At 35.8% G+C, this 142,873-nt stretch overlaps 12 protein-coding genes across 13 annotated transcripts in view; 6 read left to right on the forward strand and 6 right to left on the reverse strand.

The window, feature by feature from the left end:
• Window positions 1-6,175: 6,175 nt before the first annotated feature.
• LOC146145301 (uncharacterized) lies at window positions 6,176-42,187 on the forward strand. Its single transcript, XM_083389646.1, has 29 exons — window positions 6,176-6,314; window positions 6,802-6,905; window positions 7,160-7,239; window positions 9,443-9,508; window positions 9,983-10,063; window positions 11,647-11,749; window positions 12,497-12,647; window positions 13,498-13,664; window positions 14,334-14,449; window positions 18,854-19,045; window positions 20,612-20,768; window positions 21,392-21,435; window positions 21,721-21,785; window positions 23,109-23,209; window positions 24,525-24,625; window positions 24,896-24,993; window positions 25,350-25,409; window positions 31,660-31,752; window positions 32,250-32,392; window positions 33,022-33,204; window positions 33,858-33,941; window positions 34,628-34,784; window positions 35,523-35,649; window positions 36,907-37,005; window positions 37,844-37,937; window positions 38,410-38,504; window positions 39,140-39,236; window positions 39,861-39,955; window positions 40,240-42,187. Exons 2-29 carry the CDS (start codon window positions 6,830-6,832, stop codon window positions 40,315-40,317), a joined length of 3,003 nt encoding a protein of 1,000 aa, XP_083245772.1. The 5' UTR covers window positions 6,176-6,314; window positions 6,802-6,829; the 3' UTR covers window positions 40,318-42,187.
• A 678-nt stretch (window positions 42,188-42,865) lies between these two features.
• LOC146145302 (poly(rC)-binding protein 3-like) lies at window positions 42,866-53,025 on the reverse strand. The gene is made up of 9 exons (XM_083389452.1): window positions 52,865-53,025; window positions 52,114-52,266; window positions 51,560-51,688; window positions 50,564-50,692; window positions 49,965-50,084; window positions 49,100-49,309; window positions 47,276-47,499; window positions 45,258-45,494; window positions 42,866-44,508 (listed from the first exon to the last, which is right to left on the reverse strand). The coding sequence occupies exons 1-9, from the start codon at window positions 52,940-52,942 to the stop codon at window positions 44,310-44,312; spliced, it is 1,479 nt and encodes a 492-aa protein (XP_083245578.1). The 5' UTR covers window positions 52,943-53,025; the 3' UTR covers window positions 42,866-44,309.
• A 46-nt stretch (window positions 53,026-53,071) lies between these two features.
• On the reverse strand, window positions 53,072-54,704 carry LOC146145303 (deoxyhypusine hydroxylase-like). Its single transcript, XM_083389453.1, has one exon. It carries the CDS (start codon window positions 54,660-54,662, stop codon window positions 53,757-53,759), a length of 906 nt encoding a protein of 301 aa, XP_083245579.1. The 5' UTR covers window positions 54,663-54,704; the 3' UTR covers window positions 53,072-53,756.
• A 2,270-nt stretch (window positions 54,705-56,974) lies between these two features.
• Window positions 56,975-59,093, forward strand: LOC146145304 (F-box only protein 30-like). The gene has a single exon (XM_083389973.1). It carries the CDS (start codon window positions 57,024-57,026, stop codon window positions 58,542-58,544), a length of 1,521 nt encoding a protein of 506 aa, XP_083246099.1. The 5' UTR covers window positions 56,975-57,023; the 3' UTR covers window positions 58,545-59,093.
• A 79-nt stretch (window positions 59,094-59,172) lies between these two features.
• On the forward strand, window positions 59,173-62,897 carry LOC146145305 (sideroflexin-2-like). The gene is made up of 9 exons (XM_083390420.1): window positions 59,173-59,381; window positions 59,699-59,869; window positions 60,034-60,176; window positions 60,506-60,623; window positions 61,012-61,072; window positions 61,278-61,344; window positions 61,920-62,019; window positions 62,088-62,135; window positions 62,340-62,897. Exons 1-9 carry the CDS (start codon window positions 59,185-59,187, stop codon window positions 62,437-62,439), a joined length of 1,005 nt encoding a protein of 334 aa, XP_083246546.1. The 5' UTR covers window positions 59,173-59,184; the 3' UTR covers window positions 62,440-62,897.
• Window positions 62,898-63,046: 149 nt separating this feature from the next.
• Window positions 63,047-67,408, forward strand: LOC146145306 (sideroflexin-1-like). The gene is made up of 9 exons (XM_083390419.1): window positions 63,047-63,604; window positions 63,893-64,063; window positions 64,268-64,410; window positions 64,624-64,741; window positions 64,871-64,931; window positions 64,991-65,057; window positions 65,641-65,740; window positions 65,827-65,874; window positions 66,681-67,408. The coding sequence occupies exons 1-9, from the start codon at window positions 63,378-63,380 to the stop codon at window positions 66,778-66,780; spliced, it is 1,035 nt and encodes a 344-aa protein (XP_083246545.1). The 5' UTR covers window positions 63,047-63,377; the 3' UTR covers window positions 66,781-67,408.
• Window positions 67,409-67,772: 364 nt separating this feature from the next.
• Window positions 67,773-75,089, reverse strand: LOC146145307 (BCL2/adenovirus E1B 19 kDa protein-interacting protein 3-like). 2 transcript variants are annotated; one of them, XR_014498699.1, is made up of 7 exons: window positions 74,947-75,089; window positions 74,381-74,546; window positions 73,284-73,374; window positions 69,689-69,780; window positions 69,051-69,200; window positions 68,756-68,922; window positions 67,773-68,714 (listed from the first exon to the last, which is right to left on the reverse strand). XR_014498699.1 is itself a non-coding variant. In XM_083389806.1 (6 exons), the coding sequence occupies exons 1-6, from the start codon at window positions 75,005-75,007 to the stop codon at window positions 68,874-68,876; spliced, it is 609 nt and encodes a 202-aa protein (XP_083245932.1). In that variant the 5' UTR covers window positions 75,008-75,089; the 3' UTR covers window positions 67,773-68,873. The 2 variants fall into 2 exon arrangements, 1 of the variants encoding a protein (XP_083245932.1); XM_083389806.1 differs by having other exon boundaries at window positions 67,773-68,922.
• A 4,748-nt stretch (window positions 75,090-79,837) lies between these two features.
• On the forward strand, window positions 79,838-87,756 carry LOC146145308 (uncharacterized). The gene is made up of 9 exons (XM_083390528.1): window positions 79,838-79,847; window positions 83,073-83,179; window positions 83,399-83,504; window positions 83,834-83,953; window positions 85,843-86,030; window positions 86,475-86,634; window positions 86,719-86,825; window positions 86,933-87,005; window positions 87,682-87,756. Exons 2-8 carry the CDS (start codon window positions 83,090-83,092, stop codon window positions 87,002-87,004), a joined length of 843 nt encoding a protein of 280 aa, XP_083246654.1. The 5' UTR covers window positions 79,838-79,847; window positions 83,073-83,089; the 3' UTR covers window position 87,005; window positions 87,682-87,756.
• A 3,568-nt stretch (window positions 87,757-91,324) lies between these two features.
• Window positions 91,325-96,817, reverse strand: LOC146145309 (uncharacterized). The gene is made up of 4 exons (XM_083390074.1): window positions 96,397-96,817; window positions 96,157-96,301; window positions 95,304-95,452; window positions 91,325-92,151 (listed from the first exon to the last, which is right to left on the reverse strand). The coding sequence occupies exons 1-4, from the start codon at window positions 96,651-96,653 to the stop codon at window positions 91,920-91,922; spliced, it is 783 nt and encodes a 260-aa protein (XP_083246200.1). The 5' UTR covers window positions 96,654-96,817; the 3' UTR covers window positions 91,325-91,919.
• Window positions 96,818-97,353: 536 nt separating this feature from the next.
• LOC146145310 (proteasome subunit beta type-2-like) lies at window positions 97,354-99,993 on the forward strand. The gene is made up of 4 exons (XM_083389859.1): window positions 97,354-97,505; window positions 98,345-98,538; window positions 99,125-99,334; window positions 99,647-99,993. Exons 1-4 carry the CDS (start codon window positions 97,415-97,417, stop codon window positions 99,752-99,754), a joined length of 603 nt encoding a protein of 200 aa, XP_083245985.1. The 5' UTR covers window positions 97,354-97,414; the 3' UTR covers window positions 99,755-99,993.
• Window positions 99,994-100,500: 507 nt separating this feature from the next.
• On the reverse strand, window positions 100,501-118,352 carry LOC146145311 (uncharacterized). The gene is made up of 12 exons (XM_083389738.1): window positions 118,042-118,352; window positions 113,667-113,793; window positions 112,562-112,725; window positions 111,675-111,812; window positions 110,755-111,106; window positions 109,669-109,806; window positions 106,880-107,109; window positions 105,908-106,046; window positions 105,109-105,207; window positions 104,250-104,403; window positions 102,880-103,076; window positions 100,501-102,197 (listed from the first exon to the last, which is right to left on the reverse strand). The coding sequence occupies exons 1-12, from the start codon at window positions 118,056-118,058 to the stop codon at window positions 102,066-102,068; spliced, it is 1,887 nt and encodes a 628-aa protein (XP_083245864.1). The 5' UTR covers window positions 118,059-118,352; the 3' UTR covers window positions 100,501-102,065.
• A 2,060-nt stretch (window positions 118,353-120,412) lies between these two features.
• LOC146145312 (osmotic avoidance abnormal protein 3-like) overlaps window positions 120,413-142,873 on the reverse strand; it is a 26,585-nt gene continuing 4,124 nt past the window's right edge. The window contains exons 6-20 of the mRNA XM_083390787.1: window positions 141,385-141,525; window positions 140,446-140,614; window positions 139,609-139,751; window positions 139,293-139,331; window positions 136,169-136,278; window positions 135,262-135,385; window positions 134,458-134,504; window positions 131,620-131,703; window positions 130,657-130,802; window positions 129,425-129,644; window positions 128,236-128,346; window positions 126,947-127,097; window positions 125,115-125,212; window positions 123,051-123,183; window positions 120,413-122,194 (exon numbers count right to left, since the gene is read on the reverse strand). Of these exons, the coding sequence (XP_083246913.1) occupies window positions 121,926-122,194; window positions 123,051-123,183; window positions 125,115-125,212; window positions 126,947-127,097; window positions 128,236-128,346; window positions 129,425-129,644; window positions 130,657-130,802; window positions 131,620-131,703; window positions 134,458-134,504; window positions 135,262-135,385; window positions 136,169-136,278; window positions 139,293-139,331; window positions 139,609-139,751; window positions 140,446-140,614; window positions 141,385-141,525 (1,985 nt within the window). The 3' untranslated portion in view covers window positions 120,413-121,925. The remainder of the gene's footprint in view (window positions 122,195-123,050; window positions 123,184-125,114; window positions 125,213-126,946; window positions 127,098-128,235; window positions 128,347-129,424; window positions 129,645-130,656; window positions 130,803-131,619; window positions 131,704-134,457; window positions 134,505-135,261; window positions 135,386-136,168; window positions 136,279-139,292; window positions 139,332-139,608; window positions 139,752-140,445; window positions 140,615-141,384; window positions 141,526-142,873) is intronic.

The following is a 142,873-nucleotide window of genomic DNA, read 5'->3' on the forward strand; positions in this document are numbered from 1 at the left end:
AATTGTAAAATACACACTTGCTAATCAGTCAACCTAAACAAATAACGAAAGAGAAAAACTTCCAGCGTTTACGGTCGGCCAAACAAAAGACGAAAAACGGCGTTTTGCACTCGATTTTGGTTTCGCATTAGATTAGGACGCGTGACCCAATTACTTTAAAAGCACGCCGCTTCAAACAGTTTGTTAAACCATGACAAAAACGAACAAAAAACGATAATATCACTTACAAAAAGAGGGTAAGAACTCACGCCCACTGGATACGCCACTGGGGGCAATGGATAATGTATAATATTTTTAACCTTAATATACATATTACACCTAAATATAATACTAATAATCGCATTTTGAAATTCCAGGGGGGGCAAGTGCCCCCCCCCCCCCGTGCGGGCGCCCATGCATCTAGTTATAGGTGGGCAAAAAATAGAAAGGGTGGTTTTATTTTGTTCTCATTTAAAGGGCAGAGCATGCTATTCACCAAAAATGAATTGGCTAAGTTTGCACACCTTTGATTATTAAAGGAATAGGGCCTTTTGGATATTAAGAGATTCCTGCATACGGAATAATAGTCTCAAAAAACAATTAGGATTCGCGCCGAAAATTTGCTATTATATGTAATAAACGGGGAAATATAAAGTTGGAAAGCAAGCCATGGTCACGCGCAGTTTTATTTGTGATCAGGCTGGGAAATAGCTTAGATTTTTCTGCAAGCAAATTAAATTCTTTCATCAAAAGAGCCATTCGGCGCAACACAAAAAGAGCCATATATGGCTCGCGAGCCATAGTTTCCCGACCCGTGAGTTATACCATGACACACCTGTCAATTTCTCGCGGAACTCATGACACTAGTGCACCGCAGGATGCCAGTTATGGAGCACTGATCTGCAGCGACACCGCGTGTATAATTTATTTTTGAACAACATTTTTTTCCAGTAAAGTGAAAGTCTAAAAATTCCGGTTTCCGGTCGAACGCGTTTGCAAATGGGCAACTGATATTTGTTCTAAATATATTCACGGAGGTGGCGACAAAGCGCAAAATATTACGTTCATTTGTTTTACAATTAACGAAGTAAAATATTTACAAAACGTTTAATTTAAAATGAGACGTGACACATTTATCGGCCACTAGACGAAATACCCGGCGTTGCCCAGGTTAAACAGAATATTTACCTTTATTCTAACTAGTTAAAAATTAATTACACCTACAATACTCACTATAATGTACCTGAATTTTGTCTGGTTAAACAAAATGAAACAATCCATTATATACTGTGGCTCTTTATCACTATTGCACATTACGTTGTTATATGTTGTTGTTAGCCTCTTGTTATACCTCATGATTATGGAAGAAAAATGTGGTAATCAGCATATAGCCAAAAAGTAATGTTACGGATAGCGTAAGATCTTCGTAAGTAGGTATGCCTAAACCTATGCATTGCGTGTCACTAAATAGAAATTTGAAATCATGTGATGTGTTTTAAATCATGTCATATCGTGTGTTTAAAATCGGTTAACCTTATGCTTCCCCACTATTAGAGTAACACCCCACAGCCTGTGTGAAATCGGCATCAATGTGAAAGCGGAATGGCGTGTATTATGTGACTTATCTACGTGGTTCTAAAGATCTAATTCTTTGTCTCCGTGAATTCCCAGTAATTTTTTCATTTGATCAAAACATTGTAAAGATGAAAAATTAACGTATAACCTAAAAAGCAGTTTTGAGTCTGAAATAGGTCACTAACGTGAACGCGCTTTGACCATTTAATCATTAATTCACGTATGTCCAGCAGAATAAAAAAATGTTAAATATGTGTAATATATTTAAATACGTTTTCCGTTTGTCCACGACGCGCTTGGCAGCCTTACAGGGCTCAAGGGTAAAGAACCGCTGATCCAGTTCAAAGACATTATCAAAACGTAAACAAACCGGTAGAAAGATAATACCGGTACTAAGGTAAAATAGTCAAAAAGTATTTGAAATGGACTCCTGTCTCGTTGTCAAAGGGGCAGCGGGCCGAATGCGGCCCGTGGGCCGTAGGTTGGCGACCCCTGCTTTGAATATACAAACAATTTGCCGAATATAAAACAGCGAAACGCAACAGCAACCAACAACACGTAACAATTCAGCGCCCCCCAAATGAGAAAAAGACAAAAACGCCCCCTTCTAACTCGCAAACACCCACAAGGGGGCGGTACCGCCCACGTTGGGGACCGCTGATCTAAGGCATGTTTAACTGGTTCAAGGACATTTTTAATTTCTACGTCCGTAATGGTGATAGAAGTTCCAATCTCAACAAGAGCCATTCTGATACATTTTTCTGCTCTTACAAATGTTTTAATCATCTCTAAAAGACTGTTCCATCTGGTCTTGGAAATCTTTTGAATCCTTAACTTCAGCTCTGTATTCAATTGTGCTTGGATATGCTTTTGCAGAATTTTGTTCTTAAGAGGACTTTTGCGAAACATCTTCACCACTGTTCTTACCTTCCTTATCCCTTCCCCAACAAACCGTTGAAGTTCTACACCGGTTGTTTCAGTCTCTACAAGATCTACAGCAGCTTCATCAGCTTCTTCCATCTCCTCTTCTGAAGAAAATTCTGAATCCGATCCAGTATTACTATTTTCCCTTTCATTCTCTAATCCTTCAAAGAGATTTTGCCTTGTATTGTATGTAAGAAGTCAGTTACTGCTAAATAATAACCATGCGCAAAACAGAGCTGGTGGACACAACAAATCATCCTTTCAAAACTCTTCATCACACTAGCTTCATCAGCTTGAGGCCAAACTCCTGTTTTTTTTTTTATTTCAATCATTTCCTTTGATCGCTTTTCAGTGTTTGGAAAAATGTCATGATAAAACTTCTGACATTTTGCACCGTTTGTGGTAGGTTGTATCATCTTGCTAAAAATGCTCAGTCTAAGTTGCTTACTAGTAGCTATGGTGTTGAAAGAAATTCTGTCCACAGCTGCTAGCTCTGCAACAAACCTCTCCAGCGACTCTTTGGTTTGGTTAAAATAGTTTTCAATGGTGCTAGTACCTGTGGAACATTTTCCAAAGAAACTTGCTGTTTTACTTTATTTGTGTCAAGAACAATCTTATGTTTTAAACCAAGGTGGTTTCTCATTGCTCCTGTAGACCCACCTTTACAAGAAATCGTTTTTTCACAGGTTTCACATTTTGCCCTCTCACCATTTCTTGATCGTAGAAAGTAGCCCCAGACTGGATTATCACTTTTGAAACGTTTAAATTCCATCTCTTAAATTTAGTCACTTCAAACTAGGTTGTAGTCAAAGCTTTTCAACTGACACTTCACAGACTTTACCTTGCCATGAGAATGCAGTCTTCTATTAAAAGAATAATTCATTATGCTTTCTTTGTGACGTGATAGTAAATTTCACTCGTGCATTTTAGGAGTACCGTAGTTGAAAGTATAAGACAATAGAAGTGTGAACAAAGGTTTAATTGCCCTCAGCGGGAGTCAGCCTCTACGTCACAAAGAATGTTCAAACTTACTAAAAAGTGTAAAACGCATTAGCAACGATAGTCTTTAAGCCGGTTAACCGGCAGAATTATATCCGGATATCAGATAGAAAAAAAAACTGCGGTTAACCGGTTAACCGTTATCCGGATAATCCAACCCTAGTTAACACCAGACCAAATTGCAATATCGTGTGTTTTTTTTAAATGGAGCTACTAAACACGTCTCCCATATTTTACGTAACGAAAACCCGTGACATCTATCGATCGAAAATAACTAACAAACGTAACGTCGTGGCAGCAATAGTTCAAATTGCGCGAAATCCAAGCAAATACGTAATGCCGGTAGGTACCATACTGCATCCAACGAAAGAAAATCCCGTTTAAAAAGTAAATTTTCTTAGTGTTTAAACCGCCGCAATATTCGCGATATTTTGCTAACTCAGTCCAAATGTTGCGTACAGTTTATACTCGGTTAGTGTTGCCTTACGTTGTCTGTGCAAGTGTCTTAATGCCTCATGAAAGAATGTTAAGAAAAACACTGCAATAAACACAATATTTTACGTACTTAGACTATCGTTTGCCTGGTTAAACAAACTGCAAAAAGCTTTTAAACATAAAAGTATAAACTTTGCCACATGAAATTTTACTTTTACCAAGACACTTTTAACCCTTTTCGTCAAGTGGTTTTGCAAGAAGTCGCACGCGCGCCCCTTGGATTTAACATGCAAAGTGCAATGCTGTTTGATGTTTTTTAAATAATATGACTAAATAATCGACAATAGCACACAACACTTGGCAAAGCATGTCATACATCTTTCAAGTAACGAAACCCGTGACATTGGCCAATTGAGAATAACTTTCAAACGTAAAACTTCAGGTTGTAGCAGCAATTGTTTAGACTTGCTTGAGCGATTAGGCTTTGGCCTCAATCACTGTCGCAATATTGCTGGGAAGGCAGGTTTCTAATGTTTAATCAAAGTATGTTTAGTATACGACCCGTGTGGTAGTAGTATTTGTTCGACGTACTACGAAAGAAAACCTCGTTTGAAAAGTAAATTCGCTTAGTGTTCAAACTGCAACAACAAACGCGAAATTTTTTGAACTTTGCCTAAATTTTGCGTGGTTAAACATACTGCTAGAAGTTTTAAACTTAAGCCTTTACTTGGAACGTTGCACACGTTCGGTTACATTAAATTTCACAATATGTTATGTTTTTTGGCCTTTACGTGTAGCCTATTGTAGAACCGCAAACCGCTGGTCATACCTTGACTTATAAGGATTGAAATTAAATTACTCTTTTCACACGTTTTTTTATAAACTGCAACAAAATATATAGCGACATTTATCGATCCAGAATTGCTAACAAACGCCTTAAAAATAAAAATTGCCAACCCGTGACCGGTTTGCAACGGCGCTCGCTTGAAATGCACGACTTCCTCTTATAGAAAGAAACAAGTTTTTTCTGTTTGGGAGCACATGAGTTTCTTTCTATTTTACCCACTCGCCCGGTGACGCTTAAAAGGGGGCAATATGAGCGACGTTGCTCTGTTTGTCTCCCTAAAACGCGAACGTGTTGACGACGGCCGGCCGACAAATTTTCAATTTAAAAATCGATTGACCCCGCATAGTTATACACAAAAATATCCAGTGCATTTAGCTTGCTAATCATCAAGTTGAGGTGGTTTCAAGTACGATACTATGGTGACATTGCTAATATAGATTTCCGCAAAATAGCGAAAAAATTTCTTAGTCTAAATTAACTTGAAAGTCGCCCTATAATCACACAGAAAAAATGCAACAAAACAACTTTTTTGCCAGCGCGTCAAATTTGATTGTTTTCTAGTTTGACCAAATAACTGTATTTTAAATAGAGCTGTTGTCCTCCGCTTGTTGGTGTTTTATAAAAAGTAATAAAAAGCTGCGCGAAAATAAAGTTTTTAAAGCGCGAGTCCACGATACGAGTTAAAACGCAATACAATGCCTTAAAAATTCGCGCAAAGCAAAACAAAATCCACCTTTCACTGTAAAGACTGGCATTATTTGAGTTTTGTTCAGGGTTGTATGAGTTTGGAAAACGCATAACCATGAAAGTGTACAATAGTTTAGTGGGATTTCAAAGAGCGAAAAGAATGTCGTAATGTCGGATCCTTGTCAGACAAGAATGTAACTAACTTGTTACCGTACTAACGTATTATGTCGAATTAAGAAAGCACGTCTACCAACACGGAACAACGTGGTATTTCGAATATTTCGACTGAACTCTTTAGGAAGGACGAAAACTCCAGAACTTTACTTTTTTGAATTTTATTTTGCTAGTGAAAGCGGCTACGAAGTTATCTGCAACACCAAGTAATAAAACAACTTAATTTACGTTTATATTATATAATACCGTTTTTTAATCTTAACCATTTTTAACGATAAGCAAATCTCCCAAAAATCAAATAGGTATCACTTAGACGAGGAGTAGTGACGGAGTAAACCATCACTTGAACTTCACTGCACAAACTATTTGTTACCGTTTGCAGTCTTTGCAGCGTTTTTGGGAGATGTTTTGCTGCGGTTGCGATTATTGGAGTGCAACTGTTTCGCAGTGCGCCGCCCAAGTCTGGTTTTATGTGGCGATAGAGTACTATAAAAAGAAAAAGGGCACGTTTTGACTCCCGAAATTGGAGGAACGGCGCCAGTCCGAACACGCCACGCTTGATTCCGCCAAGGAGTAAGAAATTCGCTATAAAATGGCCACAGTCGACGAAAGGCAGGCTTAACTGTATCATTGAGCGCTCTTCCAGTACTGCACACGAAGGCTCAGAGAATTTTTGATTCAGTGACTTTCAAAGGTATGGTGTCCCACGCTTGTTTCTATATATACTTTCGGGTGATATATTATAAAAGATAAAAACGTAATTATTTTAATTGGCATATAGGCTTATTTAAGAGTTTTCTTCAGCTGTCAATCTCGCGCCAAAGGTCCTGCTTGTTTCTTGACTTCGCGCAAACAACCAAAAAATGACAAAAGTTGTTTAAATATGTCGTACACAATTAAAATTCTGACATTTGACCAAAACAGGCGCTGTAGTACAAGCTGTTTCTATAAAAAAGCCGTTTGCTCTACTCATATTAGAATGAATTTGTTTTTTAGATTGTATAGGAAAGAAAGATGGACTTCAAGTAATCATTTCTGCTTGACTCTGTCTGAAAATATAATTACCGAGATCAGTCAATCAAAATACACTTGCAATGTATCAACAGCTAACCGAAAAACAGTAAAATAATAGTTTTGAGACTTTAATTACTTTAAACGCTTGTTTAAATGATCATTTTTAGAAAAACTACCTTCAAGCGAACCTAAAACATGGTGAAGCTTCTAAATTTACAGAAATTTCTTTGGATTATCTGGTTTGAGGCTATTTCTTCCTTGACAGATCAAGGTAAGTATAAAATACACTACATATTCACAAAATCTTCACATTTTTTCGAAAAGCTTTATGTTAAACACAATAAACACATGGTTAATTTCAGGAAATATGAATTTTCATAGTTATATATACACAACCGTTTTTTTTTATAAGGTTTTGAATGAATAATCAACTCCAGGTTGTTAACACACCAATGATTTATAGGGTTGGCGCTATCGTATTAACCCTACTCATGTTCCTTACTCTGTATTTCGCTTTGTCTTAAGGAGGCCATATGAAGAAGATGGACATTTTGGTAAGGCCAAATCAGCCTTTCACCTTAACATGCGCGAACAGCAGCAAAGAGGTGACTTTTGGGTTTTGGTCGTTTGGTCAGTAGTGTGTTAAAGTAAGCAAGGTCATAATTTAAACAAAATTGGCTTCCATGTGTTTTCACTTTAACAGTATCGAAATTTATAAAATTATGGTAGTTTTATTCTTGAAAAAAACATAAAAATTTTACGATTTTCTACTGTTGTTTTGTATGCAACATTCAACAATAATGGCATTTGGCGTAAAGTTATTTACCATGATTGCAAGTACGAAAACAGCGTATGTTTATACCGGTGGATAACGTCTGTTTGGATCTTGATATAGGCCTATATTTTCAAGGCATACCTAAAGATGCGAAAGCGTTTATTTTCCAGGGGATGTCGTGCAGTTATAATTGTTCACCTGGGTTGATTGAACATTATTGTATACACATTGTTTTTGGTTTGTTAAATAATGTGACCCTCTTCGTATTTATTAAAGTCAAATGAGTTCATGTTTTATGTTGAAAACCAAACAGAGTTGTTTTTCTAATTTATAAGTTCAAATCTGGATTTTAAACTTATATTTCATGTTTTTCCTATCAAAAATCTCAGGCTTTTTTCATTTTAATTTAGGTTGGAGGTAGAATATTGGTATTACATAACGCTCGTTGTTTTACCCATTATCCGTTTTGTATAACTTTATCCCCTCAAGCAGCGTTTCCCAACTGGTGCGCCGCGGCGAACTGGTGCGCCATGGAAGGCTGCTAGGTGCGCCGCGAGCAAAAGGAAAAACCATGTCCCATGTCGACATGGCGCCATGGAAGGCTGCTAGGTGCGCCGCGAGCAAAAGGAAAAACCATGTCCCATGTCGACATGGCGCACCGGTTGAGAAACTCTGCAGTAGATGCATCCCGTTCGAGTTTAACTGCATAAACGCCCGTTTACACTACAGCTGCACTGAGCTGAGCAAAGGTTTATTTGAATTTAAGTGCAGCAGCTGCAGCTAGCTTAAAGTTACGCTTTGCTAAACTCAAGCCCAATGCAGCTGAAAAAAATACGCTTTGGAGCGATTTTCACGCTTTAAAGTGCAGCTATAGAAACTCGTTACGTTTTAGGGCGATTTTTACGCCCAACGCAGCCTCACTGCAGCTGCAGTGAAAACAATTTCACGCCCATTGCAGCTCAGCTCCGCTCAGTGCAGCTGTCGTGTAAGCGGGCCTTTAGTGTAGCGGTGTAGCCTATGGGTTACGTCGCACTTCAAACAGGAAACTGATAGAGCAAAAGTCCCAAATTGTGCACACTCATATCCTTATTTAGGGGAAAAAAACTGGGAAAAGGTGAAGGCCGCACAAAAAATGGAAAAGGGCCGCATGCGACCCGCGGGCCGCACGGTGCCCACCCCTGGTTTAAATCGTAATAAGTCCTAAATCTGTCGGAATAAGACCTAAAAGGTCAGAATCAGGCCTAAAGAACACTTTAACTAACCCCAAACCCCTACCCTAAGTATATCACTAACTCCCCTAATAATTTCAACACTAACCCATTTTTCAACCCCCCAATAATAGTCCGGTGTCAAAACACGACATTCCGATTCATTTAGAACTTATTCCGTTGAATTTAGGCATTATATCGATGAACTTACTTAAGATTTTCCGAATTTTTGATTTCATTTAGGACTTATTTCGATGCTTTTGGTATGGTTGCTTTTTAGGTCTTATTGTGTGTTCCCGTAAAAATATATTCTAAAACCGTAAAATGTATTTATTAATTGCTCGTATAACACCAAGCTTCGTAGTAAGATAATAGGCGCTTGAGAGCTAACCTGTGGTGAAATTCGAACTGACGACCTCGCCCATTCTGACTGTCTCTTACAAACGGAAAACAAATAATATTTGACAAACATCGAGAGCTTTTTTATAAGGGATTGGGGTAATACACTCAACACAGCCATTGCACCATAGTCCACGTAATCATAAACACACGTCACATCAAGTGGAACAGACCGCTTCTTACTTTTTTATGTGATCAACATACGTGCCGTAAATATATGAAAATTTGATAAACGGTAGACGTGTCAGGCAAAGGATGCGAAGATATTTTTCGAGACTTTAATTCAACATATTTACAAATAAATTGTAGTCCCTTGTCGCTTTGTGTTAAATACACTTTATGACGTAAAATGCAATACGAAAAAAGAATTTAAACTAATAATTACAAGAAAGGCAAAATATATAACTTCATTCTTCGCTTTTGCAGTCTGTGAATTGGTCGTTGGAGGGCATTCAAAGAATAACCACGCAGAGCAAAGGCAGTCAACACTCGGTAAGTAATTATAGCCAATATTGCGGTATGACTTACAAACAGCATGAAAACCAGAAGCACTGATGTGTTTTTTTTAATTCCTAGGATAAGTAAAGGATCGGTAAAGGGTTTGCGTTCGATGACATATTTTGATATCGATAACGAATCTATATCAAATCCATTAAAGTGTAAAAATGCTTCGCAAATCAAAAAAGAACTTTATAGTTTAAAATTTTTTTTAAAAACCACCCATAAACGACATATCTTGCGTTAGACCACACATGGATTGCGAAGCAGTTAAATGTCAGACGGTGCGGTGTAACGCATCGTTTGCCTAATTTAAAAAAAAACAAACTCGCAGCCTAGTGCCGGCATATAAACGTGATGTGGCCGCTAGCATTACTTAACTGTGCTAAATGGTTCATAGCAGCGTAAGCTTACGTCTCGACAGGTAATGCTGGTTAGCGTAATACCTGTATTGCTGTATGTATTTAGATTACATGCTACTTCACCATCTCCGGACATCGGCTGGATACTCTCGTTTGCAAGAACCTGACAGATGGAAGCTGGCAGCAGGTAACGAAGCAAAAAATTAACGTTTGCAAATATTTGTTGGCAGAAGATCAGGTTACGTTTTAGCTCCTTACCTGAGGGTCACCTAACGGCTTGGGTTTAAATACGTGTTTCTGGGTAGAAGTTCAATTGCCAATATAGTGCGTGAACGGATAGATTACCAGCGTTACGGTTTGGTAACCTGCAGGCTGAAATTTGCATTTAACTTTACCCATGCAAGCCTTTAAAGTTTAGTATGTACTGGAATTAATTTGAACAATTAAATAAGGCCTCACGATTAGCTAACATATTTTCTATATAAGCTGACTTCAATATTTACTATCATAATTTAGGACGTAAAGCGTGAATAATACTCCTGTCGCGCATTTGTGTTGAGGGCTAGTGGCAAAAATGTATTGCCAATCTGGTCACTTAAAACATTTCGGAAAGATGTACCATTTTTCTTGTTGTATCCAAAACAAGGCAAAAAGACAATCAAGTCGTTTTGCAGTGAACTTGCAACATAAATGTGTTTTTTTCTGTCTTCTTGGTTAGAGCATATACGAACATACAAATAGCATTTTTACTTTGACGTGATGAAGCACGATTGTGCGAAAGTTTGTCGAGAATTCAATACAATTTGTCTTTATATAGTTTCATCTGATTACCCTATTCAGAATTAGACGACACGGCCATTCACAAAGATTGGTACAATTATCAAGAAATCGTACAAAAATATTTGAGTTGTATTGTTGCAACTACGCAATTTCTCAGTTATATGTAAAAGGGTTACCTTTGCGTTATGTTACATGGATGTTGAGGTAAACAAGTAACCTATTGTACAGTAGCACAGGCACTAGGCAGTTATGACTATGACTTTTCTTGGGCCCGCCAAAATTGCTAAGAATGAAAGGTTAATTGGGAAGGCATTTCCCTCCGAAAGGACTGTAGTTTTTAAATCTCTCCTTTGACTGTTACTTAAGCCCAAACTAGGAGTGGGTTTCATTTGGTAATTACCTGGAAACGTTTTGTACAAATTACTTAAGTATTTTTTTCCATCAAGAATAACATTTTGCTACAGACGCGAACATTGCTTGCATGTTAAGAGCGTGCCAAATGTTATTAACTTAACCAACGTATATGCAATAAATGGCAGTCCAACCGCTATCATGTAATAACCAATTTGTTTGTTATTCCTCACTGACGCACCATTAATCTGAAATACTTTAGCAAATTACACATAAATAACACAAAAATTAGAATGGAATTCATTGCCCTTATGTAGTGGCTTTCTTGCATAAAGCAGCAAATGATATAGGGGGCCTCAGATGTGATACTCATGGGTCGCTCATGGTTAAAACTTAACTCCGTTTTGACTTTGCTCGTTAGGTTCAACTGTAGTTTTAAATGTAGTGTATTTAGCAAAGGTTATAATAGTAATCTTATTGTGTATTGCAATGCTGGCCAAAAGTTAGGCCAGATAACGTCACTGGCGACAGTCGAGATGTGAATACACGATTACACGATTATACATAAAGTTGTAAGGCTTGTTCATGGACACAAAAGGTCAATATTAACTATTTCAACGAAATTGTCGTTGTTTCTAGAAATTGGACCTTATCAATAAATACGTTGTTCCTAAGAAGGAGATATTTATGTCGGACTGTTGCCATTCACAGACGCCATGTACATCAGCAATAACCGTGGCATGTAAGTTTGCACGATAAGTACGATAAATTTATTTTGCAACAGTGGATATCAATAAACTCAATCCAATAAATTCGTATCGAAACCACACGATTAAACTAATTGTAAAATAAAGCGTAACATATTTTTAACGTAGAAATTAAATATTATGGAATGACTTTTTTGTTTCTATAGTTCATTACTTTTTAAGCATATATTTTACGGAATTATATTAAACAAAAAAAAAATTATTTATACTTTATTGAAACAACTGTTTGACCTGAGTTTTCATAAAATATATCAGTTACTTCCCGCAATGTTATCGTATTTGCGCTGATTTTGACTTTAATCTAATAGAAGAGGTTGTACTATGACAACCACTGGTATAAATCATTTTACATTGTTAATGATATAGTAGTGGATCATTTTTTTTGTAAATATGTCTTTATTGTATTACTTGTCATTTTGGAAGATTGCAAACCTACATAAGCCCTTAAAAAAGAGTTTTTGATGAATGCGAAGACATTTTACAGTCACCAAAACTTTTGAACGGCAACATTTTAAACAAGAATCAAAGTATAAAACCGCCGTCAAGAATTATAGTGTCATAAATATTTATTTTCGCAAAAAAAAACTAGTCTGCCGTAAAAAAAAACATTTTACAGTTTTTTCGATTTATTTTTGACAAATCTGGAAAAATGTTCATTTAAAGTCCACCCTCGAACTCAACACGTATTCTATATAGCCACAACCTCATTTCTTATGTCGCAGTGCCACCACAAAAGCCGACAAATCTGTCCTGTCTGTTTCAAGAGCAAACTTTGTTGCACTGTAGATGGGACGTGGACCCGTTCGAAAAGCGCCACGTTGCAAACTGGACGTTCGCCGCGAAATACAACGTTTCGTATTGGGTGCCACGAATGTTAGTACTTGACTGTGTATTTTCTTCACTTTTCTTTCATCCTTTATTGTAGGTTTCATCCTTTATTGTTTTGTTTAACCCTTAATTATTTATTTCAGTCAAGCGGATGGTAGTAATTGGTATAATTGCGATTCTGCTATTGGCTCGGTCAAGTTGTTTAACATTTTCATTTTTTGAAAAGGAGAAAACACAAAATTAGAGTTTTTTATATTCGTACGGCAACCTATTTAATTTATCAGTAAAAGTTTATTTTATATTGGTCTTGGCAAAAAATTAATTTGTTTAACGCTTTCGTCTATTAGAAAATTTCCAAAAAGTGTTTACCAGAAAGGCTTTAATAATATAGTTTCAAAATAGGTGTGTCCTTGTTTGATCTTTATGTGCTTTTTTTGTTTGTGGTTTGTTGTGTAATTGCGCGTTCTATTCTTCTTTTTGTAAAATTCGTTCTCCTGAGGACTTGTATTTTACGTTTTCCATTGTTCTAAAACAGGGGTTCTTAAACCGGGGCCCATGGATTCCTCGGGGGTACGTGAACTAGTTTCAGGGGGTTCATCATAGTCTGATTAAAGTATTTCTGTACATTTTAATAATAAAAATTTTTTGCAAGAAAACAATTTAATTGAAAAGTAAAAATTCTTGCACTGAAGGTATATTTGAGCTTGCTTTTAAATTTTTGGACCGGAAATAGCAGATTTATAAAGTCTAGTTGTATTGTGACGTTAAATTATGACGTCGTCTTTAAAACTCCTTGCCTACCTTGGTCCACGCGTAGTAACAACAAACTTTAGGGAGCGGCAGTAAAAAAAGTTTAAGAACCCCTGTTATAAAAGGAGCGCGTCGTTCTTTGCAGACAGGAATTTGATGATTCGAAATGTCGCGCCCTGAACTGGACCCAACCTTGGTGCGACTTCGACATCTACACTTCGTTTGGATACCACGACTCGCACATTAACGTTACTGTCACGGCGTGGAACGTCATGGGAAAGGTCACAACGTCGATCTACGAAACTTTTAGGCGTGAGTGTGACTTTTATGTTAACGTACACACGAAATTGCTCAACAAAGCTTACAACTATAGTATTTGTTACTTGATTGCTTTAGTTTTCAAGAGGATGTGGTATTGTCGCTTAATAAAAATTAAGGATTTCCGATATTATCGGATCAGAGACTATACCTGATGCCAAGTGATAAAGTAGTATCGGTACTCGTCCGATAATACTGCCCTAGGTGCCAATCCAATACCAAATTAATTTGGGAATTTCAGTCACGATTTTTGCAGTTCTTGATAGGAATCTATTTTATCTATTTTACTCGTTTCAGCATAGTTATGACGTAATTTGATATGGTCGGATCGAGATATTTTTGACCAAAATATCGGGTATCGGTATCGGAATAAATAGTCGGGCATATCGGTTTTGGAATAAAAGTATCGGATATATGGACGTAAAGAAAAGCACGACGATTGGCATTTTGTCTAAAATCGAGTTTACTATAGTTAGGACAGTTAGGTGGTCGTTAGTGCGCCTATATTTTTTAACATAGGCCATACACCGTATAAGTTGCTATAAACAAAATATGTCAAGAACTAATAATCTAACTATTGTATACAACTGTACAACGCCATTAGGTTGTTAACGTGAACGTCACCGAAGCATCAGGAATACTGAAGTTAGCTCTTCGTTTTAGATGTTACCAGTGCCCCGGAATTTCGTTTGGAGAGCATAACGAGAGATAAAGAATCCTCGTTGATACTGGTTGACGTTGCGTTACCTGAACATCTGATTTATGACGTGACATTTGAGGTACACGTAGCGCTTTAGTTCGTGTGTTTCGCAACTAACTGCCGCATCGCACAAGGAACTATTAAACCTCTATTAAATAATGAACTGGAATTTCTGATTTAGAATTTGACGGCAGTGCGTCGTTTTTCGATCTTGCAATTCTCAACTTTTCCTCTGCAGTTTTCTACTCAAAAATATTATTTTTGCAAAAAAAAATAACTTAGCACTGGTTTAGAATCCTACCACTATTTTTTTTATATATATATATAAAATCATATAAAACCCCGGACAAAAATGTGGTAGCATTCTAGACCATGCGCCAACAACTTTTATAAGCCTTTAGTTTCTGTGCAGAATTGCCTGTAAACAATTCACTAACATTATTTTCTTTTAGACAACTTTTACTTCATAAATGTAAAAAATAATCATTACTAACATTTTACATGCTTCTAAATTGAACTACAATAATGGATAACTTTTACGTATTTTTTTTAACTATTTTATGTAGGCATAGCTAAGGCCGTCGTGACTGGAGTTTCCTGAAAAAATAAAGTTCTGCCTGCTTTTTTTCGGGTTTCGTGCTAACCTATATTGTATTTGCAATGTGGCTATTGTACGGTAAGTTACATGGTCTTTTGTTTTTGAACTAAAGCAAAATAACTGCACTGTATGTTTCTTTACGTTTCGCACGAAACTTTGACAAATGACGTGACTGGAATGACCTGTTTACAACACTGGTAACTATATGCAGCCATACATGTGTGGTGTCGTCAGCCCTTTGATTTTAGTTGGCCACTTTGTCTTCAGGTATACTACTAACTTTTGTCATGTTTCTTTACGTTTTTTCTTTACGTTTCGCACGAAACTTTGACAAATGACGTGACTGGAATGACCTGTTTACAACACTGGTAACTATATGCAGCCATACATGTGTGGTGTCGTCAGCCCTTTGATTTTAGTTGGCCACTTTGTCTTCAGGTATACTACTAACTTTTGTCATGATATTACGTCATAGGCCTAGGCTAGAAAAACATAGATGCGACCTTGCCTAGGAAAGCATGTTTTTCATGTAATGGTTAGATATTAAGGCGAAAAGAACAAACTCACAAAAACACTTTCCAAAAACATAACTTGTATATCCAAAGTTATCGACAACCCTTCATATGTAAAACGCTTGACAAAATGAATTGAACTAAAAAGCCAGCAAGCTTTAAATAATTAGACAAAGCCGTTTTTTGTGAACTATCGTGTTATCGTGCATGTATTACTTAACTTAAGTGTCAAAAAATAATATTATTTGATCATTTATTAATAAAGTTAGAAGTTTGTTGATCGGAATAAATGGTCTTGCACAGGAGCGTGACGTATACATAAAATTGTAATAATCCTTATTGACAGTTAAGCTTATTAGTAAGGCGATTATTTTTTGCCTTGTCTTGTCAAAATATCTTGTTGAAATTTTGTCAAAATTTACCCGCTAGGTCAAGTCCAAATCGTTTACAAAAGGCACAAACATTTACAAAATTAACAAAACTGTAGTGAGCTATTTGAAATTGATGCCAGTTTACTATTTTATCAAGTTTAATTTTCAATCTAACAACATTTTAAGTGCCTTATGTGTTCATTCAAGGAATATACGGTATACGTGAGTCGACAGAATTAACCACGCAGCAGGCCTGGTTTATCACATTAGGTTCGGCTCGATCATTGTTTTTGCTTTTTTACTGAGTCTTTTTTCTGTAATAATTTGCAATTATTATTTTCTATTCCTATAAATATGATATACTTTTAGTTTTTTGCAATCGTTTTTAACCTTGTATTTCTAACAAACTGTTTGCTCAACAATTTTCTAAAATACCCATCGTCTTGTTTTTCTTGGGGGGTTCAATAGTTGTTAGTATTTTAATGTGCCAAAAATATTAACTAAGCATTTTCAAGAGTTTTGCATATTCTCGAGAAAATAAATAATTTGTGCTCGACCGGTCGTCAGTAAAATTATCAAAAACAATTGCCCGCAACCCAAAGCACCAACGCAGTACTTTATACATTTGATTTAAGTACCGTAATGGTATACATTGATTTAAGTACGATACTAAATTAATGTCTTGGCTTGGTTAACTACTATAGGTTTTGATGTTTTTACGGTCGACTGATCGAACACAAATCAGTAATTTTTTCGACTTTATGCAAACTCTTTGAAAAGCTTAGTTGATATTTTTGTCATACTAAAACGACAAACAACAAATAGAAAAATGCCAAAGAAAAACCAACCCAGACGCCTAAATGATTAATTCTGCCATAGGGGCCTAATACCAGTGTTGTAAACTAGTCATTTTGAAATGAATTAAATCCCAGTCAAGTCATTCGTAAAACAACTGAAGTAAAAGTTAAGTCTTTTTGAATAAATAACAAGTCAAGTCCCAATCTAAGTAATCGATTGTCCCAAACTCCTCCGATTATGGCAATAACTTAAGTAAAAAATAATAAACGCAACATACAGCAATATGGTGGACCATGACTGCCATCCTGTTTTTTTAATTTTAAAAAATTTTTTTTTTTCAATTTAACAAATAAAAAAAAAAAAAAAAAGTAATTAAAAAATTTTATATATATATATATATAAACACAAAAAATTTTTAAAAAATATTAAAAAAAAAATATTACATAAAAAAAATTATAAAAAAATCTTGCTTTGAAAGTTAAACAGAACACAATAGAATATTGCATATCCGTATGTTGAAGTTTTTTTGTTTTTTTTTAATTAATTTTTATTTTTGTAATATTTTTTTTTAATTTTTTTTTTTTTTTATTATTTTTTTTTTTTATATAATATAAATTTTTTAATTATTTTTGTTTTGTTATTTTTATTTATTTGTTAATTTGTTTTAAAAAACATGGCCACTAGACCTATACATAAGTTGACTATACTCTTCCTTTTCAGAAACGTTGAAAAAATAACTCAACGAATAACTTAGCATTATTTCACTGATTTTTAATCGATTTTCGCAAATTTTGACCTAAAGTCGAGGTTCTGATCAAAATTAAGCAGTATGATTGTCACATCATAATCAACTGGCACAGCTTTGTAGTAAAAAATTTAGTCGTAATTTCATTTTCGACTGTACATCTAGGGAACGAATATTATGGACTGTGTCGACCTATACAAAACTACACGTTGTTTTCGAAAGCTTTGGTATCGCGTTACAAACCAATGCCTTTTCAGGATTTTTTTTTGGGAAGTTAATCGGGTCATCTCAGACGTTAAGAAACAAAGAACAAAAAAAAAACTTTGCGATTTGTTGAAAAGTTTACAACTCTGTTGTCGTAAACTCTGTTTGTCGTGAGTACTGTTTTTGCCAGAGTCAGTGTAATTTAAGTGGTTACAGTTAACTCCCATATGACACCAGGGCCCTCGAATAGGCACGTCCTCTTTTTGGAGTGTGCCCTTTTACCTACAGTAGCAGTGCCAAGGGGTGATTTAAATGTTTTTTAGGTGCACTTGGGATTTTCCGTGCACTTGGGATATAGAGTTACATACCAAGTACGAGCAAAGAGGAAGCCCTGCGCCCTGTGTTCCAACCAAAACGTAACACCACGCATCGCTAAGTTCTAAAGTTGATGTTATTTATTGTAAAAACTTGCAAGCCACCGAACCGCATAACCTGACGAAGCATAAGTCGTGCATGACACTGGGAAAAATAATTACTCCTCAGACCTTTCAGGTTTATCTACAAACCGCACAAACCAAGGAGCAAATAAAGAAACTAAATGCCTAAATGCCCGAATGCCTGCTGCATTTTGCATGTTGCATCCACGCAAGTTTGACCACTGCTGGACGCCTGTATACAGGTTTTTGGTTCGAAATTTCCGTCAATTTTAAAACCTTTGATTAAGGGAAGGTGGAGCATTTTTTTGTAAATGTAAGCTTTTCTGCTGTACATTCTATTTCAGGGGTGAAAGAAAAAAAATTTTCCTACCGGCACGATGAAAAAATATCTCACCGTAACGCATGAATGTTTTTTTGAAAGATGACGTCACAAAGTTGCGTTGCAACGGGACGTTTAAAACAAGTAATCTCAGGAAACTAAAGTTTTTGTTGTTGTGCACAAAGATGTTTAAATACATTTAAAAAAATAAAAAATAAACATTTTGTTTACCGGTGCGGCTTACCTACAATTTGTTTTTCACGGAACGCCGTTCCTGAGCGTTCCGGCTTACTTTCAACACTGCTTTATTTGCACTGAGAAGTCTTGGAGTTATAGTAAAAACAAAAATCTTAATGGCTTAAAAATGTTATTCTTACGACAAATAGATAATTATTTCCGTTTAAGCTGATATACTCAGTTTACCAAAATTTTACAAACTTGTTTTACCGTACACCACTCAGTTAACAAAAAAATTACAAATCTATTTTATATTACCCAGGTCGAGAGCAAATACGCAGAATTGAGGCTGCCCAGCTCAGCAACCGAACCCCAGCTCTCTTTTTGGGACCAGTGGAAGGAAAACGGCGAAGACGATCTATATCTTTCTGGTTCGAATCAAGGAAACGATTTCTGGGCAAATGCAACCCGCGAGCGATTTCGTCTTACGCACACATCGCTTCCGACTGTCCAGGTTGGTACCGTTTATGTCAGTGATCGGCAAACTTTTTTGGCCGCGGCCTAAAGTTATCGTTTCAGGGCTATTGAAGGGCCACTGCCACTACGTAAAACTACTACGAAAATAGGGGCGGATTCAGGATATTTGTTTCAAGGCATTAGAATGACTTCACAAAGCTACGTTAGTGTTGTTTCAGTAGAAGGTTTATTGCTCATAGACGTAGAAGTAAAGTAGAATGAAAAGAACGAATAACACGCACTGGTATATAGGTATATAGGGCGCAGAATGCAATCACCATTCCAACGTAAACTAATAATTACTGTGCCTTAGGAACGCTAGCGTAATAGCAACAAGAGAAACGCGTGTACAAGGCGTGCACAAGCCGTGCATGCTACATGGTGTAGACTCTGTGACAGTTATAAAACGATTGTTCTTAAAATAAGAAAAAAAAACTTGTTCTCGAACGAACTCGTGCGTAAATATAGGACGCTAAAATCCAGTTGGGTTTATTGGTTTAAAATTGACGAAACTTCAATTAAAAGGATACGTGGCGCATATGGCAAATAAAATGATTCGAATATTGCTAAAAAATAACGGCATTTGTGGTATAATTTAACAGAAATAATTGCGCCTTGATGCCGGAATTTTCGTTTACATATAGTTAAAGTTGGCAAAAAATTCAGTTTGACATGCACTCTCAGGGTCACATCTACATGATAACACTAAGCTATTTAAAAGTAACTCGAGGCTCATCAAACATGCCTCTGTGGCCCAAATTTTGGCCGCGGCCCACAGTTTGCTGACTACTGGTTTATGTGAACGTTTGTAGGTTGGTTATTTAAAAAAAGACTAATTATTGCCAAAAAAACGAATTTGACAACTTGTCGGCTTGCGGTAATCGATGGGTTAAGTGGCCAGTTGAAATTGATTTTATATAGCCCACAGATACTATTTTCATGGGTTGATTTGGTGCGTTTAAAGTTACCAAAGAAAATCGCACTTATCTTTACAAAAAAATGTGTAAACTATTTCAATAAAAGTAAACCACCATATTGCAGGATAGCTTAAAACTTGCAAATTATTTACTTGTGTTGGTACAAATCTTGGTGGGCCAAATCTTTAACGTATAATAATTTTAAAACCTATTTCACCGCTATATAAATCACATGTATGTTATATCTTTATAATTTCGGGAATTTGATGCCTAATTTGGCCTAGAAAACACAGGTGGGCACCTAGGCCAATAGATAAGTTGGCTATACTTTTCTTTTTGCAAAACGATAAAAAAATAACTTCACAAAATAACCTGGCACCTATCATTAATGAAAGACACCTTGATTTCTGAATAAAGTTCAACTTATTTGCATTAGCTTCATGATTGTTATAGAACGGCGATATCGAATCCCCGTTTAATAACGATGTCATGTGCACACACGTTGTAATCAATAAACAGGGAGAAATAGGTACTAACTAAGCAGATGGCCCATTGCATTTTTTACGTTCTGCGTTTTGCACTTCTATGCGAATTTGCGATCCTTCAATTTTACTACAAAATATATACATAGCAATCTTCGTCTACAGCACGCTTACTCAGCTCAACCCAACTCCACAGTTTGGGTCAGGGTGCGAGGCCGCCACGGCATTTTCCTGTGGAGTCCTTACAAAAAGGCAAGGTCAATAAGAACTGCGGCGGTTGTACCGAACGCGCCCAACGTCCAAGTTCTTTGGTTTCGCCCAGGTAAATACAACGCGCAAAAACACGTGATAGTAAGCCACAACAACGGTGGTTTTCGAAAAAGAATAGCCACAATTGGAATTACGAAAGCGTCAAAAATTTAAAATAGCGGAAACGACCATTTTTGTAAAAATCGTCAATATTTATAACTATAAGTTTGGTTCCGGTAAATATTTATTTTAATAACCTGTGTATCGATTTTACTGCATTTAAGTTAATTTGAGAAGTTCGAAGCTTTCTAAAAATAGCTTTTTAGGCAGTCCGAAACTCACGTTTATAGATTAAACGTTAGTTTATGACGTCATTCCTTAAAATTTCGATGCCGACCCTGGTCTACTCGAACCAAAATTTGATTGCGTGTCCGCATTTAAATAAGTTGAAGAACCCCGGCTTAGATGTTGTTAAATGGGGATTGGTCACAAAGCAATCAAATTACCACAGACTTGTAGCAAAGCAGAATGCTGGTAGTTTATAAAAGCTACTGTTTCCATTTCTAGAGTATATTTTAACCCTACTAACACGAAATTTGGCGCTAGCTCAGTGCACATATTCTTTTTTTTTTTTTTTGACAATCAAAAACTGAAAAAACAAATAAATTCAGTAACATATATGTGTTTCATTAACAGAAGACAAACAGCGATTCCAAGGGGGCATTGTACTGTGGAAACAGGTAATTTGTTTTATTGAAAGGCTGTGCAAATGATGGTCTTAAACAAAACTTGTGCCGCGAGAATTTATTTTATTTAAGACGCTGCTTCTAACATTCAAGTCGGACACCATTTTAGTTTTTAACAAAAATTGACATATTGTAATTTAAGGCAAATATTGCTGCTAACCGACAATTTTAAGACAATTATAAAAGACGTTAAAAGGATAACCAATTATTGCTATCTGAACATACTTTTTTAAAAAAAAAGTTCCCGGCAAGTTATATCGAAAGGTTTTATTTAAATAGGCGAGACACGGCGATAAGAAGAACATCGCCACAAGGTCGTTTACGCTCCAATCGTCATGTCCAAGGTTAGTGGAAACACTATAGTTATTATAAATATATTAATATACCTTGCTGAAAATTTTTTTGTTAATTTGACACTTTTTGTTATTTTTAACATAGTTGTATTACAAATACGTATATAAGTGAGCGTACGAGACTTACAAGCATATAGTGTCCGATGGAAAACTGTTAATATTAAGCCATGGATTGCCACGTCATGCATAAAAGGGTCATGGTTCCCTTATAAAATCGTTGTTTAGGTGTGTTGTAATATAAACAGTTGGAAAACCAGTGGCTTAGAAACACAATGACAGTTGAAAGCGCATATAGTCGTAATCATAAAGAAAACGTTGGTTTTGTGTTTAGTTATATTCACTTAACATTTCATATATAAGTAAACAAAGCAAAAGACAAACAACATGAATAAACTATAATTTAATTGTGGTTGACAGCAAAGTCACAACTAACGGAACTCGTACACCTTACGGATCTTATTATAACAACTGGAACGACTGTTAATCAGGGATAAAACTAGAGTACTTTGCAATTGAAAATGAATAGAATATTTTTTTTAATGAGTTAAAAAAACGTACTTTTATCAATGGTCTTACACAGCCTTTAGTTGTCATTTACTAAAACTGTTATCCAAGCAAAGTAATGCGGGCGCAGATCAACTTATTTTGGGCAGGTTAATTTATGTAATCGCCTATCGCCTAAATTATGTTTGCTTTCTCTTTCTTTTTTCGCACATCTTACTTTTGTGGGGTTAGTTAATTCAGTCTATTCTTATCAAATCTAGTTTCGGTATCGATTTAATTAGACGTATTCTTAACCAGCAATTGTCCGCAAATAACTGCAATGCCAGATATTCCTAAACGAAAGGGTTTCGTCCCTATAATGGGGCAAGAAAAGCACTGTACAAATCATGATATTATCAGTATAATAATCGATTGTGAAGTTGTAAGGTCTTGCATTTTTGCTTACATAATATTTTAATAGGAATGCAGTATAGTACATTTTCAAGAATTACAACATTTGAGGCCCACTTGAGATTATCTCGAGGCAGTCTGGTGTGCGCTACACACAGTTTAAGAATCACTTGTTTTTACTCTTACCGGTATCTCCTTGAATGTATTTTGACTAATTTTCGGTTGTATATTACTCATTGAATTAACCAAGAGCAAAATGATTTCAAGGTTACTTAAACCAATACTTTAATTACAAACATTGCTGAGCTATATAAAAAAAGTTTTTGTTTGTGGTTTATCAATTTCTGGTTCATTAAGTTTTGGTCATATCAAATCTTTTGTTGAATGTTGGTCATATCAAATCCTTTTTTTTTACAACAGAAAAGAAGGTAAAACCAGCAAAGACGGGTCGAATTGCAACGTAGAAGTTTCGGCAACGAACGAAATTGGAACGTCGCAACATAACGAACGTATTACATTAGGTAATAGATGTTAGTACATCACAGTTTTGTCCAAATCGAGGGTCTGAACAAATGACAAGTCAAGACCAAGTCCAATTCAGTAAATTATTGGCTTAATGATTTAACAAGTATTTTAATTGTCAAGTAACGAAAACTAAACATGGAGCCAATCGGACACATTAATTCATAAGAATTACCTTTCAACCATAAAACCCAAATAACACTAAAATATTTTTTATTTAGAATACCGAAATTTGTCTTCAAATTATGCCATGCATTTTAGACCCAAGATTGTTACACGCTGTACCTTATAATTCTCTTAAAAACTAAGTGAAAACTTTTCACTGAAGAAATAAACAAATGGTGTAAAATGTCTGAAATTGGTAGTAGACGACTATATATGACCAGTGCTCCGCAACCGGTGTGCCGCGAGACCATGCCAGGTGCCGCGAGACCATGCCAGGCCGCGACGTTCACATAAGTGTGTTACTTGCGCTTTAAGTGTACTTTTTATTAATCAGTCGAATTAACGCAAAAATGTCAATCTTATCAAGACAGGTATTTTGACCTTGGAATTATCCAGGTGCAATTTTTATGAACTTTCCATGATATTTAAAACGTTTTTAAAACCCATGTTACCTTGTTTTGTCGGTAATCAAATATCATAATAGTTTTTTTAACTAACTCAACTACCGGGAACTACCAGAAGTATAAACACACTACAATGTTTTTCAAACTTTTTAGCAAAGTGGAAAGGGGGACTATCCATATGCTCGAAACCCATAAAATTTCATTGTAAATTGGCAATTTGTGATTGTATAATGAGTCTTGGCAGCTGTTTCGAAATATAAATTAAACAAAAAGTACAAAATGCCAATGTCAGGTATGATTTTTCGAATGCTATTAAAGCCCTTTGTTCTCTAATCAGCTATTGTAATGGTGTACAATTTTTAGAACTTTGACAGGCTTAAGGAATTTTAGGATTGCAAAACCGCAAAGAAAATTCGTCTGCAAAACAGCAAAATCAGTATACAAAGGAATGCAAATCGTAAAACATTCGGCGCCTTCGGCGCGTTTCATCAGATATCGCCTCTTTTTCGCTTGGCTGCCTCGGATTTTTGCTGATACTGTCTCTTGTCGATCAAGAAACATTTCGAAGGTGTGCCGCCGAAATGTTTTAAATAGCTCTGTTGGTGTGCCGCAAGTGAAAAAGGTTGCAAAGCACTGATATAAACTATAGGATAATACTTTGCTAAATCTCTCTAGTTTTGTCTTCCTGTCTTTAAAACTTAATAGCGATTCAATCATTATTTGATTTTCGTTGCAAATTAATTAGGCAACCTGGAACTCCAGAACGCTACGCTGGTGGTAAGGAACGCCACAACCGCAACGCTCGACTTTGACTGCGTTCAATGCCTGGATAAAGATTTACCGAAGGTGAGTTCATGATGACAAGGTTGTTTTTTTATGTTTACATCCGTCATCCAAAAAGTAACCACACGATGATTAATATATTTTTTTATTTATTACAATAATGGAAACTGATAGATAAAATGCACTTCTGGTAAATTGCTAAAAAAAAGTTGCAGTTGCGATTACAACGTACTAATACAAAACAAAATTTCGAAAATGGTATTTTAAACATCAATTTTGCGTAAAAAAAACCTTAGTACCCATGTTTAATAGTATTTTTACATTCGATTGCAGCGCAATCTGACGGCGACAGTGTTTTTCTGGCCGGTGCAATCGTCTTGGTACAACGCCGATGATTTGAAACGGCATCTCGCAGCCAACGCTTACAAAAAGTGAGACGCTGTAAAATGAACCAATTTTCTCCAGACTTCAGCTTTGTTGAAATTTTACCGTTTTCGAAACCAAGAAATCGTTACGCACAAAATCGGCGTTTCTATACGCTGCACGCTGGAGGCGTTTGCCGCATGTGTTTGCTAAAAAATCTGTGCACGTTTATCTTAACGACTACATGGGCGTTAGCACGGATGGGGTTGTCGGATTTACATATTCTAAACTAAGTCAAAATCCTATTAGATTGTTAAAAGTTGAGATCATATCATTTTTGCTACTATTTCAAAAAAGCAGCCTTTACGGAGACTTTTGAACTGTGAACTGCGCAAACGCAACGATTTCATGTGTTGTTTTACAGGGGAGAATCACACATCAGGGAAACCAGCAACAGCATTTATCTTCCATCATTTAACAACAGGTATCACTTATTAAAAAAGTTAAAAAAAAAAGAAATATATTCATTTCAAAAAAACTTGCCAAACGATGAGTCTTTTTACCAAACCCCCAAAACCCCAGGCTTCATAGGCTTGGGCCAATCGAAAGGCACGTGGCCTTAAAAAATGATCAAAATTTGCACAAACTTATATTTTATAAAATATAAATTTTTAAATCGAATTTTTTTGTCTCAAAAATTGTAACTAACAAAGACTACACAATATTAGCACTTTTCCTCGCCTGTGTGGCGAAAACAAAGGTTTGTCGAAATAGCATTTTTGGTAAACCAATAGAATAGTACTAAAATTAAGACAAACAACCTACAGAGAGGATTATAATAGCACTTTATCGTTTAAATTCTTAGAGTTACACACGTATATTCATCTTAAATTGTTCAAGTTCAGTATGCACGCCTACCGGCATATTTTATTACCAACTTGACGAACATTGGTCGGCTTTATCTTTATAGCCTAAATGCAAGATGCCCTGAAATTCTGCAAAACTAATCATTATTAATGAAAAAGTAACTGAAGGTGTGACATTTCGAAAACCTATATATATTTTTAACACGTAAAAAAATTTTGAAAATGGGGGAATATCACGAGCTGTATAGTTCCGAGTGCTATTTTATTCAGCAAACTCACTTTTAGCCCCGCGTGACACATTATAGCCAGTCAAGCATCTGGTTTAAACTCACACGCCTTACTGTGGTTTCTGTGCCATTCCGTGGTATGGGAGAGCTTGTAACACCTTGAACCGTGCATTAATTTCCGAAAACTGCGCTCGGAATGATTTGATTTATGCTTTGGGTTGGTTGTCGTATGACGAAGGCTGTTCAGTTTCGCACGAATTCACTGCAAAACCCACATTGTTAAAACGCCTTTTCCAATACCTTTGTTGCGGGAATACACTAAAAACGAACGGAAAACATGCATAAAATGGACGACATTTATAGTATACCATATTTTTTGTCATGTAAGCCTAATCAAACAGCATTGCTGTATTTTTCAACTTAAAGTTCGGATAACATTGTTTTTCTTTTTACCTTGAGTTGGACATCATGGCCGTACCTTGGGGTAAAATATGTCGATGAACATTTTTTTTAAATAGCGACCTGTTTTGTTTGCTCGTTACGCCTAGCGGCCAAAAGGAGTGTTGCTTCGCTCTAGGTAAAAGGTTCCTCAGCGAATACAATTCATCCAGAACGTTCAGAAAAACAAGTTGTAATGGACTATTTTTGCCATTTTAGAATAAACAGGTACAGGTTGCCGACAGTAACAGCGCCATGGGCGGGCCATTGTCGTTGTTAGGAGTTCGTTGTGTGAAGGTCTTTCACATGGCAACAGAGTTAAACGCCCAACACACCCTTCTTAAAATACGTAATATGTTTTTTTGATTTTAAGAAAGATTACTTCACCTCCATTATCCCGAAAAAAACATGGCCTAAATTTAAGTTGTTTAAAGACAAAACATGAGTGAATTTTTTGTCCATTTTTTAACTCGTAAAATAGTGGTTTAGCGTACCAGTTTTGGAAAGTATTGTTTCACATTTAAGTTCATGAATTTAGTAAATTATTATTATAAATATATTCAAACTAACTCTGGCTGATGCTTTGTGTGAGTAATTTAGAATAAGTCATTTAAAACGAAGGAATTTTCTATAGCATTCGTATTCAGTGAAAAAATTTTTTTTCTATTTCTGGAAGTGTGGTGTTTTTTGCGGTTTATTAGAGCGCAATAAATTTCGCCTTTTCCAATAAATGTTTTTAGATATGCCTATTTCAATAAGATACAGTAAGTGGACCATGACGGTCTATTATTAAGTGGATTACAATTTTTAATAGAAGCACTGAAACAATAGTGGCGCATATTGGTAAATATTTGAGCGTTTTTTGCATTTTTTGTAAACAGTGAGATACGAAGTTAACATCCAATGGTTTATATATTATTCTAATATTGATGATGCGATGCCAAACGACTGATGCGATACCAAATGACGTCATTACAATGGTAAAACTAATAAAACTAAAACGTTCAAAGAAAATTCATTTTAGCTTATTTAGCAAACATTTATTTCAGTGTTCGAAAAATTTTGGACAAAATAAAAAAAAATTTGGGCGAAATAAAAAAAATTTTGGGCAAAATTTTCAGCTCGCGAGCCGCATTCCAAGTTTAGTGAGTTAGTTAACGTGTTTGAAATGTTCGTGCAACCACGCCTGAGTACGAGGGAGAAGACTTGCGAGGTCTCTAATACACTTGGTGTTTTTGGATAACATAGTTAAAAATGCTCGGTTTTATTAAGTTTTAACAAACGTTGGTCTTTATAAACCATTGGGCCAGCATTGTCTGGTTTGGTTGGGTTAAGCGGCCACACTGCAATTTTACTTCACAGTGAGAAAATCAGCTTAATACGTGGCTATAAAATCACCACCAGTTTTTTGGATCGGTATAATCTATCTAAAAATTTTCTTGAGCTAAGTGAGAAAAAAAAACTTATAGGAGAGACGCAGTTTGCCTACCCTTGGATTATTATAGTTCTTTGTTTGGGAATTTGGGAATTTATCTTTGCCTCACAAGGTTAAAAACGCTACTCTGATACCAAACCGCTGTTTGAGTCTCTTATCGAATCGGAAACAATGTGAATATTAATATAACCAACTCCGAGGATATAGCCTAAGCCCACGCTCCCGACAAAATGAGTGTACAAATACTGAGGTTACATTGAAAACAAAAACGTTTTAAAGGTTGTTGGTTTTCGCTTGCCTTTAAAATCAGTTTGCCTTACCGCCTTTGGCCAAATCGCAACCCACTGGAAACGAAAATCCTCCGGGTCCCGCTAAACTCTAAGAAACAGTGGACTTGCTCGGAGAAAACTCAAACGCCAGCTGTTGTTTTGAAAAGTTAAAAAAACAAAAGCACAAATAAACGTGCATATAGCACCAGCGGTGTGCGAGCTGGGTGCCCTAACTGCAAGTGGAAGGTAGGAAAAAGAGAAAAAAAGAAAGAGGAAGAAAGGCCAATAACTAACGCGAAGCCAGCTAGTACAGTGCTCTTCAACCTTTTTTGGTTTGGTGAACCCTTAAAGTTGTTGTGACGAACTCATGCACCCTAATTACTTGAAAGGTAAACTGAGGTAAACGATATAAAAAATCAATTAGTTTTTTTACACAATGTCGGTGATGGTTCGAGTATGCTTCCGAGTACTATTGCATGTCATAAAACAGCATTCAAACAACCTTGAGAAATCAAATGTTTATGGTTCATTAAACATTTGTGATGCACCCTTGAATAACTTAACGTATTGGTGCACCCTGTGCATATTTTGGTGCACTCTAGGGTGAACCGTGCACACCGATTGAAGAGAACTTAGCTAGTATACGGCGCAATACTCGCGGTAGTGAGCGAGTGGCGCCTTTCCGGGAAAAGGAACGTGAGAAAACGAGGCCGTCTGGCGCGGCACCGCCGAAACGCTCAAGTTCACTCCCGACACTCGGTCTCCCGGCTGTGCGATTTCTGCTATCTGAACCGCGAGAAGGGTCAAGTGCAACGTGGCGAGTTCAGGGTTGGCGGGTGGCAAATGGAAAGTCGCTCTGCGTCAGCGTTGTTTTTGTATGGCGCACGGAAACGAGTAACCTGATCGGAATGCGATTTTTCTTGAACCCAGCGGAGGTCGCTGGGTGCAGAGGGTGTGTACGATTCGAGGGGATGTATTTTGGACATTTCAGGATTCCGACTTATGTTTTGTTATAGCCGCCTAAGAATTCCATCTCGTAAGCCAGTGCTTCCCAACCTCTTTCAGTTCGCGACCCACTTTTAATGCATGTTTTATTGTGCGACCCACAAGAGATATGACCAAACGAATAAAGTTACATAAAACCTGCATCTTTACTACTGGCGTACCGTACGCACTAAACTAGTTAATTGCGACAAAACACATCTAATTGTGACGTATTTATGACATTGTTGTATAAATGTTATGTAATGATAATGCAATAATTTCCCAACCAATGGAAACTATAACGTTTAAAACTGCTTCGCGACCCATCAATGGGTCGCGACCCACTGGTTGAGAAGCCCTGTCGTAAGCTATGTTCTCCCGCATTAAAGTAATTTCACGAATAAGATTGGGCAATGAGCAAGGTCATCTTTTAAACTGAACGAAGTTCGCTGATTTGCAGCTTATTGTGCGCAACTATAGCTTGCATACAGAATATTCAAAATGCGATGTGTTAGCCAAACAAAATTCGCGAGGCCAATTTGTGCCACAGAAATTAACACACAAAACTAAAAGGGTATAATATGAATTAGGGAAGGTGTTTGTTGCGTTTGGACAACTTACTCCCAGCAATCACACAACATGGTCGAAGTCACCAAGAGGGGGGAAATCTAGCAAAGCACATAAACCTTATGTCAGGGATGGCGAACCTTTTCATTGGGAGGGTCACAAACACGATCTTAATCCCTACAAAATGCACAAGTGGGTCTTATATTTAATTGTATGCTAATTTTATGCCAAACTTTGCTGCTGCGTCGTTTCAAGTGCTGTTTTGTCTGGGTTGATAATTAAATTCAAGGTTTTTGGATGGTTTACAAATTTGGATTCCCGCGAATATTAACAATCTGAATAGTTAGCAAATGACTTAGCATTTTTATGGGATTACAGGAGTTCAGCAGAAAGCTTTTCAGGTTTGCCCGGGTTTTCTGAATTTTTAGTCTGCAAGCTCTTAATTTCCCTTAATAGATCGCCGCCCTTAACGTTTTCCAGCGATAAATCGAATGCTTTTAGTATTCTGCTTTTCTGCAAGCGTTGAGGTGAAGTTGATGTACGCCTACTTCTCACCCCTAGAACACTTTTGCACAACCAACGGATTGGGTAACCCGGATTTATATAGTGCTATCTAACGAAGAATTGTTTTTTACATTTATCTATTTCTGAAAATGATGGATAACATTACCGTGTTTCCAATCTATAAAAACAAGTGGGTCATTAAAAATCTGTGGTGGGTCACTTCGTGACCAGCGGGTCAGTGGTTCGCCATCCCTGCCTTATATGATAAACATTAACAAACCTTTAATTGTACAAAATGGTTATAATTTAGAAATTATAAGCTTAAATATTTCTTCACAGTCTCCGCTGACATGATGACTCAAAATAGGTTTACCCAGACTCCCTATTTTTCCACTACCTCCAATTGATTCGATCAAGTGTATGTTCAATTGCCTACTTTATGCAGTGGCGTGGTAGTAAAATAAAAAAATAAAAAAATACCATAATTAGATTGATTAATTTCACATTTCGCCACAAAACCATGTTACGTTAAGTGTACGTGAAAAGTCCCCCTTTACATTTTACAATATGCTAAAGTAGCCAACAGGCAAGAGGTGACATGTAGGGTGCAGACCTAAACGCGCCCAGCTAGTTAGGTTTTGAGAGCTGTGCCTTTTTGTCGCATTCCTATAAACTAATATTTTACAGCCAGGGTAGCAAAAAGTTTAAAATGTAACCTTGCAGATTATACAACTCTGCATAATTTTAACCCTAGGACAATGCAGGGTTAACAAAACTTCATACTAAATCACTTTTAAAGGGAATAAATAAATTGAATGCAGACAATATCTGTGTTTGTGTATATATTCATGTAAATATGGTTGTGGTTTGATTGTTAATTTGCTAGTTAGGTTTTGGGAGTACCACTAATTAAACCAATTACGCAAACTCTTCGTTTTCCAAAGTGTATGCGGACACTGACCAAAGTTTTAACGATCCGGCTAAGAGTGTTGTCATAATTTTGGCGGCTTGCCTATATGCCCCTAATATCAGGCAAGAAATCAGTTTTCGGCAAAACTTTGTGTGGAAATATTTGTATTTAATAGCAAAATGAGAGGCTGTTTATTGCAATCGGTCGCCTGCTGAAATACAGACGCGGTTTTTAAGCGGGAGTCCAAAATTCCGAGCTGCGGTAAGGACACAGACAGCGGAAATTGTTTATCCCGGCATAAAAAAAGAACTCACAGTCGGGCCAAACAAACAATTACAACTCTCAGGGGGTCAAAATAAACTACAGGACAACATCGCAGCGAGAAAACAGCAATCCCATATATGAACATAATAAAATTTAATATTCTTGGGAGTCTTGAGATATAACGTTTTCTGCTTGGATTGGCTCTAAGATAAACAGTTTTAAACTCAAACCTGCAGATTATTATTTTATTTTATTAATATTTTGTTGCAGAAATGAAACTCTGCCGGTCACGACAACATCTGGAAAAGATGACGTCGGAGCGAAGAAAGTTATTCCGCAGTTTACAACATGCGAAGCTCAGCGGTAGGCAATGTTTTGATGTCATGAAGACCCGAAGGCATTTCACCTCAACTAAGCTTGGTTGTTTTATATGGCAAACTAATTTTCTTTGTTTCTACAAAACTAACGACACAACTTTTTGGTTGCTTAATACCTTCTTATTTTCGACATGGTGTCACACAAAACGTGAAATCATAATTCTGTTTAAGGTGCAAAATATTTAGTGAATTTGTGGTTAGTAGTATTTTTAATTGCAAGTCATTCTTGACTTTATACACAGATGTTTTTTTGTGACATGTTTTATAATCAAGTTATATTAAACATATTTGGACTGAATATTTAAAAAAAATGTTGTAATTCGACCAAAATGCACGCGAATAATAAAACATTTTTTAATATAGGTAAAACATTATTTTAAGACACTGCTTTTTCAACCATACACATATTTAGGATCGTTCGTATGACAGGTTTATGTCTGTCAAACGCTTCCAACACAATCAGACTTACCTGTTCATTTCCAGGCTAAACAACGGAAAACTTGGTTGCCTGGTTACCTCCGACTTTGAGCCTTTAACAGCCTACGTGCTTTGCGTGTCTCTGCGTAGCGACCAAGTGCAAGGACCCGCTTATCAATTTCAATCGGCATATTACTTTACTGTCACAAGTAAGAGTTTTGTAAAACAGTTCTCATTGGTATAATATACTATAATTGACTTTATGTTTCATTGGACATAGGATACTATAGTGACCAGTGGCCTTTAATTATAAGTCGATTGCGTGACTTAAGTCACTGTTTTTGAATGACTTCACTTAACTTTTGTCAATTGGATTAATGACTTGACATGAACTTAACAATTGAACATAGTAAACACATTTTAACCATAAATCGTATTTTTTCGTATTTAATGTTCGTGATAAAATTCTTATGAATGGAACGTGTTTGACTATTTTGTAAATTTAAAATATATTTTGGATGTCAGTGACGTAAACTATATTTAACTTGTTTATTACTATACCTACTTGTGATTTGTTTAAACTTGAAACTGACTTAAGGTATACTTAATTTGTTTTTCGAATGACTTGACTAGGATTTAGGTCATTTCAAAAATCACTTTTTTACAGGCCTAAATAGTCTATTAGCTAAGTTGCCTCTGATGATTTAACTTTAGTAAATGCATACCGTGTTTTTATAATAACCGGGTGTAAGGAATGTGATTACTTTAAACAAAAAAGAAAGCATAGTTAGTCAACTAGCTGGCGTCAAAGCAAGCACTCAATCATGTATTTGCGCAGAACCCCGTTTCGCGCCACATTTTCAAGTCGAAAATGTGAAGAAGGATTCGCTCAAGGTCACGTGGGAAAGCCTCGATCCGCATGAGTTAACAGGACCTGTGGAAGGCTACACAGTCCTGGTATCGCTACAGCGAAACTGTGGCTTTAACCCGGTACATACTACCACCTCTGGCGATTGTAAAGGTGAGGCCATTTTTACGTCTAATGTCATGGATGCTCAATGACTCTCCATTGGTTTGTCAGCTACGTAAAAAAGATAAAAAATAAACATTTTAATGTAGTCGTTTTGCCCATTAACTTGTCAGTTAATCGGTACTTCAACAAACGTTATCTTTAGTCATGCGATTATTATTATTATTAAAGCACGAAAAAGGAACAGAGCAGTGGTACATAAATATTGCTAGCAAACCAACAACGTCAAACAGTTTATTTCATTTTTTCACCATCATCAAAAATACAATAAACATTGCTTTCGCTTTTGTGTTTGTATTTTATACCATATCCACAATACATTTAAAACACGCCTGCAGTCAATGCGTATATGTTAGCTATGAATAAAACAACTGATAGACTTATGACCTAACTTAATTAAAAATGGTTTAGTTAAAAGGTTAATTGGTTAACGATAAATAAAATAATGTGGTCTAGTAAAAAGTACATCTTTATTCGAAAGCTTTATGACCTTTTCTAAAGACTACAACGGTATATACACTTGGATATTTATCCTCGTTATTGGAAGGCAATTACACGACAAGGCTATTGATGACCTTTTAAACATGGATGAAAATGTTTATTTACCAAATAGTTTTACAATAATTGTATATTATTTTTTGCAGCCATATGTCCTACGTTCGTAAAAAAGGTGGAAAGACTACGAGAAGACAGCCAAAATAAATCTCCCTATCTAATTGGACCTGGAGGTTTGACTTTCTTATGTGTTTTTCAAAAAATCATGCTCACAAAATGCAATACAGCGACTTAGAACGTTCGTTAAATCGGCATATTTTCTGTTCTATACAAACGTATTGGCGTTAGTCCAAACCCTCATAAACCTAAAAAATGAAGATTAAACCCATGAAATAAGATAAAATTGCAATAATTGATGAAATAACAAAGCATGTAACAAGTGTAATAGAATATTTTTTTTAGTCTAATTTATGTTGTATTCTTTACGCTGTCACGAATGTAAGGTCCCCGGCCTATGTAAAATCTCTCCCTTTTCATGGCCAGATTCATACCCAATATAATCACATTATTCAACTAACTATTATTGTTACTTCTTAGGAATTGCTTTTTGTAAGGATAGAAAGTTTATACAGTTGTGAGAATGCTGCTAAAATGTTTTGACTTGTTCTAGAAAACGAATTGAATCTGAGTCGAAACCGCGTATATTTAAATCAGTAATTTAGGCAAACAAAATCGAAACTAAAAAAGAACCTACAGAACTGAATTACAATAACGTGAGAGTGGCATAAACCGGATGAAGAACCTCCAACGGTGATCAAACTATTGGTTGACCAAACTCGTGGCGTAAGCAACGGGCCCGGTCAGACATAAGAGTTTAAAATATTAATGCAACCGTTGAAACAGTTGTCAACCTTTTAAGATCTGCACAATTCGGTCAAACGCATACAGAGTGTTGCCGTCGTTGAGGGACTTAAGCCGGACACAACCTACTACGTCCGTGTGTACGCCTGGAACCACTGGGGTAATGGGCCTTGCTCGGAAACTGAGAAGATAAGGTGGAACGACGAGGAGAAAAGGTAAACTTTTTCGACGAAGACCGCCTGTTGCTATATAACGAATAAATTTAAAAAAATCAACCACACAGACCAATAACTGTCAAGAAACTATTAAGCATGGTAAGAGAGGACTCCCATATTCGAAAATACTCCTAGACTATAACTAATGTGTTGTTGTTTTTTCGTTTTTCGTGTGAGTTTAACAGGCTGTAATGGGGCAATAGCGTAACGGTGGCAACCTATAGTTAATTAAATTGGCCTTTACGTAAACTTCGCAAACAGGTAACCGCACGCCAATTTCTATAACCAGTGCAAGCATAATATTCAATTGAAATAAAAGTAATATCATGTGTGCGGAGTGAATCTGTGGTCGGCAACCAAAGGGGCCCGAATTTTGTTTCCACTCTGTAGGTCTTTCAGGGGTTGGCCTAAAGTTCGTATACTATTTTAGGTTTTTTGAGGTCGTAACAATACAGCGTACTTTTATAACTCGTTGGAGCTAAACAAGCTTAAGATTCGCCTTACGCCCTGGAAATCAAGTGGTAATAAGTTTTATTACTGAGCATTTGTAGTTTTTCTAAGGGACCGGTCGGTGATAACATTTTAGGTTAAAAGTGGTCCGCGGTGCAAAAAAGGTTCCCGGCCCCTGCGTTAACCATACTTTTTAAAAATCTAGTCCAACGCACTTTTAAGGGTTTTTTTGTGGCAGGGTAATTTATAAAATCAAAGCGTTTTTTTATGATTTGATTCTGTTTTTAGGCAGTTGCTGCCTATCATTTTGGGAGTCCTGTTGTTTTTGGTGATATCCATTGCAATCGCGATTGGATTAATCAGACGAAGAAAGCTTTGCAGAGTGAGCTATCCGAAACCCTATATTACTCCACAGGTGAAGATACATAGAGGTTCACTTTTATAGGTTTGCGTTTTAACCAGGGCTGCGGAGTCGGTTAAAAATAACCCGAGTCCGAGTCCCGAGTCCGACTCCGGCCAAATGTAAGATTTTTTCGAGTCCCGAGTCCAGCTCTGACTCTACAGCCTGTATTTTACCCATTTACGCAACTAAATTAAGGTAGATTTTCTGCAATCCACTCATATTGGTGTCATAATTGATCCACCCGCATTACATGGTTTAAAAATATTTCACATTTGCTATTACACTTTTACAACTTACATTTTGCCGCCTTAACAGTTTTAAAATTTGATACTGCGCATGCACACGTCAGACTCGGGACTCGGGTAGTTTTACGCGGTCTTCCTCGAGTCCCGAGTCCGACTCCGGCAAACAAACCGACTCCGTCGAGTCCCGAGTCCTAAGTCCGACTCCGACTCCGCAGCCCTGGTTTTAACTATGGTCAATATAACTGTAAATAAAGGATTTGTTGTTACAGAAACTGACCCTTGAGTTTAGAACAAGAAACGATTATGCCAGGGTCTGTAAATGTTTATAGATACTTTACTTAAAATTTATAATTAATGTTCATAGGCCTAAGTGTTTACAAGTTGTTCACAAATTATCATAATAGTATAGTATCTAAATACTTTAACATGTATCACCAGTCTTGCTTTAAGGAGTTTTAATGTACAGAAACTATTGATGAACTTACTCCAAAGGTCTTCGAGAGTCTATCTATAGCTAACATCCTTTGATATGTATAGCAGAGAAAAAGAAGTTACATAAACTTGTATGAGATAATTATAGTTTTCTAAAAAAAAATTTCAGCAGCCACCAAAATCAAATCTTGTAAATTTTTGATGAGTAATTTTGACATCGTTCGGTTAAACACTTTTTTCATTAAAATGTCCAACCTCCATTACTAAGTTACATTTATACACAAGCACGTGTTTAACGCAAACAAATCACCGGTACGCTATGTTATGAGAATAATTTTTTGCCGAACACTATGCCGCCGCAAATAAAGTATTAATATTATATCATCTGTCCCATTGGGCCATTTAAAACGAAATCCCGCTACGGCTGGCGTCAAAACATATGCGCAATGTTTTGGTCCAATCAGCAAATTAAGTCGAGCTATCTTGCTTAAGAGTTTTTCAAAAAAATTAACAAAACAAAAAAATTCTAGGCCGTGGTTTACTTACTTAGCATTCTTACAGTCCTTTCTGTGTAACCTTTCTTATTTTAAAGCTGTTCGAGGACGGCCTTTTGACGGGAGTCGGGATAGCGCAGGAGTTTTTGGAAGCGGCTGACCATTATGATGCTCGTACCTGCTCCGAACTGCTGGAGGTGCGTATATGAACTTTCATCGTTCCGTTATCGTTATCGCCGTGAAGATTATATAAGATAACGGGGTGCCGCGAAGTCTCGCCTTCACCTTTGTTCGAACTAGCCTATTTGATTATTCAACTGAATATAAGTACAGTAGTGCATTATTGGCCAACACGGCACTTTCACCTGGATTTAAGCGGCCCTTATAATTCTATGTAGAGTTGAACATCTAGAATCTAGATAATTCTAGTTTTGTAATTTAATGAATTACAGTAAAATTCGACTAATTCAAATTCTGACCTGGTTTGTGAATTGTTTGTGTTTAGTAATTCTAGTGCAAATTCGGATTTTACCGAACATTATAGTTTGTTCAACAGCATTTTTTCTCTCTCAAATAATTTCAATTGAAACTCTTTGGTATGAACGACTTGTAAATATTTTTACAATATAAAAAGCATATAGGCTATGCTAAAACATTTAAAATTAGCGCATAACAATTGCCATTCACATTCTTATATAAGCATAAATTGCGATTTAAATTAAATTGATTGTAAATAATTAAATGTATTTCTAGTTTAAAAATTGTTTTTAAAGAATTCGGTAATTCCAATTCCATAATCTAATTCAAGAAACTAAAAAATGATGTAATTCAATTCGAATCGAACTTGGAAAAAATATAATGCTCTAATTCTAATTGCAATCTAAATTTAAAGCTAAAATAAATCTAGTTGTTAAAGTCTGATCAAATGGTACTTGATTTTTGGGAATATACAGTGGTAATTTCGTTTATTACACAAAACGTCCAGTGTAAATAGCAATTGGAATTTTTTTAAATCCTCTGTAATAAACTTTATAGATGACGTCAAATGAAAGTTCTGATAGCATAGATATGACTGAAAGACGATTTGATGCAACACGACCAACAGAAGAAATGGCATCCTCAGACTCAGGTATGACCAAAAATGGTGAATGTTTTAGAAAAATACATCTTTTAAATGCTCCACTTTAATCTTACAAAAGCATTAAGCCTAACATTTCTGGATTAAAATAACTATCAAAGTAATTCCAGCATTGCGCAGCAAGAGTTTTTGTCGTATAAAAGTTTTAACCTACAAAACGAACCACTATATATATTAATATTGCATTATCAAGGTGACAATTAGGATTATAATTGCTTGCTACAATAACATTTTTTTATTATTTATTGCAATAATACAACGTTTAAATGCTAAAACTTTTAAAACAACAATTTCTGTTAAAAATCTTAGGTTTTTAGATTTTATTTTGACACCCATAATGAAAATTACCTTTGGTGGTAAAGTTTTTCTTAAAACCTTGAAAAACTTAAAGCCAAACTTTTACAAGATATAGGTCGGTCAGAAAGTTTTCTTTATATATTAAAAGTAAAATATTTTTATACAGATACAAGGCGAGTTTGTAGCGATTGTTATGACCGTCAAGCAACCTCTTCTTTTATCAACGATCTCCCCAAAGAAACCGACACCAATCTTGAACTGGTAAAAGCATATTAAAACTAATTTACACTCACATTCGATTTGGTAAAATATGGGTTTACAACCCTAATACTCTTCTATATAAGCTTTTCTTTAAGAGATTGATCAAGGCTAAATGATAAAAAATAGTCTAGGACAATGCTCTTCAACCATTTTTGGTTTGCTGTACCCCATGCACCCTGTTTACTTAAACGATAAAGGTTAAAAGCGATTTGAAAAATAGTTATGCTTATCAATACCATCATGTCAATTAAACCTAGCGGAGCTGCTGAAGTTTTATACACTGTAGGTGAGAGTTCGATTATGGCTGCAGGCTGCTTGCGATTATTATACAGAGGTTCATTTATACGTCAGTTGTAACCAACATCTTTTTTTCTAATATCCTGAATGTAAAATATTAATGGTTCATTAAAAGTTAGTGATGTACCCTTGTATACTTTTTCGTACTGGTGCACCCCATGCATACTTTGGTACACCACCGTGCACACTGCTTGACAAGCACTGGTCTAGGACACTTCCGAATTAAAACGTAAAACAATAGAGCAAGAAAAAAAAACTATCACGATTTTAATCACGGTAAAGTGAACATTTTTCTCAGCGCCTCATACTTTCAAATGGGTATTTGTTTCTTTGTAAAGTTGCTGACAGACGACCTAAAGCAGGAAAGTATTTCTCCCAAGCTTGCCGACAAGCTGGTCGACGATGACATCTCGAAAAGCGAGGGTCTGCTAAAAGGTACGCTGTAGCCGTTACCAGGTATACACAATAGGGCAGTGGTTCTTAAACTTTTTGTACCGCGGACCCCTGATTTTTTTTGCTTTAGGTGGACCACAGTAGGCAAGAAAATTAAAAAAATGATGTCGTAAATTGACGTCACAATCAAATAGACTTCACACATATGCTGATTGTTTCATAAATCTAGGCTACGTTACAATACAAAAAAACCTTTTAGAAGTATGCCGATGATAAAAAAAATGTAGTCTAAATACATTCAGTGCTAAAACGTTTTATTTCAAATATAATTCTTATAAAAAAATGATTACTTCTTTAATAAACACTAATATTTCAAATTGGACTTCACGGACCCTATTCTAAGAACTCCTTGCAATAGGGTGTGTAGGATTGAAATAAAAAAGCCAAAAAATATTTTGAGCGTGTTAGGCGACTTGAGCTTTTATCAAATAAACACGACACCTTGATACATTCGATATGTAAAAGTACTTGGAAAACTTTGGGTATGCGGGAAAATCTAGCTTTGCTTTGCTCGCTAGGTGCTTAAAAAGTTGGTAAAAGCTGCCCTTGATTATCGCTAAGGCTCCACTAGTGCAATTTACTTTACTTCCTTTTTGTTATTTATAGCTGCATATCTGCTTTCGGAGAGTATGAACAGCCTGGATTACGTTAACCCTACAGTTGCGTCCTACTTGGGAATTATGGACAGCTTAGTCCAAAAGGTAACTATACCGTAACGCAAAATTGTTGCCGTATGGTTCGTCATACAATAAAAAACATTATGCTTAAAGCGTTTGCACTCAACTCTATGACTATGTTAATGAGTGTAAAAAGTTTAAAAAAACATTTGTCTAACTAAGCCTTGTGGTCGACCACAGCTCTAAAAAAACTAAATAAATAAAAGTATTTTATGGTGAATATATATAGTTAAAGTATAGTGGTTAAAGAAATCACTAAGAGGTAAGTGTATTTAGGCATGTGTAAATATGTCATTTATTATTCACAGACATCTGATGATTCGGAATTGGAAACTGGCGAACTCGGCATTCAAGATGTTGGAAGCTCTAAGAGCGATTTTGCTTAATATATTATCGTCGTCTAAAGAAACGGATTGCTGTCATATAATTGGCGAACAAATCCTATCGAGTGGCAGCAATTTAAATTACATGGGTGTAAGTTGACACTAACGTACAAAAACTACAATTTTTCAAAGACCAAAGCGATTCCGATGCTTACAGCGCTAGAGAAACCCAAATGCTAAAAATATAAAAGGCTAGAAAATAGTCTATACGACAATGTATATTTGTGTGAAGTATAAACGTTTGTAGCCCTGTAACTCACCTAATATTTCTTTAAAAAAATGTAAAGTGTGTCATCACTAAACAAAGAATTAAAAACTGCTGTAATTAGTCGCCGAAACCACGCCTAAATAGCCCACATTTAGCTAAATTTTTGTGTCCAAATCAGGGCGGACCCAGGTTTGTGGGGGGAAACAAATATTTCAGAGATGGCGTTAGAAAGTTACCTCATAATACAAGTACCTAAACAACACCCTGTTTCCTCCTATGCCCAATTCTTATTAAGTAGTAACTGATATCCTATTTGGTTTAAATCAGGGAGTCGAACTGTTTGACTTTTCCGGTTCAGGTTCGGTTCGGGTTCAAGGATTTTTTCGGAATCCGGTTCAGTTGCGGTTTCGGTTTCGAGCATTTTAAAAGTTCGACTAAATTTATTTTTAAAACCGGTTTATAAAGTTCCGGTTCGGATGCAATAGGAGATGAAAATGTGGGTCAATAAATGTAAAGCTACGCGGCGTAAACAAGCTGCTCGTTATTGAAATATCTGGAAAATGAAAAACTAACGTTTTATGTAATCACTATTCATTATTTTTCATAAAATTTCGAACATGGCATAAATTAACTCTGTAAAATAGAGGTTGTGACGTCATGCTGGGGTGAACCACTTTTGTTTACAGGTTCGGTTAGGGTTCAGATTCTTTCAAAATATTCGGTTCAGTTTCGGTTCGGCTCCTTACAATTTTACCTGAAACGGTTCAGGAAAAATTGGACCCAAACTGGTTCATAAAGTTCCGGTTCGACTCGGTATAAATAAATGTAAAATGGGCGAAAAAACATAGTTTGAGGGGGGGGCTTGCCTTAGGCCTCGAACTAACTGAAACAATTTTTAAACCATTGGATGTGGGCTATTCCTATATATGAAAGCAGAAGAAATAAATTTTCTGTAAGGATAAAAAGCAGTTTATCGCCACTAACCAGATGTAGATTTTTAAATACTTTATTAAACGTGTTTTTTGCAAAATGTTTGCCTTTTTAGTTGCTGTTTTTCTGTACCCTGAGATGTTTTTGCGGTGTTCATCAAATGAACTCCTATTATTGAGCTTTGCGTTGCGCATTTAAACTAACTGTATAACATAACGGTTTGATGATTGTTTGCAAAATGTTTGCCTTTTTAGTTGCTGTTTTTCTGTACCCTGAGATGTTTTTGCGGTGTTCATCAAATGAACTCCTATTATTGAGCTTTGCGTTGCGCATTTAAACTAACTGTATAACATAACGGTTTGATGACATTTTAACAATAATTCTGTTTTTGCAACAGCGTGCCGTATTTAAAATACAAAGAAAGCATAACATTCATATTTTTAAACTCGCTATTTTGTAGTGTTTTTAGTTAGTTTTGCGTGGGGATTGGCATCATGTCACCCTCTCCACAAACTTTAACAACAAAACTGTGATTTTTTTGCGCTTAGCGCGAATTTGTAATGTTCTTTTTAGTAGAGCCCTTGCATTGTGTGTCATCACACCTTTTGAAACACAATTAAGGCGCTGTTTAATATTTGCGCGCCGCGGGATATTTTTACGTGGTTTCTGTGCACCCTTACAACTGTGGAGTCAATACCAAATGCTTTCATACCATGTTTATCAAAATTAGCATGCACTAGCATTTTTTTTGTGTGCCCAAAGTCTCATATATTAAAGTTTACCCAATTCAAACCAATTAATCGAATTTTTTCACGCTTAGCGCGATTGAGGGCCGACAGTTCTATTTCCATGTTGTTTCAGAGATATGTAATCCAAAAATACCGAATTGCTTTTAGTATGATACTTATTTAATATTTAAGGTGGGCGCAGGGCACAAGATAATTTCCAATGGGGGGTGTAGCGGCCTTGTGGGGGTGCGGGAAAAAAGTCAAGAACCACTGTTCTAGTACTTATAATTATATTTCAGGACGTTTGTCAGATTCTACTGCTGGACTTTTCTCCGCATTGAAAAAATCCAGGCATCCATTCTTATATGGCTAGTAAATTTGCTTCAAATATTTTATACTAGGGATGTCCGATCGGAGTCGATACCCAAAACCAAGTGCTCGTTTAATACTAGGTAAGTATCGGTGACGATCCGATTTTGAATTACTGCAGGAATTTAAGCCATGATTTTAGATCCAACGCATTGATTCTATCTTAAAAGTTTAATTTGCCACAACTCCATGTAACCAAAACTTCTTGACACCAAAGTTTTGGGCGGAATATTAAAACAAGATTACTTCTGAATGTTTTTATTTCATCATTTTGCTTGTTTAAGCTTGACAATGACGATTGATATCGAATCGGGAAACTTTTTGCCCTAAATATGGGGTATCGGATTAAAATGTAAAAACATCCGACATCCCACTTTATACCAGGGCTGGGGAGCCACCGTAAAATAGCATTAGCTCCGGCTCCAGCTCCGGAGCCATCAGGCAATTATTAAATGGCTCCGGCTCCGGAGTCGTAAAACTCAATCCTTTGGCTCCGGCTCCAGCTCCGGAGTCGTAAATCTCAATCCTTTGGCTCCGGCTCCAGCTCCGGAGTAGTAAAACTCATATCCTTTGGCTACGGCTCCAGCTCCGGTGCCACTAGTCACTTATTCAATGGCAAGTTTTAAAAATGGCTTTTGGCTAACTAACGTTGGAGATGGAACAAAATATAATTTCTTAGCTTTAGCACCACAAATTGAAAAATGGCTCCAGCTCCACAAAAATAATAAAAAGGGCTCCGGCTCCACAAAAATAATAAAAATGACTCCGGCTCCGGCTCCAGCTCCACAAAAATAATAACAATGGCTCCGGCTTCGGCTCTGGCTCCAGAGAAAATGCTTAGCTCCGGGCTCCGGCTCCGGCTCCCCAGCCCTGCTTTATACAAGTGACAAATAAATAAAAAATGGTAGGCTTTATGATACTTTTAGCTTTACCGAACTGCGTAGCGAGATGATCGGTCTATCGCGTTATTCTGCTCCGTAGAGCACCTGGACAGTTTAGCTGACTACTTGTGTATTTATTAAGGGGCAAATATTACAATGCGTAACTATAGAAAAACTGGATTTGAAACAGTACAACAATATCGAGGCAATATTCAAAACACCTTTCGTTATTTAAAATCGCACCATCGTAAACTTGAAACAGTTGGACATTTCTGTGGGTGGGGCAACCTAACCCTATATGGTAAATTTGAAGGGCAACTAAAACACATTTTTAGATTGCCTTACGAAAAATAAGTAATTTAAATATGACCGACTTTCAAAAAATTGAAAACATACAAATGCGAGATAATGGAAAGTGAGTTCAATAAATTTAAATTGTCCTAAACTTCCCGCAATGAAGCATTTACTAAGCCTTATCAAAGCTTCGAGACGCGCGACATTAAAAAGCAGAGGCGTTTTTACCCAAACACCGCGATTTTACGCCGACCGAAGGTGTCATAATTACATTTTAATTTTTAGTAATATTTAAATTAAAAAATGCGATATAACGTAGATACCAGAAATGTCCAATAATAACTTACGAACAGAACACTTTCGACCTATACACTTTGGCGTTTGTGGATAAAACTTATCTTTCGACGACTGCTGGTAAACATGCTAATTTGCCGTTTTTGCAAGATAATCCCTGCTGCCACCGACCGTCCGCAGTAGCTGACACCAAAAGCGGAAAACGAAACAACTTTGAGATTCGGAACACAGGCGTCGTTCAACATGAAACGATCGGAAAATTACGCAAAATAAAAGAAGCGCCGCGGTTTACTAGTAGGGCTGGAACTTTTCCCGCTTGGCCTTTCGCTTCTCCTTTCCGTTGGGCGAAGTTTCGCCGCCGTTGCCGCCGGCAAAGTCGTCGTCGGCGCCGGCGGCAAAGTCGACCACCTCGCTCGCGACGGAGCCGACGGCACCAGGTGCCCGGTATCGCCCGCCACTGCGACTTCCGCGCTGTCTTGATACCATCGATCTAATTTCGAGAGTTTTGCTGTTTAACAAATCGATTTACAGCCACAGTGCAAGACTAGGGATATAGACACATGTGGATACGTTTTTATTTATTTTGTACAAAAATAAGTAGCATTTTAACCAGTGACAGTACTATGCTTCAAATAATTGCCTATTTAATTCAATCGTACTCTCTAAAAAAACTCAACTAAACTGGGTCAATTTTACATAAAAAGTTGAAAGGGGTTCGTTAAAGCACCGACTTTTAGGAAATCTAAACTAATTAATTTACTTCAAATAGTTCAAAAAGCAAGCCCTCTGAAGTATTCTTTAACCAGTGACCGTACTATACTTAACATTATTGTTTATTCCATCGTACTCTCCAAAAAAATTAAAAAAGTCAATTTTACCAAAAACCTTTTGAAGGGGTTGTAAAAATACCGACTTTTAGGACTTCTGAACAAATTAATTTACTTAAATAGTTTCTTATTTAGTAGAACAAAACACCAAAATCACCTCTGAATACTAACTTTGACATAAATTGATGGAGAGATCTATGGTAGGTAACTACACAAAGTTTCATAAGCGTTCCCCAAAATTATTTAGAGCTAAGTTAAGCTGCAAACTCCGATGATAATGCTTCAAATTGCTTTTAAAATCGTCTACGGTAGTTGACTACTTTAAAATTGTGACTACCAAACGGCTTAAAAGTAGCGCATCACATGTGTCCCTACGAAATTATTAAATTTTCGACTCCAACATGTAACTTACCTGCGAGCAGAGGTCAGGGCGGCGCCGAAATTTCCAGCGGCCGAGCCCAGAAGACCGGAGCTGCCAAAGTTGCCCCCCGATCCCAGCAGACCGGGGGGCTGCCCAAGAAGGCTGGGAATTCCCCCGGAACCCCCGATCATCTGCATGCCAGGGTTGCGGTTAAAAGGTACGAAGGACTCGAAAGCGGACGACGAGGCGGCTGCGTGCGCCTGCTCGTTGCTCGAAAACATCTGGACGCTATAGGAAAAACAACGCAACATGTTTATTGTTTAGGTTGCTAAGGTATATTATCAATGCAATTTCACGGAGATGCGTATGGTTTTTTTTTTCTAGGCGCCAATTATCGAAGCACCGAATTGCGTTTCAATACGAGCTGCGCAAAAAGTTTAGGTTAAACCAGGGGTTCTAAAACTGGGGTCCATGGACCCCTTGGGGGCACGTGTAGTAGTTTTAGGGGGTACATGAAGGCCTATTTGAACTATTAGTGTATATTCAAGCAACGGATTTTTCGAAGAAAAGACTAGGCTATCTAGTTAAAAAATAAAACGCTTTTGCACTGAATATATTTAGACTTCATTTCATTTTACATTTAGAGCGCGTATGATTTTTTCTAGAAGTTTATTATCAAAGTACCGAATTGCGTTGTAAAACGAACTGCACTTCGTCAAGATTAAACTTAGCGACCGGTGAAAAACCGCTAACAAACAGACGTGAAGCAGTAATTTGCTCGAACCGCAATTTTACCTCATTTGCACGAGTTCGATTGACAGTAGTCTATCGATCTTCCCTATATTAGTCTTACGAAAGTGTATTGGAAAATCAAGTTGGTAACGTGTCAGTTAGGTAAGGACTTATGTAAACTTATTGCTGTGTCTCGCTATTACCGTGACAATAACAAAAAAACACAGATTTTTGACGAGAATGTAAAACCTTTAAAAAATTACTGCTAAAATTTTTAGAAACTTTCATTACACTACAGGACGTAAATAACATATACTGTATTAGGAGCAACAAGGGTTGAGGCTTAAGTGCTGTAGGTTTCAGGAGCGGGTGGTGTTTGGTGATTTTGGGGAGCAGAGCAAAGTAGGGTTGTTGAGAAATCGGAGCAACTGGGCAAGGTGGGTATTTTTTGCCAGGTAAAAAGCCATTCGTTGTAGATCGTGACTCTTTCCCTTGTAGGACATCTTCGTGTCGAAAATCCACTTTACACGAGATAAAACAGGAGATGATTGACAACCAGCTTCTTTTCCAAAGTGAAGCAAAGGGTCAACAGTAGTCCACAGCATAACATTACCAAGATGTTATTTGGTAAATTTAAAGGTCAACGTCAGCTGTAAATGAGGCTTGTTGACAGTGTACAAAGTGGGATTGCGATTGGTTTAGGCACAGTGGGGCACTGGAGGTCATGTTTGGGAGTGGAAGATTTCAAGGCGGTTTGGGTCTTCGGGTGGGAGCGGGGGAAGAGACCATACTACCTTTGCTTTCAGGCCTTGAGCTGCCGTTATTTCCTCAGTTCAGCATTTCAGTGGTCAGCGACTAATTGCAAGACGCCCGGGAATCTCGCGCAAACGGCAGCGGTAACAACACGGGTTTGGGTTTGCTCCTAGCAATAACATCAACACACGGAGGTTTGCTTCTGTTTTAGGGTAAAATGCCGACGCACATCGCCAAGTTAGAAAGAAAATGTATAGTTTTCCAAATTTAAGCATTATTTAAAAAAATCGTTCAACGTAAAGTGTTCAGTCGTTGTCAAATGATAGTCTTAAATTGAAAATATAAGCAAAATATTGTTGTAACGGTCTAACTATACTACATAAAAATCTTTACTAATTTATACCATATTTTAATTTGCAAAATTTAACGTTAGAAAACGTAAAAAATACTATTTTACACGGTAGTAGAGTCAAAACGAAATCTTTGCAGAACAAAAACATGTCCCGGCATTTCAGTTCCATTACGTTTTTAGTCAAATAAAAAAAAAATAGAAAAAAAACATGCCAAAAGTAACCGAAACTCACCTCAAGTTAATCAAATACATTGCCAGGCTGATGGACTCCGGTGTTCCATAAATTAGGATTTTTCTGTCGAAGCTGCTGTGCTCGGCCGAGTCGGCACTGTCGTCGTTTGGGTCGGCGATAGGAGGTTCTTCGTCTTTGCCTTGGTCGATCTTGATTTGGGCGCCGGAAAGCATCCGGATTTCTTTGATGCGCGAACCGCCCTTGCCAATGATGCATCCCACGATCTTGACCGACAACACACGTACATAGTTAATTTATGTCGCAACCCGAAAACCGATGTATCGGTTTACAGATAATACCGATATATTGGTATCTGTAAAGTTCGGCCGATATTTCGGTCCATATTGTAATATGTGATTCATGTATTGTTGTTGTTTCAGGCCTTTTGCGAACTTGTGCCGGTCATTTGCCCTTAGTGCCGAATAAACTAATGCTTCCACAGGATCATGACTGCAAGGGTTTGCAAGGCGAAAAAAAATCGAAAATATGATATTGTTTTTCCTGACAACTAAGAAATTTTCTATTTTTTTGGCAAAAGAAAATTCTGTTTGTCATCAGGCCAAGTTAAAAAGCAAAATAAGAATTTAATAAATATAGATATAGATGAACTTATATGTTATTTGGATTTTATTTTCAATTTGTTAAAATTTTGATCGTATTTTAGGTAAGCAAAAAAAGCTATATCGAGGCACCAGGTACGGGTTGGTAAAAACGTAAAAAAACAGCTATCGGTATCGGTCAATAAAAGTGATATCGGTCGATCTCTATTACAAACAGAACAACTGCGCCTTTCTTACAAAACAAAGTATTTTTAATAATGCAAGAAATGTGTCTGTCGGGGGCAGCCCAATGCCTTGTGGTCCATACATGAAAAAATTTGACTGTTTTTTCCTTATTTTTACTGAGAGTATAAAAAATATTACACATTCTTCTTAAACTGAGAACACAAATTCTCAAAACGGGTCGCGACAATTTAAGAGTGCCAACATATAGTTAGATTTAATTATATCATTACATTTTAGATTAGTTAGGATTTATAGGATGGCATGTTGCATGTTTTTGAAATAGCTGAGATGTATATATACTAGTCAGCCTGTCAGTGCGACCAATGGTATGAGCACAAAATCGTACTTCGTGGGAGTTGTAGCCCAATTCTTTGCTTAACGCAACAAACGAATTGCGGAAATAGGTTGGTTTCTGAAGATCTACAGTAGCACACTGTTATCTTCACAAAAAGATCAAATAACGCAAAACATTTCGATTTGCACATGCTTAGCCGAAGCACGAATTTTGGAGAAACCGACAAGGCATACGCCCACCAACACAATACTAAAAAATGACTAAAATATTGCTTCCATGGCTTGCGAATTAATAGAGAGTGTTTTGAGAGTTTTTACGTGCTATGAATAAGTGAAATAAAATAAGACAATTATTTAAACAGATTTCATTTTTGGCCTGTATAAATTAGTGAGCTAATTATTTTATTTGTTTGTTCTTTGTTGTATAAAAGTGTCACCAATCAAACAAATGTTCACTACTTTGTGCGTTGTTGTGTTATTACAAATTTCCTTACTATAAATTTATAACGTTACTGTAAAACAAAAACAAACGGTAGACAAAACAATCTAAACTACTAATCTTTTTTTAAAGTTTGCTTTCATTGTTTAAAAGGTAAGGAACCATAAACAGACGTATATTTAAATTTTTGAACGATGTATTGCATCGGTAGGGACAGAAACACTTACTTAAAAATAGCCTGAACATGTGAGAAAAACGTTCTAAACTCTAATAAATGCGATACATTCGATGATACAAAAATCTTACATCATTTCCAACGGTCAACTCCTGAGTGTTGGAATTGACCAAGCGACAGGGAAAGTTGGTGACCCCGCCGACGCACCCGGCCCCACTCGGTCCCTCGCCACACAAAGAAGGGGCTGGGGACGAAAGCTGGTTGCTTCCGTGCTCACCGAAGTTGAGGAGGCCGCCACCTTGATTTCCTCTTTCCCTGCTTCGCGACTGGCGACCGTGCATCTGCCGCAACAACATTTGAAAAAATTAAAAATTTAACATAACATTTGAACAACAAAAAAAAATTGTGTTATCGGGAGTTTTATTGAAAGATTTAATTACAATTTTAAAGTGCTGCTGTAGCTGAATAAAAGTTCAATATTTTGTGTGTTATTTAGAGATTTTATGGAAATTTTAAAGTGCTGCTGTACCTAAATAAAAATTCATTTTTTGTGTGTTATTGAGAGATTTTATTACAATTTTGAATGACTGGACAACTTTTTTTACCTTGAGCAAATATAGCAAGTGAACTTTTGGATGTTCGGATAGTTCTCAATAATAAAAACAGATGGCTTTCAACTTACGTGTGTTTACACTTTACACCAGGTGTCAGCAACCTTTTTCTAGTCGCAGGCCAATACAAAACTTTTGCGGGCCGCACAAAAGTTTAACTTGCGTCATTAAAATGTTATAAAACAACTGTGAATCAGGCGGGCCCGGATGTTGTTTTGCGCAGAAAACCTGTTTAATGATGTTTATGAAAAAGCGTTTGTTTGGTTTAAAATTCGAGTCCACACGTTGTTAGCATAACTACCAATGAAAAGTACTAAACTACTTTGAGGGACGCGATAACCGGATCCGGCCCACGGGTTGTAGCCGACCCCTGCTTTACACCAACCTCTTGGTTTTGAGAGCCATACTGGTTTTGTAGCATGTAAGCTTGACCTTCGTGGAAAATTATTGGAGCAGTGGAACCTCCATGTGGTTTGTATGGCACTGTAGCCGTCTTGGCAGGAAACTGGTAAAACATAAATTTAAGAAAGCAGGAAATTGACAACCAAAATTAAAAACTAATTGAACAGCCTTTTATAAATTAATTGAGAATAGAGGGAACATAACATAAACCAAGTTTTAATGAGTGTGCATATTTTTAAGGCTGCTGTAGTTGCCACAGGACACAAGTGGAAAACAATTAAAAAACATAATACAAATATTTAGATAATATTTTATAATTTCTCTATTGGTTGAGCTCATTTTGCAGAATTTTAAGCCAACTATCATTTTTACAAACCATTTCAAATATTTTAGAAAAGCTGCATAGCCATGTAATAGATAATCTGGTATGCATGAGAGCTATGCTGTTTTAACAGGAATCCAATATATAGCTGGCATGTTCACCGCTGTCTTGTGACATGTGTGTCCTACTACAATTTCAGGCCAATAAAAAATTAAGCCTACAAATTTGTTTGAGGTTGTCACTTGTAACATATATGTCACCTGAATCATGACATCGCACAGCATATTAATGCAGTGGATAATTGTCGTAGGGGCGCCACTTAATGTCACTGTCCTTTCTGAGGAGTTTGGAAGCATATCAGACTGTACTTGAATGGAACAACCTGTGGCCTGCAAATATAAGTTTTAGTTTTCAAATATATATAGTAAGGTAAACTAATGCTTTGATGTTTAGGTTGGTCTATAACAGTGGTTGCCAACCTGATTGGAACAAGGTTTTGTCTGGGTTTATTTTTTAAGAAGTTATTATTGTTAGTTAGCTTAAAAAATTCAACTATTATGTCTGGTATTAGAGTTAATTATTTGGGAGAACAAACTACAAAAAATATAAATCAACCCACATGGTTTAGTTTGAGTTACTTAACCATCATAAGGACACAAATGGGGGCTAAAAAGTAAACTTTGGGTAGTTGTGCATACTCCTGGTAAAAATCTTGGCATTCTTGTCAAATTTTCAAACAATTTGTCCCTAAATGTGAATGTTATCCTGTTTAAATATGATTTTGATTGACTCTGGTTTACAACATGGCAGAATTAGAGAGTTGCATAAGATTTGAAAAAATAAAACTGAGGGTTGCCATAACAAAATGATTTTGAACCACATCTCTATTAGTCGACAGAATAAAAAAATAGAAACTAATTTAATTAAATTAACTTTCTGGATACACAGGAGGCAGCTGCCATATGCTAATCTGTATTTAGGATTATTTAACACTTCCAAAAGGTTAATCCAATTTAAGCTTTGAATCTGTTAAGACTAAAAGGTTAAATAGAAATATAAAATACAATATATTGACTATCGTGGAAAAAACGTAATAATATATATATATATCTATATATGCATATACTTTATTTTTCCTAACTTCTTTTCACATTCTTTGTTTAATCAAATCTGACATGTGAAATAAAAAGTCCTAAACATGTGCAACAAAGAAGGAATCAATAACATTCCAACTTGAACAAATCAATATTACTAACGTCACGAATCTCCTTGATCTTGCTTCCCCCTTTGCCAATAATGGAACCACACTGACTTGCTGGAACAATAAGTTGAATTGTGACAGGAATCTTGTTTGTGGCACCACTTGACAGACCAGAGTTCAAATCCTACAATTTTAAAAAGTTCAAAAATAATATAAAAATATATATATATATATAATATATAAATACACAAAAATTTTAGTGATATATTTTTATTATAGACAAATTGCTATTCTAGATAATTATAGTTGTTAATGCAACTTACAGATACTACGAAAATTATGAAATAGCTTTTTACCTTATAATGGATTTAGGTATTTAAACTATAACAAAAATATGTATGACATTCATACCAAGCATTTTTGTGCAATTTATATAAATTTTTGACAACATTTTATTAAAAACAACATGACTGAATGTCTTATCAACCAAAAAACTGTAAAATTACAATTTAAAGCATATCACAAAACGGCTTCCAAAACAGTAAATGGTATCTTAAATACAAGTTTTTTGACATTATAATTATAAACCATACGTTAGGTGTCACTCACACTGTGCATTTTTTCAGTTATCATGTGAACAGCTTTGTGTATTTGTGATTGAGCACCACTAACAGTAACGATTCTCTCCGGAGAGGCTTGGGCTGTTGAAATTGTAATTTTGGCACCACTTTCTTCTCGAAATTTGGCTACATTTGATCCTCCCTGAAAAAATATCAGTTTTGGTAAAAATAGTATGTGTATTACTGACTACTGTTTGTACTTTTCAACAAAGATATACTAGCAACACACAAAATGCTGCAAATCTAAATTTAGGAAATAAAACACAAATTGAATCAAAATAACCAGTGTTGTAATTGTAATGACTCGACTAAATGCACTTAAGTCACTCTTTTTTTGATAAAATGACTTGACTCAAGTGCTAAGCCTTTTGGACAAATCATTTGACTTGAACCTAAGTAATTAAGTCGAAGGACTTGGGTTGAAAATAGGTATTTACAATTATCTTTTTTTTAAATTGGGATATTTACCGTAAGGTTTGCTCGTAAAACAATTAGCCTGTTATTTGGTTGAATTTTATTATTTTAGTGTGATTAATCATAGCATAAGACAAGTTCACGAATTTATTATTAATTAAACGTTTTACTTTTTCATGAATGACCTGACTTAAAATTGACTTGTTATTTTTTTAAATACTTGGATTGGACTTAAATGACTTTATGGAAACTTAAGTCATTAAAAATACAAATAACTAACATATATATTAACTCTATACAAAATATTACATTTCATGCCTTTTTACCTTTCCTATTATTCCACCAATTTCCTTTCCTACCATTAGCATGCGAATTGTAATGATAACATCACCATCATTTGCCATATTTGTGTCTTTACAGAACTATATAGTTCAGCTCAGCACATCAATACTTGTGCCTAACTACCTAATACAGTTACATTAACTGTCTTTAAAAAAATTACTAGTTATTACATGGCATAAAACTTTTGCACCAAATGAAAAGGAAATATTGTTGCACATGATTTGGTTTAAACTAGGGATGTCTGATACAGATATTTTATTTAAATATCAACACCTAGTATTTTAACAAAAAGTAGTGTGTAACACCGCCAGATACCAAATGATTTATTACTATAATTAAGAACAGAACAGTGCAACTGTAATTAACTTTAGGGTAATATTACACAGTTAAAAAAAGGTTTTATTTCAACAGAGTTTGCCTTTCAAATTTAAAAAATTAACAGTGTGTCATCAAGTGTGGTAGACATGCACAAACTATATTTTGTATTATATCGTCTTTATGAACATTAAAACTATTATTTTTAGCTCTAATCATATATCTAAACATTACTAGCTTAAATCACATATTATCAGACATGCCTCGTTTATCTGATCAAGCAGTGGGATAGCGATAACATTGAGAAGCATTGATAACCGTGAACAAGTAGCACACAGGTATATATTGCCAAATAATGGAAATCCAAACGCATAAGCAGCTTGCCAATATTTGACATACTCAAGTTCCACAAGTTACCTAACCATTTACTATTTGGAACTTTGTCAATTGCATAAGTAGCATGAAATGCAAACAGTACCAAAACATGGCAGTGTCACCTCAATTAATTAATTTAAAATGCAAGTTACAGCTAATTTGAGATTAAAGTCATATGTACACAAATTAGCTACTTTCAATTTCTAAAGAATAGTTCAACTCAGTACTGTTTTCAAATTCCAACATGTCCAATGCTACTTCACAACTCTCTTTAACAATATCGTCCTGGTCATTTAAATACTCTTTCAAAATTTTAAAGCATTCTTTTGTTGCAATTGATCCCAATGCCTCTGCACTTTCGTGACGAACCATGCTGTCTTCTTTGAGATTAGATAAGCTCTGGTGCAGTTGCTGGACAGCAGCAGGATTTTGCATTTGACCCAAAACATATGCAACTTCATGCCGAAACAAGGCACTGTGAGTACAAAACAAACCTTCCGCTAATGCCACAGCAGCCGCAGAGTTGTTTATATTTCGGAGAGAAAACATGGCCTGGTATCTTTCAAATAATGGTTTTGAATTATCAATGAGAACAGTTTTAAGGGCAGAAATGTCATTGATAGAGCTCAATCCAGCTGGAGTGGGATCCACAGAAGAGAAAGGACTGGGCATTTCATCCTTTTCCCCTTCAGGAATATCTATTTTATGAACCCACTTGATTCGATCCTTTGCCAACTCACATGTTTCCGCAACAGCTTGAACTTTGTCGGAGCAATATTTTTCAACGAACGGTAAGCTGCTCAACGATCCAATTGCACCAAGGGCCTCTGCTGCTTCGTGTCTAAGAATAGGTGCCAAGTTTTCGTTTTGTAGAAGTTCGATCAGTATTGGATTTGCGGCTTCATTTTGCATTTGCCCAAGGCAGTATGCCAGTTCATGGTTAAGCAAGTCTGAATCGTCAACGAAGCATTTTGAAATTTCTTTTACAGCTTCTTTGTTGGCGATACCTCTCAGCATAAACAAGGCACGAAAACGAGAGCTCATTTTGGCTGTAGTGTCACAAAGCACTTGACCTATCTTGGATATATCCATTTTTGCCAGGTTTTATAAACAGTCACAAAAATTCTCGTCAATTTAAAGATCTAAAAGGATAGTAAAAATTTTAATAAGCACAACAACATCAAAAAATGTTGAATAAAAATTCCAGCTTAGGATCACCAACTTGCTGCAAAAATTTTTAGGCTTAGTGGAAGCATTGCTTTGATTGTTTTTGTTTTTAACAGGTATGTCTCTAGCAATAATCAAATGAAATTGCGACAATTAAAACTCCTGCCAAAGAAAGATGTTTACTTGGTAATTTTGGCCCCAATATTCTAGCTGTTACATATTCTATTTATTGTGTTACTGTTTCTCATATAAGAGTAACAATCTAAGTGACAGTTTTTTATCACATTATCCAAGGGTGTTATTTTGATTTTGTATTTGACTGTTTATATATGTACATCAAGTTTTACATATTGTCCTGAAGTACGTTACCTGCATAAGTAATGAAAGCGTCTATGATTTTTTAATTCGGTGCTTTATTGATAGCGTACATAAAAACCAGCAACAAGGTATGGTCTCCAACCTATATTCATTTTAGGATTGCAGATACTAGGGTCATAACAGGAAAACATATTTGTAGGTTCATGTTTCCAATGAGTTTGAATATATATATATATACTGAAAATAGCATTTATTTATTTGTTCAGGATGTCTAAATTTTCAGGGAATGTAACACATCATGCCAAACACCACCCAAGGAACAATGTGTATTGCATGGTGTTGGGTGTGGTGGTGTTGTGTTAAATTCCCAGATGAAGGCATGCTGGGTAGGTAGCAGAGACAATGAACAAACAAATAAATAACAGAATAATTTAATTTCAGTATATATTATGCCTTGTAGCTACGCCATATTTAATTTGTTTAAATTAGGGTTCCTCTTTTTCCCGGATTTTTTCACTCCCGGGAAACGGGATTACAAAATAAAAATTCCGGGAAACTTGACGTAATTTTTGTGTCCTAATTACATCATTATGATGTTTAAAATTACTTTATATTAGCTCCAAACATTTATTTAAGCTCATTTATGTTCTGTAGTTTTGCTTCTGCCACCTTACAAGACCTTTTCGTATTAAAGGCTGGACCCTTATTTGCTTTTATTTAGAAAACACGCATGCAGGGGGCATTTTTATCGGTAAGATAAATTTAATTAGGATTTTTCCGCTGGTAAGCGCAAATAAAGCAACTCAGACAACGACTTTAATAGGTTTGGTAATATTATTTTTCTTTATATTAGTCAAAAATAACAATTTTTTTAAGTTTTTCTATGTTGCCGAATACCCAGGATTGTAAAAAAATTTCCCGGGATTCGGGATCGTAATTTTGAGGGAAATCCCGGGAATTTCCCGTCGAAACATTCCCGGAGAGGAACCCTAGTTTAAATGTACATTAACAAAACTTTTTACACATTCACATACCATATTTAAAAGACCTTTGATTATCTATAACTCCTCAATACCTTTATACTTAAATACTGTGATAAATTTATATGTAAACAAATATTAAAAATATTTGGATGCGTTAAAATATGTAACCTGTTGTCTTAAGTCTTAACCAAATATTAAATGCAATGTTTAGCACGTCTCCTTTTTTCACAAAGACAACTTTCAGATCTTTTACGTTTTTAGTTAAATTCATGGATTGAACCATGTTTTCGTGTAGTATAAACTCATGGTAAAACTAATCTTTTTGGCAAAACAAATCGATTTTGCCTGTTGGTTAATGGTTTGCAGTTCGCACCCAACCATTCGTCCATACGAAGATGTCTATGTGATGCATGAGTGAATATATTAAGTGATACATTAAAAAAATATATAAGACATTTTGTGATTAAAAAATAATCAATAATTCGTAACATTTGTGGATTTAGATAATTGTTAAATCTAAAATAATTAATTACGACCAGCGACGATCGCAAGCGATAACTGCATAAAAATAACATTTGTCACTGTTTATATTACAGTAAAATATTTCACTAAAGTTCACGGTTGTTTCAAACTTTTTTTATTGAGGGTCGACTGTTATTCGGGAGACAAGATGACGTCCATGTCGCTATAAAGAAGGGCGAGTTAGCTGCGCAACTTGTGATTTGTATGGAGAGGAGACCTTAAAGTACACATACATCCATTACTGATTGTACATTGATTAAAGTTCGTGTTTATTTACGCATACATTTATTAGTGCTTATGTATTGATTTAAATTACATTGTTTTTTGGGTAAATTGCCCTTTTCATAAAATAAATGTAATAAAAGCAGGTTATTAATGGAATATGCAAATATTTTTGCCGAATGTCAACTAATCGTGTAGCAACAATTAATATAGTTCTCTACTGTTCGTAGACAGGTAACTAATGACGCATGAACATTGTATTAGGTGTTTTAATAGACAATGTACCCACGACTTTGTGAGAAATTGTCCTGTGCTTGCTTGCCCAAATGAGTGCGGGGCAATTCTTCATGCCTGCAAGTTAAACGATCACGAAACCATATGCTTGGAAGCCTTCCACTTATGTGTCAATGCATCGTATGGCTGTTTACAAAAAATTAGAAAAAAACAAGTTAGTAAACACTTGTCGCAATGTCCTGCAAGCACATTGGTGTGTACTGCAGAGTGGAGCCGGCGTGTCACAGACAAAAAAGAGGTCCTGAATACTGGGGACTTTGACCCCAATGTTTCCTCCTGCAACGCATTTGACATTTCCCTTGCCTTGCATGACCAATGTGTGGTGCTCAAATCAATTGCTAACATGAGAAATTCAGTGCATGAAACTATTCACCAACCATCTTCTAGTAACTCATCAAATCATGCAACATACAAAGACTATCAGCTTTTAAGGTACATGAAAACAGAAAAGGCAAAACAGTTTTCTGTTGAAGACTATACTGGTTATCCATACTTTAACGACAATGCTTTGAATGGTGAAGAAGAGGTCGTTGCCAATCCTGTTGCAAAAGAAATACAGAAAACCATTCCCGACATAACAGATCAAATTGACTTAACTAAACACGAAGAAGAGTGTGGTAATGATCAGCAGGAGAGCACTGTTTTAAAAACACTTCATGATAACAAAACAAACCCCCTTTACAATCAAATCGGCAATGCGATTTTGTGTCCTTTAAAGTTAAAATCAAATGCCTTGAGCATGTGTAATGATTTTGAAAAACATTTATATTCACATCTTGCATTTAAGAAGGTTATTGAGTTTCTTCCAAGATATGATACAAAGCGTGAGGGAATGTATACAATTATGTGCAATTGCCTTCTGCGCAGAGATGAGTTTTGCTCGCACTATAGGAGCTTTCACTGCGACTTTCACAGCTCAATTAATGGCTGGTTTGAGGAGCGCTGTCCCTATTCCATGCAGGGTTGCCCTTTTGTGCGCCACCGTTTTAGTGACAAGTATAGACGACATGTTGAATTTGACAACTTGCGCAATTGCTTAACTGTACGCTGGAATTCCTCTGTCAAACTAAATTCTGAATCGCATGTCCATCTCCTTCAACTGCCTTGGGAAGTTTTAGGAAAAATCGTTGGCTACCTAGACAGCTACAGCATTGGCCAACTGGCATCCACATGCTTGTATTTGCAAAACCTATGCGAATCTGCCCTTAAAGAGAGTGGCGTGGTTGTCATGCAGTGGGTTAACTCAAGTTCTGAAACTGGATTTAAATGGAAAGTCAACAACTTTCAGTGGCTTTTTACTAGTAAATGTTCAGACCTTGATAAGTGGAGTATCAGTGATGAACCATGTATGGCAAGCCACATAATAAATTGTCCTTACAAAAATAAAGATGAGAAAAAGTATGAGAAAAAAAAGTTTCCTTTATTGCTTAGTAACTCAGAAGTGTTAAACGTATCTATTAAAAAGTAATACTCCGACAATGAAATCTTTCTATTATTTAAACATGTTTACAGAATTTTGTTACACAACTATATTTACTTGAACTGTGACAATACTTTGTTCTGTAGTGTTTTGCTTTCTTGTTTTTAAAAAAATGTCACGCAATTTAATATGTATACATTGACATATTGTTTACTAGCAAGTTTTGCATTCATGCATGTTTTTTATGAAATGTGTCAAAAGTTCTAGTTTAGCCATTGCACTTACATATTTGTTTTTCTGCATATTTCAGTATGAAATTGTTTCTTATGTGCTGCATCATCGACATTGTTTTCGATTTGCCTTACAACATTTATTAATTAGATCAAGGAACGTGTTAAGATTCTGTTAGAAGTGTTTTAAAGGGCGCGACTTAAGTACTATAATTGTTGTACAACTATAAAAAATTATAAAATTTATGTGTAAAATTTAAGAATGTTTTATTAATAAATTATTTAGGAAATTCTTCCATGTTGATTTAGTAAAGGCTTTTGGTTCACTTTTTAAACTTTTTTGAAATAAAAGGATTTGTATTTTATGATTTGCTACTATTGTAATAGACATATGTTTTTTACATGTATTTTTATCCATAACTTATTCAATTGTTGAATAGCATACTTTCAATACAAATATGGCTGTGGGTAATTCCGAAGAAAACAATAGTGATACAAAAAAAGGGAAAGTAACAATTGATATTGATTCTCCAAGATGGGATCAATCCAACTTTACTGGAAGATTAAAACATTTTGCTGCAATTACTGACATGCGTAAATTGCTTGCAAATCAAAAACAGCTTGACGAAGCAAAGCATTTGGTTGAAACATATAGGTAATTACATTGTGGACATATTTCACACAAGTTTGCAAAAAAAAAACGGGATATAATAATACTTTCCAAAAAATGTTACCTATGAGTCTATAAATGATATTTAATTTATCTTACTTATGCATTAAAATTACTGGGAAATAACTTTATTACTATAAATTATAAATAGTATAGTAAAAACCATAACTATAAATATAATATTTTGTGTTGCTGCTATCCAACAACTTATAAGCATAATAAAAAAGTTTTGACTTATTTTTTCACTTAGTTTCTGTGGTCTGTTGCATTTGTCACTAATAGCGTATATTTTTGTTCTGTAGGTTGGGGTCATGTTCTTCAAATGTCACGGAGGACCAACTTTGGAAAGCGAAGCAGCTTTATGATTCTGCATTTCACCCTGACAGTGGTGATAAGATGAACCTATTTGGAAAAATGTCATTTCAAGTGCCAGGTGGAATGGCGATCACTGGACTACTACTTCAGTTTTATAGGTAGTCTAAATAGCAAGTGAAATTTAATTATTTGTAACAAATAAATAAATGGTAGTTGTAAAATATTTTTTTAATTGTTCTATTAGTAGTTTATCTTATCCCATCCTTAACAAAAATTAATTTAGCAAACTGTTGGTTAGCTGAAGGGTGTTAATCTTGTGCAGGACGCCGGCACAGGTTGCCCTGATGCAGTGGTTGAACCAGTCATTTAATGCACTTGTAAATTACACAAATCGCAATGCAGCAGCAGAAACCTCAAAACAAGAAATTGTTTTTGCCTATGCAACAGCTGTCGGCACAGCAGTTAGTAAGTAGTATATCTTTGTGCTTCAATATAAAATGTGCCCATTGTTCTTTTGGGAAAAAAATTCCTGAAAAATTGTGCCTAAACTTAAGAACTAAAAGGTATACTCACTGGGTTTCTTTAAAAGCATAATTTGAAGCATAGCATTATTGTGTTAAATACTGAAAGTTATCAGGTATTTTTGAATGGTTAGTGTCCAAACAAAAATTGTGATACTAAGGATACTTAATTGCGAAGATGCAATTACTGATAAAAGTATTGTTTCATAAAATTCTATATTTTCATCAGAGTTTCAAATCTTTTTTAAAAAAAATACTGTACATTTCATGTAGGTGTTGCATTGGGCCTCAATTTGTATGCAAGAAGAGCACCACCTGTGGTAGCAAGATGGGTTCCATTTGCTGCCGTCGCAAGTGCTAACATCGTAAACATTCCTCTGACACGACAAGTGTAAGTGTCCATTTCCTTAAATTTTAAACTATTAAAAAAAACATAGATATTATATATACTGTTTTTTTTTTGCTTTACCTAATTCATTTCATAACAATTTACAACTGCTTTTGTGAGAAAAAAAAGGAAAGAAAAAAAATGTCACAAGATTGGCAAAATGATTTTTATAATTAAAATACCTACAAAACACACAGTAAACAGGACACAGTGTGTTTTGTAGGCATTTTAGTTAAAAAGCATATAAAAAAAATACTGGTATTACACCCTAATAATTTTAAGTATTATGCCAGACTTATGTATGTGTGCACTGTACGTTCAAGCACAATTAACCTTAGAAGGTATTTAAAGCATCTTTTCAAGAAAAGTGTTTAACAAAAAATGTGTTTAGTGAATTGTTGGAAGGTGTTAGTGTTACTTCTGAAGATGGGACGTATCTTGGAAAGTCACAGGCGAGTATATTAGCTGAGTAAAGTCTACTTTAAGATAAAATTTAACTGTCAACATTGTGGCCAAAAGAACAAAAAGGCTTCTTACCTATTCGAGTGTAACAATTTTTTTATATATGTGTAGTACAAATAGTTTAAAATTTTTCTCTTCATGTGAAGTGTTGTTTCCTTAGATTGAATCGTTTATATGCAACAATAATTTTTTTAGAAATGTGCGAGGAAGGGCATTAGTCAAGTTGTTCTTTCCAGAGTTGCAATGGCGGCACCAGGCATGGGTAAGTTGCAAGGTGTTGTACAACCTTGGACTTATTAGATCTTGAACTTTGGACTTCACAATGTGTCTCTCCATTTGTTTCTTTTCGATTTGCATATAACAACTTGCTGCTGTTTGAAGACTTATCAATTAATTTCCCAGAGCTGACAGACTTAGTCGTTTAATGTAGGAGTGTAACTGACATCATTCACAGTGTGAAGAAAGAATCTGCAACATGTATAATATGTCTGATGTGCTACACAGGCGTCAGTTGATTAAATGACCTTTGCAGATGATGCTATAAGCCTAGTCTTAGTGAAGCAGCTAAATCAGTAACAAGTTTACAGCAACTGTGCCTCTGCAAACAATTTAAAGCAATATATTTTAATAAAAGTGTTTCGAATAAGAGACATCTTAAATATTGCTTTTATAACAAAAGCAGTTGATTACTTTTCAAACAGTAAATACTAGTTGGTTTGGGTATCTTCACAACATTTGTGTCAATCTGTTCTGTTTTTCTAACAATATCTGTTTTTTGCAGAATTTTTATAATTCCCAATAACCCTATGTATTTGTTTTTTGGCTTTTCAATCTTAGTGATTCTTCCAATCATGATGGAGCGATTAAATAAATACAAATGGTTCCGAACCAGAAGTTGGATGCACTTACCATTTCAAACTTTGGGTGTTGGTGTTTTGTAAGTGACATTTTGATTACTCTTATTATTTATTTAAGATTTATTATAAATGTTTGCTTGTTTTTCAGTTTGACATTCATGGTGCCAACTGCCTGTGCTTTGTTTCCGCAAAAATCGTAAGTAATTTTGCAGAATATTCCTAAACTAGCTGTTTTGTTTCAAAACATGTATTTGTGTGATATGCAAGTTCTTTATTTATGCTTAGAAATTTTCTCTATTCAGTACCAATTCAGGATAACATAATATCTCTTAATTATGTAAGTTTAATCCAGAAAAAATAGACTGTTGGAAATATAAATCCCTGTCAAATTGTTTTGCAGGTCGATGCTCGTATCACACTTGGAAAGCGATTTAAAAAGTTTAATTGAATTAAAATATGGAAATAGTGTTAAAAAAGTGTATTTTAATAAAGGCTTATAATCGACAAAATTTTTTTAATCAAGTTATTTGTTTTTTGTCAAACTGGGTATTTAATTGGTGATTTTGCCGCCGTTTCAATGTTTTGTGTTTTTTAAACATAAATTATCAAGTTTAAATGAATCGGTCAGTACAAACTATTGTCGTAAAATATGTTTAATGTTTTTATTCTGATGAAACAAGGTGTATTCATTTTTGATTTGTAAGATGGCCTGAAAAAAAATTGCAATATTATTATGGTATAAGGGCTGAACATTGGGTGGTTTTATTTTACAATTGCTTATACTTGCTGCTTGAGTTAGCACAATCATGCTAGAAATTTACCTTTTTAACTGTTTATTCCTATTTCCATATTTGTCTAGTATTTGAGTATAGTGCCTCTCTGTAACATGTTATACCTACTGTTTGTAATGTAAAACATTGCACTGTATAACTACAAATAAAAGCAGATTGACATTTTTTCTTTGTTAAAGAGAGTTAGTCAAAACTCTATAATATTCATTATTTGGGATCCTGTTTTAATATATTCTTGCTGTGGCCCCTGCAAAAAATGTTCGGGCATGGTTGCACAAAAAATAGTTTAACCCAATATAAGCGCTCTTTGTGTTGTAGCAAGCTTGACATTATAGTGTCAAACAATCTGTGTTTAGCTCACTGCCTATTTATAAGTGCCTCATGACTCAAACTGCCTTACAATGTTTTTTTGTCATATGGAAGGCATTTCAATACAGTACTGTCTTCCGTGAACATCATTTGTGATTCTGATTATAAACTATGTTGTGCAATGTGTTATACAGAGTTTAATCATAAACCAATCTTTAACTTTTTTTTTTTGCATTGATTGTAATAAAGATTCAAAGTGGAAGCACTGTCAATGCAGCTCATTCATCTTCTATTTATTGTTTATTTGAAGTATGGCAAGATAACATTTTAATAAAACTATGCACCTCAATAATCTTCACATAGAAACAAACTTTAACTGCAAAATGAATGAAAGTACTAAAGTCGAAGCGCAAGCTATCCCAAAAATAAATCTTGATTTGCCACGATGGGACCAGTCAAAATTTTCCGGAAGACTACGCCACTTCATACCAATTACGGCTTTGCAAAAGTGCTTTTTGTCTTCATATCAACTGGAGGAGGCTAAACAGTTGGTAGAATCTTACAGGTGAATAACTTCAATTTATAATTATTAATGGTGATATACCAAATAGTGGTTTTAATTTAAAAATATTATAGATTATTTGATTTATATATACATTAAAAAAAATTACAAGCAATTGCTTCCTAACTTTGCAAGAATACCTATATACACTATTCTACTTGCATGTTAAGTATTTAAACAAGTCAAATGTATTAAAATTTTCACAAGTAGACCAATATCATAAAATAATAGCTATAAGCTGTAATTTGAGAAAAAGCAGTTATTTTAAAAAAGTTAAAAACATTTTATCAGATCTGGCAACTTTCATTCTAACATTACTGAGGAACAGTTATGGAAAGCTAAAGCCATATATGACTCTGCATTTCATCCAGACACAGGAGAAAAAATGCATGTTATTGGGCGGATGTCATTCCAAATGATATCAGGAATGACAATATTGGGAATGATGATGCAATATTACAAGTAATGAAGTTATGGTGCTTTATAATACTGTATTTTAATCTAAATAGCTATAAAATAATCCAAAATGTCACTCAGAAGAGTGTTGGGGATGATCTTAAACCAAATATGTATAATCATCAAATATGTATAATCATACAAACTAAAATAAAAAATCATTATGAACTGATTATTGCTTGACATCACTAATTTCGATTTTATGCCTAGGACACCACTCCAAGTGACTTTAATGCAATGTGTCAATCAGTCATTTGTGTCATTTGTTAACTACACCAATCGTAACGCAGCCTCTCCAACCTCTAAAAAACAAGCAATATTTGCCTGTTCAATGGCTACTAGTTCAGCAGTAGGTGAGTTTTTAAAAGGATTATAAAAATGTATAATGCAATGACTAATAAAATATATAACTATGTTTTTACTGGACACACTTTTTAACAGTAAGTTGACATGCACAAATTTATGAAGTGTAACTGCAAACTCTTTATATAATTTAAAATTTTCGTCTACATCTTAAGGAACTATAGACGTATCATTATTCTATTTAATCCTGAAATTTTCTGTAGTTGTTGCTGTAAGTTTGAATATCTATGCACGAAGAGCGTCCAGTTTGGTTGCAAGACTTGTACCATTTGTAGCAGTGGTTGCAGCCAACTTTGTCAATGTGCCGTTAACTCGAAGAAGGTGTTTATTTTGTGATCTTTATAAAATGTTTTATGGCTCAGCAGACTAAATTAATTTTGTATTGAATGTGCTTTCGTGTTAAAATACACTACTGATATTTCCTTCAAAAATCCTTTGGCAATTTTGCAGAGAACTTGAAGATGGTATAATTGTTACTACTGATGATGGAGAAGTTTTGGGAAAATCACAGGTTTAATTTTGTAATTTTGGCCTTAAACATAGAAATTTCAAGTCAATCTTTATTTCTAGAGATGTGCAATGAAAGGAATCTTGCAAGTTATAACAACAAGGGTTTCTACATCAGCACCTGCAATGAGTTAGTGAAATAAGTAAATTAAGTACAGTGGTTCTTAAGGATAGTTAAGTAACAAAACTATTATAGGTAATTTTTATACTAAGTAACTAACAATATTATAATACAACACTAAAATGGCAGTCAGGTTAATATTAACAACGGATTTAAATACAAAGTATAAATACTGTTCCTCTGCTTTTTTTATATTTCTGTGTACATCAAATCTTGTTGTCTTGGTGCTATAATCTACTGACGTGTAGATAGGCCTCTTCATATAAGTTTAACAGTTATCATGAATTACAATAGACACATATTGCACCCCTGGTTATAGAAAAAACAATCTTTAGATGATTGTTTATCACAGAAAAATAAGTTAGATTGAAAAATGTCAATGTTTGGATGAAAAGACCTTGCATATATGTATACTATTCTTGGAAAAAAGATTTTAAAATTACTGTTTACTATTAGGTAATTTCTGTTTTATCAAGCAGGAAAACTACAGTTAACGCCAAGGAATGTTTTAAATTGATTTCAAACAATTGCGTGAATGTAGCTTTTAAAGCCTGAAAGTTCACATTTTTGATGGCATGCATATTTGTTTCAGTTCTACTTCCTTTTTTGATGGAACATCTGAACAAAAGGGCTTGGTTCAGAAGAATGCCATGGCTTCATTTACCCTTGCAAGTTACCGGAATTGGATTGATGTAAGCTTCTTCCTTTTACTGCTGTTTCTTTCCTTTTACTTCCTTTAAAGAGTTGTTTCACCTAAAATAATAATGGTTTATTTCAGCTTCTGTGCTACTGTTCCCATGGGCTGTGCTTTATTTCCACAAAAAGCGTGAGTACTAAATTCGGTTTCAAGCTATACAATACATATTCATAGTACTAGTGCAGTGCTCTTCAACCGGTGTACTGTGTACCAGATCAAAACTGGTGTATACAATTGACAAAAGGGATACTAATTAGTTCCGTATTAGTGCATGTCAGAAATGTGACAGAATAGTTTTTGTATAACCTGGTCTGTGTTGTCTTTTTTATTGTTGCAAAAATGACACCCATGTAAGGTACCTCTGTTTTTGTGGCCAGAAGTAAAACCCAATATATAAACTCTTTACCGAACTACTAATTATTTCTTTTTTACTACTATAGTGGATTAAGAGGGGCACAATGCGTGGATTAAGAGGGGCACAATGCCCAAACTTTAAAACTTGTTATTTATTTGGTAACCTAATATGTTAATATATATATATGGTTCTGTAGATTGAAAAGAACGCTGTTTTATGTAGACTTAATTTTTTTCTCATTTGTGCATGAGTTTGGCCAACAACAGCAATTTCTTATTTGCACTTGCTTTATGGCGTTTGATTTCACACCTTTAATTTTTTATGGCTTTGTGCATCTCTATTAGTTTGGTATACAAATGATTAATAAGCTATTAAAGGTATAAAACAGAAAAAAGGTCAAAGAGCACTGTACTAGAGCACAAGTTTCACATAATTTACATGAAAAACTTCCTTGTTAAAGAACACTGTTGCGAAGAATAACATGCAATGAAAACTTTTTTTTTTCTTTTTTACACTAGGAGACACAAATAGTAGTTTAGTGTAGTGTGGTGAAGTTAAAAATTAAAATAATTTTGTCTAGATCTATGCCGGTGTCTAATCTGGAACAAGACCTTCAAAGCTCCATAAAAGAGCAATATGGAGGCCGTGTTAAAAAAGTTTATTTTAATAAGGGATTGTAATTATATCTTTTGTTTTTTGTTTGTTTTCCCTGTCTATGCCCGATTATTTTAATGAAATTTATATGGTTAACTATGTATTCGCTTTATATAATGAGATTAATGTTACGAAATGCAATTGTATCGGTTTTGCTTACTTTGTCATGTAGTTTTCTTAGTTTTCCTTCGTTTTATTATAATCAATACCTTTCTATACATTTAGAAAAAAACTTCAACCAAGAAGTAACAAAGCTAATTATTATTTATTGAATCTTTCATTGTCTTCAAATTGCTAAAATATCTTCATATGTGACAAACACTGTGTGTCAGATCTTGTTGTTAAAGTTTGCAGGCTTTTTAGCAATATTTATGCCAATTTTAATTAGTTCCATTATTTTCTTTAAGGTAAGATGTTGTAAAAATCAGACAAGTTCCAAAAAAACTGCTGAAAGCGTTTTCTGTTAAAGATGGTTTTTCGTTGATGTTTTTAAGTTAACGCCTTTTCAGTAATGCGGTATCTGGTACTAATTCATTTGCTTATGTCATGAAATTTCTTGTCTTTTACTCAGGTGTGCTTTTTACTGTACCTTTGAACTACTAATTGGTGCCTTACTCAAAATTGTGGTTTTAGCAAAATAAAAGCACTGTGTAACAATAAGGAAAATTAAGTTTGTCACAACAGTACAGCAAACAAAAGGGATTTAGTGTCATGCAAACAGCAGAAAATTTAATTGCAGAAAAATCAACTGATGACTACAGAGCTGTTACTTGTAACATTGTAAGTGCCAACATTTACCATAAATGGGTTTTGAATTTTTGTCCTCTTCATTTTTTATCAGCTGTAACCTTATCATAGAGGATGTGATTATTTTTTAGCTGCTTTAGTGGCAAAGCAGACATAATGACATTTGTAAACAAAACATTGAAACTCAATTGTATCTGCAACTGCAACTAAAACGTAAATCAAACTAATGTAGTCCTGCTTTCCTTTTGATTTAGGAAATTGACAAAAACACTTCGAACAAGCAATCCTTTTATACAAAACTAAGTTTACGTCATCCATTTAAATAACAAATATAATGGTGTTTAGCAACTGCATTGGAAGGTACTACATATTGTATATTACAATGAAATGAATTTATCCACAATGCAACATTTAAAGACTAGTGAAAATTCCAGTTTGTATGTCATTTAATAAGCTAATTTTAAGAAATTTGATCAAACCGTATTTTAGTAGTGGTTTTTAAAAAAAGTTTAGATGTAAGAGATGAAAACAATAAACCTTTAATTTTTTTGACGTTAATCTTATATTATATGTAGCGTCATGTTTGTATTTCTTCCAGATCAAAAAATCCACCAAAGTCTAAAATAAAACAGTGATATGTACAATACGAAAAAAGCAAGGCAATGACAGTTCTGAAAATGGTGAGTGTTGGTGTCTGTTTGTTAAAACTCTTTCCACACAACCTTCATTTGCACAACAATATGAAAAATGATAATAAAAGGCAGCAAATTACATTTTGATGAAGAGCGCGAGGTATGCAATGTGTACAACAGAAGGGAAATGCAAAATAGTGTTGTGAAAAGATTAAGGGTTAAGGTAATTTTATCGCATAATAATAACAATAGGTTGTATTTTCATAATTTACATTTGACATAAAAAATTATTTTCCAAAAACAGAACAAACCACATTTAACAAAAGTAAATCTGTTCTTTTAAGTCAGTGCTTCTTAACCTATGGGCTGTGACCCAAAATCGGGTCGCTGTTTAAGTTGGTTGGGTCGCCGACCGCAGTAGCTCACATGCTATTGCTTATACTAATTAAGATAGGTTCTGAGAAAGATTTCTCAAATTGGAAAATTACGGAAGAAATACACATAATGTCTAATAATAATTTTTAAAATTCGATTTTCTTTATGCTGATGTCTATTATTTGTTCTCTTACAAGAAAAAACAATTGGGTCGCCAAAGCTTAGTTGCCATACTTACGCTTAATATTTGGGTCGCCGCGAAAAAAGGTTAAGAAGCACTGTTTTAAGTGGACGCTGACTGTAAACTGCACTCATAAAATACCAGCAAATAAAGCACTTCTTAATTTTTGATGAATGTGTGCATTTCAAGAGCTTTTAGAGGCCTCTCGCATTAACCTTTTGCCAACATAAACACTGAAACAAAGAAAAACTTTAGGTGAATGCATTACTTCTAAATTATAGTTTAAAGGACGTACTTATCACCAGGCTTGCAACCAGCATATATTATATATTGGACTAAATTCTTCTCAAATAACACTTACCCAATGCCAAATGCCACGAGGTTTGTAACAATAATCGATGGAATAAAAACTTGCAGAAATTCCAAAGAAAAAAAGTCATGTTTCATTGCTTCTGTGTTTCTCAAACTTAAAGGGGTTCCTTTGGGTCGTGGATGTTGAAATTGGCTCTCCCTACATTTATATAAATTATTATAAGTTCCGCTAAGGGAATGTAAATTGTCAAGAACATACCACAAAGCATTTTGGTGTTTTTTAACTATAAAATCAAATACTTTTATTGGTTACGGTTAGTGCCTAATAACGTTTTACTGCATTGGCCTAACCAGTGGTTCTCAAACTTTTTAGCTGGCGGCAAACTAAAAAATTACAAACCATTCATGCCACACTTTCTGCGAAACAACAATTTTAAAACTTGACAATCGCCCCTAATAATATGTGTAACTACTTTAACATTATCAGTTTTCTAAAGGATAGTGTGCATTTAAGTTTTACATGCTTGGTTTCACGCCCATTTGCAATACAAATAGGTTATATCTTAACTTTTGAAAAGTGTTCCACCACACTTGAGAGTCTCTCAAGGCAAATTAGGCGCAGAACACAGTTTGAAAATGTGTCCTAAACTTACAGTACAAATAAGTGTGATTACATAGTAAACTTACTCAGGCGCTTTAAGGAGTGGCTTACTGGACCAATCCCAAATCCAGGTGGCATCACCTTCTGGGCCAGGCAATTCCGGTAACACATCGCATAACTGCAAGGCAAAGTTATACCTTATATATTATTACCTCAAGTGATATGTAAACATAAATTTAGATGACTAAAGATGAATGGTCTATCACTAGACACTAAAATTATGTTATGTCAACCCTAGAAGTATTGGCTATTATGTTTTAAAGTGGGTAACTTATAAAACTAGGGTAAATATTTTTTGGCCTAAAAAATTAAAATTTTAACCTAAAAATAATTCATTTCGACAAAATTTTGACCTGTTAGAAATGCACTGATTTAAACCAGTGGTTTTCAACAATGTTGCCCAGGGATTTTTGGCCACTGTGCATGCTACAGCAAATACATAACCTAAATAAAAAATAATCACTTCATTAATATTTAACAGAATTGCAACAGATTAACTACTAAGCATGGCAGTGAGGTAATAGAGGACATTCATATGAGTTCCATCAGTATTTATTTACAAGTCAGCTAATGAGTGCTGTTTATTCGATTTATTTTGGTTTCTTTGAAGAATTAAGTTTACCCAATTTTTTTTAAGTCATTTAAATTTATTGCAATAGCTACTGTGTACACTGATGATTTTTACCTGTGAAATGCCTCTTTTGCACCCTGTATGTGCTTTTGTTTTTTATAAGGGAACTGACAGCCAATATGGACAAATACAATTGTTGCTGATGTATAAACAAATTTTCAATCTATAGCCAATTGGTGGCCCAGGTGGCACCCAACTTTAATTTTTGTTTCATTTTTGTAATTGTGTGGTGCACAAGTACTTGCTTAACTTTAAATTTACACTGGATTTTAACAACATTTATTTTTAATCCTCAACCTAATATTTTTTGTTTTGCATCGATAACACTGTGCTGCGTTTAAAATTTTTTTTTTTAAAGGTCAAAGATGTTTTAACTGTTTCTAAATAAATTTTTTGTGCTGAACCCAAAAATACCAGCAGTTTATTTCAATCAGGTCAAGTTTTTTATTTATCACCTGTTTAATTATTCTAGCTGTGTTCATAATTATGCCCAAAGGAACTACTAACTCTGGTCATACACGTTGTCATATTTTGTTATTAGAAAACGTTTTTGTTTAAATAGCTATTCTAGATACTGTAGAGACACACAACTAACCAAAAAGCTTCCCAAATCATATTTTTCTCTCAATGGCGCTAAACGCAACGATACTGATGATATTACTTCACACACTTGATTTATGATGGCAAAAAATTTTGCTTCAAAGATTTTCTTCTGTGTGGAATTTGAAAGATCTCTTTTTAGACACCAACAGTAATCCGCCAGCATGTTCACGTCCCAGTATCCTTGGTACCTTTCTTTCACCCGGTGAAGGTCTTGGTGGAATCTCTCTCCATGTTTTCAGTGTAGTCACCACAGTCATCATGAAAGTAATCCAGATACAAACTCTGGAAGGGCATTTTCACCAACATCCGGGCTCCGATATCAAAAGCTTTTAAGCAGCTCTTTAACTTGTTCCTATTAGGGCTTCTATGCTTTTCCAAAGAAGTTTGAAATTACTACTTTAAAAGCTGTCCATGCTTTTTTTTCTGATGTGCAGTAAAATCTTTGTCTTTAATCAGCTCACTGATCTGTGGCCCATTGATGATCCCTGCTTGTAGCTACGCTTTAGAGATACGGGGAAACTTCATTTGCAAGAACTTGGAGGTTGGACCATCTTTATCAGGTGCATTCGTGGTTTTTATGAGATCAAGTTTAATGTGAAGAGGTAGCAAAGCAATATATTTTGGACCAACTAAGTAAGAATATTTAACATTTTTAAAACCAGGTGTGAAACTTGTTTTACGTGGGCAGCTAACTTGTGCGTAGTGGCATGTCAGCCCTGGAGCCTAAAGACACAAAAAACGTGGATGTTTACTAGAACCAGCCTGTAACCCCAGAAGTATTAAAATCATTTTTAGGTCACCACACATTTTTCATTTGTGTTGGCAACACTGAAGAGATCTCAACAGGAATTTCATGTCTTCATTATCATTCTGCAAGCTTCACTGAATGTCATACAAGAAGAGAACCAATTTTATTTTAATTGTGTAGAGTAGGCTAAACTGCCTTCAAACTCTTTACAGACCAATCCAAAAACCAATTGCCATTTTGTCGAAATAAAGGTTCTGCCTAAAGCTAATATAAATCAGAAACATCCTAAAAGTGTACCAAGGAATGCTCTTTGTCATAACTGAATTATTTCTGAACTCTTTATCTCAGTTCCGATACCAGAAATATGTGTATGACATTACAAATTTGTATTGAAATACACCTAAAGGTAAATTTGCCAAAAAATGTAAATGTAATTTGCTAAAAAACTAGACCTGATGGACAAAAATGAATACCATATTTGGAATCAGCATCAAAAAGTACACCAAGAACCGTGAACACTTTGATAACCTCAAAATTTACGCAGCACAGTGTAATGTTGTGCTTTTATATCTGGGGTATACCTGGATAATTGTAAGAAAAATATTGCAGGACGAGTTGCCCGAGTATATATTGTATGAATTCACCTTGCTTGACTTAAAAAAATATAAAACTGATAAATTAAATATGCCTCAACCAGGAGATTAGAAAGTAGGCGGGCCAGATCTGGCTGGAACACTTAAAATCCTGGTACTACGAAATTATGTCTGTGGTTGTTTTGTGCAAACAAGTTTAAGTTTTTAACATTTAAAAATTAAGATTGTGCTGCAACTAATAAGGATTTAGGGTATTGAGTATCGCAACTTCAGGACCACATTTTAATAACCAACATAAAAACACTCTTTACGATTTAAAGTCAGAAGGACTTTTGAGATGTTGTAAAATGCATCACATCATTTGCTGTGTTTCTAATGTCTAACATATGTTTTTAAACGGACATAAAAACAGCAAACACTGTAGCACAGCTTGAGTTTAGATTTTGTTCAATTGTTGCTCTAATACAGGGATGGCGATCCACTGTCTCCGGGTCACGAAGTGACCCACCACAGATTTTTAATGATCCACTTGTCTCTCAAGAAATAAACCATGCTGAAAAGCTTTTTGCTGAACTCCTTTAATCCCATAAAAAATGCTGCAGCATTTGTTAATTTGTAGGAATCTGAATTTGGAAATCATCCAAAAACGTTGAATTGCCAACCCAGACAATAACACTTAAAACGACTCAGCAGGGCTTCGCATAATTTAGGAAATAATGAAATGTATGACCCACTTGTGCATTTTGTAAGGATTAAAGTAGTGTTTGTGACCCGCGCGATGAAAAGGTTTGCCATCTCTAATGTTAGGGGCAAACTCAAGAATCTAATTTTAGGGGGCAAACTCAAGTCATCTCAGGTGGTGTATACAATTGTATGTCACAAAAAAGAGGAAATTTAGATGCATTCACAAAAATACCTTTCACAGCAATTTTTTCTTTACAAAGATTTTACAATAGCTGTAAAATGAGCGCCTTCCGAGATGTTATTTTAATAGGAATATATAGGGCTTAAAATTTCACTGAGAAAGACTAAGCAAAGATTCTCACCGAAGTTATAGGTTTGTTGCCTTTGGGGGAATTCGTTCCGCTGACATGGGGCGAAGCTTGCGAGCTTGCAAGACTTTGGGGTTGTGGTGGACTGCAATATAATATGGTAGTCAAGTTAATTTAAATGGAAATAAAATAACTTAAGTTTTTTCAGCAAATAAATAATTAATTGACCAAAACACTAAGCAAATTTACTATTTTTATAATAATTAGTTTAACAAACTGCATCATAAGCCAGGTAATACTATAAAAGGGATGGCTTATTAATTAATTATCGACATATTTTTATTTAAATCACAAAAATAAGCTGGTTAACAAAAAAGCATCCAACAACTTTGGGAAATTAGACTAAAGCTTTATCTACAGCAGCTTAACCTATAGCAAAAGCCATGTGCAGCATGTGATTAGGCAGGTTTTACATACAGGATGTTATTCACTCATTTCCTTCTTGTGTTAGACACACACAAAGAAAATGTAGACCATCAGCTGATTAGCAAAGTTTAAACTATGCATTGTAGCATCGCTTGGCAGCTACCATGTGCTTTTTACTTTGCACTGGATTAATAACAGCAGAATAGGATCCTAATTGCCGTGTGCAGGAAATATATTTCATAAAACATATGGTAAAAAATATAGCACTGGTCAACTTGAAGATAGAGACACACCAAACCGTTTTAAATAATTGACTCCACAATTTACATGGTATATGTTACAACCAAAAGAAATGTATTATTTACAATGCATTTAACAGCATTGCGATTTACCTAATTAGAGTTACAACCTCTTAAGGCAATTAAACATTATTTATTTTTTCAACTAAAGTTATAACAGGTTTTATAATTAATTTAAAAATATTAAAAGCAAAATTGCTAACTTACTGTTACAATTACAAAACCATAAACACAAATTTCAGGCGACATAAGCATTGCCAACTGAGTAATTACTGCATTTATAGTTTCAACCAAAATAACATATGCTTTACATGGCAATCTCAAAAACATATGAATACATATATTAAAATAACATACAATATTTAAAATTAGAAGCAGTTGCTGTCAATGTAAACTAGCTTCCAAAAATAGCCCTGAATAATTCACCTGTTTAAGTGAGAACTTGGGTTAGATGGCCCCAAAGACCGGGAAGGTGTGGAGCCCTCACGCTGCGCCTCTTTCAAAAGTCGCTCCATTTCTCCATTGTAAAAGGATTGCAGGTTTTTCTGAAGGTTCAGCTCGCCATTTGATTTTTCCAAATCGACCCAGGATTCTGTGAGATGTAATATGCTAAGTTTGACATGGTAATAATAAGACAAAAAAACACTGTCGTCAACATGCATAAATGTAAGCCACTATTATGAGGTGTCCAAAAAAGGTTTACTAAACATAATTATTATTTAACAGTATAATTATAAAGCTTGTCAGTAAGACTGCCTGTCATATAATTATATATTAATGTTGGGTTCACATGTAAAATATCAATAAAACAATAAATTTAATTTTACAAGTTCCCAGAAACCTTCTCTTATTCAACAATACTCCAATGCTAGAATGCAACTTTAATGTTATTTTACTTAATTAGTAGAACAACAAGTATATAAGAAAAACACAGCCAAAAAAACATATTTTACAAAAGTATGTGTTTTCATACATATAAAAGCCTCGCATACCACTTAATACAGAAGCGACTTCACTTTGAACATCCAAATTACTTTCTTGCAAAGACGACATGGTTAGGAAGGATGGACACCGAAACAGAAACACTAAATTTAACACTATGTCTAATATGATGTAAAGACATTATAACAATAAAATAATTCAATATAAAAATTGATTGTAAAATAAATTTTGGTTCAGGAACATGTTTATTTTTTATTGGCAAACTAGAAATGCGTTATTTATTTTGAATACAATTAAAAATATATATTTTTTAACTATTCGTTTACGTGGAAAATTAAAATATAAACTAAAATATAAAGTCGTCTAAACTGCTCCCTAAACGTCAGTCAGATAGCAATATGGCGTAAACATATGGCCCTTGCAGCACGTTAACACGACTAAAGCAACCGTTTTAACAAAACCAAGTACATTTAAGCTACGTAATATACACACAATCCAAAGTATGCCCCTAAATAACAGCACCGGTTGTAACGCAAAACGCAACTTTAAGAAGAGGGCGCTTGCTTTTGTTGTTCGTCTTGCGAAGCCAACCGCTTACACTTCGGCATTGTTTTGAAGCACTCGATCGACATTTTTCTTTGGTCACGTGATGTAAACACGACAGTTGTGTTTTGGGTTTACTGTGGGTCAAAGCGAACAACACGTCATCGACACGCTTGGGTGGCTTTATAGGTTCGACGTCTTTAGCGAAGTAGATGAATACATAGCTTGCGAAAATAGCAAACGAACTGGTCAAAAAAGTGAGTCATTTCAGCGCAACGTCACATTATATAATTATGCTGCAGTAAAATATTTCAGTAATTTTTTTGTAAACATCATTGTAGCCTTGTAGGCAGGGGCGCCCGCAGAAAATTTTCCAGGGGGGGGCAATCAGGGGCGTAACCAGAAAATCAAAAGAGGGGTCCTGAATTTTCAACTTAGGGAATTCCCCTATTTTTCGCCTGATGTTCATGAATAATGACGTCATTAAAACAGTGAAAGTATGACGTCATAGAATGGTGATTGCAAGACGTGATAGAAAAAACCCAGAAACACCAAATACGTCCAGCCAAAGCGAGCACGTGCGTCGTCGACAATCCTGTCAGGCGCCAGCTGCAAAATCACGGTGTACAATCGTTAACTTTAGGCAAAAAAACAAAACAAACCAAGACCTTAAAATATGTGTGTTTAATTGTGGTAGAATCATACATAATTCTATATCAGCAGCGCAGTTTTCAAGTTCCATGAACGGAAATAGAGCTAAATTACAATCACGCCTTTCACCACCTGCAATACTAAACGAAACGAAGATCGGTTTTCCCGGGTGTTATCTTGTCACATTTAGCGCAACATCTGCGCCGAGCTGTGTACCAAGTCAGCTAAATTACAAGCTGTGGTTGAGGGGAAATAAGTCGTGTCCATTGCACACTTAGCACGTGGTCTTAGAGTATGCATAAAGAGCATAATTTTGCGTTGACTATCATTACTTAAAACTTTATACTTTAAAACGCGCACAACAGTAACCATTATACCACCTTTTAAGAATCTGCTTCATTTAAACAAATGTCGATGTTACACCAACATCGGATATTAGCGCAGAGACCGAACAGGAGAAACATACTGCATATAACTTGACGTTTTTTAGCGAGAAAAAAATAAATAAGGTTTGACGTAGCGTTGTCAATTGTCGAATACTTGCTAATCCCTAATCAGTCAACCTAAACCAGCGCTTCTCAACCAGTTCCCAGCAAACACAAAACGTTTAGACAACTTTCGCAACGTTGTATGTTGGTGCTACAGAAGTTTTTGACAAAATATTTTCTATCTAAAAGTTGTTGGAAAGGTTTTGACCAACGTTGAGTATATTACGTTGTACAGCGGTCTCAATATAACGTGAAGGAAACGTCAACCAACAAACGTAAAAAATATCGTTTTACCAAAGTTATTTACAACGTTTATACAACAGTGTTGGAGAACGTTTGCTTCTACAACCTTAAAATAACGTTGCTGATGTCCCCAATGGAACATTTAAACGACGTCTAGCACTCTGGTTTTGCATTTCGTTAAACAAACGTTGTAGAAATACTTATATGACACGTTAACTGTAAAATCCTAAACGCAACACTGCCACAACGTTTGTAGAGTACGTTTATAAAACGTTGGTCGCAAAGGGTCAATCATAACGTTAAACCAACGTTGTAAAGTTACTTATATGACACGTTAACTGTAAAACCCTAAATGCAACACTCCCACAACGTTTGTAGAGTACGTTTATAAAACGTTGGTCGCAAAGGGTCAATCATAACGTTAAACCAACGTTGTAAAGTTACTTATATGACACGTTAACTGTAAAACCCTAAATGCAACACTGCCACAACGTTTGTAGAGTACGTTTATAAAACGTTGGTCGCAAAGGGTAAATCATAACGTTAAACCAACGTTGTAAAGTTACTTATATGACACGTTAACTGTAAAACCCTAAATGCAACACTCCCACAACGTTTGTAGAGTACGTTTATAAAACGTTGGTCGCAAAGGGTCAATAATAACGTTAAACCAACGTTGTAAAGTTACTTATATGACACGTTAACTGTAAAACCCTAAATGCAACACTCCCACAACGTTTGTAGAGTACGTTTATAAAACGTTGGTCGCAAAGGGTCAATAATAACGTTAAACCAACGTTGTAAAGTTACTTATATGACACTTTAACTGTAAAACCCTAAATGCAACACTGCCACAACGTTTGTAGAGTACGTTTATAAAACGTTGGTCGCAAAGGGTCAATCATAACGTTAAACCAACGTTGTAAAGTTGCTTATATGACATGTTAACTGTAAAACCCTAAATGCAACACTGCCACCACGTTTGTAGAGTACGTTTATAAAACGTTGGTCGCAAAGGGTCAATCATAACGTTAAACCAACGTTGTAAAGTTACTTATATGACACGTTAACTGTAAAACCCTAAATGCAACACTGCTACAACGTTTGTAGAGTACGTTTATAAAACGTTGGTCGCAAAGGGTCAATCATAACGTTAAACCAACGTTGTAAAGTTACTTATATGACACTTTAACTGTAAAACCCTAAATGCAACACTGCCACAACGTTTGTAGAGTACGTTTATAAAACGTTGGTCGCAAAGGGTTAATCATAACGTTAAACCAACGTTGTAAAGTTACTTATATGACACGTTAACTGTAAAACCCTAATTGCAACACTCCCACAACGTTTGTAGAGTACGTTTATAAAACGTTGGTCGCAAAGGGTCAATCATAACGTTAAACCAACGTTGTAAAGTTACTTATATGACACTTTAACTGTAAAACCCTAAATGCAACACTGCCACAACGTTTGTAGAATACGTTTATAAAACGTTGGTCGCAAAGGGTTAATCATAACGTTAAACCAACGTTGTAAAGTTACTTATATGACACGTTAACTGTAAAGCCTTAAATGCAACACTGCCACAACGTTTGTAGAGTACGTTTATAAAACGTTGGTCGCAAAGGGTCAATCATAACGTTAAACCAACGTTGTAAAGTTACTTATATGACACGTTAACTGTAAAACCCTAATTGCAACACTCCCACAACGTTTGTAGAGTACGTTTATAAAACGTTGGTCGCAAAGGGTTAATCATAACGTTAAACCAACGTTGTAAAGTTACTTATATGACACTTTAACTGTAAAACCCTAGATGCAACACTGCCACAACGTTTGTAGAGTACGTTTATAAAACGTTGGTCGCAAAGGGTCAATCATAACGTTAAACCAACGTTGTAAAGTTACTTATATGACACTTTAACTGTAAAACCCTAAATGCAACACTGCCACAATGTTTGTAGAGTACGTTTATAAAACGTTGGTCGCAAAGGGTTAATCATAACGTTAAACCAACGTTGTAAAGTTACTTATATGACACGTTAACTGTAAAACCCTAAATGCAACACTGCCAAAACGTTTGTAAAGTACGTTTATAAAACGTTGGCTCTAATCGGTAAGGTGTAACGCTTAAGATACGTTGTTAAAATGCTTATATGACACGTTAAATGTCAAACCCTAAATGCAACACTACCAAAATGTTTGTAAAGTACGTTTAAAAAACGTTGGTTAAGGTAAGGTATAACGTTAAGAATAGCCTACATTGTAAGAATACTTATGTAAAACGTTAACTGTGATAACCTGAAAGCAACTCTATCGAAAAGTTTGTAAAGTATGTTTAGAAGACGTTGGCTCTAAAAGGTAAGGTGTAACGTTAAACCAACGTTGTTAAATAACACTGTCACAACGTTTATAAAGTACGTTTAAAAACGTTGGACAAGGTAAGGTATAACATTAAACATAGCCTACATGGTAAGAATACTTAGCTGTAATAACCTAAAAACAACTCTATCGAAAAGTTTGTAAAGTACGTTTGTAAAACGTTGGTTCCAAAAGGTAAGTTGTAACGTTAAACAAACATTGCAAAAATACTTATGTGACACATAAACTGTGTGGACCTAAAAGTAACACTGAGCAACGGCAAAGTTTGTAGAATACGTTTAAAAAAAACGTTGATTCCAAAAGGTAGTATATATCGTTCAGTTCACTTTCCTGGTAAAAATAACACAATAAATACAGTATATGGATTTATAAGTTAGTTTTACCCTGAATACAGGTTAGGCCAAAACATATTAGATTTAGTAACATAAACATTAAATCTGAATTGAAGAAATTTTATAAATTAGAATTTTGCTTTAATAAAATTTATTTAGAAAGGAATATGGAATTGGCAATTAATATGAACCACAATTGTTTGGTTTTCAACCTTACAAAAATATTTGTAACGTTGCGCCCTCTAGCTGTAATATTGCAAAAAACTGGACGATGATGATGAATTCCTTTCTCTTCAGCGCGGCTGTCGCATGGTGAGTAGGATTTTCACGTTGTTGGTTTATAACTTATCCGAAATAATCTTATTAATTGAAACATAAATCTTCTTGTAACTGTTTATGTTAATTAATGCATTAAGTTAAAAAAGGTTTAAAATATGTTTTTGTTGGCTTGAATTTAAACAGTTCTGTTTGCGTTTTAGCTTAGGGTAGGACTTTGCGTTTGGGGTTAAGTGGTATCAGGGACGGTTAATTCAGTTTGCGTTATTCACTAGATTTATTAGCGTTAGTCCAGAATCCTACCACATTTTGTTTCGGGATTTATTTTGCTAACATTTTTTGACTTCACAAAAGAAGTCGCAATTTACATGTTAGGTCAAAATTTAGCTTTCTAAGCTGGGTAAATAGCTTATTGTGTAAAGTTTGGTAAAACACCAACATCCGTTATTTATTTAAAAGCCTTTTAACAAGTTTAAAACGATTTAATATGTCTTTTTGTAATACGCAGTTTATTGTATAGTTACACCCAGACTGACACCTGTACTTTTTTTTAAAGGTGTCTGTTATCAATATTCGAACAAGGCGCTGTTCTAGTATCCTAACACAGCGCACAAAATTTGAATTAGGATGCGGGTTAGTGTTTAGGTTAGGGTGGGTCAAGTATTATTATAAAATATTATAATACTTTACCCACCCTTAAACCGACCCTAACTGACACCCTAGGGCAGTGGTTCTTAACCTTTGGTAACTTGTCGAACACCTATGTTATTGTGCAAGCGTTCGTAGAACCCCTAATTTTTGCACAGTATTCGTTTCTTCCTTCTAGCAGCTGAAACTGAGTGAATCAAATTATAAACTCGCATTTAGGTTAAATTGCCCAAACTTACCACAAGGGTTTGATCGAACCTTGGTTAAGAACCACTGACCTAGGGCCTAGTCCAAATATTGTGCATTGCTCTATTAATTGTGGTAGGATTCTAGAACAGCGGCTTAGAATAATCTTAAGCAATGAACATCCATGAATATCTTTAATATTTTTTTTTGGAATTTTGCATAGTTTTGTTGTTTATAATTTCTGTAAAATAGCATGGATCGAACTGCCTATAGGCGTCACTGGATGAGAGCAAAAATATCTCGAAATTCAACCCATTTTTCAAAAAGTGTCCTTTACTCAGTATAGTTTTATCTCCCAATAAAAGGCATTGTACTTCTAAGGTAGTTGATTCGACAAGTTTAGATTCTAAATTCAATACTTCAAGATGTGCTACAACCTTGCTGAATTCCAATACTGAAGCATTAGACAATCAGTCATTTTTATGGTCACCAGAATACAAAACAAGGGAATTATCTGATACTTCCGCATCTTCTGATGCATAGAATAATGACTGTAATGTAACATGTGATTTGATTGACTGGGTTAATAAATTTCAAGTAAAGCAAAATGCGGTAGATTCTCTCTTAAAACTGTTGTCCAAGCATGGCCTAGAAAAACTGCCACAGACTTGTCGGACCCTGATGACTACACCAAAAGAGATAAATGTTGTGCGTAGGTCTGGAATGGAATACTTTTATTTTGGACTGGATTTTCAATTAACAGAAGTGATTTAAGCAGCATGTTGATTTACAATCGAGTTGCCTGAATGTAGTTGAACTGTCTTTAAACATAGATGGGTTACCTATTTTTAAAAGATGGGTTACCTATTTTTAAAACAAGTGTTTCTGGCCAATACTTTGTTCGATTGTAAATATAGGTAAAGCAACCGTTTTTCCAATTGCTATTGCCTATGGTTCTTCTAAACCTACTAATCTGGACTTTTTATTAGAAACTATAGATGATTTAAAATTACTCATTACAAATGGTATCACTGTTAATAAGTGTCATATTGGGGTTGTTTTGCACAGTGTCGTATGTGATGCACCAGCACGCTGTATGGTTAAATGTACGAAAAGTTTTTCTGGTTATTATGGTTGTCACTTTGCACACAAGCTTTTAGTTAATTTTGTTTCGAAATGTTCTTCAATTTATGGTGATGAATTCTATGTATACAATGTACATAGTTTGACCCACTTGGCAGTGGAAGCCAGGAACTTTAAATCTTTGGAAATGTGCAGTGCTTTTAAATTTGAAAATTATATGCAGAAGCTAAAAAAGTTGATTCGTTCAGGAAAGAGTCCACTTATTCAAGTCATAAAACGAATGAAAGAAGAAAAATCTTTACTATTCCTAACGTTTCCAAGTTAAACTGTTTGTCTCAGTTTTATCCTGACAATACATTTATTATAATCACTAGTTCAAATAACCGTTGTGTTGAAATAATCGATATAAATAATTCTGATAAAGTTCAAAATTATAAGTGCAGGGTGGATACTAATTTGCAGTCAATCTTCACTTATCCGTGTGACTCTTCTGTGATAGGTGCTTACTGTGGTTATTTTTGTAACACTTATTGAATATTTTCCTTCAGATGTCTTAAAGTGCAAAGCTATTTGTTTTAAGAACAACAAAAAACTATATTTTTTAGCCATACTTCATGACGAAGCTTAGATAAACCATTCTATTTTTGTGACAAAAGCATATTGTTCTCAAACTTTACACAATGTAGCATGATAATAAATTGCAAAGCCAAAAAGGTTGAGTAGATCGACATCATCAGAGAACTTTGGGTTTGCAAAAATCAACCTTATGATCGGAATGTTGCAGAAGATGGCTGTAGACCTCTGATTTCTCATTGGCTCTGTGTTCTTTGACCCTTGTCAATTGCTTCTCAGTCACATTAACTGAAGATGATACAAGCTTGTATCGAAACGTCTTAATAATCAATAAGATCGCGATCAACTTTACCTTTTTGGCTATGCAATTTGTTATCAAGCTACATTACAGATCTGAGCATAGTGTACCCATTTACACAATGTGTCATGAAACTTTCAATAACTTTATAAAATAATGTTTTACAATTAGATATTCAAGCATGCTATGCCTAAATATACACTACAGGTTAACTGCCAATATTATAGTAATTAACTTCTTGCGTATAATATTAAAATTTATAATTGTATTTTTATTGTTATGTTATGTTGTTAATGTTAGTCTGCTGTAAGTTGTGAGGATCACTTGTGTAATCATTCAAGCCCTAATAACAAAACTGTACGTTCCTTAAATATCAGTGCTTGTGTTTTAGTATACCTATAAATCAATAACATTATAATTAAACCTTGAATTAATCTTACTCACACTAATGTGCAACCTTTAATCAATACCAGGTAAAATTAACTTGAAAATGGAGCTGCCCTTTTCGGTTGTAGAGTTTATTGAAGAAGGAAGCGTAGACATTGTGCCATCAACTTGGATTGTGCAAAGAAATGAGCAGGTTTTTTTCTGTTTTAAGTTTTACTTAGATAACTGTTAAATCACATACACATTCAAAGGTGAAATGTAGGTAAATTTTTTGGTAGTTGACAGAGATGTTGCATGATTTTGACACCATAAGATTTGTGTAGAATAATTTATATACTTTTTAGTACAGTTTTACACCTAAATATCTATTTTAGCTAATATTAGCGGATTTTAAATTATGCAAACATTTTAGTTTAAATCCTACTGGCCAAACAGCTCTCCTAGGCAAAAAGCAAAACGATTGGAAACACCAGACCCTAATTGGAAGTTGTTCAATGTTCGAATTTTTAAGTTTGCAGGTAAATTATTAGTTTGTATGTTTGATGTATCATTAATGCCTGACCGTGGTGTGAAAGTTATTATTTCAGCATTTGTTTATTTTAAATACCTGTTTTTATACATGTTGTCAAATAATAATTTTTGCATAATTTCGTTTTGAGTCTTTACCATTATATTTTTCATTGTGATTAGTGGTTTATAAAACTGTGGGTAACTATAGATTCTCAAGTGTGGATTTCAGACCCTTTCTGTAATTTTTGAAACTAGTCCATTTATTTGAAAAGGGTGTACAAGCATTATCATATTGCTGTGTAACCTCAGATTTCAATAATATTACTTTTTTCCACAGATAGCTTTGAAAAAGCTCAAAAATTGTGCACTAAGGCTGTAGAGACGTCAAATTTAGAAAGTGATGATGAAGTCCCAAGCAGGCGTTTAAGAGTACAAAGTCCAATTAGTCTTCGAGAAGGTATTAATAGTTTTGCTTTATGTTTTTGCCTGTCTTGTAACATGAATAAAATATTTTAGCAATAACAAATTTGGTTGAAAATGTTTTGATAAACACAAAATATGTACATTGTGTTATAGAATTTTAAGGTGTGTTTATATTTATATAAATCCATAATCTTTTGCTTACTTTTTGTAGTGGAATTTGACAAACAAAAAGAAATACCAAAAGATGAAAATAATGGTCAGTAGAAATATAAAATTTAAGTTTTTACAATTTTTTTTAACCATGATAGGTTGACTTTTTTAAGAATTGGGTACTATAAAATAAGATGTATGATAATGAAGGATTGGAACCAATATTATATGCCAAATCATAGTAGTATTGGTGGTACTTGTCCGATACCAAATTAAAATAGGCATTTAGCGATGCCCCTATGCAGCCATTTAACTTGAATAACTTTGACAGTAAAAAAAACTATTTTTAATTGTGTTGACCATCGGCATTTGCACTCTTATCTTTTATTTTTTCATAACATTGTCAGTGATCATTATTTTTTTTAAGTCTCTACTTGTAAATTTATTTCATAAAAATATGTGGAAACCCCAGAGTAATAATTCAATTTGTAACCAGATCTCAGACCGCTGTACCTTTTATCCAAAATTTATGCATTGGTATGGCATTGAAATAACACGAATACAACAGATCTGTCTGCTAGAAGTGTTTCTATATCCAAAAACTGTGTGCCAATTTGGCCTTTCACTCCTGCATCAATTTTTCCATGTTGGTTTTCTTGATATTTAAATTAGGTTGAATGTTTTTGCACTCTGGATTAAAAATTTTTCATGTTATTTTCTAATGTTAAATTGCTAATTTAGAGTTATTTTAAATCAGAAATGGATGATAGTTGTGCGTCACAACAAAAGGCAACTACTCGAGAGGAAAGACTAAATGGTAAATTTATTGTTTGTATAACACTTGAAACATATGTACACACATATATGTGTGCTTACAACTGAGATCTAGCCCTTCTGAAGCTGCTTTTTGACCAACGATAACGGCTTACGTATTATTAGTACACCGAAAAGCCATTGCAGACTCACCTCTGAGCCTGCATAGCTCAGTTGGTCGAGCGACGGTCCCGGCTTGACCGGAGGTCGTGAGTTCGAACCTCACTGCAGGGTAGTTGTTTTTCTAGTCTGCTCTGCTTGCATCATTGATCGACAGATTCGGTGAGTCTGCAATGGCTTTTCGGTTGTATAACACTTTTAAGGAAAATGTAATTTTTTATACAGCTTAGTGCAGTGGTTACAAACCTTTTTCTCATGTGCACCATTTTAGTCGATATTCAAATATAATTCCCCCTTACAAATTAAGTTTGCTAAAATATTGTTTACATTAATATTTTAATGTAATTCTTACAACAGAAATTAAACTCTTGATTATATCTCTAGATATGACGTCACAAATCATCAAGTGACCTAGACTTGCAAATTAATAATTCGTAAACAAGTGCAAAGCTTTATCTTTTTTCTTTTCTCGAAATTTCTTTGAGTATCCACTTTAAATCAATTATACAAGAACTTTCATTTTTTTAGCTCATATATAGCGAATGCAGCAATAACACAAATTCCCCCCTAGTGATTCAGTCCATTGTTGCAATTTGCAGTTATATATTAAGCTGTAAGTGCTTAGATACACACCTTAAAATGTAATTCTGTTACTATTTCCTTGACAAAAACATAGAAATTGGGAAGAATATTACTAAGCGCGTCCATGCCACCCAACAACTTAAGAAATGGTCTCCTTTTAAATTTCTGTAAACTTATATTCTTTTATGGGATGAACCCTTTTCAAGTTGTCATTCTAGAAAAAAATATACGTTGGGTAACTGTTTTCTCCTTTTACAGTCAAAATTGATCTTCTTCTGGAAATGCAAAAAGAACTGGACAAGCAAGTTAGAAGAGCTTTAGTAAATATTCCCAAAACAGACCAACCTCTAGAATTTGATTTACTTGAAGAGCCGATGGATAGCATGTCACAATTGAATCAATTAGATGAAAGTATAAAAGAAAACAAAACTCTTCGTCAAAACATGGTGAGCACAGGGTGTTATCAGCAGTTTAAAAATTATGATACTATATAAATTACACCGAAAGCTTTTGCAGATTACAGAATTGGTCGATCAATGATGCAAGCAAGGCAGGCTAGAGAAACAACTAGCCGGCAGTGAGGTTCAAACTCACGACCTCCGGCCATACCAGGACCGCTCTAATAGCAACTGAGCTTCACAGGCTTAAAAGGGAGCGAGTTCGAACCTCACGACAGGCTAATTTTTTTCTAGCTTGTTTTGCTTGCATCATTGATCGACAGATTCCGTTAGTCTGCGATGACTTTCGGTGTACTAGTACGTAAGCCGTAATCGTTGGTCAAAGATATCTTTCATAAGGGCTAAATCACAGTAGTTACACACATATATGTGTGTGTAAACCAACTTAAATTGATCCATAGTAAAAGTACGTTTTTATTTTGATGTTTGCAGGTAAGGTTTTTAACAGGAATCGGTGGAGGAACATTAGGCGACACCGTGCGAAGAATAATGAAATCTATTGGCACAGCTGGACTTTGGTCAAATTTTAGCTACAGGGGAAGAAAGGGGAAGACAGCACTCTGTCAGTATACATTGTGCAAAGTTATTTTAAGTAGGTTTTTGTTAATACTTTTTACCTACAAAGTTAAAGCTTGTGTGGTAATTTTGGTGATTAAAAAGAACCTTGTTGTTTTAGGAGGCTGTCATGCTCAGAACAAGGCAAATACTGTAATGGCCATTGAAAAGGAAGTGCAAGAATTTTTAAAGCATGCGCCATACAAGCCTGGCGGATCCTGTTACAAGGTTAAAAATTTTAATTTTTGAAGTCCGACTATTAAAATTTAATTTTTTCAAATTTGATACTGTTAGTTGTAATACAGTTTTAAATATACTATTGCTTGATTTTGCAGAAAACTAAGTCTGCTTCGTCATCCAACAGTTCGTTTGAAACGGAAACATATCTCTCATCCTCTTCGGATTAGGGTATGTATAATCGCTGCGTATAATTTGCATTACCTTGAACTATAGTTTTGTTGAATATTGAATACGTGACTTCAAACGGTGCTGCCTATACTGTATAGCAGTGGTTCCCAAACTGTGGTACGCGAGAGGCTTTTAGGTGGTACGCGACTAACTTCAGCATACGTATAAATTTGCGAAAACTTTAAGATTGGGTAATTTGTAATGTTGCGTTTTGGTTACCTTTAATTTGAGGTTTTACACGTTCATGACGTAACACTTATCTTGTTCAAGATAATAAAACCCTAATTGTTAGCTGGTTTAGTATGCATGAACTGATAGCAGCAGTATAGTATTGTCGCTCGTATGCATTAACCAGCTGTTTAATTTATGGCTTTTATGTCTATCTGGAATGACGTTTGTTAAACTTTAATACAGCTACATGCTAATTTTCTTATCTACATGCTAAAATAGTTATAGTTTGAAATATTCTAGTCGGATGTTACTTAGGTGGTACATGGACACTGTACAAAAGCTCAAAATGGTACGCGAGAAAAAAAGTTTGGGAAACACTGCTGTATAGGATGCCCAAAATAATGTGTTTTGTTTAGCTGTAATGTGCTGTGAAATTAATGGTGCTGCTTTAGTTATATTCAAATAACATTTGATTGTTAACTATATTTATGTTTTTTTCATACAGACCTTCTTCGAAAGTGAAGCAGATTTCATTTTATGATTAATGTGCATTTGTTGATTGAAATAAAAAGAAGTTGGAACAAATCCAAAATTTTGTTTTGTAGTCACCTTTTTTAACAGCGTCGGCAACTTAACTAGAGACAATTTTGAGGCTTCTTGATTCACCCAAGGAAAGTTTATGACGGACTGTAGTAGCAGACACCCGTTTGCTTTTCCAATAGGCAACATAAGAAATCAACGTTCAACGAACCTTCTTTTCAAATGTTACTTCTAAACGTTTATACAACCTATATTCGTTACGTTTGAAACTACGTATTAAAGTCGTAACTGGTTGTTCACAAAATCACGTCCGTACAACCTTTTAGCAAAACGTTTAGGTAGCATAAGAAATCAACGTTTATACAACCTAAATTTATAACGTTTGAATCTACGTTTTAAAGTCGTAGCTGGTTGTTCACAAAATCACGTCCGTACAACCTTTTAGCAAAACGTTTAGGTAGCATTAGAAATCAACGTTTATACAACCTAAATTTATAACGTTTGAATCTACGTTTTAAAGTCGTAGCTGGTTGTTCACAAAATCACGTCCGTACAACCTTTTAGCAAAACGTTTAGGTAGCATAAGAAATCAACGTTTATACAACCTAAATTTATAACGTTTGAATCTACGTTTTAAAGTCGTAGCTGGTTGTTCACAAAATCACGTCCGCACAACCTTATCTTTAAACGTTTAGGCAACATGTCATAGAAGTCCAACGTTCAACGAACCTACCTTTCAAATGTTACATCTGAACGTTTATACAACGTGTATTTCTAACGTTTTAATCTACGTTTTAAAGTCGTAGCTGGTTGTTCACAAAATCACGTCCGCACAACCTCATCTTTGAACGTTTTTGGTAGTTAGAAAAGTCTTAAAAAAAACGTTTAATAAACGTAATTTTGTTTGCTGGGTTGGGCCATAAGAACATTTGAGGTGGGCCGCAGACCAATTTAAAAAGCTAGATTTATAGTTTCCTTTGTGTCATTATATTTCATTTTAAAGGAATAATGGTTTGGGAGGAATTAAAAAGGAATGTAAATTTATTGTTCAGCAGCAAGTATCTCACTAATGCACTGTTGATTAAATAATCTGTTTTGAAATATGTTCTGCTGTGTTTTGTTCCAAACCTATTTTAAAGTTTTTTCTTTCATAAAAATTCTATTGGGCCACAGAATTTTTTTGCAAGGTAAATGGGCCACGAAAGAAAAAAGGTTAAGAACCACTGGCCTAAACAAATAACGAAAGAGAAAAACTATCCAGCGTTTACGGTCGACCAAACCAAAGACGAAAGTCACGAAAGACGGCGTTTTGCGCTCGATTTTGGTTTCGCATTAGATTAACAGTTTGCTAAACCATGACAAAAACGAACCAAAAACGATAATATCACTTACAAAAAGGGGTGGTAAGAACTCCCGCCCCCACTGGGGGCAATGGATAGTGTATATTATTTTTAACCTTCATAAGTAATACATAATTACACTTACAAATAATACTAATAATCACATTTTGAAATTCCAGGGGGGGGGCAAGTGTTTTTATATGGATTCCAACTGTTCTACACGACGCTTATTGATGCCAATTCTGCTTTTAGGCGTTCTAAAAAAGATGTTACGATTGTTACGGTATCGATTGTTTCATTATGTTTAACCAGGGAGCCGAACCGGAACCGAACCGGAACTTTATGAACCGGTTTTGGGTCAATTTTTTCCGAACCGTAACCGAACCTGAACCGGTTTTCATAAGATTTTAAGGAGCCGAACCGGAACTGAACCGAATAATTTGAAAGTACCTGAACCTTAACCGAACCCGAACCTGTAAACAAAAGCGGTTCGCTCCAGCATGCCGTCACAACTTCTATTTTACCGAGTCAAGTTACGCGATGTTCGAAATTTTGTGAAAAAAATATGAATATTGAATAAAAAATTCGTTCATTTTTTATTTTTTAGATATTTCAATATTGAGTTTCTGTTTTTTTAGTAAGTCACGGAACTTAGATTAAATGACTTACAATTTAAACATTATTCTCTACATTTATCGACCCACATTTTGAGATTTAGCGCAAATTATATTGTATCTGAACCGGAACTTTATGAACCGGTTTTGAAATAACGATGTTCGAACCGGAGCTGAACCGGAACTTTTAAATTACTCCGAACTGAAACTGAACCGGATTCCGAAAAAATCCTTGAACCCGAACCGAACCTGAACCGGAAAAGTCAAACGGTTCGACTCCCTGTGTTTAACTACACAACATTAAGTTAGGCTTAGACCGCGTACGTCGGGATACATCAGACAAGGCGTTTCCTGATACAATCGAAGTACGTGATATTAAACTATTCGTGTAATGGTAGGCCTAATTCGTCTACTGTTCGACAATTTTTTTTTTTGCGAAACTGGTAGAGGGATGTGAACAATAATTATAGTTCTTTTTCTCCTTGTTAAGATGTGTACGCTAGGCCTGATTCAGTCGATAACATGACAAACGACCAGTCACTCTTCAAAATAGCCGCAATATTCGCACTAAACTGTTTGACAACACTAGGCTACTGCAAGAACACAACTTTTGATTGCAAAAAGGTATAGGCTGTGCACGGTAAAATTTCGAGGCAGTTTGTCGCTTTTTTTCATAAGTGGATCACGAGTCTATTTTCCGAAATCCGATTCCGAATAACGTCGTTATGCAAACGTAATGTTCATGTATTGTGTTTGAAAATTAACCTGTAAAGGTTGAAATCACTATGGAGGGTCGCAAATCTTGGATAAAATTGCAATATAAATTTGTGTCAGATGAAAAAAAAAATGATATAAGATCAGACATTCCAAGACCTAAATGGTCGTCCAGGTTACCGAGATGAGCCCAGAATAACTTGCTTTGTCACAAATTTCCTAGCTACTTTGGGCCAAAAAACAACCAAGCAACAATCATTTTTCATTTAAAAATACTTCGAGATTTGTCTAGCGCCTACATCAATTTTCGAATTTACACGCAAACGTATATGCCTATTCACGAGGCAAAATAAAATTGCTTATTAAGCACAAGTTAATGCAGGCCCATTTATTTTACGTCTTAAGTACAGAACTCATCGAGTTTGGTAAAATGCAGGTACTTCCTGTGGTATTGTTTGCATCTAAAATTTATAACACTAAACTGAAAAAACTCTGAAATTGTACCTAAAAACCAACGGCTAACGCGAAGTTGTTGACAGTTACTTTTGGAATATTTGGCACCTGTTACTCGAAGTTCTAAGTTTCTGTTTTTTATAAACTGTAGACTAGTGTAGAGAACTTATTTTGCTGCGGTAAACATCAGCAAATCCAATCTGAACTCTCATATGCTTATAAGTATGCATAAGTAAGTTCGATCTTATAGGTCTTGCTTGGTGTAGATGTTAACAACACGTATAGACAGCTGTAGTGAAATCAGTCATTACTATTTACCCTGAATTTCCCCAAAGGACACTCGTAAATAAACATGACGAAGTGTATCTATAGGTGCAGTTGTGAAAGAGCACGTCTAACTTGAACTTAGACGACGAAAGCTTTTATATTTAGGTTGGGTCAACTGAGTATCAACAGACAATCAGGCAAGCAGTTTATTGCTCAACACCCTTTTGTAATGTGTATTAGCCTCACTTGTTGACGGTTGTACGTATCTATGTTTTAGTGCGACTTTTGTAACGTAGACGCGCTGCATAAATACACTTCATTTTTAATTATCAAAATATTGATGCTTTAAAAACAATCTTTGAGGACAATTGGTACGCGAAACGTAGTGCGGCATTTTCCACAAGTATTCCCGGAAGTGCAACGGCTATTAAAACGCTCGAACTTACCGAAGGGGACTGTAGAAGTCATTCAAACTAATGATTTTACTAAATTGTTTTTCTAAATAACATTGTTATTTTAAAACAATCGGTAAGTTTGTGTTATGCTCTTGATGAATCTTAAGTTTTTTTGTGGTTCAAACGAACTTCATATGTTCGCCTTAGGATGAAAATTTGAAAACTAAGGGACTTTGATATATTTAAAAAAGAGACCTACTGTTTATTTCTTTCTTGCAAGTCATAACAAAATCACTAGCCTACCACGATAGGCAAGTACAAAAAAACAGTTCGAGATGTCCGAACAGTCAATCGAAGCAGCCCGAATATTTGAGCCGCAATGAAGAGTTTTAAAGACCTTTCAAAACAGAGAGCTAACGGTCAAACGAAAATCGACGGCTTCGACACGGAGAAGACCTTTTGTCGGTGCGTCTTGATGATTTTCTGGTGAGCGCGCGACCGCTTTTTTCGCAGCTCGTTTCCGCGCTTTGCTCGCGACCAGGCGTAGGCTAGGTGGTGGCTCGACCGGTTCGTGGTATTGCCGGAGAGCGTGGCCGGATGGTAGTGGAACAAAGTTTCCTCGGTGTAGCCCTTGTACGGGTCTTCCACGTACCTGCCGACAATAAACTTGCATATTAATAAAGCAAGAATTAAAAAATGACACATTTGCTTCGTATTTTTTTGTTCATTTATTTTCGAGGCAACATCGGAGATTCACATATATATATATATATATATATATGTGTGTGTATACTGCGAAATCAAGAGATAATATTAAACACAAAATGTCGATAATTTTACAATGATCCACCAAGGGTTTAGAGCAGTGGTCGGCAAACTGTGGGCCGCAGAGTCATTTTAGTGGGCCGCGAGTTACTTTTGAATAGCTAAGTGTTATCATGTAGTTGTGGGCCGCGTGATAGCCGTACATTCATTGAACTTTATTTTAAATGTTCGTTTAGCTAAGAATTTTTATATTTTCTCAGCGTGGTTCAGACAAAATATGGTCCCGAGAGCCTGTCCGACTATATTTTTTGCCAACTTTAACTATATGTTAGTGCAAAATTTTTCTTTGTTCTTTGTTTTTTACAATGTTTTACATTATGGCATAGCAGTGTTTTATGCAATATTTCACCTTAGAAACAATTATCCTGAATCCGACAGTGACACTGTTTTCGTAATGGTTTTATACAATGGGCCTTAAACATATTTGAAAAAAAAAGTACTTTGGGCCGCGACAATAAAAGTTTGCTGACCCCTGGTTTAGAGCGTAATTCTCGTGATTAAAATAACGTAACCTTGATAAAACGTACCTGGAAAACGGTTACTTACTATTTGTTTGGTTCTGGTTGCTAACTATGCAAACTACTGCTAGTAACCGAATCAGTTGACAGGTCCCTGATTTATTTGCCAATGACTGGGATTTTGCTTTGGCTTGACAACTATATTGACCTTCTCGGGTAATTAAAGTTTTTTTTTTAAACGAAATTAGTAAAAAAATTTTTTTAAATGTTTATGACGTAATTATTTATTACCCTTAGAAAATAAAGAAACCCCCTTGGTTAGAATTCGCACCCCTCTTTTTTAATTTCTGGATATACCCTGTATACAGATGTTTTAGCAGTCTTCTAAAAATGCAAATAGTATTGGCACCTACTTAAATTCTAATGTTCCAAACGCAAAATGATTTTCCAGCCCGGTTAACATGATTACTGTTTTATTAATGGATTAACAAGTAGGTTATGCATAGAACATGCAAAATGATTCAAGTCAAATTAAAAAAGTTTTAAAAAGGTCTTGTAGAACGCACTTAATGGTCCTGAGGGCCGCATGCGTTTGACGCACCTAACTTAGTTTGAAACCCCTGACTTACAGTAGCCTTAAAGGCATGGTACTTTTGTATCACAAATTTTATTTGCATCTGGACTTTTATGTATATTTTGGACCTGGAATAACATGTTAGTCTAGTGCAGGGTGTCCAACTCAAACATACCGGCGTGCCAATTTTTATCTTCTTCCCTTGCCAAATTTTCGTAACCGAACCAATTCTTTTTAATAATAAAAGCGCTTTTTTACCAGTAAAAACTTTTATTTAAACTTGAAAAAAAAACTGTCTAGTAGAAATTCGCATCACTACATCAAAGTGTTTTTCGGTGAGCTGACTTCTTGTTTCTTCACACCAAGCTATATAATATTATGTGAATGCTAGCCTCCACACAGTATAATGTTACTATATCAAAAGTAATTGTTGGTTGTCGTGATTGCCGCGATTGTTTTATATTGTGAACAAACAATGGCAATTTGCTGTATAACAAACTTAGTATTTTGCCTGAATAACAAATTAAGCTTTTTTGGCAATTGGCTAAATAACAATTTTAGTATTTTGAGGGGAGGGACTGCGTGCCATTTTGTATTAGGTCGCGTGCCAAATGTGGCCGCTTGTTGGACACCCCTGGTCTAGTGTTTCTCCACCTTTTGCCGTGCCAACCAAAATCCATGTCTTTGTATTGCTATGAAATACTCTTATATTTTGGAGAAATATTTTTCAAAACCAATCTCAATAAATCTAACGATATAAAACTACTTCAGTTGGTGATTAAAGTGTATTAAACCAAATCAAACAGTGATCCAATTATGGGTGGCAAAACACCGTCCAGTGCAACCTTGTTTCACTTGCGGCACACAAACAGAGCTAAAAAATCTGGCGACAAACCTCCAAAATATATAACGATTGAGAGTAGACCACAAAAGCAAATATCGTGAGCTGTCCAGAGAGTTCTGAAATGTTAACACCAAACCATCCTATGTCAGACCGATTGTCCCCGATTGTCCAATATGTTCTCCCTAAAATTTGAGGCATTATTTTGTTCATTTAGGCTTTATTCACATGAACATGGGTCCCCAGCCAAAGTCCTGTAAATTGCACCCCATTGCAATACCGGTTTAGAGAACATCGAGTTCTTTTAATAAAATATTTCAAATATGACCTGACAATTGTGGTTTGTATATATTGTGTATTTGTGTTGCCTAATTAATTAGAATAACGCCAATATATATTTAAACAATCACAAACTACCAATAATATATTTACAATGATATTTTTACTGGTTTTTAAGTGTGTGGATAATCTCCCTTTCCATTTTGGTGTAAAGTTCCCAGCAATTGCTGTATGTTTTTACTCCTGTTAGTTGAGTTAGGTAAAAAACTATTTTGAAATTAGACTTCGAGCGATTAAAAAAAACCTGGTTTTAAAAAAGCTTTAAAACTTAAGAAAAGTTTATAAAGCTAAACCTGTATTACTGCATAAGGCCGAATTGTCTGCCTTGATTTACATTTTTGTGTTATTTCTACTGTAAAAAATATCCTTAAAAAAGGCAAGTAAACACCGGCAGTTTCCAGTTTTTTAAGTGCTCAGCAATAGCACTGATTCTAGAGACATATATTAGAGAACTTTTTTACATGCATATGAAATAACATTTGTTTGGGAAATCCTAAGAAGCAAAAAAAAGTCCAATGACTCCCAATTTGGTAAATTTGACCTGGGTAACAAAATATAGGCTTAAATTAGCCAGCATGCTTTTCACCGGAAATATAAGGTAATATAAATCATACAGAGATACTTAATTATAATCACAACACCATCTACTACAATGCATCTATTGTCCATGACTTGAATCTTGAGCTACAAGGTGAATATATATACCAAATAAAGCTACCAATACTTGTAAACAACTAAAATTTATTTTTATTTTCGAAAAAAATTACCATTTTTGTCTTTTCCACTTTGGTGGAACTTTACTGTCAAGTTCTTTTGATTGTTTGCTGTTGCAAATTACGGTCCGTCGTTTGCGATATACCTTTTGAGGTCCACCTTTCTTGAACAAGTCCAACCATATTTTAGACTTTGCGCCAGCCTTTAATTTAAAACAGTACTTAATAAAAATAAATAAAACATAATATTTTAATATCTACAAAAACTACACAAAAACTATCTAGTTAAAAAAATGCTTAAACTTATACTTACAAAAAGCATTTTTAGCAATATTGGCAAATAAAAAAATAGACCCTGACATATTTTGTCTGAGTTATTAGAACTTATAACTTAAGAAAGAAATATATTTTACAAGATAAAGCACAAGGAAGGCTTAATACAAAACTGTTTCTGTTCAATGGAGTTTTTTTTTTAATAACAAACATTACAACTATGATTTTTTTGTGTGTTTCTTCAGTTAGTACTAGTTTAACTCCTTCATAGCTTTTAACATAAAAAAGTAATTTTTGTATTTTTTGCAGCTAAAGCAAAGTCGGCTGAAACAAGAGTGTTTGTTCAGGAAACTAAATTTGTATATTCTAAACAACCTATCTTAAAAAATGTTTTGGTGCTGGTCTAGAATCCTACCACAATTATTAAATTAACACACAATATTTGAGTTAGGGTGCGATTTAGCATTTGGGTGGAGGTGGGTCAAGTATTATTATATTCATTATTTAATAATAATACTTGACCCACGTAACCCAAATAATGTGTTTTGTGGTAGAATTCTAGACCAGTGCCAATGTTTTTAAAAAATAATTACTTAACTCAAAAAACTAAAATAGAAGAAAGTTGTATATTTACTTGTTTTCTTATCCAAAGTCCATTTCCCAACCTCCGAAATCTTTTTAGAACAACGTCTGTATCATGATCTATTAATTTTCTATACTCACTATAATCAATCAGGTGTCTGGTTGTAGTGTGGACAACGTTTGTATTTCCAGATAATCTAAAAGAGTTATTAAAATTTAAATGTACCACTTTTAAACTTTAAATAACATATTTTTAAAAAAATATTTCCTTTATATTCATATTATAACGTACCTTTGTAATAGTTGAAGAGAGGTATTATTTTTGTCCTTGCCCAATTCATACATGGAAGAAAACGTTCTAAACGGCATTCCTGAACAATCTTTGTGGAGCAAGCTAATTTGACGCGAGAAAAGCAAAGGTGTTTTTCTTTCTTCATTGCATTGTAAAGAAAAGTGGCACGTTTGTGCTGTAGAAACAGCGCTTTGGATTTGTAAGGAATTAGGACGAAATATGTGCCGCTGGAAAGCTAACAAAACTGCCGAGCGCATGTCACTCTATGTAGTCACACTCATACAACAAGAACCAAGTTAATCGTAATTCGTAGCACAACAACCCGCAGCGAACAAGTTGCTAAATCTGCGACAGAATGGCATATAACGTCAAGCATAGGAAGTGCTTTTTTAAACTGTTGTTGCTTTTGATCTTTTTCTTGCAATAAACTTTTCAACTCTTGACCGATGCCAAAAAACAACTACTAAAGTAGGACATAAAAGCACATTAAACTGAGTAATGTAATTAAAATAAATAAAAATCCATTGGTTACTGAAGTATTTCTTGAAAAAAAAAATTGGTAAATAGTCCCTAAAACATTACTTTGGTAAACATTTCAAGGTTAATAAAAGGAAATGAAATAAACCAGTACTGTAATATATTAACAAAACATTATATGCTTTTATTATTTTATGAAAATTTATTGGCGAGAGTGTATATTTTTGCCCCTCGGGTACCATTTTGCTAATTGGGGCTAGCCGTCACAATGTTGAAAATACGTATACCGGTAACGCCTGAATGATCCCAGTGATACAGCGTTTTGATACCCGTTTTGAGAAAGAAAGAATAGTTGATGTAGTGCTTGCTAGATATTTGCGTAAGGTATGTTTTATTTAGGAGTTTTAAATTTGTACGTAGCGCTCGGTCTACTTAATATTAACAAAATATATACATATATTTACAACTTTGGGTAGAAGTAGAACATATTTCACTTTGCATTTGTAAACTGTATTGAACAATCCTAAAATACCTGTTCAAAATGGAATTTTCCATCGGATTCAAAGGAGATGGTTTTGTCTTACTTGCAGCAGATACAGCCGCCTCCCACAGCATTGTTATGTTTAAACAAGGTAATCCCAACGAAAAATACGACTTTCCAAATTACAGTTACCTTACATAAAATTCTATTGACCAGATAAATCATTTGAAAGACAATTATTACTTCTACATTGTTTTCTTTTTACTGTTACATTTATCTTTATTTAAAAGTCTTCAAATAAATTATTTACTGGAGAGGTGGAGTATTTAGTGTTTTATTTTGACTGAAAATGTATAATTTAAATTAAAAAGTCTAGCATAACAATCAGATTTTAAGGTTTGGCTTTGGTGATTGAAATTTTTGAAGGCTTTTTTGGTGATGGTCTCCAACCTGTGGGTCGCAAACCCAAATGGGGTCGCCTGAAATTTTTCTAAGGTCGCCAAAACTCACCATATTCCTGATGTTTTAGTATCAATTATTTATTTCGTTTTATTTATGACGTCACACTATTAAACATAACTGAGTGCATCTTGAACATAAAATTGTTTTTGAGCTTGTAAAAGCCGCTAAATCAGCTAAGGTGGAATTTAACAAAAATTAGGTTCCTTTGATTTAGCCCAGCGAATATCAAATGTTCACATATTGTTTTACTGGGACATCTTTCAATAATAAAAGTTTTTCAATAAATAGCCCTATTTTTTTCAATAAATAGCCACTGCTCTCTGGAATTATGCATAATCTATGTATAATCACTCATGTTACTTCATTCCAATATTGTTTAAGTACCCTATTTTTATTTATATATGAAAACAAAGATGGGTCGCGATGTAAATTCTCTTTTCATTTTCTTAAAATTGGGGTCGTTTATTAAAAAGGTTGGAGACCACTTATGTAAGGGTCTAGCAACATTTAATTTCCTCTGTTTTGTAGATCAAGATAAGATGGTAACACTAGGAAAAGGTACAGTCATGTCAGTTTTGGGAGAATCGGGAGATGCATGTCAATTCTCGGAGTACATTCAGAAAAACTTGCAACTCTATAAAATGCGTAATGGTTATGAAATATCAACCAGAGGAATGGCAAACTTCACAAGAAAGGCACTTGCAGAAGCCCTTCGCAAAGCGGTGAGCGACCACCTGACTTATTAGTGTTATTTTACTTGCATGTGACACAATATATAAAGTGGCCTTACATAATTAAAAAAATATGAATTATGAATAATGAATATACAAGTTTTTACGCACAGCTTGTAACATCCTTTTACATTCTGTACAAAGGCAATCATTTCTGTGCTGATTGTAATAGAAATATCTAAACCAGTGATTCCCAACCTTTTTTTAGTTCGAGACCCACTTTTAATGCAAGTTTTATTGTGCGACCCACATGAGATATGACAAAACGAATGAAGTTACATAAAACCTGTATCTTTAATACTGGCGTACGTACTTAAATAGTTAATGGGAAACAACACATCTAATTATTTTCGTATTTGTGTTATTGTTGCATAAATGTTACGTAATGACAATGCAATAATTTCCTGATCTAATTGAAAACTTTAACATTTAGAATTGCTTCGTGACCCACCAAAAATAGCTTCAACGGCCCACCAAAGGGTCGCGACCCACTGGTTGTGAAGCACTGATCTAAACAATTTATTTTACATACATAAAACTACCGCTGTTTAGCGTGAAACATACAACTTTTTTGCAGCCATACCATGTGCATCTGCTCCTTGGGGGCTACGACAAAGAAGAGGGAAGCAGCTTGTACTTCCTTGATTACCTGGCATCTAGCATGGAGGTGCCTTTCGCAGCACACGGCTACGGCTCTTATTTTGTATTGTCCATGCTTGACAGATGGCACAGGGAAAACTTAACCAAGGATGAAGCTGTCGAACTATTAAAGCGCTGCATGGCGGAGGTGTGGGGCAGTGTTTTGTTTTTAGTTTAATGTTTGCAAAATGATGTAAAAAAATGCAAGTAAACTTAGCATACCATACTAATAATACATTCGAATCTTAAAAAAAAAAAAAAATTTTTTCTTCAAGAATATATCAAACCATATTTATTTTATTTAAGAATATGTTAATTTATTTATTTTAGCAATTTAAGTAATTGAATTTTTTTCCAAAAAAAAATGATAATAATATTTCTGCTATACTATTGCTCATGCAATATTACGGTGCAATTAATGAAACATTACTAAAGTTTTCTCACGTTTATTCTTTTTCAGCTCAAAAAGCGATTTTTCATCAGACTACCGGCAGTTTCGGTGCGAATTATGGACAAAGATGGAATTCATATCCTTCCCTTGATTTTGGAGAAGGATTACGTAGAGTAAATACCAAAACGCCGTTTCTATTTTCTCTATGTGCTGGCAAAGACTTTAAACCTCCTGCGGCCCACTTTCGAGTCTTTACGTTTAGCGACCGCTGTTCTGTTTTCTGAAATTCATTCGAGCTGCGTTTTTTTTTCGAAAGTTTCCACAATTTTTGTGCCGTGTTTTTTCGTATAAGAAGGTATACACTTTCCAGGACTACCACCTTCCCTGGAGTATGTTGCTTGAATTAAATATTCAAATCGGAACTACATGTTGTGTTTTTTTTTTTTTTTTTAAAGGAGAATATCATTGCTGTTGGGCTATATCAGTGGTTTTCAACCGCTAGGTACCACTAAAGTAGTTTGCAAACGACGCCAAATTTATTGCAATTTAAAACCTAGGCTATAAGACTTATTTCGTTAAAACCGATTAGACTTGGATTTAACCTTTTTGCAGATGACTTGGACTTGGGTTATTTAAGAACATTTTTTACAACACTAAATTATTTACTGTTTAGAAGAAAAATCTACTCACAAAAATAAAACAAACTGCGCAAAATCCAAGATTTTCTCTTTGCGTGTACAACACGCTCTACATTCCAAGCTTCCTCTAGATTCTGATGTCTCTTTCTCTCTCTGCTTAAGTCTGACAATACTAAACTTTTATGTCCTGAACTTGACAACATCTCACTTGCGTTTCTTTTTCTTAGTTTTCTTTGCTTCCTTGCCTTTCTTTCCTGTTGCAACAAACAGCAAACTATAAAGCATACAGTCGTTTTACTTGAACTATAATATAATCTGACCAAACATTAAATTAATATTGACGGAAAATTAACGCACCATGATTTAATGGCAACAACGAAATATATCATTTAAACATAATTGTAATGCCCTTATAAGGTATTACTAAACATCTGTAAATCGGGTAAATTTAAAAGAGATAGTCGAAGATACGATAGCATAATATTCGAACCGACCTTGGTCATGCATAAACCACTGGTTCAACAGCTAAGCATCATTGACACATAAAAACTTGAACTATGGTATAAACAAAGCCTTTCTGTCTGTTGCGTCCAGTTGGCATGTAGTGCCGAGTAAACAATTGAACAATTCATACACACACGCACACTGAATTGTAGGCTACAAGTCTATACGGTAGCATAGCTCATAGTTTGTCTAATTTTAAGTTGAACTAGTCAGGTGAATGAGTATTAAATATAACCAACGTAAACATATATAAATATATCTATATAACGTAAACATTGTATTCCGCACTGTACATTATCATCGATTTAAAAAGGTTCATACAAATATAGCAGTTTGAACTACGATTGCAAATTAAACGAAGCAATAAACTACAGAAGTGGAAATAATCTTGGTTAACGCAAAAAAGGTAGCCTTTTTGTTTCTTGAAAATATAAAGAGCTTTGCTTATTGAATTCGGATAAAAATCATTTAAAACTCTAACAACAATAATTTCAAACAACAGTTCGTGCGTTGTCTACATTCGGACTATTTTTGTTTTTAGCTAAAAAAACTGCAAACATTTTATCGGTAGGCTTATTAGAAGAAACAATAAAATAAGCTATGGAACTTTGACAATGGGTGGAACTAATAACTGAAGTCAGGCGTATTTAAAACTTGAAGGTAAAATCGTCTTGGATACATGATGGAAAAGGTTGGGTAATGTGCTTAAAAAGTTATATATCTTAAAGTCAAACAGAGAAAAAAAAACTAACTATATAATTGCTGTGTTGAGTCTATCATTTGGTTAGGCCTAAATATACCACCTGGTATACACGTGTATGCAAAAATTAACCCCTGGAGAATGAAATATCTTAAATGTAGGCTTGTTATAATGATGACTATTTGTTCTCCCATTTAATACAGAACCAGTTTAACAAATTGTTATGCTAAAGTTTAGGTTATCAGGGACCGATCCGGGTGTTGGGGGTCATCAGGCCATTCGTACTTCGCGCGATAATACTGGTTTCAGCTGTAATTGGCACACGAGAGTTGGCTGGAGAAGATCAATTGTTTTTAAGCTGAATTGTTTTATTACTTCATGTCATGACATAACTTTGTGACGTCATTCTTAAACTATTATCTTTCATTTCTTAAACTATTCACGTCATTTCTTAAACTATTAGCCCTCTCAAACAAAAAAATCGGATCGTCCCCTGTCGGGTATTATTGGCGGACTCTACTGCGGAATCAGGCATTGTTAGTTTTAAAAGAATCGCAAGGGCAACGAGTCAAGTTTAAAAGTGCTTTTGTGCCGCCTTCTCACCGGAAGGGTAAACCAAACAAGCAACTCGAAACAACAACGACACTTATTTGCCTTTGCCTTTCTTTCCTTTGGCCGATCCCTTTTTTCCCTTCTTTTTTCCCTTCTTGGACTTCGTTCCCTGATCGAAAGGACCAAGACCGGCCCTGACCATCACTCCACGCCACCACGCCTGGATCTGAAAGTATATCCACAGATGATAATATCAAGTAGCGATCGCAAATGATTAAACGGAGCTAACATTCTAAACTCATAGGATAAGCTGAATGTGTAAAATAGGAAGATAAAAGATTTATTCCAATTAAGCGACTGATGATGCGTTTATGGCGAAATATATTTCTCTTTTAAAGACTAGAACTTTATTAATGACTGACTTTGACTAAGGCAAGAAAGTCTGAAGAATATTTTCTCATGAATAAATTTCTAAATTTCTGAAAAAAAAATCTTTTAATCAAGTAGATAAATAAAACAAGGCCGGGTAAAGAGGCACATGCTTATCGGCACGGTTTCAAAACTAAAATTATTTATCTTTGCATAACAAACCCTGTGAAAACATTTAAGGAAGTTCCATAAAGTTGGATACACTATGCACAAATCGGTCTGTAATGTTGCTTGATAATAAATTGCAAATCCAAAAAGGTCGAGTAGATCGCCATCATCTTGATTTTAACTGCAGCATTATGATTATTACATTAACTGAAAATGATACAAGCTCGTATCGAAACGTCTTAATTAAGATGATGTCGATCTACTCGACATTTTTAGCGTTGCAATTCCATAAAGTTGTTCTGCCATAGTTTTCACAAAACCGGGGCTATTTTTTCTCCGTCCAAATCAATGTAATTTCGTATTTAACCAACCCGGGTCGCCGCAGATCGCAGCTTCTTCTGTCGCTCGATGTGCCCCCGGATGGCGGGGATTCCCCCGTCGCACACCTCCTGCGGCGGTTCCTGGAACCGGTTGCCGGACGCCGAGAGCTCCTTCAGTGACGTCATCTCGTCCACCTGGTCGGGTAGCTTGGTGAGCATGTTGTCGGACAGGCGTAAAGCCTCTAACCCTGCAAGGGAAAAACGCACGGTGATGGATGCTATTTGAACGGTGGAAATATGATTAGTGTACGCACGTGTTTAGTGGAATTGTATGTAGAAACCATTGAAGAAATTGGTTTCTCTTTATTAGTTATACAATGTTAAAATGACTTTTGACAGACAATAGCTGAAAAAGGGGTCGTACGCCATATCGAAACACAGTGGCGTAGTCAGCCGAAAATTGGGTGGGGGGAGGGGGCAAAAAGTTAAAACTTTTTCTGGTTAGCTTTTGCCATTATATGAACTGCCGTAACAAAAATAAATATGCTAGCAAACCGTTTTGAGAAGCAACTGACTGAATTTTAACGCAAAACTCCATTCAAAGACTAAATACTCCATTCTATCCCAGTAATTTCAACACTGCAATACTCCATTCAAAGACTCAAATGATTAAAAAGTAGTAAAACTACATTAATAAGTATAGCAAAGGTAATCATAACTACATCGTTTGTGGCGCGGTGGAAATATGATTAGTTTTGTGCAATTGTAGACAGAAAACAGTGGAGAAATTGCTTTCGCTTTATTATTTATGCAGTGTTGAAATTACTTTTGCAGTCAATAGCGAGAAAAAACTGTAGGCCTACATCCCAAATGGAAACTGCTGCTACTTACTTAACTTAATCTATATATTAAATATAGGCTAATCGTGTACAGAATTGTTTCTCAGCATTTCATGGCTAGCGGGACCCCTCAGAAAAAATGTATAGATTATGGCACCCCTACAAGATCTTTACGTAGGTAATTCACTATAAAGTCACAATAAACGGAACTTGAACAAACACATATCAACTCTTAACAACGTAGGAAGTTATTTTTGGATTTATTCCACTGGAATCTTACACAAAAAATTGTAAGATTTGATCAAAAATCAGATTCTTGAAGATATTTCTCGGCAACCTTGAGAATTCGAAATGGCACCCCAGGGTGCACCGGCAACTCGGTTGAGAACCACTGGTGTACAGCAACCACTTGATATTGAACTTAATTAAATTTGTCGTAAGCATTTCCTAAGCAGTGACCTATTGTACGGAGATAACTGACCCAGACTTACGACGTTTAAAACAACGTGTTTAGTTAAATACACAGTATGTGTTGCTTTACGTTTACGCTGTTCACATCAACGCTTTAAACTAAATGCTCACATGTTATTTGGCAGAGGGTGGGCGGTAGGGTTGAGAGCCTGTTGGCGGACACGTCTAACACCCTGAGCTTTTTCAGATGTCTAATCGTGTGCGGGAGGCTTATCAGCAGGTTGTTGTCCACGTAAAGCTCGGCGAGGTTCTCCATGTACTGGATCTGCACGAACCATATGCATTGAATATGATGTAAGAATCGCCATAATCAAGTGCGATGGGGTTTTAGCGTTAGCCACTTTTGCAGGTTCTTAGGCCTAACCGTTCAGCCGACATACACAAGTCCAAATATAAGTTGAAAAAGTAACTAGTTTTGAACGAATAAAATATGAGATTTCCAGCCTATTTTTTAAACCTTTAGTATAGTTAAGATTATAGACAGGCCCGAAATTCTTTTAAGAGTCGGTACTTTGCAATACTTAATCGAGTCGTTTTTGTTGTTCACGCGAGTAAATCATAGAACGTGTAAGTATAGATCAACAGTTTGAACAGTCCCGTAAAACCTTTTAAAACTTTTGCCCCGTAGCCGAAAACAATTAAACAACTTTCGAGTCCGGTTTCAAAATGATTTCTTCATTTCATCCAAACACTAAAACAGCTAGGAATGCCCGATACTTGGTATTATATTCCGATACCCGATACTTTAGACAGAAATTGTCAATAAATTTACCCTTCAAACGCGAATCGCTGTGTTGGATAGCAAATCATGGGTGAAATTCTTATGTTAATTTGGCATCGGATCGATAACGATAACACCGTAGGATCGGACGAGTACCGATACTATCACTTGACATCGGGTATCGACTCCGAACATTCCTAGAAACAACTACAATCAAGCAGCACATACACTACATTTAAATCGGCCTACCTGTTCAGGTAGTTTCGTGAACGGCTTCCCACCGCTTTGCCCGATGTACAAGCGTTCCAAAGAGCTTAAAGAACAAACCGGAAGCGGAAAATCCGGGAACTGTAAGGACAAAAGTTTAACGTTTTTGTGGAGTTAAGATTTTTTAGAAATTTATGGAAGACTATTCCGGAATATTGGCCAATGTAACAAAACCTAAACCTGTTGCAAAACCACTATATACGGGAGACAGGGAATTTGCCAGATAGCTTGAGCTATAATACCACAGTTAAATTTAACACCACAATGGTTGCATTTTTTAATTTTAACGTAAAATAGCACTGCGTAACTTTTCCAGAAAGTGGAGACGCGCCTAAAAACGGCCTGCTTGAATGCTTTGAACCAGTGTTTCTTAATCAGGTGAATGGTTCACCCCAAGGTGAATAAAATTTTTGCAGGGGTGAACCAACCAAAAGGGGTGAATAAGGGTGAACAGTCAGAAATTGTAGATTTGCAATGGTAGCTTAAGTTAAGCTTAACAAAAATCAAAACAACCAAAGTCATTTTGTGCTGTTATAGACGAGATAGTTTTATGATATCATGAGACAAGGGTGAATGAAATCTGGAGATAGATGCTAGGGGTGAAAAAAACTAAAAAAGAAGCACTGCTTTAAATTATAGCGAGTTTGAATCGGTGAAGGTGGAAAGTACTTTGAAGTTGTCAAAAAGGGGTTCATTTAGGCGCGAAGCTGTCAGCCTTATACAGCAATAGCTAAGCGGCCTTAAATCTTCCAACCCATGCTGAAGCGTTTTTTCGACCTACCTGATTCCCGGACAGGCTTAGGATCCGCAACTTGCGAAGGTTGCCGAACGGACGGGGGATTTCCCGCAATCGGTTGTCGTCGAGCGATAGAAGTTCGAGCTCAGTGAGTCCGCAAATATTGATGGGAAGCTCAACAAGGCTGAAAGTATATAGTGGTGCGCTGTTAAGTATTGCGATAAATGCAACAGTATATTTATGTTTCGTTGGATAAAATCGTAAATCGCCCTAACGGATTTGTCTTGGATCAATATAGGATGAAAACTTAATTGGGGAAAAAACATTAATGAAAATGTGTGGAACACATAAACATCCTAAAAGCTTTTTTACCAGGCATTACGTCATCTTTAAACGAGAGGTAAAATGATTTAAATTCAGGCGTCTGTTGTTCTCGAATTATAAAAATTAAATGTCTTTTGGATGATAACTGCTTACAACCAAGCGACTCTTAAAAGCACTTCATCCCGACACAAAAGCACACTAAATCGATGCTCGCATAGCTTGTAAATCTATTGTCAAGTATTTTTAGAAAAAACGTTTTACAGTGCTGTTTCATCACACGTTCGTACAGTAGTAAAACACAACTTAAGTGTCAACCCGAGTTGGATCAATTTTAATTTGTAAGTGCAATTAATGCCATTAATTACAGGTTTTAATGTAACTGTAATTGTAAAGTAATTGAGGCATTTTCATTCTGTGTAATTCTAATTGTAATTTGCTAAAATTTAGGCTCAATAGGCTACATTGATATTGAGAAAAGTGAAGTTTTAATGCCGAAAATTGTAATTGATGTGATTAATTACAGTTTTTAATGTAATTGCAATGTAATGTATTTGAAACATTTAGGGGAGTTAATGTAATTGTAATTGGACTAAATTAATGTAATTTATCCAACTCTGGTGTCAACATCCCAGCTCTCTTACAGAGACAGTCAACTAACAACTCGAACAGCTTTGAGCAAGTCCTCATATATACCTGTTGCGACTGGCATCCAGGTGCCTCAGCTCGCGCATGCGCGAGATGCGCTTGGGCAGGCTGCGCAGTCGGTTGTTGCGCACGTGCAGCACCCTGAGCGCCTCGAGTCTGTAGATGCGGTAGGGCAGCGATGTGAGGCGGTTGTCGCTGGCTCCGAGCTGCCGAAGCTTGCCAAGCCACTGGATCGAGTCCGGCAGGAAAGAAAGGTCGTTCTTGCCAACGTTGAGCACCTGCGATGGACGGTTTTTCATGTACTACTGGCTATGACCTGTTATGTGTCCAATGGTGTGTTCCGTCCACTCGCTATGTTTTAAATGTTGGTATCAATTTTTCTGATCGAAAAGCGATATCCTATTTTTTTACATTTTGTCATTACATTTGCCAACCGATACCGACATCGATTTTTATATACCTAAAATATGGTCAAAAAATGGAATTAAACGCAAAACATTAACACAAATAACATTTTCGTTGGTCTACCTATAAACTCTTATTTTGGATTTTAATAATGGCATGATGCTAAATAATTTTGTTTCACATAAAAAAAAAAGAAAATTTGCTTTCAGGAACAACTATATGATAATTTTGTAGTAAATAATCGTCCCAAATTTACCTATATATCAGTAAAATCAAAATATCGTCCGAGATTATCGGTAAACCGATATATCTGTCTATGTATAATACCTATTACCTGGGCACAGCAAACAATTCCAGCCTTCTGTTTTATGTTTTTAGTGACGCTAATAGTGGAGACACTAGAATTTTATAAAATTAAAAAAAAATTGTTAATAACCATCTAATAAAGTTTTTTGCTAGTTTCCCATTGTCAATTACAAACTGTTAATTGACGTTGCACTCACAAAACGTTAACCTTTACACAGATACATACATGTTTCTGTTTATTTCTTGCCGTATGTTACGTTTACCTTTTACTATTCACCTCTGATACCAAGCTATTTATTGTGACCGTACCTGAAATTGTTGTTAGTTTTTCGTACTTTACTCTTTAAACTTTTTCGTTCAATAAACATCACATCGGTATTATATGCGTGGTAATTGCAAACAGGGATAATGGCCGAAACCGATTGACAAAGATAGATAAATTTGTAAGATGGAAAATTCCATGCGTAGTACTATCAAAAAAGGAGGTTTGCCCAACCCATCCCTAAAGTTTGAAAGCATATTGGATGGAAAATTCCATGCCTGAAATTCCCATCCATGGGGTTGCTAATTACCATGGTGGGATGGAATTTTCCATGTTCGAGTGGACCACCCCAAAGCTCAACAATTTCCACCCCTAGGCTTGGATTTCAATTTACAGTGCGTTTTCTATCATTTTGCTTAAGCTGCACTCGGTGGGATCAAAAAAATTAAACCAATAGGATTGTCGAACTACAACTTTGAGAAGGTTAACTTTTACAGCGGGAAAGAGGAATTCGTTCGACTGATCAGCCGCACGCAAATTGAGGTTGCTTTAAACCAGTGGTCGGCAAACTGCAAGCGATATACATTCTATCGCATCTTGCGTCGTGTGACTCATAAACTGTACAGCAGGGGTGCTCAAATGTGTTCTGCCATGATCCACCACAGCCAAACCTGGCAACATGATGATCCGCCAAATACGAATAGCAAACATATATGGACATGCTTTAATCATTATGGTGCTTTATATAAGTAAATGTACCCTAGAACATATTAATAACTTTGTAAAAGTCATAAGTGAAGTGTGCAACAGCTGCAAGATTGTTTCAGTGAGAAGAATAATGAGTTAGTTTAGAACAGGGGTCGGCAACCTTTTTCTATCTCGGGCCTAAACCAAGTTCACAAAGGTCTTCATGGGTCGCACAAAATGTTAACTAAGAACTGTGTTCTTGAAAATTTCTGTGAATCAGCCGGGCCTCGGATTTTGTGCACTTAGAATCGTGTTTAATTACATTTAAGGAGGCAGGAAAGTGTTGCCGCAAAGCGCGAAAAAAGCATTTTGTTTGGTTTAAAATTCCTGGCAGCCTTAATTCCACGGCGCAACGGTAACTAAGCGCTGATTTAGGTTAAAATACTGAATAAAATCGTAAACAAACTGGACGTAGAAAGATCATTCGCGCGAAGCGCAAACATTTTTCACACTTCCTTAATGAAAATAGTCAAAAAGTATTTGGAATGGACTCGTATCTAGTTTGTCGAAGAGGCGGCGGGCTTGATATTTTACAAAATTCATCAACACTGACAATTTGTATCCACTTGAAAATACCGTAAAAAGTTTTTTTTATTAGAAGATCCGCACAAAAAGTTGAGATCCGACATTTGAACACCACCGCTCTACAGTCTTATTTCTATTAAATTAGACAATAAAGGTCGATATTTTAGGCAGTATACGAACCTCTTTTATATGCCTTATGGTCACGTTTACTTTTAATTCAAGCTTTGCTTATTTAAAATACATTAACTTTTTTTTTTTCGCGCAACAGACTGGGTTTTGGCTACATATTTTTTAAGATTAATTATATTAAGACGTAACTTTGTGACGTCATTCTAAAATTGACATGCCCTCAACCTGAACAAAAATTTTGGATTCCCCCTAGTTTTAGTTTATGTATAGTTTTATGTATTATGTATAGATAGTTGCCTTTAATAGCTCTGGGTATTTTGGGCGGCGATCAAAAATGTTTGCCAAACACTGCTTTAAAAAGTGTATGTCGGCGAGATATCATGATGCTCCCAACAACAACTATACGCCATCTTAGTAAAAAGTTTCCACTCATAAAATATCCCGGTCCAAACAATTCTCTAACCTCGAGGTTCTCCAGCAGGAACATGGCGTCCGGGAGGTTGGAGATGCAGTTGCGAGCCAGGTGGAGCTGCCGGAGCTGAGTGATGCCGGCGATCCTCTCCGGAATCCTCTCCAGTCTATTGCCCTCCATGTCAAGGACCTGTGTATCGTTGGAAACGCATAAGAAATCTCTTCAAGTTTTTATCCCCAAGAAGGAGACTGTACCATGGCAATTTTTTCAACACCGATTAATTATTAAGATGTTACACATTGGCAAAAGCGATCATCTTAATAATAAAAGAATATTAGTAAATTATACAGAAAGAATGTAGGCTGAATATAGAATGAATGCATTAAATCAAAATTAATTCAAGATTGGTTCCAAACGTACAAACAATGTTAGCTATATATTTTTGATGTTTGGTATTTGTTTAATGTTTCACATGAACAGCCATTCGGTTGAAAAATCTTATTGTATGTATGAGTTTACATGTGAAGTGATGCACGACGGGATTTTAGAGGACAAAAATCATGTATAACTAACTCAACAAAAAAAATTACGAGCCACTATATAAACTGGTGCAACCAGGCATAAGAAAAGTAACAAAAAAACAGCTCTTCCGGTAATAGTAATGGTTAAACACCGTTTCGTCAACCTTTTCAAATGGTCTTCTTCAGGGTAAAACGATTTTTTCATTTCGTCGGTCAACAATTACAATCACCAGAGGAGCTGTATTGTGATTAATAGTAAGAGCCACTTTCGCAGTGGTTCTTAACCGTGGTGACGCGGCGCCCTGGTGTGCCATTTCCAATGCTCAAGGTGCCGAAAGGTATTTAAGAATTTTTAAGAATCTGATTTTTGCTCAATCGGTAAACTTCGTGATACAACTATTTGTGTACGATTGGAGACCATTATATCAAATGACATTTCCTACATGTTTTAGGTTTATTGTGTTGTTCCAGTTCCATTTATAGTGAAATTTCAGTAAAATACCCAACGAAAATTCCACTTTGGGTGCCGCAAATTTATTATTTTCGAGGGGTGCCGCAAGCCATAAAAGGTTGAGAATTACTGCAGTATCGTCACGATCCAGTTTTCTCTACTCACCTGCAGACGTGGCAAGTCGCAAATACAGTCGGGAACCTCGGCGAAGCGATTGTTCTCCAAGTAGAGCTCTTCAAGCTTGTGCAAGCGGTTTGCCTCCAGGGGAAGTCCCGTCAGCTCGTTGTCGGACAAACCGGCCACGCGCAGAAAAGGCATGTAGCGGCAAAAGTCGTCGGAAAAACGCCTTAATCCGACGCCGTAGAGTCGCAGGTCGGTGAGGTAGACCAGGGACAGCAGGGGCGAGATTGGCCCCCCGCCCAGGGGGTTGCCGCTGAGGTCGATGGAACGCAGGGACGTAAGGGAGGAAATGGATTGGTCGACCGATGATAGTTGGTTCGAGTTGAGGTAAAGTATCCTGTGAAAAAAGGACTGCGTTAAAATCAGAAAAACAATCTTAGGTTAAAAATGGCATGGATTAATCTTAAATACACCAGCAAGCAATTTCATCAAATGTGAATTTGTTGTTCTAGTTTATACTGAAAAACAGAGTATACAGATTGGTTACAATAGTTGTTGTAAATTAGATTGATGATTAATTCCTATGACTATGTTGAAAATGAATAGAGTTATTCGAAACGTTCAAAATGATTTCTACATCTGTATAGGCTTTGAATTTTTTATTACGCCTTACTACAACCTCCAACCATTATGCTCAAACTATTAATTCCGATTGTGTACACCAGGCCCCATGAAAACATACACGCGAGTGGCGCGTTCGGTTCGAGTAGGTCCAAATATACGGTTATTAACAAACGTGAACAGTAAGGACGCAAATTGTTACGTTGCAACTGACAAGCGTGCAATCGCCTTACTCAAGTTCCAGTTATGAAGTGATATTTTTTTTCGAAAACGCGACTTTTTCTTTTTTCTTAAATGGGCATTTCGGTTAGCTTTAAAAAAATCTTCAACAAACGTTAACAGACCTTAGATTTTTCAGGCTCTTAATGTTGTCCGGTAATCTTTTCAGTTTGTTCTTTTCTAGATGAAGCTCCTCAACTTCAACAAAATCGAAAAGTTCCGATGGAATGTCATCTAGGTTCTTGCACCCGAGGTCAATAAACCTGACGCATGCAAACTGAGGTAAATAAAAATTCCTATAGTGTATAGGTCCGTACAATTTTTGTTTAATAGAAAATCTTAGTCAGGTTTAACGATTAGGGACGTTCGGTGTTGTACCTTTATGGTCTTTAACAAATAGAGTAAAGTAGCGCACAATAAACTTTCCTTTATTACATCATCGATTTAAAATCGAAACCAAATGTTTCAAGTTTGAGTTAGCTTAAATAGGTTAACTGCTTTTGGCGCAAAATGATTTGACATCCCGAAGCAAACGTCACACTTAAATAAATAATATTAAAAAAAAGTAGAAAAGCTGCAAAATGTATATGTATTATTTGAAGAATGTTTATGAATGGTATATATAATACATATATGCAGTTAATTTTTTTTCCAGTAATCTGTCCTTGGTTAACCATCCATTACATAATGTATGTTGTTCACACTACTGCAACTTGGTCGACAAAGCAACAAGGGTGATCACGGGGGCCGACCTGACCCCTCAGGAGGTCCTTGCCCCCCTGGTTCGGGGGTGTTTTATCTCCAAAAAAAGAGTTTCCCTATTAACTTGTTACGCTTCAAATGATCGAATTGTAAAAAATACAATTTAAAACAATTGTTTTTAAAAAAAACAATTTTTGTTTCCAAGTAAATAAATCCCTAGTACCAAAATTTTTTTCAAGACAAAAATTTGATAATTTCGAACGTAGAAAGTCGAAAGGGAAAATTTTTCAGGGCATAAAAAACTATTTACCTCTTTTTCCTCCTGGTAACACGCTCGGAGGTGGAAAGTCCCTCCACTTTGTCTGGAAGATCAAGGATTTGCTGGAGTAAGGAGAGCTTAGGGTCGCGCACCGGCTGCGCGTTTTTCGACACCTGTTCCACTTTTGCGTTCGCAATAGTGACGTCATCATCGCACTGCGTGAAACGCGACAGTTTGACGTTTATTTGTCGAATATAACAAAACAATACATCAATTTATTTTCTGATTACTAGTTACTATTTTAACACTATTGGTGTTTTATTTGATTCAGCTCTTCGAAAACAAAAAAATTAATTTAAGTTACCTTGAAACAAAATTAAATTTAGCTGAACAAATGGACTCATGACTTTTGAAATAACCTGGTTTAAGCAAACTCTTTCCGGTTGTCACTAAAGGGCAACTTTTTCTCATTTTACGGGTTTACTGTAATGCTTTGCGCTGGAAACAGTTTCTGGCGCGAAATGAACGAAGTGAAGAGTTATTAGTTTCTTAAAAAAACTCGGATTAAGTCCAAACAAGTCCGCGGCATAAATGTGGCCCGCGGACTCTTTTTATTGGCCCACGATCGCCTACACACATTTAGTACATTGGTTCTCTATATATTTCACTGCTGTATATAGGTACCCCAAACTCTAATTTTGCCAACTTTAACTATTTAAACGCATTTTTTCGCGCTGCGCCGTAATATTTTTTTTTGATTTATGGTATGTTATTTATTATGGCATGCCAATGTTTCACCATGAAGGCTCCGTGTATAATTTTCATATTCTCTAGGGCTGTGAACTCAGACTCTGTACAGAAAGCTAGTTCGGCCAAATTATTATAGAGGTAATGCAATTTTCCAAACAGCTTTGCAATATGACTATCGGTTTGTTATTAACCAATTAACCATTATCCCAGTTTTAAAACAAGAAAAACGCAATCCATGCTATTTAAGGCGATCTTTTTGCATGATTTAGATGCAGGAATTTAGTTTTGGAGATAATTCAGAGCTCATATTTTTGTGCGACCAATGTGTGAAGTATAGACTACTACTGAGCTAAATGTTTTACAAACTGTTAACAAATGGAAGCAAGTTATAACTTTTAACCAGTACGTTTTTGTTTTCCTCAAGACGGTTGTCTGGTTGAATTATTTCGGGTTGAGGTGTGGTGGACAGGTCGGGATTTGACTGTTTGACCGGGTCGCCAACAGGCTGTACGATTTCAACATCTTCTGTTGGCCTGCAAAATAAATAAAACGATAAGTTTTTAGGTCTAGTTGGTCAACTTTAAAAGAGAAAAACAGTAACGTTATTGGTAATATATTAAAACGGAGTGTCTACGCTGGGAAAAATTAACACGATTATGGCTGCTTAAAACATTGGTACCAACTCTCGGTTAAACTGAAATCATTGACAACTAGGGCGACTTTTTGTCCTAAAAACTAAAATTTTGACAAATTTTGACCTAAACATATATATTTTTTCGACAAAACTTTGACCTATTAGCAATACATTGATTTAAACAACATATTGCATTTTTTACTGACCACCGGTTGAGCACAAATCAGTTATTTTTGGGTTTATGTAAAACTAATGAAAATACTTAGTTGATGTTTTTGTCATTTAAAAAAAGCTATAAATATACCAAAGATAAAGCGATAATGCGATAAACCATAATAGGCACGCATGCTTCAAGTACATTGCTGTAATAAAGATATAAACAGTTAAAATGTTGTTGAATATAACTCAAAACTAAATTTATTGATAGTTTTTTTTTTCAATTTTGTAAACGGTTTATGTGCATTTTTAATCGATTTTGATTGAAATAATTTTGACAAATTTTGCCCAGACGTGTAAATTTTGACTTTTTGACAAGTCAAAAAACTAACAATGAATAGAGAAACCTGTACAAGCTGCGGTTGGAACTAAAATGTGGGAAGTCACTAAGCAAGGCTTTGATCCCACCAACTATATGAAGTCATGTAACCAATTGACAACAAAGACTTAAAATCCATAAACCCTAACTAAACCAAATTCTCCAGACTTTCACAGGCTTTATACAGAAACCGCTTCGCGGCCAAAGCAGTTATGTAAAAAGTAATTTGGCCAGGTCAAACAAAACAACTTTCACAGATGATAAACGTATCGATGAAAGTATACTACCTTTTTCGAGACAGAGCCTCACGTGCAAAGTTGCTATTCTGGTCTTCGAATCTAACCCTGCGATTTTGGAAGGTTTTATGACTTTCGACGCTCCATTTTAGTCTACTGCTGGCAGATACCTCCATAAACGAAGTTCGGTAAGGTTTCAAAAATATGTAATGGTCCTACATTGGCCTATGTCAGTTTGTGCGAGGCGCTACGGCCCCACTGCTAAAAAAACTGCAAAACTACATGATTTTTCGATAAGTTCGTCAGACAACTTACAACATTTAACTTAACTATACAGTGCTATGATGAGACACAATAAGTTCCTATGACGTAACAAAACTACTTTGTTAAATTTGAGTATAAATAACGGAAAACTTTGGAATTTGAAAATTAGTTTGGCAGGAAGACAAAGACAAAGGCGACAGCTGCATTTGCTTCATATTGACAAACTTCGTTTAACTGTTTCTCTTTCAAAACTGTATTACTTATGAAAGTCGTATGTAACTGTTATCGCTATTTTTGTAATAAAATTATTGTTGTGTTTGCAGAATATCTTGGTTTTCCTCTGGAAGCATGCTCGTGAAAGTAATGAAAAAATAATTATTAAAATATACTGGAAACGTTAACATGTTATGGCATACAATTAACAATCAACGTTTTTCCCCAACAAAATACGATATGGCTAAGATATAGATATAACGAACCTGTTTAGAAAGCGTACGTATCTGTTAGCGTTTATTAAATCCAATTTTTTCGTCGAGATATACTTAGCAAGTAAACGCGTACCATACTCATATGTGTGACCGGTCCATCTATAGTTCTATACACTACAGTTAAGGCTGTCAAACAAATCCCTAACGATCACAACAACATGCTTAAAGTATTGTGAGCCCGAAATAATGTTTGAAATAACAATATGATGAACTTAAAACCTAATAAACGTAGTGGCAACGTGGCATCACATTGAAAGTCTCAGCTAAAGCCTTCCACCTTGCAAAAATCAACTTTTCATAAACGGCATACTTCCCGCTTTCACGAGGGCAATACTAATTGTAAACCGGATTTGTCCTGTGGCTCTCTAGTAGCAGAAGTAGCAGGAGGAAACATAGTTTGGGCACAAAAGAAGGAATGATACACAAAATGCCATATCGTCCATTGTGCTTCACTTGTTGACACACGTAGCCCCTGCCATTATGGCGCGGCACTGTAGGGCGAGTGGAATTCCTTTCACGAAGCTATAACGTTGCCCGGTCGGTGTACCACAAACAAGAATAACGTTTTACTGCGCCCCCACCTATATGCGGACTTGCAACCTTGGCAACATGCCCCGGTGTCGCTTTCGTTGATTGACCAGCAATGGAAGCATGGGATGGATATGGCGCTGTCTTGATTACACCTTGCCGCTGAAAATAGAGCCTAAGGTGAAAGGGCCGCGAATGACAACAAAAGAGAACTTTTAGAGGCGCGAAGTTTGTTTCACAAAATTTTATCGCCGGGCAACCAAATAAAGTCTTTGGTTTTGAAAAGTGAATCGTATATGATGGAAAACTACAACCATCTTACACTTTTTTTCAAGACCTCGAATAGGTGGATTTTTCTCTGGAATTTGTTGGGATTTTTTGACTATTTAGTCTACAACCACTTTTTTGTCGCCAATAAACGAGAAGCTTATACCCAAAAATACAAATTTATTGGTGAAGTACAAAATAGTATATAATATATACGTCTACAGTACACTTGGAATCATTCCTAAGTACCTAAAACTTTCAGCTTGAGCACTGCTGATCCTCTATCCCAGCGATTCCCAAACTTTTCTTAAAAAATTCCCCTGTTGGATCAAATCGCAATTAATTTGATATTTTTTTGGCGGCCCTATGAAACTTGTGTCAGTTTACCCACATTTCTTGTAGTACACTAGTGCAGTCGCGATTATTTGTAATGTAACAACTTTATAATGCGAGCGATTTGCTGATAGCAGGTAATAAGCAGTACAGATGTTAAGTGAAACCATGAATTAAGTCATTCCGTTTATTGTGATCTGTTACGATCAATCGATCATACATGCAAACTTGTATAGTTAAATATTTGACGAAATCGTACATAAAACAACTGTTCAGTGCTTTAAAATACCAATACCCCTAATCAACATCTTATAACTTCAACATAAATGACTTGAGCTATTGCTTTACAAGAATGTATCGAATTAAACATGTCTAATAATTGACGTGTTAAATTATGAAGTGTTTAATCGTAAACATGTTCAAATTCGTCAATTGTGCTTAACATCACCCAATAATCGTTGTTAAACACGTCAAAATATCAGGTGTTTAACATAAAATCGTTCAGGTGTTTATAATTTAAACACCAAAACTAAAATTAAACACAAAGGTGTTTAAATTAGGTGTTTAAGTGTTTAGATTTTAAACGTGTATAGACCGTTTTGGTGTTCAAATTTAAACACCGTTCTGACAGTGTAATAGATTATTTATGGTATCACATGAGACATCATAAAACAAGTTATATGATCGAATAATAAAGCATAACCAAAGACAACAATGATGACAGATATTGTTTAAAAACATTCGCTAGAGCCTAATGTTGAAAAACTTAAAGGCTTATTCTTCCTGCGGACCCTCTGAAACTGCTATACGGACCCAAGTTGGTCCTCGGACCCCAGTTTGGGAACCGCTGACTCTATCCAGATACTGCTTGTTTTGAGCGTACAAACAGGCTTGTCATGTTGCAATCGCCGTTTCCATGACTTCAAATTCGCGCATTGTCAACACTTTATGCGACCGCTTGGCGCGTATTCGGCAACTCGTGCGTAATATGTTTGTTTGCGCACGGATTTTGAAGTGGGGAGTAAACAGTCGCGTGGCACAACAGCTCCCGTGATATATCGAGCTCGAGTGAAAGTTCTTCAGTTTACAGCGTTATCGCTTTGTTTTAAACGCGCATATTACCTATACTTAGTATACTGATAAAATGGGAAGTCACATTCATTTTCTCTTTATATTGTAATTGTTTTTTTTAGCTTATAAAGGTTTGAATAAAAGAAAGGTATTTACACCGTTGTGATTTTTACCACAGTATAAAGTTGATTTAAAACCTTCTTTTTTCAGATTTATGGTTAAGTGGGCACCGTGTTACGAAATTTAGTGTTCTTTTTAAAATCTACAAGGTGGTTCCCAAAGTTCCTAAGTTAAGGCAGCTAAGCGATTGCCTGATGTTTTGTCGCTGGAAGGAAATCTGTTGGTTAGTTAGCAACATCAATTAAAGCCCGAAAGCACTTAACACCTGAATAGGAAAGATATCGACCATAAACAGCTAAATATACCTTACTGTCTCCACCATTGTGTGTTTCGATGGCCTGGCGTTCGGTTTCAAAGCATCCCGATTGACTTCGTCCTTGTTTTAATCCCGCACAATGAAATCCAGCTATGATGTTTCACGCCGATGCGTGCCAGTCATACGCATATATACGTGAAAAACAGACTGATATTTCAGATGTCTGATGAACACCGACTATATTGTCTCACGTATTTTTAACATCCATGCGAAAAATCTGCCAAGAACATAAATAAACGACATTTTTTGTTTTGTATCATATTATTCTAATCTATACTACATATTAAATCAGATTAACTTGTTATAACTTACCAGTACGGTATGTTTGAACCCAAGCTATATTTTATTTTTTACATCGTCTAATCTAAATTATTACTTAATCTCAATATAACCTATTCTGTTTTGTTTCTTAAATTTATGTCCATATTTGTTTAAGCTGTTTTAAGCACTTTGATTTAACTTTTTTCAATCGAAATGTGTTTGAGCTTATATATATCTTTTATCAGCAGGTAACATATTTCCTATTTTTCACAATAATTATACTTCTGCTTGCTGGTAAACCGTCTTATACAACAACGAGTAATTCATTAGACCTACAGTAGGCCTACTTAGCGTTGATAACACAAAAAAAGCGTTGATAACACTTGGTTAAAGCGTTGATGACACGACGCTTGATTTGCCGCCCTTACCGCACAAATTGACTCAACTTGGTAGGCTGTAAGAAATCATAAACAAAATAATTCTGGTAGTTTCAACACTTGCCAAAAATTATCTAATTTACAACGGACCATTATTTGTTATCAGCTTGAATAAGTTCGATTAACTTAAGTTTGATTTGAAATATTTCTTTGTTATTTAAAATGCTTTGTAATTAATTTGAAACGAAATTATTTCTGTTATTTTAGCATATATTTTATGATATATATTTGCTATCACCTGTTATATCACTTCAAAAAAGCTACCCCGGTACATAAACTGCTATCAAAGAAAATTTATTCGAAATATACTATCCAAAACCTATGTTAAATTCAAGCCTTTGCGCCTCATATATCTTCATAACATAATACCGTCTCGAGAAAAGGACACAGGGCTTGTTTTGCGCACCCCTTTGAGTGGGTGGTGTATTGTTACAGAAATATTATTATTGATTCGCCTTCTCAGCACAATAAACTCGTCTGCACTTTCAGCCAACGCGAAGTTTCAGGATTTTGAAAGTTTTAACTGACACAACTTGTGATAAGTTTTACGTTATATCACGTTAGCTGTTTATTCTGAATGTCTAGAGAAGTAGCCTACAATTTGTTTTTTTGAAAAATTAGTACGAGCTTCGACGTTGTTGCCTTATATATATTCCTTGCACTTAAGCTGATTTAAATAGGTTGTTACAAGAATCAAAACCTGACTAAATACAGTTAGTAGGCCACAGCGACACCCGCTAAATGTCTACACTTTTTCTTATTGACGCACCCTAAACACACACAAAACAATTGGTTTTGTATTTATGCGCTTAGCAACTGTATGGCTGGATGCTAACTCACAGAATAGCAAACCTTAATGTAGCAATGACTGATGTACTCTGTAAGTAAATAACGGCTGTCGCAATAGGTTTACTTGTTTATGCCAAAAGCGACTTGACTAGAAACCTGAAACCACAGCAGGGTAATTTAAATCATTGTATTGGCAACAATGGATAGAAAGTCGCTGCGTTTCTATTTAATCTTGACCCTCGCGGCAATGTTTACTCAGCGCCTTCGCGATATTAGGACTTCTGTGGGATTTCTTTTTTCGCTTGCGGCGCCTAAATCCGGAAAGGGCCACTTGACAATTTATAACAATGCGACGCCAAATCAAGCCCTTATTACGTCACAACCAACACAATGACAAACTTTCATGCTTTTTTAAAACGCTAGGCTGCCAAATGTTGTGTTTTGTGACTGTCTAAGATAGGGCTCTAGCGTTTTTTTATACCCCTATTGGTTTGTAACCGTAATAGGCTAGGAAACTCGGAATTAGGCAAAAAATGTTTTTATCTGTAGAATATTTTGTTTATAAGTTTAGTTTGTTGTCTGTCATCAAAAGTTAGCAAATTTTGCGCTTAACCTAAACATGTTTGTCATGACGTATACACCTTTTTATGTCCTGTGGTTAAAAAAATGGATAATAATTTAACTGTTTGTCAATTCATAATGATGTAACCTAATATAAAGCGTTTATTTTGTGTGCTAGTTATTGGGTACAAATTAAAAAAAAACACAAAGTATGGTATACTTTATAGCTTTTTAACTGCAAATAACGAGAATAAACCAGAATATATGAAACGCACCATTCTTAGTTAAATTATTTTGTTTAGTGAATGGCGCATAAGTTTTTGACCAAGTTTCAAGTCAAATTTATTACTCGTATCTATATAACCGCAACAGTCAATTTTAAACAGTAAAACAGCGTTGACGTAAACGTTACGTAATACTGAATAAGACAACGTTGGTGGAAAAACAAAATCAAAGTTTGCCAAAAAAATTTAAAAATGCTTGTATCACCAAAATGTTAGTCATTAAAACTATTGTTTAGTATTTGAACTTTTTGTGAGAAGACGTAATAAAATACTATAACGCCGATTTCATTTGTCTCAGCGACAAAATTGGCACAAAGACTGACATACAAATATACACAGAAAATAAACCTTTAAACTTTGTGGGACAGGTTCTCTTAAATATTTAATAATAAGCAAGAATAACATACCAATAAAACGCGCTAAAACACTGGAAAGGACGAATAAATATTATTCTGTATCATAGAATAGACAAACTTTACATCAAATCTAAAGTTTAATTCAGATATTACGGTCTTTAGAGTTAACATGTGATTTCTAAAGGTAAGTGTTTTGTTTAAGATCATAAACAATTAAATCATAGTTAAATTTATATTTAAATTGTTACAAATGACGTTAACTTTTGAACTGTTACAAACGACGTAAGAGTTATTTGGTGTTAAACATTGAAACACATGTTAAACGTACAGATTTGTTCGCCATTATATTTTGTCAATTAAATAAATTAGTTAAACGAACAAATAATCTAATTCACCAAGTAGAGCAGTTTGTGTGGTTCACAAAGAAACAAAGTAAAGGTCAATAAAAATAACAACGATAGAAAAACATTTCATTTTATTTTTAAATTTTATAGGAAAAAGAAGGTTAGCAAAAATAACGTTATGTGGAGACTATATTGGCATTTCCGTTCAATTATGTACAAAGCTTTGTTGCTTATCTGCGATTTTTGTCGCTATGGCTACTTAGAGGATAGAGTAGGGTTTTGTACACATTTCTGTAATGAATACCGTCGCATGTACCTCTTTTGACGGCTCACAGTATAATAGCGGGACGTGAAGCTATATCCAACAGAATTGCACTTGCAAAAATAAAGCCTTAATTACTTCGCGCGGCTGGAAGGTGGCAAAGACGTAACTAAATAACAAGCAAGTCTGAAAGCTGCCATCTCAAGGATGTGCACACTTCCACACAGACTCACCCAACACTAGGTCTTTGAACCAAAACGTCGGTAAAAATGTTGCAGCCTTAATACTTATGGGTATTGTTGTTTGTGGCTTTGCTTTGGTTTATAAAGAAATCACGTTAAGATTTGCGTTTGGTTTGACTTGAATATAGATAGACCAGTTCTTATCAGCTGTCAGTACCGCCTTGTGACGATAATAACGCTCCCGACTGGGACTCAACCTGTCCAGAACCTAAAAAGAGCGGCGAAAAAGGTCCATAGCGTTTACTCTACAAATAAATAACAGCGAAGTTGTGAGCGCGCGCAGTAGCCCCACCGCCCGGTAAAGCGATCGTTTCCGATTCACCCGCAAGGTAGCGCGCTAGAGCGGGTCGAGGCCCTTCTTCTTTTTCTTCTTGGACGTTTTGCCGGAGAGAGGCGAAATGGCTTCGAGTTTATGGGGCCTTCTGACCAAGTCATCGACGCCGGAAAATGCGCCCCCGTTACCCAGGGCCCCGAGACTGCCGGCGGAAAAGGGGTGGTGGTGGTTTAGGGCGGCGCCGTTCGGCGGGCCACGCTCTCCCCCGTTCTGGGGGTATCCGTTGGCTGATGACGTCAGCGGCGAGCTGGGGCTGTTGGTGTGGTACCGACCTGTAAATCAAGCGGTGGATGGATGATTTTTTTTTAGTTAACGAAGGATCTGCTTCATCAGATCAAAAATCGAAAGCACATTAATCCCTTGACTAATGCGAATTTTCGAAGGATCACGGGCATAATGCGAAAAATGACGCCATTCTAACAATAACAACACATTCACCAAAAAATATATTAAAAATGAATGTTGAAGTCAAATAGGTTGAGTAAATCGACATCGTCTCATTAAATTCGTTTTGATACCACATGTATCATCATCAGTTGATATGTATCACCATAAGCACATTAATTGATAATGATACCAGTGCGCAGCAAAACGTCATTATTAAGATGATGTTGAATTGCGTGACCTATTTGGCTTTGACATTGATTTTAAAGCTACAATATCAGACAAAGTATAAACTGTGTATTAATGCCCGCCCGTTTACACTACAGCTGCACTGAGCTGACCAAAGCGTAATTTACATGTAAATTCTATTGTTTTAAGCTGTTAACGCTTTGCTAAGCTCAAGCCAAGTGCAGTTAACGAAAAACGTTATGATTTGGAGCGATTTTTACGCCCAGCTCAGCTCAGCTCAGCTCAGCTGTAGTAAAACAATTTCACGCTCAGCTCAGTTCAGCGCAGCTGTTAGTGTAAACGGGCCGCTACAAAACTAAAGTTCAACTACGCGATTTTTCGCAAACGATCTCAAAATATAACGCACATTGTGCCGGTCTTTAAAGCAACCTTTTCATTTGATTGTTTTAAATCTAAAAAAAAACAGGCATAGTTGACATCCTCGGAGGCTCTGTCTATGAGTAAACAGATCTAACATTGCCACAAAACATGCAAGTGCGCCAAGCCAGCGCTCACCTCGGACTTGGGGCTCAGAGTGGGTCGACGAAATGATCTGCTTCACCTGTCGCTTGGGCATAAAGTAGCTGGAGGCGAGCTGTTCGTTGCTGCTGCGATTCAGCCGCGCGTAGTACTTGTCCTCGTCGCTACGCTAAAGGCAGGATAATCAAAGGTTATAGCCCAGTGGTTCTCAACAATGGTGCCACGGCACTCTAAGGCAGGGGTCCGGAAATACGGGCTCGCGACCCTAATTTGGGTCGCGGGACCATTCAGTTTGGGTCGCGAAAGCCTTATTAATAGAGTCCTGTATTTTGTGCTTGTTAATAGAGGCCTATATTTTAAGTTTTCTAATTGTTTCCATTCGTACACTGAATTGTATACAAGATAGCCGCCTTACTTTGAGCGCGACTAAAATTGTCACGCGAAATATATACACTAAGCCCTGTAAAAAGTCGTGAGTGTTCGTTCGATCCAGGTGATGGCAAAGAGCGCTTGCAATCCAACGCTATTTTGACCATTACCAACCAAACTGATCTGCTTACCGCAATCTGGTTTACTTCTTGGTATATGTTTTTTTAAAAAACTCTCTTTCATTTTTTTATTCCGTTTCTGTAACCAAAGCGTCGTAAGCACGTTGTTCTCTTCGTTACATCGTGTCCCAAAATCCTTAGATGCGAGCCCTATAATGTTGAGTTTCCTAAATCGATTGCGATGAGACGCCGGGCATTTTTAGTGATTCGCGCAAAAAAATCATTACACACCTTGCCAGTAATTATTGCACTAAGAAAGCGCAATAGCGGACGTGTGTTGAAGGGGTTATGGCGGGGAATTGATGGGGCTGCAAGCCTGCAGCCCATATTGGTTGCGAAATCATATTTGTCATCCGAATGACATATCAAAAGTAGTAAAACTCAAGGCTTCTTTTCAGTAATGTTACAGAACCCTTTCTCTTTAACAACGCATAACATATAGATGTGTCTTAATGAACAAAAACCACAATAAATTACTGTGTGTTTTTAGCAAAGCTATTGCATTAAAAACAACTCGAAGTATTTGGGTCGCGAGACCTCGGTACTAGCAATTTTGGGTCGCGCCAAAAAGTATTTGCGGACCCCTGCTCTAAGGTGTCATTTGTAACGCTCAAGGGTGCCGAGATATATTTTAAATCTTTAGGATTCCAATTTTGCTCTATTGGTTAGCTTCTTGATGCTTTTTTTGTGTACGATATAAAGTGCCAAGAATTAAAAAGTTTTTTTCAACCTTGTTGCACAGTAAATGTGCTTTTTTAATCTCGATTATTGTAACGTTACAGTTAACTACAAAAATGTGAGCAAGGGGGCTGCGAACTATTTATTTTTGCTGTAGCTTAGATCAGGCAAAGGCATAGAACGGCGCTTGAAATTTTTTTGTTAAACTCGATTTGCGCTTGCAAAACCTTTCGGTCGGTTACCTTGACTTGGCTCTGATCAGGGGCCGATCCAGGAGAAGGGGGCGCGTGGCCATGTCCCCTCCCCAAACTGTATTTTCCCCCTATCTTAACTTCGAAACTGGAAAAATGCTGCCAGTGTTATTAAGATTACTTCTTTGTTGCTTACGTCTTTTGGACCAAAGATTTGGGTTGAAACGAGGTGTTTTGTTTGAGCAATTTTTTCATAAAATTGAGCTATCTATCCTAATTTTTGCATAAAAAACAATATACTTTACTTTCCTTTCTATATGTTGCGTAATTATTATTTTTTAGTTTAGTTATTGCTTATATTCAGACGATTATACCAATTTTATTAGTTTAACGTTTTATTTATATGACAAGGATTTGTTTAAAGTTGACTTGCTCTAATTATAACTCGACTTGGCAACTGATGACTTGAATTTGGACATGAGATGTTATTTATTTTAAAAGACTTGACTTGGACTTAAGTTATTTATTTTAAAAGACTTAAATTGGACTTAACTGAGATTTAAGTCATTTGAAATTGATTTGTTTATAACACTGATTTATACTAAAGAGTAACTTGTTCAGAAGTATGATATTTTGACCTGTTTAACAACGGCCCAAAACAACTTTTAATGAACACATCTCACCTGCGAGTAGCTTTCAATCGAACTTGAGGACTGCGGCGGGGAATACCCGAGAGAGTTGGATCGGTCGATGTATTGGCCCCTGACCCCGTTTTGGGGACCTGCCGAACGAAATTTGTGCAATAAGACCAAGTAACGTATGAAATACTAGACATTTCTTTAGTTTAGTACAACATATCAGTCGCTTTCTATTACAGAGAGGCTATGTCAGTTGTTTTAAAGCGTTCGACTAATAACACAACTTTTCGTTGAAAACCAAAGATGAACGTCAGTTAGTCCCATATCGAAAAGTAAGCGCTAATTAATGCCTCGAAGTTTGGAGAAGTTGTTTTGAGAGGCAGATCAAACCTTTAGGCAGCCGCTAGCAACTGTTTTCAATGACAGGCAACGACGCTATGCTGATAACAATCCTACCGTGAGATTTTCGATTAAGCGTTGTTATTTTTACGCAATCAGACATATAGCAATTTGCTCGTACAAACGAGTTTGATTTAGTTTACTTTCCATGCAAGCTAATGTAATGAGTAGATAAGTGATATGATTTAAAATGCTTCGCGGCACAGCACCAGTAGTGCACAACTGTACAACAGAACTTTTTGTAATTTCGTAAAATTTCCTATTTAAATTAGAAATCGTCCCACGAAAAAAGGAATAATCCTTTAATTCAAAGCAAGCAGGCGAAATATTGATGCACATTATTTTTTGTTCTCATACAACTATTTATCATGTTCTACACCTATATTCAGGGTTGCCATGCCGTGCTTATTTCTACGATTTGTGCTTATTTTTGGGTGCAGTGTCTTAGAAAACACAATTGTGCTTATTTCTAAGAAACCTGCTTATTTTAGAGGTGTGTGCTTAGTTTGTCTTATTTTAGTTTTAAAAGTGTTCTTTATCAATTCTTTTACATTAACGGGGGAGTGAGAGACTTTTTTAGGATATTTGCCAGGTTCTTTGACCCAGATTATAACAACAATGCATTAAATTACATAATACCAATGGATTTTTTTGCTTTAGTAATCAAGTAAACTTTCGGTTTGACGTGAGGACTGACATTTTAGGTTTAGGCATGCCACACGTGTGACAGTAAAGACAAAATATTATTAAGAAAATGAGTCAGCATAAGCACGTTTTTTGTGATAAACATGAAAATGAATTTTCTAATGTCCAACGAATTTGAAAGGGAAAGAGCTACGATCATTGCTGTTATTGTGATTGCGAAATCAGCCCAGAGGCTATGGAAAACACAATGTTACAACAACAACAAAAATTGCTATAAGCAAATTTTTATTTTATTACAAGCCAAACTCCGCCAAGTGAACTAAACTTGACTACCAGGTAGCGTCGACTGCAGGCGTTCCATGCTGCTATGCACCACGTTTTTAAAAGGTGTACATGTGCGCTCTGACACAAAAAAGTTAACAAAGCTTGCATTAAATAAGGGTGGGAATCTTGCCAATTTCGAGCAAATAAACGTATTTTTTCGTGCTTCGCGCGATGGAGCTACGTTTTGCGCATACAAAAATAGGTGTTTTTAACTTTTTATTTGATGACATTATTCCTAAAAGCTTGGATTTCACCCCCGCAATCCTGGATCTCCTGCTGGTCTTCAGTAGTGCGCTTAGCGTGCTCATTTGTTTGAGTAGCGTGCTTATTTTTTGGTTTGAGCAGATGGTAACCCTGCCTATATTGCATAGCCATGTGTTAGGCAATAAAAAATGCAATGCAGACGAAATGAAAAAGCAATAATTGTTTCATGTTTTGTTTTGTTTTAGTGCGCTGCAAGTTGGAAAAAGTCGATAACGGCTGTTCTGGCAAGACTGATCGGCACTTACCTGGACTGGGCAACGAGGTCTTGATAATCTGTAGATCGGGTAGGATCCAGCGCTGTTGGTCCTCGTCATAGCGCGTCTCCGATCGGATTCGATCCAGGTTGCTGTAGTTACAGTCGCGTCGGATGGTCGGCTGCACCTTGGACATGATGCTCTGCCGAACCAGAAAATAACTATAGTTTTTGCTACAGTTCAATGAAAGATACACATGCATATGTGTTCAACAACTGTGATCTAGTCTAGCCCTTCTGAAGCTGCTTTTTGACCAACGATTATGGCTTACCTATCATTAGTACACCGAAAGCCATCGTAGCCGACACTGCGTTTCTCGACTTGCTCCTCTCTGAGCCTGTGTAGCTCAGTTGGTAGACCGACGGTCCCGGTATTGACCGGAGGTCGTGTCGTGAGTTCGAACCTCACTGCAGCCCAGTTTTTTTCTAGCCTGCCTTGCTTGCACCGTTGATCGACAGATTCAGTGAGTCTAAGATGGCTTGTTGTGTACTAGTGATACGTATCACAGAAGGCTGGTTGTTTTTCTAGCCTGCCTTGCTTGCAGTTTTGCTAGAGATTAAAGATGTTCGATATTATGCCATGTGGTAGCATCGGTACTTGTCCGATCCTAGGGCAGTATCGGTGCCGTTCCGATACCAAACTAATATAAAAAAAAAAGTATAGTCAGTAACCATTTGCGATCAAACGCAGCTATTTTATATTGAAGTGTGATTTTATCAAAAAAGTTGGTTAACCACTTGATGTAACTAAATTTCCTTGCGCTGAAGATATATTTGTCCTAACAACCTGGCAGGTCGACCTGTAGGAAAATTTCAGTTTCATCTATTTTGCTTGTTTGAGCTATGAGCATAGTGACCACATTTGGTATGGGATCAGATCGCAATACTTTTTTACAATATTTTCGGGGGCTGGTATCGGAATAAAATGTCAGGTATCTGATGTCCCCACTAGGAATTTTCGATAATTTTGAAGATTATATGCATGGCAGTATCTTTCTGCATAACTTTCAGTTGAACAAACACGGTACAAGGAAAACGTTTAGGCTAAATATGTTAAGCACGCTTCTGGCATTTTACATAAGGAAATAAAAAGTTGAATTGAACAATCACCTCTTTTTGCCTTTTCAAAGAAATGAATAGTAGGACAAAGTTATGTCAACGACACTAACTCCAAGGCTAAAAGCATTAAATTAAGAAGCACAAAGAGGCACACAGATAAAACAACATATGTGACCTTACATCATTGTTTTACACATAAACACACGAGGTCGTAAGCCTTACGTTAAGAAGTTCCAACTCTCGTTCTTGCCTCCTAATAGTTGCGAGGTACTCGGTTCGATCCCGCTCAAACTCGTAGTTCAAATCTTCGATTTCCATTTTAAGGCCTTCAAGCTGAAAATAATTTACTTTAAAAAGCGCATAGCTTGTGTATCATGCCATTGCTCAAGAAAATGGGGCGTTTTTACATTGGTGTTGTAATGACTTAAGACATTCACCTGACTGAAGTGTATTTAAGTAACTGTTTTTATAAGTCTTAACTTATGTTGAGTATTTCCTTCAAAATGACTTCAGTTAACTTAAGTTTTTGGACAAATAACTTGGTTTGGACTTTGGTCATTTAGGGAAAAGACTTAATCATAGGTGTTTTAATTGAAAACATCCGTGAAAAAGGTTATTATTAACCTCACTTTTAGACGTTAGCAAATTGCTTGCTATTATCTTGCTTTGGTGTTTGGTATGCTAAATATTGCTTGAAATGCAATAATAGGCAATTTTGATAGTTAACATTTATTTTCATGCCAATGGCCCCAAAATTGACTTGCTACGGCAATGGCTTGGACAGGGAGTTAAGTCCAAGGATTTTTCACTTATACAAAACAACAGAAAATTACTGCTCATGCGTACCAGCTTTTCAGGTTTAGATTAGCTTAGCACAGTGTTTGTTAATCAGGTGAATGGTTCAACCCAGGGTAAATAAAATTTTTGCAGGGGTGAACCAACCAAAAGGGGTGAATAAGGGTGGGTAAATCGTCAGAAAGGGATGATAGCTTGGGAAACAACCTAAGTCATTTTGTGCTTTTGTATATAGACAAGATAGTTTTATCATATCATGAGACAAGGGTGAATGAAATCGGGAGATGCTAGATGCTAGGGGTGAACAAAACTAAAAATAGTTTAAGAAGTACTGGCTTAAAAAAGCACAGTCCAGTCATATACCTTATTGTCAATTTCAGTCATATACCTTCTTGTCAATTTCTTGCGAGTGATTTTATTATTATCACAAACATATAAGTTAAGTTTTATCTTTAAGCATATCATTTTTTTATGTTTGACGTTTTCACGTTTATAATATTTGAATCACAATTAAATGTAAATTTTTCAGTTTATTTTCGAGGTTTTTGAAAGAATCCTGTACAGGTGTGAGTAACTGGCTCGGATGTCACGTGAATAATAGCCAATCCTGCCATACCTTCTTGTCCTTCCTGACCAGCAAGCGATCGCGCGCCTTCACTTCGTCCTGTATGCTGTCGTACACGTCCAGAATGGTCTCGTCGTCGTCTCGCACGTGAGCCTCGGCCAGTCGTCGCTTCCGTTCGTCGACGTGCTTCCGTCGCACCTGCTTGCGCTTCTTGGCCTCCTCGTCGCGCGATCGCTCGCCGCCCACCATGTTCTGCTGCAGCATCTGGAGTCTGCGCGACACGAGATACCATACAGCAGTGATTCCCAAACTGTGTGCCTCGAGAGATTGCCATGTGTGCCGCGAAACTTTTTGTAATTTTGGAAAATAGAGTATTTGTATTACCAGTAGGCAGACACTCAAGATTTTTAAAATACGCACTACACTTACAAAATAAATCATATTGAGACATCCACTTATAGTTTGTCGTGTGTTAAAGGCGATTGTAAAATGACTCTATTGTTGGTCCATTAAAACTGTGCTGCGAACTATTTAATATATTTTTAGTGTGCCGCGAGCCAAACAAGTTTGGGAACTACTGCCATACAGTGTTGTAAACCGGGCGTTTTGAAACGATTCAAGTATCGGTCAAGCCATTTGCGAAATCACCAAAGTTCAAATGCGGTCTTTTCAATAAATAAAAGTCAAATCCTGGTCCAAGTCATCGGTTGCTATAGTCAACTTCCAGTCAATTCATTACTAGAAAAAGTCAACCACAAGTCAAGTTCTTGTCGTAAAAATAAAACGATAAACTCTTAAAATTGGCAAACTCGTCCGATTTAGACCAATAACTCAACCACCATGTTCTGCTGCAGCATTTGGAGTCTGCGCGACACAGGATACAATACAGTGTTGTAGACCGGGCGTTTTGAAATGATTAAAGTCCCGGTCAAGTCATTTGCGAAATATCACTAAAGTCCAAATGCGATCTTTTCAAAAAATAAAAGTCAAATCCTGGTCCAAAGCATCAGTTGCTCTAGTCTAGTCAGATTCCAGTCAAGTCATTATTAGAGCAAGTCAACTCAAATCAAGCTCTTGTCATGAAATTAAAACGTGACAAACTCGTCCGATTTAGAGAATAGCTTAACCTTAAAAATAAGTAAAACCCAAACATTATGCAGTCTAAACGTTTTACGTGCGAAATTGAGATAAATATCCCATTTTAAACCCAAGTCATTTGACTCAAAGACTCAAGTAATATATTTATTATGGAGATAAGTTTTAAACTATTTTTTTAACTTTACCTCCTTAGCGCCTCCTCGTGTTGCATCATGACGTCATCCTCGTTATACTTCTCGTCTTCGTCCAAGACGGCGTTGAGGGTGTCTTTCTCCCCCGGTCCCGACACCCCCGACGCCGGCTTGCTGCCAATGTACTGGGCGACTTGGTGCTGGGAAAATAAAGGAAGATAAATTCGATATATCAGAATTTTCAATAGACCAGATATAAAATTGCAAGATTTTCTAGTCCATATTTTCCATAAATTCGCTATGCTTTTATAGATAAAGCTGTTACAACATTTTACGGTATAACAACCACTAAATTCAAGTATAACTTCGCGTATGATTCTCACTTGACCTTGTGACTTGTTTTATAGGTTGCCACAATTAAATTAACTCAGGTTTATCTTGACAAAATTAAAAATAATAATCCAATAAAAAATGTGTTGGAAAACATATTCCCAAATTTTTAGTAAACAATTTGGCTAAATATTTCTAGAGTTGTTACTGTTTTTTGTCCGATTAATTTACCATGGACATAGTCATACGTATTACAATCAAAACGTGTATTTAACCTCAAAACTTATACCGCGAGCCGGCTACAAGACGTTAGCTGTTTTCAACGCCAGGGCAATAATTGATAAAAACCAAATGTGGCCACGCGTATGTATACATGTACAGATTATAATAAGAACTGCTGAGTACCGAAATGATACCGAGTATAGGAAGTTGTAGGATTTTACAAATTTGACAACACGCCACTTACATAATGGATTCTATAAAACATTACGTGTTTTTAAATTAATAGATTAACTAGAAGTTTTATTCGTCAAAATGTGTGTCGGAGCGCTAATAACACATCTGCGCAGTTTGGCCTAAAACATATATTCGGAAACGAAAACAGAAAATCACTGACCAACTGCACTGCAACATGCGCGCCAACGCAAAATCGGCCTTCAATAATTTAACGCGCGATTCGTAGGTCACCTGTTGGTCTTGCAGCTGCAGTTGCTGCAGTTGTTGCTGTTGTTGTGACGAAATCAAGGTTGCTTCGCTTCCTACTTCAGCGCTCTAAACAAAACGGAGACAAAAATCGTTAGCGTATGCCTGTTTTGCTGTGGTTCTTACTATATACTGGGTGCAGACTTTACGAATCTTAATATAACACCGAAACGACTGGTAATCAGGGATAAAAGTAGGGTGTTTTGCAGTTGAGATGGCTCTAATTACATGCTACACTCGATGCACGAAAACCCTTTGGTTTTATGTAGTTGAAATAGGCAAAAAATATGAGGAATTGCCTCGTGTCTAGTATGTAAAATAGGTCGCGGGCCGGACGATTTGTACTGGCGGTCCAGAACTGCCTCGTGCCGTAGGTTGCCCACCACTGCTTGGTCGACTAAACGTTCAATTATTTGTAGGGACATTGTATGGACACAAAGCATTGTGTGTCCCGCTCGCTAAAGCGACCCGTGACAGTTTTTGAACTACAGTACACACTATTGACATTTTCTGCTTTGAACAAATTTGTTTAAATTAATAACATTTTTGGGCAACTTGATTTTTTATTGGTCCAATGTCTTATACCATTACTTTGCCGACGAGAAAATTCCCAGTTGTTCAAATAGGAACCATAACTTATAATAACTGAAGCCTAGTAGGGAAGTCGTGCGGTGTTTTTTATAACAACAGTTTAAAAGGAGATTTTAATTATAAATATCAGGCTTAGGATAGTATATCGCCTGTATCGTTCTACCGAAAAATAAATCTAAAACATTAAACTAAGTAATGTAGATACTCAAACAGTGATTTGAAAGTAAAACCAGGAAAAACAAATTATCAACCCAGCCAGATAGTACACGTTAATTTCAACAATTTGTAAAATCCACAAGGATCTCAAAATAATACGCGCCAGAAGTTGCCATATCAACGCAAACGAGCGACCATATCCTATTTTTTATTCTCTGTTTTCGAACCAAAACAACAACTGCGTGACGTCATCGTTACCTCGAAGGAAGATTCGTAAAATCCGACGTCGGAAGTGTTGGAGGGACTTGCGGCGGCCAGCACCTTGTAATTAACATTGAAGACTTGCGTAAATGTATACGGGTGGTAAATATCAGACAATGAGCGACACCAAATAACATGCGACGAAGCACGGTTCGCGCTTTTAGTTTATATAGAGCTTGTATTTTTTAACAAACACCGTAACACCAGTCTGCCAACATTCACTGTCCTTCAATTCAGCAGGCCCGTAGTCGAAATACGATAAGAATTTGATTGGCAAGATTATGCTGCATACAAACATAACCAGTACAACGTAATAACCAGTACAACGTACCACCCGATAGTGGATATTCATTGGACAACAATTCCCATAAACAAACAGTTGCAAACGTTGGAGTTCCAACGTTACGGCAATTCAAAACACCCGTTTCGTATAAATGCATGCATCACTTTATCTGAATATTGCAAATTTTTCTCCTGAAAGATTGACAACATTGCTGTGATTTTTTTTAAATTGTACGATCTGCAGAAAACATTTTACGTAATGGGTTGACTAATTATCACACAGTATACAAACCGTCTGTGGAGATAGACACTGAAATTCTGGTGGGTATGCTAATATCTTTTTTTCGGAAACCTGGATTTATGTTACATATCCTAATTTTAAAAATCGGGAAAAATGTATTCCTCAAGCAACATGCAGCGATACCACGCATCGAGCCCTGCCATACACTTCTTAAAATCCATGAGGGAGGCAACCAAGAAAAAACAAACAACGACCACAACACAAATCCGGCAGCAGGAGAACCGTCGCCAGCACAACGAGAAAGAACCGGTCGAAACCGGTTCGGGGTGCGCCTTACTCCGAACGCGTCGGCGGCAGCCACCGCGTCCATAACGCCGGAGATGCGGTCGTGAATGGAGCGCTTCACAGACACTTCTAAGGCGTGATTGTAGATCAGCTCGGACAGCTTGAGCATCAGGTTGGCAGACTGTCTGTACACCAGCACGTCGGTGTCCTCCTGGGGGCCGCGCTGCTCCAGCTCTGACGAGCTGGTGACGTCATCACTTGCGCAGCAGCTGCTCACGTCACTTCCGGTGACGCTCGAGCCGCTTTCGAGGTCGCGGTCCGGGTAGGGCGAAATGTGCGAGAGCTTTTCGGCAAGCGAAGGGCAGTGTTGTAATGACTTATGTCAATGACTTGACTTAACTTAAGTCAGGGTTTTCAAATGACTTGACATAAGTCTTTTGGAGAAAATTACTTACTTGACTTGACTTAAATTTTTTGGACAAATGACTTGGGTGAAACAAAGTGTTTTCATTAAGCGTTTTCATTATAAAATTTATTTATTTATCTTAATTTTTTTGCTCGTACAACGCTTAGCTTGAAATATGTTAGGTTTTGGTTATTTTTAGTAGAGAGCGTTGCTCATAATAATCGGACTAATTTACCAATTTTAATAGTTTAACGTTTGGTTTTTAGGACAAGAATTTGACTTGACTGGGACTTTAATTATTTAAAAAATTACTTGCTCACAACACTGGAATGTGGATTTTCGGGATGACAAATTTCGATGTTTTGGGCACGATTATCTGTAGCGTGATGATTTATCTAACTTCGAGGGTCAGTGTTATCCTAGTTGGCTGTTTACGTGTAACATGAACTGGTAAAATGCCCTACTAATGTTAATCGGTGAGGTCATGCGTTAAAAGGACAACAGTTAAATCCGAAGGTCTGGCGTGAGCAAAAATTTCCACAGAAATTGGTACTAAACGATTAGATCCGAAAACGTTATTAGCCAAACTGGCACCGCTTACCTCGTGGTTAAGTCTTTCCATGGTTAGGTTTCCCTGCACCGCAAGACCTGCATAAAAGAAAAAAAATTAAAGCCAGTAGATGCGCAGAGTTTACAGGTTGGGCGTATGCGATTAACAACTATTTTCTAACAAAAACAAAGGAATAAACCCCTACATGTTTACGGAGGCATTTGAGCTGAACGTCAGGAGTGGTTCTAGGTTTTACACTACCTATGGGTCGGATGCTTAACGATTAGATTGCTACACGTAAAATTGTTCACCTTTTTTAACTTAGATGTGGTTCGCTGTACTCTGTTTTACGCTAATTTCTATCTTTACTGACAAAACTTTACTGAAAAAAGAGAATTCGCAAAAAAATCAGCATAACCTGTTTAACAACCAGGGCTCAGAGTCGGAGTTGGCCTCGACGGAGTTGCTTAATTTTTCTGGAGTCGGACTCGGAACTTGAGCAAGACAACGTAAGACGACCCGAGTCCCGAGTCCTGAGTCCGACGTGCGAATGCGCAGTACCAAATTTGAGAACTGATAACACTGCTAACTGTAAATTGTAAAGCTTGGATGGCAAGTGGAATATTTTCCAATCATGTGTTTTTTGTGGATGAATTAAATAACACTCCTATAATTGTATTGCCAAATATCCAGCTTTTTGTGTTACATAAATGGGTGAAATACAGGCTGTATTGTCGGAGCCGACTCGGTAATCAACAAAATCGAACATTTTGCAGGAGTCGGACTCGAGTTATTTTACCGACTCCTCATCCTCGTTAACAACTCATGATAACAGCAGCTAAAAATCAAACATACCTGCTTGCGAGATGTGCTGGTCGTATTGGGTCTTGAGCTTGTTCATGTCTTCCTGTAGCTTGGCGTTGCTCATCTGCTCGGCTTCGTAGCGCTGTTTTAGCTCGTTAATCTTGTCCTCGTATTCCTGTCAGTAGAAAAAAGGTACTGCAAAGCCTTCAAATCAATGTACGCCTTGCGTTAGGCGTAATAAAATCGATAACCTTGAAAGAAGTCAAGGAAGTCGCCCGTATAATTAAACAGGTTAGTTCGACTTTAAGATCATTGGTCAGGGTGCTTTGATTTGGAAGTTATTTCGAAAAATATGCCTAATCAGGTTTTAGTTTGTTTTTATAGATGTGATCGGCTCACCATAGATATGTTAATATCTGTTTTTGAAAACACAAAAATAGGTTTAAACTTTTTCGGTTTAAAACTGGGTTCTTTGAACCAATGACTTGACTTTGCTAGTCATTAAGTTGGTTTCAAAACGGATATATTTTGTTAAGTGATATCACACCTAAGTATTCCTTAGAAATATATATAGGTCTGTCAAGTAATACCAAAAAAGTAAACTTAATATGTATTCAGCTTACCAATCTTGTTTGTTTGTCCTTAACAACAAAAGCGCCCTTACTATAGTTCGGGCGTTACGCGATGTTAATGACATGTTTAACTTTCCAAAAACACACAAGTGATCAACGTAATGAGAATATCAAAGCCCATTCAGAAGTATCATTTTGAACGTTTCGAATAACTCTTTATTCATTTTCAACATAAATAGAGGGAAGGCATTGAATATGAGTTATTTCGAAACGTTCAAAATGATACCTATACTTCTGTATGGTCATTGATATTCTTATTACATCTTACTACAACCTCCAGCCATTATGCTCCAAAATAATCAACGGTTTTGGCTTTCGGGACTTACCCTTTTCATCTGTTCGGATTCCTCGTCATCCAGTGTTTGTCTTTCCTCGTCTGGCTCTGTCTGTGTGTCCGACCTTGATCGCTGTGAAGGTGACTGGCCCTCCAGGAGCGCTGCCAAACCACGTTTCAAGTTAGGTTCAAAATAATCCAATTTTACGAGCTTTACGTTTGCCAACATGTTAAAATTATGTGTGCCGCGAAGTACGTCTGTAGCACTTTTTGGTGTCTCGATAAAGCACCTGTGAAATCTATATTTTGCAGTTTGGCACAATAATTTGTAACTTATTTGAAACCATAAAGCAATATAATTTCAACATTGTATGTCGTGACGCAATTATTGCAAGTCGACTAATAAAATCTTTAAATTTGCTAAACGGAACACTCAGCCATAGTAAAGGTTCACAAATGTCAGTTACTGAAGTCGAACTAACGGCGGTTAAAATGATCTTACAACATACATTTTCTCAACACATCGTTCTGAATTTATGTTTTGAAAGATACGCAAAATAGCTCTTGTGGCTACAGTTATGCAAACTCCTTGTGCATTATGGAAACATATCACAATTGACTGAACCGCTAATATTAAAATATGTATGCCTATTGCCTTAGTAATTCAAAAAAATTACTAATGTGAGTGGTAGCAACTATAGTATAAGCTAAACGTTCTACTTGATATATTTGCGAACATTGAGTTAACACACCGCTCTTACTTAACCAAGCCGTAATTTAAGACAAGTATAGCGAGTTTAGTCAGACACGCATTAACGTCAGCAAATGTTCAGAGTATAGCTGCAGCAAATATTATAAGCGAAGATCGTCAATTGCATATAGCGGGTAGCAGTATAAGCCTATTTCCAACATGAAACTAAACAGAAAATCAGATGACATAGGGAATACATGCCATCGTGTTGCCACAAAACATAATTACAACGTCTAAATTTGAAGAAGTCTAAAAACGATCGTTCAGGGTACAACGAATCCGGTTGAAAACACCATATATTACTTCTTGAAGCTTGCTTCACTTTTCGTGATTCGAAATTCAATATTGATATAACAGTTCAAGATTAGGATTTCTAAAACAAGTGCCCTAATTTATTCCATTTATGTTCGTAAAAGCTTTAAAAAACAATAATTTCTGCTCAGTTTGTGACAAAACGTAAAACTTGACTAAACTTTTAAAGCGGAAAACTATTTTATTTTCATTGTTTTATTAGCAATTATTCTAAAAATTCCTATTAAATACTTCAAACAAAGAGTCCACGGCTCTTGCATGAATAGTGAATACACGCGATATACATTTTTGTAGCTTATTTCCGCCTCTAAATCTGTAAATCTAAAGCAATCAATCATTGCAGTTTACTGTACATAAATCTGAGCATCTAACATTTACAGCGGATAAACTGCACAAAGCTGGAAATAAAAATTGTCTGGCGCTTACGCCTTCCTTGTTTGGCCCGGGAAATTGGTAAAAAAGGAGAGGATCTTATTAATATTTAAAATCGGATGCCATGTGGCATGCTAACACGAGAAGCATGAAAAGTAAACATACTATCAAAGAGATGATGTACTAGGAATTCCCCAGTAACCCAGTTTACTATATTTTAAGGAAACAAGCATTTCTGGTAACTGCACGCGATAGAACTAAAAGTTTAATATTTAAAGCCTAAGAATAATTGGTTTATTACAAATAATTCTGTGGCAAAGAGTGTAAATAAAAAAACTGTATTACCGTTAAAACTGTATTACCTAATATTATCTATAACTTTGACAGAAAGCACCAAAATTCTGTATAATATTTTATCAGTTATCACCCTATATTTCTTAGGTATTTTTGAATACACTAGCAAGGCGGAAATTCACCAAAAGTAAAGGAATAATTGTTATGTAAGCATTAGGCGACATAGGGTTTTTATCAATTTTCGGAAATGTTGTACAGTATACACCATGGTATTGCATGATGCGCTACATGAAGTTCAATAAGCCTGTTTCGTGGCCACAAAATTGCGGTACAATTTTGTAAATTAGCATGCGTGAAATTATCCTGGGCATAGAGTTGGCAAATTGTTCTACAGTTTTCCGAAAATACGGATGTTTTGTGATTAATGGACTTAATCTGTGACCGCGCGCGTAACACTTTTTTCGCGAAGCATTTAAACCCAAATCCCCACCGATAAAGCGTGAACTAGCGACAGGTATTTCCAAAGGAAATCACCCACTCTGATGCTCAACAAAAGTACGAAACAAACCGCTGGTGAAATTGGGGTCCGACGCCATCTCGTCTCCGAACATGGCTGCGACACGAGGCACAAAAAGACGGATTAAAGTTTAATGGAGTTGGGTTGTAAAAACTAAGATCAGATCTTTGTTGTATCAAGCACTAAGTTATCCCGGTATTTTATATGGCTAACATAAAGTGTATGCCACATATTACACAGGGTTGCCACACAATTTTTTTGAAAATAATTCAAAGACATTTAAAGACTAAGAAAATTTGCAGGTTTTTAAAGAACTGTAATTAATATAATTCACGAACAAAACAGTATAGATGTCATGGTTAACACAATTAAAAAATATTTTTTATGTTTTTTTTAACGGCACTTTTAAAACACATACATAACAAGCTGGACATAAAATAATTTCAAAGAATATTCAAAGGAAGATAAATTTACTGCTGTATTTTAAGATTGAAATATATATTATTTTTGTTGTTTTACATTTTTTTATTCTAAAGCTCAAAACCAAGACATTTTCTGTTTGCGCATTGCATTCGTTTGGTTTTGTGTCGAACGAACAATAAAAATCAAACTTTCGCCTAAAAACTTTAGAGGTTCTAGCTAACAAGCACGATGAAATACTACATGCCAAAGAACCAGCTAATTATAAAGGAAATGTGCTGCTTATTATCAAGTAAAGTGTCTTAGGAAAAACAGATGTGTCTATTTCTGTGTTTGCTGGGTTTGTTTTAGTTTATTTCTAAAAGTGATTTTCTTAAATTTTGTCATTCTGAACGAGGAAAAAAACTCATCCATTCATTTATTCATTTTACAGAGATGTTTGACCAAAATGCGAATATAGTGTATTACCAATGGAATGGACATTATCTCCAAAAGTACACTGTAACCTACAGAAGTCTAGTAGCTTGTTTCCTACAGGGATGTCCGGTGCTAACTGATATGATCCCACACCAAATGGCGTGATTACTGTGCTTTTATATAATACAGGAAAGAAGTCTGATCAGACACGTAAAGTAGCCTAATGTATTTTTTTTAATGTATTTTAATAGGACAAAATTTTGTAAAAAAAATATATTTTTCGGTCAAAATTTTAAATTGTTAGGTCAAAATGTCTTATCTTTTATTTTATTTTTTTCTTTTAGGTCAAAAATTAATCGCCCTACTGACACGAAAGAAGTTTGATAATAGAGTGCAGCAACGCTTTTACCTTTGATGCCGTCGGGTCCAAGCTGTCCGGCCAGCAGTCCTCTCAACTTCTTGATCTCCTCCTGGTATTCCCGCAAGAGGGCGTCCTTCGGATCCTCGTTGATGTGGGGTTTGTTCTTGATGTTCTTGGCGCGGTTCGCGTACCTAAAACAAGCAAAACACCCGGGTTTGGGCTCGCTAATTTTGAGTTGCGTTTTAGTATTATTTAGGACCAACACAACTTGTTATAAATAGGTTCTCTCCTTTTTTGTTCTATCTTCGCGTTAGTTTTTTCAGTGTTTAGGCAAGGACTAGTGCTCTTACCGTTTCTGTCTTTAAACAAATCGTATTTTCAAGTGTTTTTAGGGTCATTAATATTCATTTCAATAGTTTTAACACCTTTCTTTCTAATTTTTTGTAAAAAAGTGACAATGACTTTTATGAAATCATGTTTTGTGAGTGCGCTTTTTAATATTTTGTTACTTTGTTCGAGGTCGAATTCCATTGTCGGTAAATTTTAAAGCTTACTTGTCATTTACGGTCTAGTCATGGACCGAATATTTGTCGAAACTCCACATTTTGACATAAAAATCATACACACAATTCAAAATAAATTCTACAAATACCAAAACCTTTGGTGAGCAAAGTCGTTTTGGAAACGTCGGGAAATTCGTTTTTGCAGCGAACAACATAGAACAAGTATTTTTTAAACAGTCGACAAAGCCATAATACCGTGATAAACCATGTAATTCCAAAATTTGGTTGCAAGTATGTTAAATCGTTATTATAAAACAGTAAATTTAGCTAGCAAAGTATCCAGGAGCCTTCGAACTACAAATCCGCGTAAAAGTCCGTATACCTGAGCGTACTCAGCGTTTCGTCGTAGTTGTTGTCAGCGGGCGAGAGGCAGGCCACCATCAGGGTCTTGGTGTTGCCGCCGAGCGAGTCCTGCAGCAGGCGCGTAAGTTTGGAGTCGCGGTAGGGAATGTGCCTCGACTTGCCGTCCACCAGAGCCGAAATCACGTTGCCTGTGGAATTAGATAGGAGTAAGTTGAAGACATGTTCTAGTAGCGAAAACTGCTGTTTCGATCCTAAGCTTTCTGTTTTATAACTGCTCTGGGTAAAAAAGGGTTAGTCTCGTTTTCAGTTTTTTGAAACGTATTATGTGGCAAGAATGTTCTCAACCGCCAGGGCATGACCTGTTGGCTGTGAGTGTTCTGCAAATAACGCGGTCCATAGCTACATGATAAAGCTGAAATGGCAATAAATTGTACAAACGGCCCACAGTGCCGACTATTGTGCTTCACTCTATACCAGCGGTCTCTAAACAGGGGTCCGCGGACCAACTGGGGTCCGTACAGCAGTTTCAGATAGTCCGCAATGAGAATTAGTCTTAAAGTTTTTAAAAATATAAACATTAGTCATGTTTTAAACACTATCTGTCTTCGTTCTTAGTCTTTAGTTATGGTTTATTTTTCGATGACATAGCGTGTTTCATGATGTTTCTTGTGACATCATAAAGCATCTATTATGCTGTACTATACCTGCTATAAGCGAATCGTTCGCATTAGTTAGAAAGTTGTAACATTAGAAAAAATCCTGACTGCACTAGTTGTACTACAACAAACACGGGTTAACTTACCCTTGGATTTTTATAGGGCCGCGAAGTTTCAAAATAATTGCAACGGGTCCACCAGGCAAAATTTTTAGAAAAGTTTAGGAACCGCTGCTCTACATGGAGGTTTAAGATTTCAAGACCCAAAAGTAGACAAACCAATTTTCACTGAGTGTAGCTTACCAAGCGCGGACAAAGACAGATTGATCTTGGTGGCTTCCTTCAGTCGGTCTCCGGTGGCGCCGGTTTTCGATTGACGCTCGCTGCCGGCCAGATCGACCAGGTTCAACTTTCCCGCACGAATGTGGTCGCCGCCGTCGATGCCTATCATTGGTCATGGCAGGTTTGAAAATAAACAAACACGTAATAAACGCCCAAAAAACGTTAGGCAACGGTGTTTTAGACCCCAAGGCAATAAAACATGATAAATCTAAACAAGTTGAACAGAACCACTTCAGTTTTACGAAAACAAAACAGGTCTAACATCAAGGCGATCAATTTCCGAACCAAAAAAGCAATGTGTCTTTGCAAAATACCACAAGGATTTTATTAAACAATTGTTTTAATAAAAAGGATAAATTTTAAACCCCATAAAGATTTTATCAAATGTGCCAAATAAGGATAAACAAATTGTTGATTTTAAAGCGAACTTTTTTAGAAACTATATGGAACAAATTTGAAATCGGACTTTTGAAATTGTTATACAGTTTTAAAGTTCTAAATTTTTCATTCTTCAAACTACCTGTTTGGTAGTTTCAGTATTGATACCGCATTCTTTTACACAACAAAAAATATAGCTGCTTTGTTTTACTAATATCCGAACAACGATTATATGGAATTTGCTTTAGCAACACCTTGTTTACTGATTACAACATATGAACACAACACACAAAGACGAAAAACGTACCTCTAAGAAAATCCCCTGTATGCGTTCAACATATAGAATATTAATTATTTATTAGACAACTGAGAAACAGTAACACGTATTTCTGGTTTAATCCAAAATGCATCTTGTAAAAGTAAAACATATGCGTTTTGGAATACTGGTCAAATTGGGTTAACATGCAATATTATTTTTTCCTAAAGACTAATTTATCGAAAAAGACTAATCGAAAATACTAATTTCCGTTTGAAAAAGGAATGATGTTCACACCACTGCGGGGTTTCTTAAAATTCGGTAAAATTTAACAAAATAATGAAAAAAAATACAGGGAGTGGAGACAAAGCCGGACTCGGGACTCGACAAAGTCGCAAATTTGGCCGTAGTCGGACTCGGGCACAATGGTTTGCCCGGCTTGATAGTTTGGAGAAATAAGCCCCACACTCTATGCGAGGATTGGGGCAAATCCAAATTCACTTTACGCTACAATAGTGGAAAATTACTTGTCCCGTCATATCTTGTTAAACCAGTGGTTCCCAACATTTTTGTTGTCGCGACCCCCTTGCCAGTTCTTGCCAGAGAGTAGGCTAAAGGTGACTCAAAAACACGACTAGTTCACTCAAGCAAATTCGTTAACGTAGTTCTTAGACTGGCACATTATTTTACTCCTTACAATGCCAATTTGTTTGCATTGTTTTGTTTCTTGTTCGGCAAGTAGTACACGGCGACTCCCCTGACAACCTATTGCGACCACCTTGTTGGTCGCGACCCCTAGGTAGGGAACCACTGTGT

This window comes from Ascidiella aspersa, chromosome 5 (assembly GCF_963924565.1).
Source record: "Ascidiella aspersa chromosome 5, kaAscAspe10.2, whole genome shotgun sequence".
Lineage (NCBI taxonomy): Eukaryota > Metazoa > Chordata > Ascidiacea > Phlebobranchia > Ascidiidae > Ascidiella > Ascidiella aspersa.

Bases quoted from the DNA above. Each gene is read 5' to 3' on its own strand.
- LOC146145301 (XM_083389646.1), top strand. From the start codon at position 6,830: ATGGTGAAGCTTCTAAATTTACAGAAATTTCTTTGGATTATCTGGTTT. The intron at 34,785-35,522 runs GTAAACTTTTTC...TTCTGTTTTTAG, and splicing joins TGGAACGACGAGGAGAAAAG to GCAGTTGCTGCCTATCATTT. The intron at 38,505-39,139 runs GTAAAAGCATAT...TTCTTTGTAAAG, and splicing joins CCGACACCAATCTTGAACTG to TTGCTGACAGACGACCTAAA.
- LOC146145302 (XM_083389452.1), bottom strand. From the start codon at position 52,942: ATGGCAAATGATGGTGATGTTATCATTACAATTCGCATGCTAATGGTA. The intron at 52,267-52,864 runs GTAAAAAGGCAT...ATATTTTTTCAG, and splicing joins TTGGTGGAATAATAGGAAAG to GGAGGATCAAATGTAGCCAA. The intron at 49,310-49,964 runs GTTGGTGTAAAG...TTGTTGCGGCAG, and splicing joins ATGGCTCTCAAAACCAAGAG to ATGCACGGTCGCCAGTCGCG.
- LOC146145303 (XM_083389453.1), bottom strand. From the start codon at position 54,662: ATGGATATATCCAAGATAGGTCAAGTGCTTTGTGACACTACAGCCAAA.
- LOC146145304 (XM_083389973.1), top strand. From the start codon at position 57,024: ATGACGCATGAACATTGTATTAGGTGTTTTAATAGACAATGTACCCAC.
- LOC146145305 (XM_083390420.1), top strand. From the start codon at position 59,185: ATGGCTGTGGGTAATTCCGAAGAAAACAATAGTGATACAAAAAAAGGG. The intron at 59,870-60,033 runs GTAGTCTAAATA...AATCTTGTGCAG, and splicing joins CTACTACTTCAGTTTTATAG to GACGCCGGCACAGGTTGCCC. The intron at 61,073-61,277 runs GCGAGTATATTA...TAATTTTTTTAG, and splicing joins CGTATCTTGGAAAGTCACAG to AAATGTGCGAGGAAGGGCAT.
- LOC146145306 (XM_083390419.1), top strand. From the start codon at position 63,378: ATGCACCTCAATAATCTTCACATAGAAACAAACTTTAACTGCAAAATG. The intron at 64,411-64,623 runs GTGAGTTTTTAA...AATTTTCTGTAG, and splicing joins GGCTACTAGTTCAGCAGTAG to TTGTTGCTGTAAGTTTGAAT. The intron at 64,742-64,870 runs GTGTTTATTTTG...GCAATTTTGCAG, and splicing joins GTGCCGTTAACTCGAAGAAG to AGAACTTGAAGATGGTATAA.
- LOC146145307 (XM_083389806.1), bottom strand. From the start codon at position 75,007: ATGTCGTCTTTGCAAGAAAGTAATTTGGATGTTCAAAGTGAAGTCGCT. The intron at 73,375-74,380 runs GTGAATTATTCA...ATTATATTGCAG, and splicing joins CCAAGTTCTCACTTAAACAG to TCCACCACAACCCCAAAGTC. The intron at 69,201-69,688 runs GTAAGTTTACTA...ATATAAATGTAG, and splicing joins CCACTCCTTAAAGCGCCTGA to GGAGAGCCAATTTCAACATC.
- LOC146145308 (XM_083390528.1), top strand. From the start codon at position 83,090: ATGGAGCTGCCCTTTTCGGTTGTAGAGTTTATTGAAGAAGGAAGCGTA. The intron at 86,031-86,474 runs GTGAGCACAGGG...TGATGTTTGCAG, and splicing joins AAACTCTTCGTCAAAACATG to GTAAGGTTTTTAACAGGAAT. The intron at 86,826-86,932 runs GTTAAAAATTTT...TTGATTTTGCAG, and splicing joins CTGGCGGATCCTGTTACAAG to AAAACTAAGTCTGCTTCGTC.
- LOC146145309 (XM_083390074.1), bottom strand. From the start codon at position 96,653: ATGCGCTCGGCAGTTTTGTTAGCTTTCCAGCGGCACATATTTCGTCCT. The intron at 96,302-96,396 runs GTACGTTATAAT...TAACTCTTTTAG, and splicing joins TCTCTTCAACTATTACAAAG to ATTATCTGGAAATACAAACG. The intron at 95,453-96,156 runs GTAAATATACAA...TTTAAATTAAAG, and splicing joins GACTTTGGATAAGAAAACAA to GCTGGCGCAAAGTCTAAAAT.
- LOC146145310 (XM_083389859.1), top strand. From the start codon at position 97,415: ATGGAATTTTCCATCGGATTCAAAGGAGATGGTTTTGTCTTACTTGCA. The intron at 97,506-98,344 runs GTAATCCCAACG...TCTGTTTTGTAG, and splicing joins CATTGTTATGTTTAAACAAG to ATCAAGATAAGATGGTAACA. The intron at 99,335-99,646 runs GTGTGGGGCAGT...ATTCTTTTTCAG, and splicing joins TAAAGCGCTGCATGGCGGAG to CTCAAAAAGCGATTTTTCAT.
- LOC146145311 (XM_083389738.1), bottom strand. The intron at 106,047-106,879 runs GTATATATGAGG...ATATACTTTCAG, and splicing joins CTGGATGCCAGTCGCAACAG to CCTTGTTGAGCTTCCCATCA. The intron at 105,208-105,907 runs GTAGGTCGAAAA...TTGTCCTTACAG, and splicing joins TAAGCCTGTCCGGGAATCAG to TTCCCGGATTTTCCGCTTCC.